We start from the raw sequence: 142,670 nt of genomic DNA on the forward strand, positions 1-142,670 counted from the left end.
ACATGTATGTGTGTGATGTAATGTGATGAGACGTGAACCCCTGCTGCTGCTGCTGGGTAACCCCACTGTGTGAGCTCTGACAGCTCCCACTGCTGTCTCTAGCATGGGATAAAAGAGTGTTGATGTGTGTGTCTGACGCAGATAGTGAAAAGGAAAAGAAAGTGGCCATGAGATTATCTGCGTCAGCATGAAAACCCTAATTCCTTTTAAAAAACCCATAACAACAACTGGACTGATGATATCTGCTGGAGCAGACCATTAAAAAGTGGGAGAAAATCTTAAGATTTGAACTCATCAAAAGGTTTGTGTGTAATTAAGCCCTCAGCGCCATCTTCAGACGAGGAATGGCACCTTGGGAAGAGCATAACTTGGAAGACGTGAGGGAAAACAAGTCTTTGGTTAACTTTCTTACGCACACTTTCAACATCTATCAGTACATAGAGAGAGACACAGAAGAGTATTTAAAGAGAACAGGATTCATGTATTTGATGGAACAAAGTTTGAAACGCAACAGAAAAATATAGACACTTATATGATAGAAAAATAACACCATCCATGTTTACATTGCTTCCCTATGTCGTTTTCTCTGTAATTCTCTTGGGGGTGGGGGGGTAAACTCTAGTTTTTAGTTTTTATTTTAAAATGTTAATGGCTATGTTGTTGTTTTTTTATTTTAGTATTCGTTATTTTGTTAGTTGTCAGTAACTATAATAACCTCGGTTCTCACAGGGTCTAAACCAAACTACGGCCACAGCTTTTAAAGGTTTGACTCCACAGTTCTCAGTCTTCCTTCATGTTACATTCTCTGCCTACAAACACCGTGACAACTGTAACTAAACCATTTCACCTGCTATACTCGCCCTACTCTGCCTATGAAACCTGTTATCCAGAAAATAGCAGGTAGAGTGTACATGAGCGACACTTATCTGCACTCAATGATATTCATTATGACATTGTAGTGACCTTAAGTGTGCTTAAAGTCTGAAGGATTTCCATTAGAGTCCCCATGTGTTACCGCAGTCTGGAGAAACACGGGAGCAGGTTTTGTGAATGAATATTTCACACGCTCATTGGGTCGATTAAGATAAGGTTTCATAACATTCTTCTGTTCTTATCTTTGTGGTAAATGAAGTGATGCATGTTATTTAACATGCATTTTAAAGAGATTGACAGTAGGTTATGGTCAATAAATGATTAGTGCAAATGACTGATCAATACAAACATTAATTCTGCGGTTAAATGGACGTTCTCAGTAGTTGTCACACACCAAATCTCACCTGCAATGCCCAATGTGGCAACAATGGAGTTTGGTAAATGTTAAAATGTGGTGTCATATCATAAATAAAACTATCACTAAAAAAATGTAATCATGTTTCCTAGCAGCAAAGCCCCTGAGGAGATTCCTCCTCGAAAGAAAGAACATCATGTAAATTGCACGTTGCCACTTTAAAAGTGTTTATAATATCTGGTTTGCTGTAACAGACAATTAGGAAATGTACATTATGTCTATGTTTTGGAACAGTGATGAGGGCTGTAGGTGAAGTCTTCTCGTGGCTGGCACACGCTGAGATTTAAGACACCGAATGTTGAAATAGCACCTACGAAAAGTCACATTCTCCTCAATCACCCATTTTATAGAAGCTCTCTGGCATCATATTCACAGTGAATTACAGAACTCGCACTCTGAGTGAGGGGGGCTTATTATTTTTGATGAACTGCCACAAATGGTTTCATTTGCAGCTGTAGAGCTGGCTTAGTAAAATACTTTATGTGGAGAATAATGTTGGACCAAAGAGTTTATGATAATGAAAAACTCTCATTGTGCTTTTACTTGAATTTGACAAAAGGTTTTTTTCCCTCCTTTTTGCAATAAATCATCAAAGAGCTTGGAATTAAAAATGACATATTTACACAATGCGGTGCCCGAGTCAGAGAGGTTTGCCTTTCCAAGTCTTTTGTTTTATGTGAATCAGGAGAGTTGACAAATGCTGTGTCACATCTGCTCGAGTAAAAATGGCTTGACTTCCACGCAGAGGAACTAATGTCTGAATAAATACCAGAATATGCAGCCGAGGGCGACGTTTTAAATAAAAAAAAATAGATAAAATCAGATGAATGTGTCCAAGATCTAAGATCTTTGATGGAATATTAATTAAGGTTTCACTTCAGGTGAGGATATAGTAAGTGAAATTATGCCGTTAAATTCCCCCCCATATATTCTGCACTTTCAATTTCATTTACATCAGCATGATTTAAATATGACACTTATAAGCTCCAAGTGAATCATTAAATCACTGTCCTGCTGCTAATGACTTCATAAAAAGAAGATACTACATCAACAAATTCAGTTCTACTTAAATCTAGTGAAGTTTGGAACGGGAAAATTGAAGGCTTTCACTGATTTGCATAGTGATAGATGGTTGTACTGCATGAAATGGCTGCACTGTGCAGTACTAGTAGTATTGGGAGTAGATTCCTGTTTATAAGATTAGTCTATAATAAGGTAAAACTGCTATAAAATGTCTAATTGTAAGGTCAATGTTTCAGTGTGATTGTGTTGATACCAATATTTCTATCAGTTACAATAAACACAATATTATTCACAAGCTCCAGCTCCTGATCACTCTAAACAATAAAGGACCCATTTATTGCATGAGACTGCATTAACTGTCAACATCTAATCATACAAACTGGCTAGTTATTATATTACGTCTGATAAATGAGCGACACATACAAAGAACAGAATTTCAGCCACCTTTACTTTGAACAAGATAAAATGTAAAAGTTGTGAATAACACAGAAGATGAGAACATTTAACCCTGATCACAAAAGACAGAATCAGAACAGTTGCTCTTTTTTTTTAACCTTGTAAAGGAAGGAAAATCTGGAAAATCAGCTCTGTCTACATTCTTATCCACTTTGTCAAACCTCTGCTAGTTTACAGCAAAGCTTAGTAATTTCTAAAAAAAAATATTCAAGGAGAAATATGTTCATCCTGATACCTCCAAAAAGAAAATGGAAACAATAAAATGTCCACTTTACAAACAGCTAGTAATGCCTCAACTAAGACTCAGGCTCACAAAAAAACTGCATTTAAAAGTGAAGCTCAGTAAAAACCTGCACATAACTCAAGTGCCTGTCTGCCAACTGCAGCTCTGCATGCGGAGATAAGTGGATTTGCATATGTGCAGCACACAAAGACATGCAACGGCTTGTGCAACAAGTCAACCGAGAGAAAAGGCCTTTTGAACCAAGTATTAAAATGTCCAGCAGCAGGAAACATGTCAGTGTCCCGCAGCAGCATCAGCATCATCATGATCATGCTGGCAGTGTGGTGCTCAGTAACAGCAGCTCCACCAGTATCCATGATTGTGATCCGCATCTAAACAAAACACCCAAACAAACTTAGTCCTTGTATTCTGTGTACTTCTTAGCCGAACCGTGCACCTTGCTGGCGGGGTATTTCATTCGGTTTAGGGCCATTTTGCGCAGCACCGCTTGGGGAAGGTCGACGTGACACTTCTCGGCGAGCTCCACCAGGTAGATCAACACGTCGCTGAGTTCGTGTGCCAGATGCTCCCGCTCCGACTCGGTCCAGTCCGGCAGACCCTCGGCGACCTCCCCCCGCCACTGGAAGAGCTCCGACACCTCACCCACCTCACCCACCATGGCCAGGAGAAGGTTGCGGGGCTGGTGGAACTGTTGCCAGTTTCGCTCGTCCGTGAACTCCGCCTGCATCCGCCGAATATTCTCTAAGGTGGGCTCGGGGGTGAAGGTGAAATTCTCCGGCCGGACGGTCGTTCCGTTCTGCAGCTTGAGGCCGGTCGATGCCTCCGTGGCTTCTCCGTTCACCGCCGGGGACGACACGTCTTCTTTTACTCCACAGTCTCCGTTTCTGTGTGTAGCCAACATGGTGAGTGAAGTTTATCCGGATTACCGCGAAATAAAACGCAAAAGTTGTCGGCGTCTGTCTGAAAACAGCCTCCGCTTACACGCCACAGAATTGAAGTGAACTCCCGCCAGTTGTCAGACCGGAAATGATGCAACCATTGTCGTAAACAGGAAGTTTGTCAGGGCTGGGCTTTGTAGTTCTTACATGACAACCAACAGCATAGATACTAGTACGAAATGTCACCTTGAAAAACTACAGTTTGTTTCTTATGTTAACTGGAGCCGTAAAGGCAACATGGCCGCCCCCTCTGTTGCTGCAAGTGAGCTGCTTTATAACATGAATTCGCGAATATCAACATTATATCCAAACGTTTTATGTATGATTAGAAGAATAAGTACAAGAAGCTCGCGATGCCACAGTCAAGCACAGCCGAGAGCAAAGAGGTAAGAGACGCTGCTGCTTGTGTTGTTATTGTCGGTGTCACTTACCTGTATTTGAGTAGCAGTTCAATGACGAACGAAGTTGAACATTGGAAACTCATCAACGGACGGGACACGGATTTACTGATAAAATCTTTACGTGATTTTTTTCAACTTACAGCCGCCTGACCCACACTAGAGCAAACCAGACGTGATTCTAAAAACGTGGGAGACCACAGACAAAACAAACTTTCTCACTGATTTTCAAGGATTTAAGCCTGAGAAAGCACAGACTAGGGACGATCCAGTCAAGAAGCAGGACCACACACGTGTTTAATCAAACCATTTCAGGGAGGAGATTCCAGGGATTTGTGATCTCGCAGAAACTCGTGTGATTTAACGTGATTTCAGAATATAAACAGACATAGAAGCGGACTGTCGTCAGTTGATAGCTGTTTGTTGTGCTGAGAAGTAGGTATGGGGCGATACCACTTTTTTATGTCCGATACTGCTATCACAAACTCGAATATCTACTAATACCGATATTTGTCCGATATAGTCATTTTAGACCATTTATGGCTATGAAGCTGTTTATGCTGAGTCCTTTCAAAGACAAAATCTCCAGTTCTGTAACAAATATTGTTCTCCCAAAAAGAAGAAATAAACAGCCACAATATGACACAGCTAAAATGCTTTTGTTGATTTATTTTTTTTACACTATTACAGTCTCTTGGATGGTATCGGATTTTACATTTTTATCTGTCCAATATCTGATCCAGTAGTTTTGACCAATATCAGTATTGGCCCGATATCCAAACCAATGGACAGTGCACAAGAGAGGTGAAGAAGAGCGAGTGCAGACAGGGTGGAGTGTGTGAAGACGAGTGTCTGGGTTGATGAAGGACAGAAGGATTGCAGCAAAAGTGAAAGGGAAGGTCTACAAGATGGTAGTGAGACCAGCTTTAATGTATGGCTTGGAGACAGTGTCAGAAATTGAGTAGAAATTAGAATATTTGAGGGACAGCTCAGGTTGAACAGTTTGGAAATAAAGTAAGAGAGTCAAGGCTGAGATGGTTTGGTCTCATGTAGAGAAGGGATATGAATTATATTGGGCAAAGGTTGTCGAAAATGAAGCTTCAAGAGGATACAAGGGAGAGGACAAGATGGAGGCAGTTGAGCCGCTATGGCGACCCCTAAATGGAGAAGCCAAAAGAAGAAGAAGACAAGTTCTTTTAATTTAGGACTATTTAGTCTTTTGACATGGAAGCTAAAATGTTTCTTGAACTTGAATATGCATATAAAATATAGGAATCCCAGAATTCCAATAGCAAAATGCGTGTCCTGTTTGTTGAAGTTGGTTATTTTGGAAGAAAAAGGTGTTATTTCAACATTAATCTGAAAAAAATATATAACCTCCTGCAGGAAGGTCCTGCTCTCAGTTTCAAATTTGGAGATTTGCAGACCAAGTTAAAATGACTTTAATTTCTCTGCCTTAGCGTTCCACAGCAGCTTGTTGGGGTGGTCGGCTTGGAAATCCACGCCCAGATTAACTCCAAAACCAAGCTCTTCTCTGGCTCAGGGGTTTGCTTCTCTGCCCCTCCGAACTCCCTGGTGTCGTTCTTTGACGGATCCTTACCTGGCACTTTACCCGTAAGCAAAGTTTAGCTTAATTCAGACAAAAATAACTCAGTTTTTTACCCATTAATTTTTACCCATTAATTGTTTGTGTGTGTGTCTCCAGGCCCTGAACAGACGATGTGTTGAGGCAGCAGTGATGACAGGACTGGCTCTCAACTGCACCATAAACAAGAAGTCATATTTTGACAGGAAACACTACTTCTACGCTGACCTCCCTGTGAGTCTCTCACTCCTCATCCTCCGTGGTTGCTCTCTGTGCTACAGTATCATCATTTAACAGCCACAAGTGCACACTGTAGCTGCTATTGTCCTGCACATTACGCCGCATACTGCATATATAAGCTGTCCTCATCTGCCTCTCACTTTTCCATCACAACTCTTTCCTTGAACTCTCTCTGGCCCTGAGCTCTAATTTAAAAGTCTTGCTGAAGCAGCGAAAATGCTGTTTGCCACATATACACTCAAATGATTCTGAAAGCTGTTAAAGAAAATGACCAATTTTTTTTCATTCCCGATTTCCTTCAGTGCACTTCTGGTTTTATATTATACACAAGTCATTTCCTTCTTTGTACCTTTGCTGATCATTGAGACATAGCTCTTTTTTATTTACTTAAAGTCATTATTGGAGTTCTAAAAAAACCCAGGTATAGTTGCGGATCTCTAACTCAACAGTTCTGGGTATGATTCATTAAACATAACTGTGTGTAGCTGGTAGTCTAATTATCGACTCCGGATTTTAGTAAACAGAAGTTACCCATAATGGTCTTTATAAACAGTGGTAAACACATCTCATAGAAAATTAAAATCCACACTTCAGACTTTGCATTAGACTTTGTCTGTAAATGAGTAGAGTAGAGCCAAATATGCAATTATCTCATTTCAAAACTAAAAATAAAACACACTAAAAAATGAAAGGAACTATCGATATTTTTAAACCAGCAGCAAGTTTTTAGTAGACAAAAAGTAGATGTCATTTTTCTCTAATGTACGCTGCCTTACAGCAGTGGTAATTAACCAGCTGCTTATTTACACATCCATGCAGACACAGAGCAACACTGGCATTAACTTGCAGTCGTAGTCGTGTCCACTTGATGAATGTAAATGTAATGTTTTCTCTCCTTCAGCTCTGGTTTGATCTTCACCAGCTCCTGGGGAAACATGTGACTCTTTAGATCCTAATGGTTGATTATGTCCCGGAGCTAGTTGCTGACTTTGGTGTTTGCTTTGAGGAAGTCAGCGTGCTGTGAGCTTATCTGAGCGGTGAAGGTGACCTTATATAAAGTTATGGGCTATTAAACCAAAACATTGATTTGAAAGACCCTAAAATGCTCCATAGAGCTTCAGGGAGCGGCAGAGTTGGATGATAATACAGTTTTTTGACCTTGATATTAAAATCAATCCATTCATCCAGACGCTTGTATCGATGAACCTGCAGAGAATTATCACCCGGGTCAGCAGATTCTTTGAGCTTTTGGAAGTTTAGAGGAAGTTTGAGCTCCTGGTTTATGTATTTGTCCCACACCTCCTCCGTTTTTGCTTTTACCTGCAGCTGACGGTTCTAAAAATCAGTTTTCCACGATTGGCTCAGCACTAACCAGCACAGAGGCAAAGTCTGCAGCTGTCTGGTGAAGACGGTGGTGCATTAGAGGCTAAAGAGACGGATATTTTCCCTGGTAGTTGCAGGACACAAACAGAGTCAAAAGCGAGTAAACAACACACTTACATCCAGCAGTTGACCACAAACACAACTGAATGGTTGTTTGTCTCTATATGCGCCAACTGTCCAGGGTGTGACCCCGCCTATCGTCCCCATGTCAGCTGAGATTGGCACAGCACCCCCCCATGACCCTCCTGTGGAGGATAAAGTGGTAGGAAATGGGTGGATCCTCGAGTCCTGCCCCTAGTGCAGTTCACGTTGCTCCATGCAACGTGGCAGTGAAATGACAGCGATTCACTGGCCCTGAGGTCATTTCACTGCCATTATGAGTGACCTTTGAAGGTTTAGATGGAAAAGCCGCAGGAATTACATCGACTTGCCCTACAGAGACGTCTGCTTATAAATCTAGACATGCTCAAAAGAAGAGTGTGAGAGAATTTACAGAGAAAGATATTATTCCAACATGACTTTGGGCAAAGTAATGACGAGTGTAATTAAGGGCTGAAGACATTTTCTTTTCCTTTGTTAATATTTCTTCGGAACTGCTCAAAGAAGTGCCATAAAATGTGAGTAATACAATGATCATGTATGGGCTTATCCTATTTTACTGCACTCATTCTGTTACTGTTTACACTGATATATCTTTCAATAATAATAATAATAATATCTCGTTTCTGATTTAAGTCTATTGTGAAGATGTGATTGATAAGTTTTTGGTGGTCAGAGTTCAGGGTCGCTGTGACCTTGTAACTGCGATACCATGAACACCTTCAGTGAGTCCCTTCACATTTTCTCCAGGTGTTTACTTGGAGTAAAGAAAATAACTTGTGTAAACTGTTATTTTACACAAACCTGCTTTGGTTCAACGGCTGGGCTTTAATTCTACTTTTCCAATGTTCACAGAAACACTAGTTATCACCAAATAGCAGCAGTACATGTTTCAGTCACCATGTCAGGGATGCTTTATCTCCCCAAAACGTTGTGTAGTATTTTGAAATTCCAACAGAAATCCCTTCCAGAAGCACTGGGATTACTGCTGTGTTCCTGTTGCGCTTCTGTGTGTTTACTGAAGATTGCATCAACTCTTTTGGATTCATTCTCAACAGCTGACACACACAGCATGGACGATAACACCAGATTACAGTTTCTATTTTCTGCCAGATTTCACTACAAACACTGAAACTTCTATCTGGGGTTTAAAGTTTGTACAATGTCAGTAGGTAGGAAGGTAAAACCGTTAAAGTCCAAAAACTTACTCAAAGCAGTACAATACACACTCAGAACAGAATGAGCAACAATCGAGCAACAATAAAATCAGTAAATCTGTTCCTTTATTAATGAATTGAATTGTATATTTGGGTCATCTGTTTCAAAACAGTGATCTGTGTCTGTGTTACGTAACAGAGTCAGAGTGGCATTAATTCTGCAGATGCTGTGAATGTTTTGTCACATTTTACCTCCCGTTGGACTCTAATCCACATGTATAAAACCAAAACAGTCACAGGAGTGAAGGACACGTTGCCCCCTTAAATTTAGCAAATTGCATTCTACATTATTGATATGTTCCACTAAAAATCCCTGATTGCATTTTGTTAAACGCCAGTTTCTCATTAAATGATTAATGCTGCTGTCCAACCAGCATTCCCTCTTTGAATTGGAATGGCGGGCAATGCACATGCATAAAGTTTTAAACAGCCCTATAATAACATGCCTCAGCAGCTTCAGCAAATAATAACAATTTCCCAGAGATATCGCAGCCTCACGATTACAACTTTGATATATCTTTAATTAATGTAATTAATGTATATCGGCATATGGAATAAAGGAATAAGTATGTGGTGTGATATTAGAAATGCCCCTGTAACTGATTATAAATAAGGTGTTTTCCTCATTAGTGTATAACAATCTGCTGTCGCCGTGTATCTGGGAAACTTGAATGTGTCCACAAGGACATTATTAATGACAAAGCTGCCTCATCCTTCATTATGGAGCCAGAAGAAGCTGATTTATTATGCAGGAAATTCAAATGATCTTCCCTTTCACCGATGCTGCCTGATGTACAGTACGGCATGCATGTGCTTCAGTCATCAGAGGCAACATTTTTCAACAAAAAGTGGCTTCTGATGAACTGCATGAGATCCAGCAGAGACATAGATTGAATTTTATACCAGGAAAAACAGAAAATTAAAAAGAAAACTTTACCTAAAACTTATTTTTTCCCCCTTCCTTTTGTTTTAAGGGGACGTGATTGATTGTGTCAATCAGGCACATTGTTCAGAGAAGCAGCGACCCCCCACCCACCTCCCTCCACCCCCACATACTCACTCTCTTTAGCATAAGTGTGATTAATGTTAAGCTCCTGCGATGTAGTTGCCATAGTGATTTGGGAAATTAGAGCTGCAGATTCTTTTAGGAGTAGAGAAGCAGACGAAATGATTGTTAGGCTTTTGTGAATCGAAACCTTGAGTGAAATGGCAAAACTGCTGCTGCTGCTGCTGCTGCTGCTGCTGCCGCATTATCAGCACTGCGTTTAATTGACGCTGGACTCGTCATCAGTTACTCCACTGCAATACTTGGACTGAACTCAGCGACTCCAGGAGATGTTTGCTTTCTTCTCTAGGTTGATTGTCTCCCAGTACAAATGATATTTTGGTTAAATGAAAGTCTATTCTCTAATTTAGAAATAATGATTTCTAACCAAGGACCACACGGTTGGTCAGAACAGGGGCCTTTCTGCATGGAGTTTGCATGTTCTCCCCGTGTGTGTGTGGGTTTTCTCCGGGTCCTCCGGCTTCCTCTCACAGTCCAAAAACATGCAATATGGGGATTAGGTCAATTGGACACTCTAAATTGACCATAGAATGGTTGTTTGACTCTATATGTGGTCCTCTGCTGGACTGGCGAACTGTCCAGCGTGTACCCCGCCTCCAACCAGCAGGAAACCTGGGTCAGAAAAATCCGGCCTTACTTGACTCCATGCACCATACAACCCGTCTTAAGTGAGAATGCAGTTCTCATTATGTCAGCAAGTGTCTTCTTTCAATCAAAAAGTAAGAGTGGCTGCTGGCAGCATTGGGACACAATATAATATTCTCAGTAAGAAAAAGTTACAATGGGTAAGGAAATATTTCAACCTTTGGGATTCTCTATTTGCCAGTTGTATAATGATGTCTCTCGTCCTGTCAGGCTGGATACCAGATCACACAGCAGCGGCGTCCTATCGCAGTCGATGGCACACTGACTTACAGCTTCCTCGGTGGAAAAAAGAGGAGCGACGTGATCAGAAAGGTTGCTACGATAAAACAGATCCAGCTGGAGCAGGACAGCGGCAAGAGTCTCCATGATGACGTCCACAGCCAGACGCTCATAGACCTCAACAGAGCAGGTGACGTCACTTAGTGGTTTTTTTTTACCTGTTATAACAAACCTGTCAGTAAATTTCAGGAAAAAGAGTAAAAGCAAGAATAAAATCATTTGACACACAGCATGTGTCAGTCTGATGGAGCTTATTCCACAGTGCCACTTCACTGGATGATATGTTGCTGTTTGTTCACTTTCTCCTTCTGGCTCAGGCTCCTGAGGCCCAGCATTGTTTTATTACCACAAACATGACATCTGTTTGTTGTTGGTTTTGTTTTTTATTTGTCACATGTCACCCAGCTGCCAAAGATACTCACCATAGAACCCACTGTGGATTAATCCACAGCTGAAAATAGCCCCAAAACAAGACTACAGCGCTGTGCTACTGTTCTGAGCAATAGTTTGAGTTTTGTGTTTACAAAAACACTTCACGACATGGTTTAGCTCAATTAAATGTTTCTGTGACTTTTTAATGGAATTACAGACATGATATATTAGGAAAGAGAGAGTTTGACCAATATATACTGTAAACTATAACCGATACTGATACCGATACCGATACATATGTCTTTCCTTTCCTTTTTCATACATATGTCGCAGCAGATGTGGATAAAAAAATGTCTTTATTGCGTAAAACACATAATAGCTGTAGGGGTGCTAGCATAGAAGTCAAGGAGCAAGCAGCTTTTTCAGCCTACTGTTTTAGTCATTATTCATATCGGCGGATCTTGGCGTGTGGCCCGATATCCATTTTAAGCCAATATCTGTAGATACCGATATCGTGACGACAATTTAAATAATCCTTACTGATCAACCATAACCATAGCAGTTATCAATAATGACATTGTGTGTACACACGTATCCCTTCATACTAATGAATCTGTTGCCTCAACGTCACTAAAGACAAATGTACAAATATACACACAAACACACACACACACAAGTATGGTTACATTAAAGGATAGTATCTCAACACTTAACATCCAAATGTGCTTCAATCTCTGCCAGCATACTGAGTTAAGGGATAATCTGAATAGCACCATTTCACCATATACAGTCAGTGATAACAGAAACAGAGTGTGAAACCCATCTAAATCTTTCACTTGTTGGATTTCTGTGGATTTACACTTAACAAAGCAGCAAACGCTGTCTTCAAATGCATCAGGTGTAGGTCTAATGGAGGTGGTGATGGAGCCAGACATGAGCTGTGGAGAGGAGGCTGCTGCTGCTGTCAGAGAGCTGCAGCTCATCCTGCAGGCCCTGGGCACCTGTCAAGGCAACATGTCTGGTAAAGGAATCACTTTCATCTCTGTCTCTCTGTGCTTCTGAGCGGCTTTACTGCGCGCCTGAGATATCAACTTATTTCCCTCTGTGTCTCTGTGTCTCTGTGTGTGTGTGTGTGTGTGTGTGTGCACCTCTTTCTCATCAGAGGGCCAGCTGAGAGTTGATGCCAACGTGTCCGTCCACAGACCGGGTGAAGCACTGGGCATCAGGACTGAGGTGAAGAACATCAACAGCAGTCGATACCTGGCCAGAGCTATAGGTTTGTACCATTAAAAAGTGAAAAAGGGGGGCGGATGTTGTTTTATGATTGTTCACATATTTGTTTCTAAAGATATTTTTGGGACTTTTGTCATTTGTTTTAAATCACACTGGTAGAAAATGAATATAAGAAACTCATAGTGGGGAATATGGATATGGACTTTTTTAGTACCTACTCTGGCGAGGTTCCAGTCGAGCCGTGTCGATACTATGTGCCAAAGCTTATAAAGTAACACGTCATTTTTAATCAACCAAAGTTTAAAACACCGCTTTATCATTTCACTGCAGGGACCAGTTTACTTAGGAGTGGCCATGGCTTTACAAACACTCATATAACCTGCCGGAAAATTTCAGTTTTTCCCCTTTCATGCTTCAACAGACATTCGCTGTACCCCAATTCAGGGAAATTCAGTTATTTCTCTTTTTTTTGCAGATGAAAATGTACAAAATATGTGAATAAGTGAATAAAATATGACGCATCACTACAGATTAAAAGTGTAACTTGCAATGATTAAATTTCACTAATAAATTAAAAGCCGTTAATGCTTTTAATTTACATACAGCACCTTTAAAATAAACAGTATATAAAAATATGATTGCATTTTCATTAGTGATAATAATACAATGATATAAAACATTATAATACAGAGTTCATGTGTTTGCATGATAATTGTATCGTGATATTTTTGATACTTTTGCATATTTTAGTAGTAGTTTTTCCACAAAGGATCTAAATTCTTCTTCCAATACTGGAAACTCATACGTCAGATAGACAAAGATTCTTTAAATCATATATTCATCACATGTGTGCTTGCAAATAGTATTTTTTTGTTGTTGTTGAAATTATGAATTGGAGTGAAGACAGGAAGATTATTTAATGTTGACAGTGACTCGAGACGCATGCATTTAGGACTGACAGCCATTCACAACTAATTAGCTGTGTGACTCCAGAACGTGTTGGCATCACACAGCTGTTCAATTTAAAAAAGCATGGATTTTGTGTCGACCCCACACTAATTGAGTGTTGATAGAGCTTCATTTAAAAAGCTGACAGAGTCTCATTCAGAAAACTTCTGCATTTATTCCCAGCCAGGTTTGTAAGCGCGCTTTAATGCATCACAGGCTTGTACCTAAGTGATTTATCAATAAAGTTTTATCACGTTTACCCTGCTGCTGAGCTGGTATTTAGAAAGTCATGGAGAAGAACCTCATTTATCACAGTTATAACGTGGCAGCAGTCTCAGACCTGACGATTGGCAGCGTTTAACAGCAGATGTTTGGCATTTACCACGCTGTGGTGGCGTCGTAAGTGTCCGTATTTATGTGAGCGCTGTCTCTTGTATCGCCAGACTTTGAGATCCAGAGACAGATTGATGTCTTGCAGAGAGGAGGGGTGGTGCAGAATGAGACCAGGGCGTACGATTCCAAATCAGGGTAAGAGGATGACACCGAGCTTCAGCTAATGATTGTGATTGACCGGGATCTTTGCCTTGTTCATTAGTCTCACTCTTTGTCTCCTGAGCAACTTTCGGCACAGTCTCTGTTCGTGATTCCCAATTTATTTTTTAATCACTGCATTAAAAGCCCAATGTGTTTCTGACCTGGTGTTTCAATTCTATTCCGGGTTTCACCCAAGTGGCAACCCATGGCTTTGTGAACTTTAAACCCTTTAGTTTAGTGTTTAGTTTTGTCAGTGTTTGTTTCAACCCAAATGAACCATCTTTGGAGGAGCAGAGGTCCACATGCACGCTGCTATCTGCTGTACTAGTTTACTCTACATGACACCATAATTCACCATTGATTCCACAGGAAAGGATGTTATAAATCAAAATAGAAGTTGACTTTTTCACATGTTCTCATAAGCTGATGTAAAACCAGACTTCTCTTTGCAACAGTGGAGTCATCCGTTGATGGCCGTTCAAGAAAATAAAAGTTTTAGACACTTGTGCATTGGTGTCACTCCCCAGAGCAGGAGATAATCCAGGGGAGCTTTGCCAATCTCAGCTGACATAGGGCGAAAGACTGGGGTACACCCTGGACAGGGTGTACCCCAGTCTTTCGCCCTATGTCAGCTGGGATTGGCATCAGCGTGACCCCCGTGTCTCTCATGGATTATGTATTTTTGCTTTTCCCTGGAACTTGTTTTTTAGTTTTGCCTCCAGTCCGTGTCACCGTCTTGTAGGCGTCCTCGGGTAAATAAATCAAAGACCTGCATTTGCCGCTTGGTCCTGTTCCTTGCGTTCCTGAATCCTGGCACAGTTGTGACAATTAGTCTCGAGCATTGCTAAGGAGGAGCCATCACGGTAATGATGATGAATAGAGCCATTTGGATGCCGCCGGCGTCGCCCTGCTTTATCTGTGAGCTCTGTGCAAACCACAGGCCGCGTACGAGCTCGCGCCACGACCCAGCTCCCACACAGCTGAGGCATTGATCATCTTTGATGCACCGCCTCTTTCCCATGAGGCCTCCTTGCATGTCAGATGTACATGGTGAAGCATGTTAAACAGCGTGTGCAGGCCTGTGTGCAAGTCATCACTACACATATTTTCCCCCTCTCTCTTTTATTGATTATTAATGATTATCTTAATATTAAATCATTTACAGGATTTTAGAAAATACTATGGCCGAACAATGAGTTGTTTTCAAATTAAAAAATGCCATTTGAAACAATGCAGTTGCAAAAAAGAATTCTATTTTTGACTGTTTTATCTTCCATACAAAATGTTGGATACAGTTCATATCTTCATAAGTTCTCATCCTTGCATTAGGATATAGAGTAGTTATTGTTTTGATCGCGATGTGTGGTGATGCTCATGTTGGACTGAACCATCACTCAACAGTTCTATTGCAAATCAAATCACATTTGCAACATCTGTCAGGAAACAATTTTCACCAAGTCATTCAGCTTTACAAAATAACCCATTCATTATCACCCACAGTGGAACACATCTGTGCAACAGTTGAAGAGATATGAACTGGCGAGTCATGGAAAAGCTGTGAATCTTCATTTTACAAGTTACAAGTTACGAGAAAACTGTAAACTGTAAACTAACATTTACATGCTTGTGTCCTCCAGTGAGACTATTCCCATGAGGGACAAAGAGGGTCTTCAGGACTACAGGTGAGTGTGTGAGGCGCTTGTGTTTATTGACATGCAGTTGTGTGCATAAGAAGATTCGTGGGAATGGATGTGAGTGGCAGCTGGACAGACGGTCATAAACTCATATCGCTCACTTCTCTGTGTGTGTATGTGTAGTTTGGGGAGTGATTGATGGACAGGTATGAGATTAATCAGAGTCCAATGATAAAGGGGGGGCGAGTTTGGTGTCAAAATGACTGCTGTTAACTCTACAAAGCCAAACTCATCTTCTCTAAGGTTATCTGCACTGTCCTCTCCACTTCCTCCCCTCAGGTTTATGCCTGAGCCCAACCTGCCCCCGCTGATGGTGTATGAAGATAACGCGTCTCTGCCCGCTGGCGTGGAAACGAGCCAGGCTGTGGTGGTGCAGAGTTTAAGGGAAGGCCTCCCAGTGCTGCCCAGTGTCAAAAGAGACATGTTGGTGCAAACCTACGACATCCTCCCCGAGCACAGCTTCACTCTGTTGGTGAGTGGATGAGTGGGTGAATGCAGTCTGTCTCCCCCTGTACTTTAACTACCATGTGATTGTCAAGTCCGCTTGGATGCAGTTCTGCTCGAACCCAGTCAGCAGCTGAACTCTTGTGCTTCCTGCTTTGATTTCATGTTCATGTGTTTGCGAACGCTCACTTTTCTTTGCAGAGTGAGGACGGGCTGGTCGACTACTTTGAGGCCGTGTTGAAGGCGACCAAGAAGGAGCCGAGGAAGGTGATTGGCTGGGTGACAAAAGAACTGTTGGGTCAACTCAACCAGAAAGACATGAGCGTGAGCCAGAGGTGAGGAAAGTCCCTTCATGCTGCTTTTACCATGTTCAGAGTCCTCTTAAGGTTCTTTTTGTTCTCTCCCATTTCATGGTCATTTCTTAACTGTCTGGAATAAGATTGACGTGAAAGGAAAAACTATTTAGTCTCCAGATGCACTGTGAGTGTGTGAGTGATGGCTGCTTTTTTACATTACTATATTTAAACATACAGTATATACAGAGGCTATAAGATAAGATGCAATATAGAGTGTCTTATATACTTTTTTCTCTCTATATATGTTGATCAACTATATAAACACACCTGATCAAAAAGTCTCAAAATATATCAAAAAAATCTGATTGAATTGTGAAGTTTGGAAATACGCCACAGTTCAAAGTTCACATGGCTCGTTTTCATAAACAAAAATGAAAGTAAAAACAATCTATTTTTATGACCTCTGCACAATTATTGCTACTTTATATCACTGCTAAAAAAGCGATATAAAATGAATCATAACACATAAGAACATGTGACCTATAAACACACGCCCCCAGGATGTCCATATAAGGAGTTGTGTATTATTCCCACAGCAATTTACCAAGAGTGCACCTGCAACACTAAGGGTTAAGGACCTTTTCTGGCATAAACACTGACCTTGTTAGGACCAGTAGTCCTCATGGAGACCAAAACCTGGTCCTAATGAGGCAGAACCTAATTTTTGAGGAACTGGTTAATTTTCGGGCCTGAGTATTGAATGTGGTGAGGTTATGGTTAGGGATAATGCTTAGTTTAGGTTGTCCAAAAGATGGAAAAGCCAACGCAGTGTCCTAAGAATAGCTGGGCAAACCTGTGTGTGTGTGTGTGTGTCTCGCCTCTCTTTATTCTCAGATGTCACAAACCGCTAATTCAAGGGTTAACCTCCATGAAAAACTCCTGATTCCATGTCAGAAGCATCGCCTAATCCATCTGCGTGACTAAACCTCAGTCTGAGACACTTCAGTGAATGGACTATTCATAGCAGATGGTTTTACAGTTGGGTGTGAGCAGCTCTGCTCTGCTCTGCTCTGCTCTAAGAAAAATGCCAGCAGCTAGAAGGAATACGTCGGTAAGTTAAATCAATAGTATCAAAAGCCGAGCACATGAGGAGGAGGAGGAGGAGGAGGAGGAAGAGGAGGAGGCTGGGTCGATGGTGGTGGTGGTGGAGGGAATTCTGGCATCAAACAGCACTGGCATGTGTTTTATCAGCAGAGTAAAGACGCTGTCAGAGCAGGAAGGGAAACAGCGTGGGTGAAGTTGTAAACACAGATAAGATAAGATAAGATATTATGATTATTTGTCCCGCAGTGGGAAAATTTACATTGTTACAGCAGCAAGACAGTAAAGATAAAGATAATAAATCATAAACATGCATTACCAAAAAAGAAACTTACAATATAAAAAGATGTTAACACTTAGACTATAAAAAATGAGTTCAAATAGAATGTATACCAACTACTATACAGCAGATAGGGTAACAACCACCATCCATCCATCCATCCCACGCCGACCTGAGAGAATGCTCCATAGAGAGGAAATAAGAAGCAGAGATGGATGAGAGATGAGATGAGAGTCACAGAGGGAGCTGAGGCCAAGCCTGGCTGACAGTGGACGAGACGCAGGTTACACCCTGGACAGTTCACCAGTCAGTCACATGACCGACATGCAGACAAATGGTTTCAGTAGCGTTTCCACTAGCATAGTACCTGCTCCGGCGAGGTTCCAGCGAGTAGATGCTATGTGATGATTGGTCAGACTGCTGTCACAGGTAGAGATGTCCGACACAGAAATCAAGCCAAACTGTACCGAACTGTAGATCAGTTAAAACTACTTAACAATCCTAAAAGTGTGGATTAATCTCCAACAACTACCAGGGAAATGTCTATATTTAACAGAGGAGTCTGGTGTATTTAGGGATCGTGAGCAGCATCACAGACCGCTGCTGCTGTAGTCTGTGGAGTAGGAGTCTTTACTCCAGAGACGTCAGACACAGAAATCAAGCCAAACTCTAGATCAGTTAAAACTACTTAACAATCCTAAAAACGTGGGTTAATCTCCAACAACTACCAGGAGATGAGTGTATTTAGGGACAGCACTGCTGATCACAGACCCTGCCGCTGTATTTCTGTCCAGTGACTGTGTCAGACGGAGTTGGGTTTTTTTTAGTGCAACCTAAACCGTGCCGGGGCGAGGCGAGTAGAGCCAGTGGAAATACGCCAAAACACATTTTAAATGAAAGAAAACGGGAGTTAAAGATAATCTGTCACAACCAAAAATAGGAACCATACTAAACAAAACATCTGCATCTGAGATCAAACTGAAATAAATAAAAAATATCTCCATCAGACCAACCAATATTTTAGAGCTTATTGACATGTTTGGTTTCCTCCTTTGTTGACTATTTCAAAATAAAGGTCATGCTGTGTTTCTCTTGATTATAATGTTAAGCTGCAGAACCGAAACGTTTGGTCCGCACTTACACTCACTCTATCTAACGCTCCCCAGACTCTCATCGCATGTCTCCACGTGTAACGACCGACTGCCTTTGAGCAAACACATATTTGGACGTACACTTTCTCCTCCTGTCATCGAGGCGCTCGTCCTAGTTTGAATTCTGTCATCGCACCTAAAAATAACACAACATTGACCTGTTACTTGAGCTGAGCGAGCGCGTGGATGGCCCGATCCGGCCCGGGGTTTGTGGTTTAGAATGTTCCATGAACTTTAACCTTCTTTGGATTGTGGGAGAACATGCATCAGAAACTATTTCTAACCTTTTCTACACTGTTTAAATGACACCAAAGGTTATTTGTTTTCACGTCACTGACAGCCAAATACAATCATTTTTTGGATGACGGTGTTTTGATGTCTCCTCACTGACTGTTGTTCGCTTTTCCAAACACTTGAAACGGAATAAAGTCTTTTTAATATGTTGAAACAGATATTTTCTTCAGAAGCTTCACTTCAGCTTGTTGAGTCCAACTGAGAATAGATCTGTGTTTTTTATCTTTCTTTCTTTCTTTGCTTAGAATAAAAAGGCTCCGAGTCATCGCAGAGCAAATGAAACTGAACCGAGTAATGAGTCGACACCAACGCAGATGCTGTGAACTTCACTTTATCTCCCCGACAAAATGTGTGAAATGTTCGCGTTTTTGAGTAAACCGTCGAGCGGCTGCATGAGCTCTAGTTTTTGAACGAGAGTTAAAGAAAACCAGAGCTCAGCCTGCGAAATCTCAGTATCATATTTTCTTTGTCCTGTCAAAATCAATTCCCTTTTATTTATTTTTTTTCTCCCTCTGGTTCCAAGACTGTCAGATTTGTAAGAGGAAATAGGACATTAGGAAGCACGTTGGTCAGACAGCCAGAAAGCTGAGATTCCACACGTCATTAAGAATTCACCCAAGCAGAGACGAGTCACTCCTCCAGGGTTTCCACCCTCAGAAAAGTGGCTGGCGGCTGCCTATGAGGGGAAGTCTCTGCAGGTCCAGTGGCAGATTAATGAAATGTCCCACCAGGCTTCCACTAATGCCAAATCTGATTTATTTTTAACTGACGTGTGTCCACTGCCAGGTCAAGTCCCCTTCATTAATCCCCTTATAATCACCCAAACATGTTCTTATGAAAGGAACATGTTGATATATAATAGTTGGTCATGTTCATGTTTGTCCTACTCATTTTTTAAAGAGTGTTTTAATTTTTTTGTAGCTATTTCCAAATTTTATTTATTCACTTTTTATTATTTCCTGCAAACCTGCAGAGGTAAATGTGTTTAAATGTAGGAGTTCACACATCTCATGTCGCCTGTCAACATTCCCACGCTGCACACAGGAAGTGATTTGTTTCTACATGAGGACAGACAGAGGACAGACACCTGAGTGAAAACAGAGAAAAATGAACCCTAACCCTCACCCAGCATCATCTGGATAAACACATCTTGACCCCCAAACGCCCCTGCACTGCTGCTGCATACCCTCAAACGCTCCCTCAGCCAGGTCTGATAGTTTTGCCTGACAGAGCCTGTGTTCTGACGAAGCTTCACCATTTCAGTTCATGAAGGTTGAGCAGAGGCGGAATAATAACAACAACAAAAGTCATAAGTTACACAGTGCAGCTTTAAGCTTCTCTTGCAATATGTAACGTCACCTCTAGATACCACTAAATCCTACACAAAAAACTACAGCTAACTAGTTTACTAGTTTATACGTTACAACTTTATTACCAGTTTTGGCTCTGTTAAGATAAATATTTTAGAAATCTTTCAAAGACTTGTTTCAAATGTTATTGTTATTTATTTGTCAAATAACAGACTGAGTTCACTTTTTTATACCCACATTTGAACTAACTTTTCTGTTCAGGAATGCAGGTAAATAACTATAATTTGACGTCTTAATCAAGAAATATTAATGCGCTTTACTATTTTTTTCCGGGCTTTTTTTGTTAAAAAAATCATGGAAAACAATAATAATTAAACTTTATTATTAAATGAATCATTTCGGTTAAAGAGCTTCTACAAACTGGTGTATTAACCATTACACAAACTAATGTTGATCATTACCAATGCTGTTAATATAGGGCAGCTGTGGCTTTAGGTGATGGTGATGGTGGTCTAATCACTTTTGTTAAGCACTGTCGTTATGTGAATATGCTTTTTTAATGACATTGAAAATGCATAGACACAAGGGGGAAGCTGTCGCTGTGTTTCCACAGTGACTGTGGGACGTTTGGAGGAGACAGACACAGTCTAGTCTGGCCTCCAGTTCACTGAATGAAACTCAGTCTCCACTTAATATTTCCAAACAGGCGTTTTGATTCTATTTGTCTGGTAGCCCGGGGAATCAACAAGCAGACGCAGGGAAGGCAAACACATTATAGTCAAACATTGATAGACTCTTGTGTCCTTTCAGTCTGACATTCCCTCTCTCTCCCTCCTCGTCTCCTCCACCATTTATATCACTTATTCAGTCCATTTAAATGTAATTACATTACCCATTCATTTGATTTCAGCCCCGTCTCTCCTCTTGCCTTGGCTGAGCTGCTGGAGCTCCAGGAAACAGGACACGTCTCCTCTTCAGTTGCCAAGCAGGTCAGTCAGCCGCACAGACGGCGCGTCCCTCCTCCTCTGCCCATCACGCTGCACACACACACACTCACTGGTTTCTCTCCACTGGCAGGTGTTCCAGGAGATGTGGAGGTCAGCAGGCAAGTCGGCCGCTCAGATCATCCAGGAGCAGGACCTGGGTCTTGTTAGTGACACCGCACAGCTGCACAGCATCTGCCAGAAGGTGGTGGACTCACATCCGGACAAGGTGACAGCTCACTCGCCAATCCCTGTTTTTAATTCCATTGTTTTGTTAGGGTGTTTTTTGTTTTTTTTTATCATGCCTGAGATGATGGGTGTCTGCCGTGTAGGTTCGTGCCATCAGAGCTGGAAACAAGAAAGTCCTCAACAACCTGATGGGCCTGGTTCAGAAAGAGACCAAAGGTAGAGCGGATCCGGTTCTGGTGAGAGCAATGTTACAGGAGAAGACCTCATGAAGGTCGGACACAGAAGATCACACACACCCACCAGGCTCTAGACACATGACCACATGACCACGGTGGCGTTTCACTGACAGTGAAGCATCTTGATGTTGACATTTTTGTAAATACTGTACAAAGTTTTGATTATGTGTATTAATGTGTGTTCTTAAAATAATAAAGCTTTTCAGAACATCACCTTCTGTGACCGTGTCGTCGAACAGCAGCATAGACGAGACCCAGGGTGTTTGTATTTGTACTCTTTATTTTCTGAGATTTCGAAGCCTGTGGGGGCTGTGTTATAATCTGGGGTTGCCTCAGTTGGTCAGAGTCAAAGCTCTGTGACGTTGTGTGCCCCAAAAATAAGCTCCGTTGACTATAAAAAACACCAGGATTAAAATGTGGAACAATGGTTCAAGGGAGAATATTATCACACATGGATTGGCCGCCTGAGTCCAGACTTAAACCCCATTGAGAATCTATGTGTAGTGCTGGAACTGTGGATTAAAATGACACGATGTGACATAATAACCAGGCTAAATTCAGTCCAACTAAATATTAAGAGTGAGTAAGTGTTTTGTGGGAGTGGCCAGTGTACGTTAAATGAATCTAACATTAAGTTAAATGGTCCTGAGAGGAAGAAAAGTGGAATTAGAATCTCTTTCTTTCTTTCTTTCTTTTAAACAGGTATATCATTACATTCACGGACATGGTAATGATGGAGTGAGTACAAAAGGCTGCCGTCTCTCATGAGGAGAAGCAACACTGACGTGAAAGAAGTCAGTGAGCGCCCTCTTGTGGTTGATTTGCGTTAGTTGTGCTGTAGCATGTTCTGCACTGTGGTGCATTAAATGAGGTACTTTCATACATATGACAGAGGTGCAGCTCTTATACTTTATAATGAATACACAGTAAATCTGTAAAATGTTGGTGGAATCATTTTCAGAGTGATATTAATCTGCAAACTTTTACACACTCTACCATCCGTCCATTTTCTACCGCTTTGTCCTCTACATGGGGGTCGCTGGTGCCAATCCCAGCTGACATAGGGCAAAAGGCGGGGTACACCCTGGACAGGTCACACAGGGACACATAGAGACAAACAACCATCCACTCACACACTCACTCCTACAGTCAATTTAGAGTGTCCAATTTACCTAATCCCCATATCTGCATGTTTTTACACTGTGGGAGGAAACCGGAGTGCACCCACACACACACACACACACAGGGAGAACACACTGTACCTTTACTTAATATCAATCACTAATAATGGCTTAGTTTATGTATAAAATGTCCCTTCAGTCAAAAGACGGTGTTAAGTTTCCGTGACCTGTGAGATTGTTGTTACGACACATTCTCTGAAGCTACTGGAGCTTTAATTATCCTGACACTGACGGAACACGTTCCCTGGAGACTTTGTTTCTAAGGACGTCAGCTGATGGGACCATAAATGAGAGGTGGTTGTGATTTCATGTTTTTCCCGTTTACACCACTGCTGCAGTTTTTAGCCCTGTGTAAGAATCTGTTTGTATACACAAGCATCAAACGTTACGCTTTACAAAGAGGTCAGTTTCTCTGCTTGCTTCCTCTCCGCTGTGCCATAGTCATCGCATGCAAAGGAAGAAAGAGACCTAGTTAAGAACAAAGTCTCTCTGGGGGGAGAAGGCCCCTCGTAGAGGAAATGTGTATTTAAATGGTGCAACAGGAACAAAAAGCTGTGAAACAGCTCTGGCACGAAAGCAAGGTGTCAGGTGAAACTTCAAAATGAGCTTTTCTCTTTAGAAAGCTTGACGTGAGGTGTGGGGGGGGAAAAGTCAACACATCAAGTGCATTCAGTTTCCTTTACCAGAAATTGTCTTTATTGAACGAGGCTTGCCTTCAGATATCAAAAACAAACAGCAACCTGATCGGTCTCCGAGTACCAAACTGTACGAGAGAGAGGAGGAATCTTTGGAAGCTGCCGAGACAGAAACTGCTCCACAACCCGTATGAACCTGTTCTCACGCCACGGTGCTGCGAGACTGCGTGATTGTCAGAGCAGCGACTGGTTTGTGACACGAGGCTGAAGCTGCGCTACATGAACGGCCGCGCCTGTGACATCGATGTACGACAGAGAGAGAGAGAGAAAAACCTTTGCAGCTTGCATTCGGACAAATCCAGATTTCTAAAGAAATTTTCTTTGGAACAAAAAGAGAAAAGAAAATGACAGAAGTTTCCTACTGTATAATTCAATGCCTGCGAAACAAAGCAGAAACTGGATGGATTCAAATGGGAACAAAAAAGAAATCCAGATTCAAAACATAAAAGATCTAAAATGAGATTTTTTTTTTAATATATATATATATATATATATATATATATATATATATATATATATAAATATATATATATATATATATATATATATTTACTCATAATGCTACAGCACATTTCTCCTATAGATTTACTCAAAGCAGTCCATTATCTCAGTGTTTGCTCTTGCTTTTTTTTACTTAAAATGTCCACATTTATCTTTTAGATTTCTTTTATCTTTGTCTTAAGTTGTTTGTGGAACAGGACGGTGATGGAGTGATGTTGACAGTAAACCTGTGACCTCACTTTTACACTGCGACAATGACAACTTCAAGTAAGACATGTTTTTTTTTTCTGAAAAATATACTTTGTAAAGCAAAGTAAAAATGTAGGAACAAATTTAAAACTATTTATTTCCTGGAAGAAAAAAAAAATGAACCGAGGTATACTTTGTAACAAAATATATCTCTTATATTAAATCTCATTTTCAAAACAGTGTGGATTAAAAATAAAGGCATGTTCTCCTCGGGTAAAGCGTGACAATCTGACCTTTCTGAAAGTGTCACCGCGACTAAAACACCCCACACGACGACGACATCTACGTCAAAAGGAAGTGACAGACCAGAGTAAGTCAAAAATATGGCAATACAAACGCAAGAAAGCTTAAATACCCAGCCCCGTTCTGAAAATATGCTAAACTTAATTAGACCCAAAATGTTGCATAACGATTTGCATAGTCTTCTTACAATATGTACATTATCAAGGCATCACTAACGTAAGGCATCTTAAATATAGTGTACACCGTGTTTTTGTGGAGCCCATTCATGTGAGAAACAAGTGCACTGTGGGAAAATGTGAGAGAAGAGAACTCCTGAGGTACCAACATGAACTGACCGGGAAACAACCAAACTGCAACTTTAAACTGACGTTAGAGACGCAGAGCAGTTAAACACGAGTTAGGCTGCGACGATGCCGACGCGGCTGCTTGTCTGCTGAATTTAATGCAGGAGGAGAGGAAACAACGCTCCAGAGAGGCAGCGGCGGCAGCAGCAGCAGCAGACATCACGCAGAGACACACATTCAGCTCAGATAAGGGCTGATGATTTACAGTCTTTGGTTGTGTTCGACCGTTACTGGACTATCGCGCACGCTTCAGCGAGCAGGAAACCTCACATTTAACAGAAGTAGAAAGATGACATCAAAGTGATTGTCTTTGCTCATAAAAATAAATATCTGTTAAAAAGCAGTCGTATAAACTGCCGCATCTGAGAGGTTTCTTCATCAAGTAGTGCCTGAAAAAAAAAAAAAAAAGTAGAAAACCCACCATAAAAGTGTCTTTTTTTAAAAACCTTATAAGTTGGACTCGCGGCAGAGGCCTTCAGGGACGTGTTACTCTTCCATAGTAATGTAAGATAAGATGGAGTGCTCTTGTGCAACTGCAGCCAGTTCTTTGAGGAATTCCGTGAAGAGGACGGTAGCGAAGACTTCTGTGCGATCGAGCGAGATGGCTTTGGGTTTCGGCGGCGGCGAACTCCTCAGCATCTTCCCCGCCTCGCTGTGGGCGGAGCCACTGCCGCTGTTTTTGTCTGAGAGAAACGTGTGAATGTTAGATATTTTCATTTCATGAAGTATAAACACAATATATTCCTGCTAATGAGTTCTCCTTTTTTTATGAATAATTTAACCAAAAATGATAAGATGTGCTTTTTCTGTAAGAAATTATTTTTTAAAATTCCTCCTCTTCAACTCTTTTTATCCTCTCACAAACATAGTTCCAACATTTTCCTTTGCAGCTTATACAACTGTGAAAACCACAGGGAATCCAGTTCAAAAACAGGCCTGGAACTCTGGGGCTTCGTTGAGATACTTCTTCAACTGCAAAGACACATGACTTAACAAAATCAAGTAGAATTTATTCTCATTCCCCAACAGGAGCAGGCACATGCATGCACGCACACACACACACACACACACACAGACACACACACGCTTTTTCAAATATTCTTAACAATTAAGTGAAACTGAGGAACTTGGCGTCAGTGTCGTCGGTGTTTCTAATCTTCAAATTGTGACAGAAATTTTGCCAAAGATTTACCCTAAAAAATATGATTTCATCTTCTGAGAATACAGTTTTAACTTGTTTTTGTAAAGTAAATTAGAATGTGACTAAAATCTCTTTTTAAAAACATGATTTTGTAAGTGCACTCAGTTCTAAACTCAAATTACTTTTATTGTGTTGAATTATTTACTTTATATGGATAACGTTTTCATGTTATTACAGGTGTGTGTGTGTGTGTGTGTGTGTAATGTGTGCCCATGTATTATTAATGTTGTGGGGACCTAAACCTGTTTACACAGTCACATTATGGGGACTTGTCTTCCTTGTGGGGACAAAAATCAAGTCCCCACAATGTAAATGACTACATTTTAAGGTGAAGATATGTTTTAAGGTTAGGTTGAGGTTAGGGTAAGGTTAGGATTAGGATTAGGCCAGTGGTTAAGGTTAGAGTAAATCTCCAGGAAATGAATGTAAGTCAATGCAATGTCCCCTCAAGTCATGAATGTTGTACGTGTGTGTGTGTGTGTATACTGTATGTCAGGCACCTCAGTTTGGACACACCTGATTCAAATGGTCAGCTCGTCATCAAGCTCTGCAGACGCCTGATAACGAGCTGTTCATTTGAATCAGGTGTGTCTGAGCGTGTAAAACATGCAGGCCAGTGTTCCCTGAGGACCAGGGTTGGGAAACACTGTACTAGACATTTGGAAGTTTACAAAAACTAAACTAATAAAACTCATAAACATGATTTTGTTGTTAAACATAATTTAACATAACATGTTTAACAACAAAATCATGTTTATGAATAAATGAATATGTAAATATTATGTACATATTCATTTATTTAGTCATCTACCAAAGTCTGTTTGACTTGAAAAATGTTGCTTCTTGTGTCAGATATTAATATGCGATTAAATTGTGATATTTATTTTTGGTTTACGTTGTGTCTTTGTTTGAAAAGTCAGACGTCCCTCTCACGTCTCCACCTTGTCCAAAATGCTGCTGCGTTTCTTTTAACTGGAGCACGTAAGACGGAACACATAACGCTTATTTTAGCCTCACTCCACTGTTTTACTGTTTGTTCTTAGGTCTATTAGGTGTTGTGTTTTTATACTGAATTTGTTTTATTTATCTCTGATGTACAGCACTTTGCTTCAGCTGTGGTTGTTTTTTTTGGATTGGATTGGATTGTATGTGCGGTTCCATAATCAAACATCATTGACATAAAGTGACATAAAGAGTAAAAACTACTCTTTGTTATGTCACGGTTGTTTGGTTACCTGCTGCTACGATCGTCTCCCTGGCCAGCAGCCAGTGCTGAGCAGCAGTGATCAGCTCTGGAAAGTCCTTTTTGGTGGAAGCCAACTCTTCTATCTGGTTCTTCACAGTGGCTAGTACCTGAGGAAAAGAAAGAAAGAGGATTACAGTAACATCTGCAGGATTTACACTAATCTAACCATCACTAAACTAATAAGAACAACCTTGAAATCTGAGTTCTGCAGCCTGTCAGTCTGACATTTGGCTAAACATGAAATAACTTTTAGTTGATCTTACATCTAAGTGCTTCAATTATCAAACAGTATATTTTACTCCCATTCTTAGCCTCCAACAAAACAAGCAGCAAGTTTCAACATCCTCAGTTGATTTGACAATGTGTCAGAATGAAAGCCCGTCTCCACATGCAGACACACGTGTTTGTGTTACCTGGTACAGCGAGCGAACAGTCGGCTGAAACACCAGGTTGGTGTTGAGCAGGAACGAGCGCAGCAGAGGCTGAGGGTAGGTCGCCAGCTGAGCCAGGATGCCCGTCAGCAGCAAGTTGACATAGAGAGTGTTGGAGAGCATGTTCTCCAGACGAGACAACAGCACGCTGATGAACGGACCTGCAGGAAGTGAAATGACGAGGTTTAGTTTTCCTGTCCAAATGTCATTTGTGGTGAATACTGAGGCTGCTGCAGACCAAATGTGTGTGATATCGCCGGTCGCTCTATGTCAGCTGAGACTGGCACATGACCCTCATGTGGAGGATAAAGCAGTAGAAGATGGATGGATGATAGTTCTTTTTTTTAAGTGAATTTGCATGAATTACTGCCGGAATTGTTGAGACCCAGACTAGGCGTAGTCACTTGGACTGAAAACATGGCTGCCAGCTATGGCAAAAAGGAAAAACATCCACTTTACAGTTTTCATCCACTTAACAAAAGCCTCACCTCACTAAACCTATTTCATCTCAAGTCTATGATGTAGTTAAACAGCCTTTTCCAGCACGATACTGAAGCGTATGAACTGCATCAAAGTCCATTGAGAAAATGAGGAGCTGCTTTTGAACTGCTGTCCCGTGTGGTCAGTTTGTGGCAAACAAACTGACCACATCCAAACAAAGAAGTATTGAAATAACACTGACAGTGCTGACAATGCATCAGTGGCCCATACAACCAAACTACCCTTTTCACTGACCTGTGAAAGGCACTGAATGGTTCCTGCTTGTACTTCCGCTACAAAACTTGGTCCCGAATGGCGACTGCAGTTTCTCAGGTTCTGGTGTTTCCGCAGAGAAGGAGGTGAAATCCATGTCCTCCTCCTCTTCTTCGCCATCCTCCACAGGTGTGACGGGCTTCTTCGAGTCTCCTTCTGCTTTGGCCAGTTTCCCACCTGCTTGTGTGTCCAGCGTACGAATGAGCTCCTCGTACTGAGCCAGAAGGTCGTCGCCCAACTCGGCCGCGGTTGTGTTTTGGAGGTTTGAATTACAATCGGTTTGAACTTTGGCCTTTGTGTCCGAGCTGTTCTTACTGTTATCAGCCATCACGGCGGGTGGAAGTGTTAGATTTAGTCCATTTTTAAGGGCAACATCCTCGGAGCTTGGATGGAGTGATTCTGATTGCGACCCGCTGCGTTGCTGCTTGCGACGCTCAACATCTTTAGAGTCCTTCTTGGCGATAAGATTGTAGACCATCACGTCATCCTGGAACTCATTCTCCTCAATATACGAGCCTTTCACTAACATGATGGTTGTTCTTCTCAACTCCTGGATGTGCTTTGGCGGCTCAGCGGCAGGCGGCTGTGGAGGTTTGCTCTCCGCTGGAGTCTCTGCAGTCTGAACCGCACACACGTCGTAACTATCATCCCACTCCAGCTCCAGCTGGTTGGTGGCGGGCAGCTCCGTGTTCGGCGGTGGGCAGGGTTTAGTTTGCGGTGCCAGCGGCTGTGGAACTCTCTTGAGCGCCACCTGTGCTTGCCTGCTCTTGAGCGAGGGCTCCTCGAGGACGCCGGGCTGGTATTTCTCAGGAGGCGGGTCCTCGCCGTCATACGGGGCCGACCACACCTGGCAGGCCCGTATGCAGCTGTTGATGCTCAGATGGGCATCGCAGAGGTAATGAAGGTAACTGACATCAAGGTAGACCTCTGACCCGATGGTGCAGGAGTTATGATCATCCTCTTCTGAGAAGCTCTCTTTCTCCTCTAAGAAAAACAGAGAGGAAGTGTTGATATAGATGGTTGGCAGCGTCTCACACAGAGAAGATCTAATGACTCTGACATGTAACTACAGGAGGCAAAGTGATGTAATACAGCGCAACAGCAGGAGACGTTTGATAGAATACTCATCATTAACCTTGTTGTATGTTTATATGCAGATCAACAGCTTCTCTGTTGCTGTTGAACACATTTCTATTATAATTCTTTTAGAATAGAACAGAATCGAATAGAATAGAATTGCCCACCAAGGTGGAAGTTAACATAAAATCATAAAGGGAGACATAAAGAAATACAAAAACACACAGTTAAAATCAGATAAGAGTTGTAAAAACAAGAGATTGAAATAAGAGACAATTGCAAAAAAGAGAGAAAGAAAGAAATGATTATATTATGTTATTTATTTAAAGACATTTAATTCCCCTTTTTATGACATATGCTCTGTATTGAAAGTGCATCCTTATAACTGAGCTTCCAAATAAAACAGTCACTTGAATGGGATTATAAATTCTAAAACCTGCCTGATGAATTCATCTTGCAGCTGATTTGAACGCAGCAAAAACATCCATGACTTACTGTGGCTCTATGTCACTACTTTACTGTTTTACCTGTATTTATTTTTTATGCTTTATACCTTTTATGTTGCTGTAAAGCACTTTGGTCAAAGCTTGGTTGTTTTTAAATGTCCACTAGAAAAAAATGTTGCCTTGACTCACTTTGACTAATCTGCAGCATGAACGTACTGAACGAAAGGTATTAAGGCTTCTCAGAGGTTATTACTGAAACTGCTGAACTCCAGTTGGGTAGACTTTCAATTAGGATAATAAGATTTATTCCAACTCAATATAACTCAAAATAATGACTTCGAATCAAAAAATCTCAACAAACAAGATCAAAGTTGAAATAGAGTAGAAACGTTTAGAAACCCTTATTGTCTTAACTCTTACCTGTAGTGTCAGCGTTACTGGAAGTCTCTCCACCCTTGGAAAAAAGGATGGAGTCCAGCTGCCGGAGTGGAGGAGGACTGTGATCAGGAGAACAGCAGGACGGCGTTAAAGCCAGGATCTTGGCTGCTGACACAGAGTAGCAGTCCCTCTCCCTCAGCACACGTCTCTGACTCAACATGATGTGATTACAGGGGATCAAGTACCTGGGGAGTTAGATTTGAACAGATCCTGTTAGGAAAACCTGTGGGTGGTTGTAGGAGTGAGACCTGGGGGGTAGCGGGGGGGATAAGTGAGCAGACAGATGTTAAACAAGTCTGCATGGTGGAAGGAAGAGAGTATAGCTCATCATATCATAAACCAATTAGATGAAGCAGGCTTCATAAGAATGCGAGCCACTCACCTCAGTATGAGCTGCAGCATCACATCTTCACAGTGTAAGCCAATCAGAGTGCGGAAGAGCGCCAGCGACACAGTTCCCAGCTGGAGAATTCAACGGAAAGAGAAAAGAAAATGTATTAGATGTATTATAGATGACAGGGGGAATGGTTTCTAGTGTTGTTTTTTTAACATATTACTGCATATTGTAAAACAAAATGAAATCAATAGTGAGGATTGGCTGCATGCAGCCACAAGGAAGGGGCGATAATCACTTTTTTGGCAGGTGCAACATGACTTTTATTGGTTGCATTTACCATTAACAGGTATTTCAAAAGAAGGGCCTGCTGAGGCTATTATGTGTCAAATATATAACTGTCAAGAAGGAAGTCAAGTCTATCTGGTGCACAAGCAACTGTTAAGCCACAAGGTAGGAGCTAGAATCAATGTGCACCGTGTACAAGTATTAAAATGCATGCATGCTGCAACACTGCGAGCACCGGAGGGAACTCCCTGAGCCAATTACACACTCACACTCTCTGAAAGACACACTATTTATTCAGTTCTGCTAATATACAGTAGTTAACCCAGACTGCCTGACATGCAGGACTGTTTTAAGCTGCCAATACTGGCTGTCTTAAGTAACAGAATAAGCCAACGCAACAAAGCATCACCACGGCAACAATCTCTGAGCTTTGTACCAACAATATCCCCGAGAGCCTCTAGGTTCATATTAAAATCAGAGAAGCCTGCACTGGAGGTGTGCTTTGTGTTTAGTGAACAATGTGTGAGTTTAAAGCAAGTATTGCAAGTATATAGAGGTGAGTGCTTAAGTAGCAATATGTCTACATACATCACTGAACTCTAAGGGAAGGCTCCCTGTGACCTTACCTGGAAGGGGGTGTTGATGCGGCTGACCAGGGTGTCCAAGATGTGGACGCCCTCGTGTTGGTGGAGGAGAATGAAGGACAGGAACGTCTGCAGGAGAGAAGGCTCAGAAACACTTCTCAGGAAGAGGTCGAGGTAAGCTGTGGTGGCCATGACCTCCTCTAGAGTCAGCTGCACGGAGAGAAGATAGAGCAGTGAGTGAGTGAGTGTTTGTGTAACTTTAGAACATATCTATAGTAGTAGTAGTAGTAGATCGTTTTTTCCCCATAATAAATAAAATCATCACTTAAAAACTGCATTTTGTGTTAACTTGGGTTGTCTTTGTCTAATATTTAAATTTGTTTGATAATCTGAAATATTTAAGTGTGCTGAAAAATAAGAAATCAGGAAGGGGGCAAACACTTTTGCACACAACTGTATATGTAGACTGTTACACAAACGTGAGTACATACTGTTTATTACACTGTATCAGACTGTATTGTTACGTACAGTCAGACCTAATTATTATACTGTAAAGCTGCAGTGCGTAACTTTTGGTGATTGTAGAGGTTATCGTTTGCCTTTGATTCAGATTCAGACAACTTTATTGATCCCCAACGGACAATACATTTGATGCTCGCCATATCTGCATTACATTCATCCAGCCTTCACAATTAACAACAAACACCATCAACAGATTAGGTAACTGACACCTTGGTCAAATAATACATTCTGTTAGTCACGCAATAAATAAATAAAGTACATGTCTAGGTTTAAAAAAACAAACAAACTAGATTAAAATGAGAGCTATCCGAGTTTAGCAGCCTGATCACTGAAGGAAAAAAGTAACTTAAGAAACGATTTGTTTTGGGGTAAATTGTACCTGCCACCAGAAGGCATCACCTCAAACTCATTAGCTAGAATGTGCTGGGGTTTGCTGACAATGGAGGTAGCCTGTTTGACTCGTCTCTCCCAGAGGGACGTCAACTCTTTCTGCCTTACTCCAGTGATCTTGGAGCAGATCTTGGAGCAGGTCTTTACAATGCAACACAGACTTGCGAACAGCTTCCTCAGCAGGTGGATCCTCTATGGGCTTTTTTTTTCTCTCTACCACAGACTCTGTATTTAAATGAAATACGGTACCAAGGTTTTTATGATGATTCAACAACTTGGACCTCTCTTCCATGGATCACACTTTGTTTGGTCTTTTAAGATGTTGTACTATTTGTATGCTGCCTCCTCCATCTGAAAATGGGTCCTGTCCAGCAAAACTATCAGACCTTAGTGAGGGAGCGTTTGTGTGTACACAGCAACATCACCGGGGCGGGCGGGGACAAGAATTGCTCTCTTAACGACTGGGTTTTCTGAGCAGTACAATTATATTATCTTGACATTAAATGAATCACTTCCTGTGTGCAGTACAGCAATGTTGCCATGCAACATAAGATCCAACCCTGAGAGAGACGTATAGAGCTGACGGGCTTAATCGCCACTGTGTAAAATGTTTTAATTACAGTCTCAAATATTTCACCTGTATTGACAGCCCCCTCTGGGCATTTAATGGATTTTAATTAAATGTGCCATCATTTTCTAGGAGACAGTTTACGAACCACTCACTGTAAGTTGGCCGTGGCTGAAGAGCCCCACACAACAACACTTTTTTACTGATTTCCACTTGGAATACACTACATTTTTAAGAGGAAGAGGAAAAAGAGCACTGACCTTGTGAAGAGCTGGTGCTAAGACAGGTAAGAGGAATCCGTTGTATATGTAACTAACCAGCTGGTCTCTGATAACAGGGTGGGCCACCTTTGAACAGTCAACGTTAAAATGCATGAAATCAAACAGAAGCTCACATCCATTAACATTTGTCATGTGGCAGAGACGTGTGTGTGTCACACATGTTCACCTGAATAACAGCGTTACAGAATTCCAGTGAGTTGAGAAACTGGACGAGTGGTGGCATCTGGAGCCAGTCCTCTCTGTGGAGGCAGTGCCACTCTTCATTGGGAACCTCCAGTTTGGTGGGGAGGGATGAGTACAGGCCGCTCAGCCCTGTGGCCAGCACCTGAAGTGAGAGTAGTGTCAATATCAAGCACAGTATTTCATTTCATTGGACCAGATAAGGGCACACAACTATTGGTCAATTTCAAAATGAATCATATGAAAAATAGTGGTGATTCCATTTTTTTTTTTTGGCTGTAAATTGTAAGATTTAAGGAATAGGTATTTGTCACATTCCCAGGGATACACAGTTAGTTATGCAGTGACATGTGAGGTGTGATTTAAATGAACGCATACAACAAACAACACTGTCACGTCTCACCCACACCCAGGTTTTGATTATCTCTTCTCCAGTAATTAGTGTTTTATTTTCATGATTTAAGGATATTTTAAGAATATTTGTTTATAAAAGTCCTGTAAGACATTTTCCCTGTACCGTAGAAAAAGCCAGCTGCGCTGTAAAAAGAAATATCACCTGATAAACGCCGCCTACCGAAACGTAAACTGCTTAGAGAGAAAATAATGGGTTTAATCACAGATTAATGAGGCAGGTTGCGCACCACGTCTCCGCTGTCACGTTTACCTTTGGCTTTTACAACAGACTTACACCCGTGTTTTACTTCTCACTGCACATTATCGTAAATCATTTCATCTTCTCAGCATTTTGATAATGTATTGCCGATGTAAGCAAAGCACTGCAGCAGCCTCCTCCGTGCACAATGAAATAGCACTCCTGAGAATTTATGCCTCCTAAAGGTCAGCTCAGGAAACGTGATGAATATTTAAGCGTCAAAGTGTTTTATGGTCGTTAACACTCCTGCAATAACAACCATGATATGGTAATAAGATCGCTAATTAATGCAATCATGTCAACTAACTCTCCACATAACAGGTATGATTTATGTCTTTTTTTTGTGTGAATTTGGTCTGAGGCAACAACAAAGCCTATATCAGCTCAGTCCGATTTAACTGTAAAATCAGTGCATCATTAGTCTGGCATTGATATATATACATCCTCTATAGGATTATCCTCGTAGACTGCCAGTGGAACCAATTAAACACAGACTCCTTTTTTTTCCCAGCTGGCATTGCATCAAAAGACATTTTTCTTTGCAGCCGTGGGTAAACTGTATTATTTACATAGAATTCCCTCACAACTGTGCCATTACCTTATGAATGCCAGGCATTTATAACATTCAGTGACAACGGTGTTTTAACCTCAGTGGGTCCATTAATTCATCTGCATATTTTTGGCCTAAAAAAAGCTAAAAAATTAAGATAATTCCTTTTACCAAAGGTTTGGGGTACTTAAAAAGAGGAGGTGTTAAACATCACAAAGTGCCTGAGTGCAAGAAATGGAGAGGTAATTCAATACTGGTGACTGACCGGGCAGAAGAATGTGTTCTCTGCGATGTGTTTGGCCACTCGCTCGTTCTCAGCGGACAGCGACATAATGAGCAGCAGAGCATCTCTGGCCTGCTGGCCCACTGTGCCCTCTCTGTGGATGAAGGGGATGAGGAGGGAGAAAATGAGGAAGTTGGTGGCCCCCTGATCCTCACTGGTGTGGAAAAACAGCTCCAGAATTGAAGGGTCTTTTGCCAGAACGCAGCACAGCTGGTTGAGCAGCAGCACCAGCTCAGCCTCGACCGCAGGCTCTGCCGTGCTGGAGCAGGACGACAGCAGCATCATGAGCGGCCGCAGGATGGGTTTGTGGTGCAGCAGCGGCTGGTGCGCCTGTCCCACCAGCATCTCGTACATCTTCAGCTGCTCCAGCTTCATGTCGTCCGTGAACTCCCGGCGAAGGCTCCACACAAAGAGACGCTCCATCACGTTTTCCATCACAACAAACTCCAGGATGGGGCCCATAGCGCCGCCTTGGCCGCACTCCTCCTCAATCAGGAGGAACAGCATGTGCTCAACATAGTTCTGCACGGCACTCGCTTCATCTCCGGGGACGGGACCAAAGCGAGAGCCACTGCTAGAGCCAGCACTGAGGCTGAGGACACTCAGGGGGTGAACGGTGGAACTGCTGCGTAGGGGATCGTGCTTTTCTAGGATCTTCACCACCTACAGAGAATACGAGAACACAGAATCACAGTTATAGGTGTCAAATCAATTATATTCTTTGTTCCTGACAGGCTGAGTATCAAAAACTATGAGGGGCAAATAATCTAGTAGCACAGTACAGATAAACTCAGTTTGATGGCACACACAGTGAAACAGTCCTTTGTGTTTTCTGTCCCTCCCTTGTGTGCCCACTGCATAGAAACCAGAGTCACAATAAAGGAGCCAGTGTCCCTCGCCTGCCACTGCTACCATGACAATAGCTGGCAGGTCACAAGAGAACTGTGCATGGCTGATGAAAAAAAAAAAAAAAAGCCTCTGCCTCGGCCCAGTGAGGTCTGACCCAGTGGCTTGAGCCTCAGGGATATGACCGGTTCAAAATGTCCAACTACTACTGAAGTGAAAGGTCTGAGGATGAGCCAAAGATTTTACTCAGTGGACATAAGGAGTGCAGTCGAGGCTTCCTCCCGTAGTGACGGGGAAGGGAATGACAAAAGCTACAAAGGACAGGAGGTTAGGCATATGTCATGTACGTGCCCTGCCAGTGTTTTGATAATTACTTAGAATTCCTCCGAGGGGGTGTGACAGAAGTTACTCACTGGAGCTTTAAATATGCATACCATTTCCAGAGCAGCTGCTGGATGTTTCTATATTTCAGTGTAGGTCTCACAGTGTAGACTGATCAATGTTAGTCGGCCTCAGCTTTAAAATGTAATTAAAACGAATTACCTGATTTTTTTTTTTCAGCTTCTTAAAATGGGAATGTGTTCTGGTTTATTTGCTCCATATAAGAAAGAAATCATTCAAACTGAATCATTTTGGTTTGCGGACAAAACAAGAAATATGAAAACATAACCAACAATAATAGACAGTATGAAAATAATGGTTATTTGCAGCCCTAGGTCAAATAGTAAAGACTGACGATGACTGAACTGAGGGAGGGCAGCATCACTTTGCCAACCCAACACTGTTTGTGCTGCACTACACTTCAGTTACATTTTATTTGATTCTGTTGTATTTAATTATTTACTGAGCCACTTCTAGCACACTAGGTCTGAGCGCCTTCTCTTTGGGACGGATTTTCTGAGAACTAAAGTCTGACTGTGAAGAGGATCTTCAACGTAAACTGGGTGAGAGAGTTTCGACATAAATGCTCACAGCGCTGAACAGAACCACACTGATGATACTCACAGTTTTATCGACAGTCACGTGACATGAATGGAATGAGTCAGAGACTCTGACGAGCCATATCGACAAGTAACAAGCTGCCCGTGCTACGCCGTCTATAGTGGTGTCTATTGATTTTTGGCGTCACTCTGCATGTTACAACAAACGCCATGAGCTCTGTGAGGCCTGGATACACGCAGGCATGAATATCAACCTGATCTCCCAACTCTGAAGGACGGTAGATACCGTATTACTCACTTGGATTTCAAGGTTTTCCGAACTGAAACCAAAGTCAGGAGGAGTCTAATCAGGCTACAAAACAACTTAGCATGAGAATTAGACTCTGAAGTCAATTTGCCTGAAGCAGTGAAGAAAAAGCTTTGATCTGGGAAAAGGGAGAACTCAGTTTCTCTCTTGAGTCACAAGCTTGGACTAGTCAGTCTCTTATATTTTTGGTTACAATTTCTATCCCAATTTTAAAGAAAAAAAATGTGTCCATAGTCATATATTATTTAGCATGGTTTTGATCACTATTGAGGGAATATGTGACAATACAATATATGTGACTCAAAAACTAGTGACATACAGTATATGCCCACAGTACTAGATGTTCAAAAACATGAAAATTAATGCAGAGAAGAAAGCCTAATCTAATCTAGTCAGATCATCTACTCCATATGAGAAACCTGTGGTGTAAACAGTCAAATCATGGTGAATCCAATTTAGTTAGTAAAATTCTACCATACTGAACATTTTGCATATCGCATAAGAGGTATCAATTTGAACTCATTAGCTCAGAGTGGAGGAATTACTGAAGTTTATCCACAAGAAACAGAAGGTGCATTGAAATCTAATTAGATCATCTTCTTTATATGCACCATCTGTGGCTGAATGAATAAAAGGTTCTGGTCCTGTTCACCATGTTGTGTACTGCATTATACCATGGTGGTGGAACACAAAAAAACACTTGCAATAATAATGTCTGATAACAATTCAGACAAATGAGTCTAACTATTAAAGACCCAGTGAGTAACATATAGGACAGCCAATTGGCAGAGGCCTAAGCATGTTTATATCAGTCGGAACAAGGGTCTCTCTGCAAAGAGTTTGTATGTTCTCCCCGTGTGTGCGTGGGGTTTTCTCCTGGTTCTCTGGATCAGTGTTTCCCAACCCTGGTTTAGATGTTGCCCTGCTCTAACGCACCTGATTCAAATGAACAGCTTGTTATCAGGAGTCTGCAGTGCTCCTCCTCAACGTGGGCGGAGTCAACTGCTGTGACGTTGTTTTATTCGCAACACACAAACTAGTGACTTGTGAAGCAGTTGTTTTGGGTGTACTGAATCATTAGACTCAGTTCTCCCAGAATCGCTCAGTACTTCCTGCATGACCGGAGCACAGACTCTGAAATACGGCGGATGTGATGCAGCTCGCCACTCACGATCGCCGGATTTCGGCAGTGCTGTCACTGCATGTTCTCAGGATTTTCGAGTCTTGTTAACTGATCTACAGTTTGGCATTGTTCGTTTTGATACGTGTAGTGGAAAAGTGCCATATGTAGCTCTGTGATGGACTGACAGCCTGTCCAGGGTGTATCTGGTCTTTCGTACTATGTCAGCTGGGACTGGCACCAGCATTTAATTTAATTTAACAGTGGAAGTGTGCTTGTTATAGCTGTGAAAAGAAAGCCTGCTCACTGACAAGACCCCATACTGACGGCCACTGTTGTTGACACACCAGCAGCCGACAGTCAGCGACACATGTTTCAATGCACCAAGTTACAGTAAGTCAGTGAATGTAAGGTCTGTTCATTTAAGTCAGGGAGGAGTTGTAGAATCAGACCGCCAGGTCCCACCGGGGTTAACAGGGACACATGCTGCTTCAAAGAGCCAAAAATCAGAGGCAGACGGTTTCACGCTGCCAAGATTCCACAGCGGCCATGACCACACTGCAGTTAGCTGGGAGTGAAGTCAGCCAGTCACTTTCTACTGTCAGGGTTTGTCGTAGAAGTTTGGCAGAATGTGAACAACCTCACTACCGATTTAGGTTAATCTTTAAAAGACTCTTGTTCCCAAACAGGTGTCCTGATCTCACTTGAAAGGCAAATGAAGACAAAACTAGATTAAAAAAAAATATACTTTGTAACACAAAATCTTATAGAATATATAGTTATTTGTTCCACATTTTAATTATAATAATACCTTATTGTAGTTATATCAAGAGCCCACTCTGATAAAATCTCAAAGGAATTTACAGTGTGTAAATCCTTGTGTTTTGTTTGTTATGTTTCATATTTTAACTGCATACACACGTCCAAGTTTTGGTGTCATCATACATTTGTTCTGCAACTCGTGGAAATTCGCACAAATCAAGAATTAAGAAGTGAAAGATACAGCATATCACCTCTCAACACCAACAATTCAGCAGTTGTGATCTTCTCATCTGACTCTCAACAAACAAGTCAGCATATATCCTAAAATAAATTCTCGACATGAGAGTAATAATTCAGTGCAGGTGTTTACCTGAGCCCAGTGGTTTTTGAACACAATCATGCAGGTCTCTGGATCCACCCCTTTCAAGACCAGGGCGTCTCGGTTTCCGTTAGCAACCATGGAGGCCATCATGGTGACCGGATTGTACGTGAGCTAAACCATGTCATAGACAGGAGAGGGCGGACATTCATGACTGCTTGTTGGGTGCAACCATAACCACAGGAGGAGGGATAATCACTAGGGACCTGAGGAGCCAGAGGAGAAGCACACAAGCAGAAGTCATCATATACACAGAACTATGAAGTGTTACATCACAAAATAGCAGCACAGATGCAACAATATGACTGGTGATTGCAGTGCATTGCTCTTCCTCTCTAACTCTGCATGGCTAGACAGCAGCTATGACAGGCATGCAGGAGAAAGAACAATAACAGGCAGTGTTAGATGACTCAGTCGAGGCACATCTTGCTCGACTTTGGCTCAGAGAGTTGCCTGCTGCTCTCTGGACTTCAGACTGAGCTGTCAAATTACTTTGGAATACCTCGGACACCCACAGAAGATTCCTGACTTCATTCTGTTTACTTCACAAGGTGAACAGCAAGCGGGTGTAAGCTTCTTGGCTTGTGCGAAAAAAAAAAAAAAAGCGTAATGATTTTGTGTATCGGAAATTATAATGAGCTTACATTTACAACATCTTCAGGCAAGCAATGTCTGCACTGCTCACATGGCTTGTTTTGATGAAAAAAAGTATGTATATTATTTTAGATGAAAATAGCCTGTGGGCAACTTCAGAACTCTGTTCCAACACTCACATCAGCACCACGGAAATTTGGAAGATGCCCACATTTCCTTCAAAGGAACTCATTTGCTGTTTTCCTTGGAGAGGGCAGATATTGGAGACGGAGATTTTTACCCAAAACGCTGGTTCAAAATATAAAGCCAAAACAATATCAAACTTTTTCAGATTCTCCTAAACTCCTTCTCATGAGTACGGCTCAGAGTAGAAGGACGTTTAGCCTAATATTCTCTCTACTTGCAAACTATGAATATAGTATATGTAAAAAATATCACAAGTTTAAATGAATACTGGGGTGTAAAGGTAGGCATATTTGTAGCACTCCAGTCACCACAGGACTTTCGGTACATCAGTTTCTGTTCCTGTAGTGATAGAAATACAAACGTCACCTCACAGCACAGTACAACATACACTATCTTTCCTTCTTTTTTCTACACAATACAATGCAAATGACTCTGCTGTTAAACATGCAACAGCTGCACGCCATGCTGACAAATTCAACTCTTCAAGGCCCCGCCCCAACACTGCTTCTCAACCAATCGCTGCTCCCCCTCTCCTTCTCAATTCACTTTACTCCAGTACCAAGAAACCCCCCCCACACACACACACACACACACACCACAGAAAATTAGGCATAACACGGCACAGAGTCCAACATTCACCATCTGCTTTCACTTAGAGGAGAGTAGTGGCTGGTTAGATTCTTGAGAAGGAATGTAGAAGAAGTGTGGAGAGTGTGTCAGACTCTGTGTGTGCGTGTGTGTGTGTGTGTGTGTTACATACCTTTACTGAGCCATCTTACATGGAGACAGGTCTCTAGGCAGGCAACGACCTCATTCTTGCTCTGTTGTAACAAAACACAAAAAGCAGATATGAAGATACTGCAAGACGACAGGCAGGAACTGAGTGTCCGTGTGAAAGGCAAGGCATGGTGGGAAGTGACTGGACATGAGTAAGCTGTTCCGAACTCCACTTGGATGGAGGTCCAGAAGAGGAGGGAGCAGGGGAAGGAGGTTAGAAGGAGGAGGGAGCAGGAGGGGGAGGGAGGAAACGGAAAAAAACACGGGTGAATCAAAGTCTGCAGGAAAGGAGGGATGAGAAAAGATGAAGAAAATAAACTGAATGTCAGCTGTTTTCAGTATCACATCCTCATAATGCTGGCTACCTGGGAAATTAACAGTAGTGTCCCTTCCAATTAGTGCTGTGAAACCACTGGTAACCTTCTCATCAACGAGAGGCCCACTCCACACCAACAACAGCCCACTCAAGCATTGAAACCTGGGATTAAATCGTGGGAAGAATGTCACACAACACAGCACAGAAAGTAGCTTTTAATCGCATGTACAATGTTAAACCCTGACCACAGAATGAACCATTCAACCTGTATTTCTAGTCTGCTGCTGCTGCTGTGTTCATGCACGACCATTCAAATAATGTGTTCCTCGGAAAACACTCAACCTTTGCTGAAAGCATGATGTCGTGTAAACATAGAGAGTGAAAGGGAGGCAGATGGAGAGTGACAATATGTGTGGGTGAGTCATCAAGCACTTGTTTAGTTTCTCTGCCTGGTTTTGAGCCTTTTCCTCCTATACCAGCACAGTATATAGATGCTGCCGCCCGTGGAGTCGTTCACAGCTAACAGTACAGACATCTGTCATGAAAGCCACTTATTTAGACACCAAGACCATTTTGAGTCCAGTGTCTGGTTCAGCAGGAGTCAAAAACCTAAAGAACCAGCCATACGATAAACAAACATCTCATGCTACTGACTGAGATGCTGCTGATTTAAAGGGTTGGTTTTCTATTTAAAGTCTGACAGCAGGTTTTAAAATGGCTGAAGTCTTCAGATCTCTTCACATACTTTATGACACAGTTCTCCCACATACAACGCATTTTGATTAAAAGCTAGTGACACTGCCTAACATGTACGTTTGGACCAATTTTATTACACAACTAATTAACAATAAACAAATGGTGGCACATGGTTATGACATAGTCTGACAGAAAGCATACAAAAAAAATGTTTGGGGGGGGTGGAAAATGGTCATTTTCAACAGAACATTTCCAAAGACTTGTAAGGAAAGATGTATTTTTGTGATTGTTTTTATTTTGTTTTTCAATGGTACAACAGACTGAACAATTAGCCTGAAGTAAACAACAATTAGTCCCTCGCAGGGAGCAAAATCCTGGAATTAACAAGTCTTAAATATGTTCCATTTGGTACGGTATATGATTTAAACAACCAGATATTAGGGTCAAGACTAACAACTCAATAGGTCACAACTAAAATCAACTACTATCGCCTGACTATCATCACCTCAGAGTCATGACCAGCATTGAACTTTCATTTAAAGTACACAACAGTGAGACAACACTTAACCCAGAACTTACACAGTTTTACTTAATAACCAGAAGTACAGAAGAGCAAGAATGAAGAGTTAAAATACAGGTTACTGAAATGACGGTACGTATTGAATAATCTGAGCTGGTTCTGAAATTGAAGTTGAAAGGGACATGTTTTTTTCAGTGCTTTTTCTCATTTTTTATTTGTTGCAATTGTTCAAATTTTAAATGAATCCACATCATATTAAATTAAATTTAATTCGATTTGTATAGCGCCAAAACACGACATACAATATCTGTATGGCAGTGTCTATATTAAGGGAGAAAACTTTACAATATTAAAGAGAGAAGGGAAACCCAACAGTTCACACAATGAGCAAACACTAGGCATCAGCGGGGAGAGAAAAAAAACCTCCCTTTTATCAGGAGGAAATCTCTGACAGAACCAGAGATAAAGTCCCCATCAACAACAAACCAAGGAAATAAATACTGCATAGTGTGTTGAGCCAATCACCTAAGAGTGTCTGGCAGTAAGCAGAGACACACCCACACCCACTCAAAGGAGGAGAGAGCTGCACAAATAAATAAATAAAACCCAAACACATGGCCTAGGGTCACAACAACTTGCAAAGCACTGATCACAGCCACTATGTGTTTCAATGTAGGATCGACAACCGCCATTGTTTTTCTTATTTATACTTATAAACCACCTGCCGTACTGACTGTGACAGCAGCACAACGTCTGCGCTAAGGGTCATGAAAATGTCTTCAGCTGTTTGCTAAGTTTGACCATGTGTTGCCATTCATCTGTCACCAGAATGTCAGGCTGCAGTCTCTGAAGTGGCTGTGGCCTCCTCTGCCTCTCTCCTGTCTTTACAAACATGGTGGTCCCTCTTTAAGTGTGGAAGTGGTGGCAGATACAGATGGTACCAACAATGACTTCAGGCAGGATGTGGTAATGATGTCAACAATAACTTCCTTCTCTATGGGCTGTAGCGTCCATCAAAGATTTGATGGACTCGGCAGAAAATAATGTCAGGCGCTTGAATTCAACTTGCCAAAATTTCCCCATGATTGGATCAAAAGTAACAACGTTAAGCTATAAATGCTTCACCTAAGAAAATTCTTAAATTACTTCATGTCAGTTTTTCTTTCAACAAACTCCTCAGGGAAATATCAACAAGATTAGATGATAAGAGCTCCTCTGAGATCACCTGCTCCTCACTCTTTCTTGCTGAGTGAGCACCGTGGAGGACCTCAAGTGTCATTTATCCAAACTAAAGCACATTTAATTGTGAATAAAACACACTACAGTAAGAAACCATTCATAATTAAAAAACAATGTTTTCAAATTATAAGTCATACTGCAATAAACTGTTTAAAACAGTTGAAACTGAAACTGTTCATTGCAGTGTGTTGCATCAGCAAAGGTAATGATGACAATTACAAATACATTTGGCTGAAAACTGTAATTTCCTGCAGTGGGAATGGTTTTAGTTGTGGGGTTGCTTAAATAGCAACTGGCTCTTGACTCCTCACTCCTGCGGTACACATGACGACACAAAGGCAACAAAGGCTTGGCCTTTGTTTCTGACAAAAATAAAGAGGAAATAAAGTCAGTTGCCATGTCTTTTCTAGAGCTGATTTGTAGCCTATTCAGCTTTCTGTAATCCAGAAGTTTTTCATACACACAGGTGTGGTCAGGACAAATAGCTCAGAGGGAGGACACACCCTTCACTTTGAATAAAGCTCATCTTTCTTGCCAAACTGGAGTTTTTTAAAGTTTGAGTTCACAGCACATTTCATCCAATTATTCTGTGACTGCATTTGTGTTTCTCTTTTTTAGTTTCATTTCTTATTCACTCCCTTTGTTCAAGGTGACACTCACAGAAATAAAATTTACAGTGACCAGGTGGCAGCCATGGTAACCCCCTGAACGACAGGTCCATTAAAGAGATAACAGCTGCTGAAATATTTAGGGCTACTACAGGTGAAGTCGTTGAGGACCAGATAGTTCCTGGTCTGAGTATTTATAGCCTTTACCATCCTCATCCAATCAGCCACACACCAGGAAGGAAAGGACATTGATTTTCTTATCTATGTTTATTATTTCTTTCATCCAGAAGGGCATTTGCCGCCATGTCAGACCAATCTTCTTTAGGAGAGGAGGAATCAGACTGAAAGGACAAACAACAGCCTCAAACTATTGTCCATTTTACTCATGGAAGCTTATGCAAAAACAATAAATAAACATAAACTAAAAGGTTTCCTTACTCACTCACCAAACTTATTTTACTTATTTTTTTTATTTTCAATTAGTCCTGGCAGCATAATTTGTCTGTGAGATTACATTTTGCTCATTTAGGACCTTCAGTCAATGAAAAAGTCAGGCATGAACAAGTAAGTGGAATATTTTGAGAAGCTGCATTGCAGTGACATTCTACTGCTGATACAAAAATATTGATTATGGGCTCTTTAAAGTCAGTGTAGCTTCAGGTCTGACATGAAATAAATCTTGTAAAGCTAGAACTTCAAAAAGCTGCAGGTAAACAAGATCCATACTGTTGGGGTTTCACTCGGAACACTCCACACAGACTAATTCATTAAAACCCTGACCATTAACACCAGCAGTAGAGTCTCTCAAAACACACAACTTCTCCAGCACTTTGCTGAGAACATACATGGAGGGAGTGATGTGGTAAAAAAAAAGCCATTTTTCCATTTTGATCTGGGAACCTGACCAAAATGTAGTGAATAATAGTAGAGAATAGTGTATATATAACTGTTAACGTGGACACACAAGCCTAACAGATGCTGAATAATGACCGTAACTGGCTTATAAGATAAGACTGTGATTATGTAAGCAGATAGTGCTGCTCCATGCTGCAGCTCTGTGGATTCACATGCACATGAATGGGTGTTGGCTGTTTTTAGGTGTAAACTGGTTTCACAAACAGGCTGATCCCAACATATTGCTCAGTGATCACGAGAAGGGATTTGTTAACATGTCCAAATACACTGCAGGGGTGACAAAGGAGGAGAGAAAGCAGGTCCACCAAGTCATCCTGCAACGTGACGACACAAGCTGCAACACCCACTGATTTCATCATGTTAAGAAAGACATTTTGATCTTAATTGCACACATACCGTGTAGTTTTGAGTTAATTGTAGGGCTATATGAAAAGAAAAACATGCATTTTTATATACTGAGCTCCAAATGGCAGATAAAGCTAACTTCAAATGTGGCAGCTCTGTGGGAGCAGATGCATCTAAACATGGACAGATGAAAGAGCATCTTCCTAGTGTGACATCATACTTAACTTTCATGAGTCATTGCGTTTGTGTACTACACATTATGTGTACACCCACGAGTCCTAAAGCTTTAGCGACTACAGGTTGTTTACCCCAACTAGACCCAGAGCAGCATCACCTGAAGTGGTGTCATCCCTGTGGCAGCAGGCATACCAGACCTTTATTGTCATGGTAACAATAAAACATCTAGATAAGCTCATGAAATAGTCATGGTTTGGTCAAATTGAGACACAAAAACAAAACTTGCTTGGATCTAGGGAAAATATTTAAGCTTTAATGTTCAGTGAAACAGTTAAACTACCCCTATATTGTTATACAGTGTCTGATAAATATCCAGATTTATTTTCTTTTGCATAAAAGGTTTGACTTGTTTAATTAGGCAGAGACATACGCAACAATAATGCATCTTTGAGTTAACACTGGCAAAACATCAGGTCAACCAAGAGACCTCATGTGGAGGATAAAGCAGTAGTAATGGATGGATGGAAAACAGGCTCAAAAGACCAGTGCTAACAAACTAATGATGGGTCGTCTAAGTGTTAGCGTAGCAACATTTTCTAATAAGTGCTGCAAACAACTTCACTACCTGAGGTTAATGTGGGTATTTAGTCAGAGATTAACATACCTTTAAAATTCAGCCAAAACCAAATATTCCTGAGGCGAGCACAAACGTTCCTACTGCAATTACAAATAATCTGATACGTGTCAGGACATTTCACTCAAAGCAGCAATCCTCTGGGGGACATCAAGTAAAAGAACACATTTTCATAGCAAAACATCCCATACTCACTGAACAAGAAACACAAGATTCTCAGCCTTCCTGGAAAGTTAGAAAGTAAGAAAAGTCAGACCTCGGGACACCTATTTTCCTCTGCGGACAATGACATTTTGTGGCTAAGTATATTTCCAAATCAGCTTCAAAAGAGTGTGTGACTTGTGTATAAACTGTGTGGATCATTACAACCTTCCGTGTGTCCTCCACTGAAGATCCTATCCTCTTCCTGAAACTCTATAGTTTCTCTATAGTGCTGTCTTCCGACCCTCACGGGCTAAATGACCTCATTGTATGTACACAGTGCGGGCTGGTGACATCAGTCCTACTTTCATGTTGGTATGAAGAGCCTTCAGCCTATCCCTGCATGACAATGGGCTTCTCTAAGTGATAAGAACGTGTTTAGTGTGGGTATATCTGATCTCTGCTCCTTCTACTTCCTCTGTAACTGGTTTGCATCACATCTAACTCGCTGATAAAAAAGCCATGCTTGCATGTGGAGCGGAGGATAGATGATATGGTATGTCTGTGAAGTTGAGAGATGTTTATCACAGAGATGTGTAATTAGCCAACTGGATGAAAAGAAGAGTTTCTGATTCAAAATCGAGTTCTTTAAAGAAGCTTTGAGCCAACAGGGACATGAACCAACTCACAACCTAGAGTTTTGTTTTGTTTTTAAAGGGAAAACAGAACAAATGCCTCTTGGGCTCATCTGCGTCAAATATTTGCTTGGGTGTGGATGTGCGAGTTTCTCTGCTCTGTTTTAAACAGACGTAACAAAAAACTTTCCATTCCAGTGGAAACTATATCACTTTACTTGTGCCTTCACGTGACTGCACTTATTGAATATGTTGAATATGTTGAATTTTCAGGTCAAAATAGATTGACATTGTATAATCATGTATACTCTCCAGCACAATAGATTTACCACTTCATGTCAACTATCCTGTGATAGTTGAGGACAAATAGCAGGCTCCATAAACACAACTTGAAACCTACATTCTAGTTCACTTCACAAGCGGTTTTACTAGATTTAGCTGCAATCTCTATGATTTTCACAACACTTTGGGGGCAGTTTTCTCGTCTACAAAAGACCAAAATATCCTGACAATTGTCAGCCATGTAGACACAGAATCCTTACTTGAGACTACTTTCAGGTTCCTGTCGGTCACTGTTGTTAAGACACGGCAGTAGAAAGGTGCCGATAAGGACGAAGGACCTTTTTTTAAAAATGATAGATACTGGGTTAATCTAATCACAGTTAATTTGAGCAATAAATACATTTGTCATTATTCCATGAAAAATGGATAAATACTTCAGGCAAGGAGGCCTTGCTTTATGGAGGCCATCATCTTGTGCTGTCATGTTTCTACAGCCACTCAAAAAGGACAAACAGACAAGAGAATAATTTCATATCCCCGATATTAGAAAACGAGAGGTGAGCAGAGGAGTTGTCTATTTGTTACAATCTGCAGTCTCACCATAGCATGTCACTAAATATTACACACTGGACTTTTAAGTAGTGTGGGAAATGTACTCACTTTTAGCTGAGTTAGAAGGCAGTGAAGATTAATACCATTCTCAAGGAATGCTAAAAATGCTGAGCTATTCTTTTAATCCAAAATAGTGTGTGAATTTAAGGCAGTACTTTGTGCTGAGCCTGTGAGAAATGCTGCCAGAGACGACCATTGCCACATAGCTGCCATGCTGCCCGTTAACTCTCAGAGTCAGCGTCGAGAGGCAATGGATGAGGGCAGGGCTAATCCGAAACATGGGACACAGCTGAGCTCACTCGCTCGTGGAGGAAGCCAAGAAACAGGTTAACACGCAGACACCCGCTGCTACTATAACAGCAACAACAACTGTTCTGCCCATTTCCCACTTAATTCTGCTGTGAAGGTACAAAGAAACGTCAGCCACACAACAGTGTGATCACCAGAGACAAGGTGAGGCTGATTAGTTTCAAAACACAGACTTGGGACCTGAACCTTTACATGTAATCACATTAGAATGACCAATATTCACAGCCTACTGAGACTCACTGAGATTCCGTGTGTGGACATCATCACCAGACAGACTCTCCCATAAAACGTTGTTATATGGAGCAAAGAAACCAGAAAACATTCACATTTAAGAAGCTAGAAAATCAGAAAGCCTGTTTTAATTATTTAAAAAAAGAAAAAATCAATCAATTATCAAAATAGTTAACATTTAATTAAGTAATTGCTTAATTACATAATCATTGCAGCACTAGTCATTATAAATAAAACTGATTGACCATATTCCTCACACGCAACACTTGGTTTTGAATATTCAAACACCATATCAGCATTTATGATCAACGCACGTGTGTTGGAGAGTTGGAGAGACAGGTGAGATGTACATTACTTTGTAAATGAATGGTGTGAAAAGAGTTAGGCAGAGCCCCCACAGCAGCAATCATGAATAAGTGGAGAATCAAAAGCATCTTTGTTCAAAACAATAAACAACCAAACCACAGGAAAAGAAACCCCTTACAATCATCAAACTCACACATTTACAGCCCTTTACTGTAAACAAAAATACTGCCTGAATAAATCTTAAAATACTGTCATACTGCAGAGGAGCTCTGACTTTACGTCTCATCTCCTCCGGCTGTGCAGGGAAGAGCCAGTGGTTCTTTGCTAATGGGCTTTAAACAAGATCCACATGAAGGGAAGTTTTTCAAACACAGCAGCCACATCTGGTGATGATGACTTGCTAAGGTTCTGTGGACATGTTTGTTTTCATAACAAAAGGGAAAATCAGTTTGACAAAGAAGGAAATGGACGGAGATTAGCTGTTATCAAGTGCCTCAAGTATCTGAATGAGTCACAAAACACATGACGGTGTTGAAAGGTCAATATGACCATGAACAGACAGACAGATAAAATTCAAGTTCAAGTTCTAATCACTCATTAAAGTCCACCCTTCTTGAAATTATTTTGCAATTCAAATCACAATTTTTTTTAAATTATTCAGCCCCAGTGTTGATTAAAACTTGTCTGTTTAATCAATATCTGTTTAAACCCATACTATAAGTGGATCTTGTGTTCATCAAAGTTGGTAAAAAAAAAAAAAGAGAAACGGGGGAGGTTACATAAGGTCACAGGGGGGTTATCTTTCAGGAGGAGACGGCATTCATACACAATACTCCATATACATGAAAAACCCAGTCAAATCAACCAAATTATGAAGTCAAAGTAATTATTTCATTAATTCATTATTTTAGATTGTTAAAAAAGTTGATTAATAATTTCAACCAAAAACGATTAGCTCTACCTTCTTAAATGTGAGTAATCAATGTGTCTTAGTCTCTCAGCAGGTTATAAACTATGAACTATGACATGAAAACTGGCCGCTAAAATGAGGGGAAAAAAAGACTAATCAAAGCAACCAAAATAACTGTAAATTCAAAGTCTTAACAAACTTCTGGCATCTGTTAACAAGCTTTGGAAATATCCAACTTAAAAAAACACATTCAGACACACAAACATAAACTGTCTCCAAAGCAGCAGAGTGATAAATCACACTAAGGCTGACATTATTCTTCTGGCATTTTCCTGCATGGAGAGAAACAAAAACACTGTTTTAGCCATTTGTGTTTGATATACTTTCTCTATCGACACCAGGTGGCTGTGGGAAGCCTTGATTTAGCTGGTGGAAGAGATCACCTGTGAAGGAATGACACAGCCATGAAATATTCATGGTGTTTGCTGGTAACTCTGCACCACTCTACATTATGTCTCCCTCACAATGGATATCTGAGTTCAGAGCTCATTAGGACAGTCGAGCTTTACGTCAGTGTGTGGCTGAAAAATAACTTAGCCGTGAGCAAACAACAACAGCAGCAGCAGCAATGTGTGTCGGCTGAGAGATAAACAATAACAATAACTGTCACCAAATTATTTTCTTCAATAGTAATGATTTGTTTCGATCATGCAACATCCACAACACAAAGCACAGTGAAACATCCCCCTTTTTTAACGTACGATTACTGCATGTTCATAAGGAGCAGGAGAGCTCAAGTTCAACAATGTTTATGCATTGTGCAAACACACTATACGATGTTACATACGAATCTAAATGTTTTGTGCCAGATGTTTCATGGACTACAATAACCCAACTGTTGACCTTATTCTTGATAGGACATGATAGATTATGAGATAAAAGTGATTTGCTGAGAGCATAGTCTGATAATAAAATCAGGTTAGGTCCGCTGTTGTCTATACTTTAATTGTTAATGCGTTATATGCAATTAAGTTGTGTGTGTAATGTGGCTGAGATAAGAAATCCATAAGTGAATAACAGAAAACAGAGTATTCACTTATGGATTTCTTATGTGCCACCTCATTTGGGTTAAGACAATCGGAAAATGCTGCTCCTCGTCTTAAATGTCCACTCACTTTCCTACTTACCCCTGATACTTACTCTATATTAGAGTGTAATTTTAATTTTTTTTGTAATTTTTTTACTATATTGTATTTTATTTTATTCTATTCTAATTTCTTTAACTGAATAAAGTCATTCAATCTTCAATCTTACAGTGCAACGTCTCATTCAGTGTACGGTTTTCATCTCAATATACAGGCTGCACATTGAGCCTTTGACATATTGCTATTAATACTATATGGGCAAAAAAAACATCCATCCACCCATCCATCTTCTAACGCTTTATCCTCCACATGAGGGTCACAGGGAGCGCTGGTCCAGAGTCAACTCAAAAAACACATTTGATTGGCTGTGACTGAAACACTGACAGATTTCCATGCAGACTCTGCACAACTGTGAATTGTGGGTAAAATCGGGCAAAATATCTTATAGTGTTTCCCCAGCTTTAGAGACCTTTCACACTTCTGGGGCATGTATGTGTTGTGTTACCGTGTATTTGCACACTGTATAAAAACATATCCATTCTGAACCTTTGTTATAATGATAGATACTGAGAAAAATCATATCACGCTATACATTGTTATTGAACTATAGATTATAGAGAAGCTCAGCTTCAACTGTTCTCTATGGGACGACACAGAACAGGTGTTTTTCATTGTGGTGAGCTTGCCGGTGATTGGACAAATGCGTCAAAAACATCACTTTCCCAGAAGCTCAGCTTCTCTGGGAGTCAATGGAGCAGTGGGCAGGGCGCAGACGGTGGGTTTATGCTTGATGAATAGAGGAACATATACGACAAGGAGCCTTTTCTGCCTCAGTCCTATGTGAATTTTTTAGCGAGGGAAGTCTGTAGACAAATAGCTGGTTGTTGTGGGTTATTTGCTCGGTGATATAGACCATTTTAGTTTGTACATATACACTGTAAATAAAAACACTTTTATAGCCTTTCAGTTTTACATAATTTACCTTGTTCTAGTTGTTTGGTTGCAGAATTTGTGTAACAATTTATGTATAAATAAATGGGCCTGAAATTAGCTTTCCCTGTTTCAAATACCAGCAACTGCCACTGATAGATAAATAAAAATAAAATAAAATAAATGCATAAAAAGAGTAGATAATGATTTATTGCACTGCCCTTGTACTCATAATACCCGTCAAAACAACAGCATATTATAATTTAGCTGTGGCTGCCAAGTGGTGAACTATGACACAATGATTAGAGCTGGGGTGGGTCTGCTTTGTTACTATGGTGAGGACTCACAACAGCAAAGACACGAGTGGAAACACGACAACAGGAGTCACGGCGCAAAAGTTTTAAATTTAACCCATGGATGATTTAACCTGACAATGACGTTAACTCGGTGGTCATTTTTACCCAGAATCCTGCAGTAAACCCAGCACTAAGGAGACACCAAACTCCTCCACCCACTCACTCACTCACGAGCGCTTGTCAATCACGGTGTCCACAACTGCCAGTGAAATAACAAAACACACGAACACACACGTGGTCCAACAACAACACAAAGCTCACTTTTAAGTGTAATTATTTAACACACAAGTAAACACGAGCACAACGGCAAACGCCATGTTAGCAGCTTTTCCTTCTTTCTTACCGTCGGACTGTGACTCGATCCTGCGGCTCAACACAGAGAGAGCAGCCGCTAAACAGCGTCTGTCAGCAGGAACAGCAGCTCTGTCTCACACTCACGCTAAATAAGTCCACTCAGGGATAAAACACCCGTGTGGGTTTGGTCGCGGCTTCTTCGTGTCTCTCTTTGGTAACACTACACTGAGGTGTTCCTACCTGTAACCAAGCCACTTCACCTGAACCTGGCCTTCAGCACGCACACACACACACTAATGTGAAACACACTAATCCTAACGTCAAGGCTCCTCCTACTGAGAGCTTCAGAGGCCACGCCCACTCAACAGTTTGTTTACTCTTCATCAAAAAATTGATTTCTGACAAACTGTGATAGATAGATAGATAGATAGATAGATAGATAGATAGATAGATAGATAGACAGACAGACAGACAGACAGACAGACAGACAGACAGATAGATAGATAGATAGATAGATAGATAGATAGATTTTTAAAGCAGTAAAATGTAATCAAAGTGAAAAGGATATTTTAGTAATTCAGTGAAAATAGGATCTGTGTTTTGTATGTATGTCACTCTATTCAGGTAATTCCCAAAGTGTGGGTCATGACCTTTTAGTGGGCTGTGACGGTGCTGCACATAGGCAATGAGAGGTAATTAAAAATGAATAATTTATGTAATAGTGTTTTTGTTTTTCACCTTTTTTAAGCATTTCAAAAATTATACACAAGTAATAACATAAAGCCACGCTGTGTAAAGGTAAAGTGTGTAAAATTAGTGACATCTTGTGGTGAAAGTGCAGATTGCAACAAACAAAGGACTCCTCTGCTGACCCCTCCCTTTCCCACTCAGGGAACTCTGATGGCCTTCACTTTAATAAGTGCAGGACTGGGCATGACTCAGCACTCTGCTGGGATTATGCTTATTGTGGTTTCCAATATAAATGTAAAAATCCTTGTGGGCAGCCTAACCAAAAACTTATCCATTGACTAACTATAACCAGGTAACTCCAAACCATAACCTTAACCTAACCACAATTCACACAGACATGTAATCCTAAACTTAACCACAGCTGCCGATGCATAGCTCAGAAATAAAGTTTTGCCTATTAAAATTGTGGTCACTATGTCATTCAAAGATGGACTGGTCTGTGGCGATATCTAGTGGCAAGAATGTTGAATTGCAATTTTCCTACTGAAGGTTTGAAATCTCACATCATAGTATGTGTGTTACTGTTTTCAGGGCTGGCCCAAGCATTCATGGGGCCCAAAGCAACATTTGATTTTGGGGGCCTTTTCAACACCAATAATTAATAATTCTGCACAGTATCCGTGTTTCTGGCAAAGTCCCAATGTCAGCCCTAATCTTAAATGGTAGCAAAATCAGAAGAATTGTCCTCAAAATGGCACAATACTAAGAGGTGAATATGGTGTTAGACTCCAAAAAAGTAACAAAACAAAAACAATGCATTTATTGTTACATGACAATGACTTAACTAATTGCAATGTGCAAAAGTTACAAAAAAAATGAACAATAATAATATTTTCACTAAATCACATTAAAGCAACACTAAAAATGAAGACGTTATTAAATAAAATAAACAAAAGATAACAGAATGGTTTAAGAACAAAACATGTTAAGAACTTTGTCAAAAAACTATGTAAAATTTGCAAATGACTCACTGTTATTGTCATGTGTTTGATGTTTGTATCTTAAGTTTTCTCCCTCTTCCCTTACCCCACTTATCCCTTAAGTGTTTTTTTTGGCACATGTCTGGTCCACATTGTAAATAAGAATTTGTTCTTAATGTTTTCCTGGTAAATAAAAATATTATAGATAAAAATACACATAAACAAATACAAATGTGGCGTTGTTGTCGATGTACCACCTATATTGCACTATGTGATTACATTATATCAAATTAAATTGATTATATCTAATTTGATTAAAATTAAATTGACTTGATTTTCCCTCCATACCGTTTGGTGGCGGTAATGAGCTGTCTGCATATGGAGGACGAAACGTAACACTCGTAACCCGGAAGTAAAACTTCACAACAAAAAAATTGCCGGGAAATTAGTTTGGTGAGATCGGCTGCTGAAACAGCGACTAAACATTTCGTTTAAACAGCTTTAAAAGAGCGTTTAAGAGTGTTTTATTCTTTACACTTTACAGTAGAGCTTCTCCGCTGGTGTCGTTCTGCTGACATGGACGAATATGATGAACTGTTCGAGAGACAGGACGACTTTGATGACCAGTTCGCTGACGAACTGGAGGTTTTGGCTGAGATGGAGAGTGAGTTCACTTGTTGGAGAACTAACAAACTAACATAAATTAGAAAATAATTATTTTCATAATCGATCAATCTGTCGATTATTTTTTCCCTCTATGTATCGAGTACTTTTGTGGTCCGTAAAATGTCAGAAAATGCTGGAAAATGTTCATCGGTGTTTACCAAACCTGGAAAAGATTGTTTACCATCTTTAATGTTGCATTTACTGCCGTCTTCTTGTCTTTTCTTTGCTTTCCTCTCTTCTTCTTCTTCTTCTTCTTCTTCTTTATGTTTTCTTCCTGTTTGCTGTTCCTGCTTAGATGCCAAGTCCTTTCTCTAATGGCAGTAATCAATCTTATCAACAGTAATTCACCAAACACAACATAACAATGTCTTGCCTTGGGCTAAGCTTTGCTACAATTTTTATTATTGATTCAACTTTGTTTGTTTTGAATACATTTATACTAAGTCACTCTATCATTATAAAATGTTTTCACAGATATGGAATCACAAAGTGCTTCACAAGGCAATACAAATAAAATTCTGAAACCTCAAATGTTTGACATACCTCTTATGCTAATAATCTGTTGTTATATATGTTAAACTGAGTGGTTAATATGTTTGTGTCTGTGTGTATGAATTGCTCAGTGGACTCTTCCAAGCCTCAGGGACGCCAGGGTCAGGGGCCAGGAGACGACATTTCAGACATTGAGCACTTGCTGGACAATCAACCCATCAGTGAGTTCACTCTAGTTTAGGTGTTTTTATTGTCGTGATTTTGTATCTTAAATAAGATTGTCCTTTTAGCTCCAAAGGCAAAGCGGCAGAAGCAGGAGGCAGGTGTGGTCAAGAGACTTTTCAGCACATCACAATCTCTAGAGAGCAAAGCTGACATCACACCTCCGTCCTCTCCAGAGCAGTTTGAACCTTCTCACACATTCAGGTAGGAGAGAGACGGTGAATGTTAGGAACAGTGGAAAAAAAAAAAAAAAAAAAAACAACAGAGGGGGAAAGGGTACTGTTCGGTGGGCATTAATCTGGTAGAGGTACCTTAAAGGTAGAGAAAACAGCTGAAAAATTAGACATTATTATGGATTTGTAGGTTGATTACAGTCAACTAAAACATGGTTGTATTGCAGATCTGCTCCTGCTGAATTGGACATCAGTGGCTTTGCTACCTTCCCAGCAACGCCGTTGCGACCTCACACAGCGGCGCCTGCATCACTGCGTGTTATGAAGCGCCCTCCATTAGAGGGAGAGTACATCAGCGTGACCGACTCATCGGGGACTCGCGTTTACCTCCGGCAGAAAGACACAGAGACAAAGGTCAAACACCTCATTGTAAAACCCAGATTTACTCTATATCTCTGATTCAGTGCTTACTCAAGTCATATTTTTATTTTATTTTTTTCCAGATAGTAGAATCCAGGATGGTACCAAACTCCCAGGGTTCACTGGGGCTGCTGGCAGTGCCAGTAAGTGTAATGAGAGAGCAAGAAGCAGAGAGGGTGAGTGAGATGTACTCGTATGTGCAGTGCACCACAATGTTGATCCTCACTGGTCACAGTTGTTTCCCCTGATCCTTGTATTATAATCAAATGTAAATAGTTAGTAGGCTGCTGAGATTTTAATTACATTAGTTTCTGTTTTCTCTTTCAAATTGCGCAGCGTCACCAGCAGGTCGTGGAGGAATCGCAACGTCTCTCAGAACTACTGGCCAGGTAAGACCAGCCGAGTCTCTCTCTCACACATACAGTGCAGTAATGTGGTAATTGGATTTTAATGATCTTTATGATGACTTACAGCAGTGTGAACGACGTGTGTGTTGAGCCTGAAAGCAGAGATGATGAGGTTGAGGATGACGATGAGGGCCGAACCTCTCGTCTCTGGGTCGACAGATTTTCTCCTCGACACTACACGGAGCTTCTCAGTGATGATGTAAGTTTTATTTCTGTATATACAGTATATACTTGACTGAATTAAAAAAAAAAAAAACTCTTATGGATTTGAATGTCTGAGTCCGACACCAGTTGTGTGTGTGTGTGTGTGTGTGTGTGTGTGTGTGTGTGTGTGTGTGTGTGTGTGACTGCCTCTCTGCAGTTTACCAACCGTTGTCTGCTCAAGTGGTTGAAACTCTGGGACACCGTTGTGTTTGGAAAAGAGAGGAAGACCCGCCCTGCCCGCTCTGACAGACAGGCTGCCAATCAACACACTTTTAAACCCAACCAAGGCAACCAGAATCCAAACCGCTTCAAGACCAAGATGGAGATGACGGAAGAGATACTGGAGGCTGAACTGGACCAGTACAAAAGACCCAAATTCAAGGTTGAGCTTCTTCTGACTCAGTTTAATAGCCTGGAGTTGATGTGAAAGTGCTAATGGCTTTGTTAAGATTAACCAAGTGACTCAACTGATTTTTTTTCTGTTGATATGACTTGGACCTAATTTATTCGAGACTGTGTGGGCACAGAAATGGAATCTTCAATTTCAAATCAGATTTGTGTCAGTTTCGTATTAGATCTGTGAATTAAAGTCTTTTTTTTGTGGGTGTGTGTCTTTCTCTAGGTGGCAATGTTGTCTGGTCCTCCAGGTTTGGGGAAGACCACGCTGGCTCACATTATCGCCAAGCATGCTGGATACAATGTGGTGGAAATCAATGCCAGGTTAAACAAACCAAATCAAGACTTTAGTGCATTTAAAAAAAAATTAAAAAAAGAATGGGGTTCATAGTGAAATTCTCCTGTCGGGGTACTGCTGCTGTTTTTGCAGTGATGACCGCAGCGCGGAGGTCTTCCAGAAACGCATCGACACAGCAACCCAGATGAAGTCGGTGTTAGGATCCAACGAGAGACCAAACTGCCTCATTATCGATGAGATCGATGGAGCACCTGTGGTACGTTCAGGGCAACAGTAGAATTAACAATTTTGGTACCAACCTTGCGTAATATTGATCTATACTGATATCATTCATTCGTGTCACTCGACAGGCTGCCATCAACATTCTGTTAGCAACTCTGAACAGGAAAGACGGGCATGGAGGTGAGGCCACTACAGAGACGGCAAAGAAGAAAAAGAAGAAGGAGACCATCCTGCTCCGACCAATCATCTGCATCTGTAACGACCTGTAAGAGAGAGACCGTGGTGTTCAACGGCAGTGACGAAGTCTTTCATATCATGTATTTACATATTTCTCTCTTTCCTTTCAGTTATGTTCCAGCTCTGCGGCCTCTCAGGCAGCAGGCCTTCCTCCTGACGTTTCCTCAGACTCAGCCTTCCCGCCTCACACAGAGACTGGCTGAGGTCAACACACACACACACACACACACGCACATATAGGTGAAAACAGACAAATGTGACACAGACATTTTTTCCCCCTCCAGATTTCACTTCAACAGGGGATGAAGGCAGACACGGGCACTCTGATGTCACTCTGCGAGAAGACAGACAATGACATCAGGTCTTGCATCAACACACTGCAGGTGAGTGAGAGATTGGTGTAGATATTAAAGAGTGTATCAGTCTTGTGTATTAAGGTGCGTTTACTTGTTCGGTCAGTTCCTTCACGGTCGTGGTCACAAGCAGCTGAACGCAAAGACAATCCAGTGCATCGCTGTGGGACAGAAGGACCAGAACAAAGGCTTGTTCCATCTGTGGCAGGAGATCTTTCAGTTACCACGTACAAAACGGTACCGATTCTTTCTCCTTTGATGAAATCACAAATGCTGGATGTTGTGACCTCTTTTTTTTCCCATTACCAATCACCTTCACTTTAAGCAAAGTTCAAACTTAGTCATAAATAAATTATGTAAATAAAGCAAAGTGTGTTCAGTGGGGTGTTGGCTGCGTCCTTGATCTAAATACTATCAGACCTGACTGAGGGAGCATTTGTGTGTATACAGCAGCATGGGGGTGGGCAGGGAAAGAAGCAATGGTCCAATGGTCCAACAAAGAATTAATGCTTATTAATTAGAATTAACACGTTGCCTCGACATTGTACTTTAACCTTGTAGGAAACGTATCGGTGAGGGCTTTGAGGAGGCACCAGGCTCAGGAGGTGGCGCTCAGAGGTTCCAGCACATTCTACACTTGTCTTATTCTAGTGGAGAATATGAAAAGGTTTCTCAGGTAATAAACACACAGCTTTGCTTTTTTTATACTGGATGCTGCTGATTGTTAACCAATGCCTTTGGACTGACATCAGATGAAATGCTTGTGTGTGTGTGTGTGTCGTCTTCCTCAGGGTCTGTATGATAATTACCTGTCCATGCGTGTGAGGGACCCCAACATGCACTGTGTGTGCGAGGCTCTGGAGTGGCTGTCGTTCTCAGACAGGCTGAACCAAATGATTATGCACAACCAGAATTTCACCCTGATGAAATACCTGCCCTTCCTGTCCGTCACCTTCCACTTCCTGTTTGCCCACACACACGTGCCCCGCATCAGTTATCCCCACAGCCACCACGAGGTACGGCTCCACTCAACTGGATTAGTTTTGTTGATAGTGACTGAGATGATCACCGAGTCCTTGTTGTCTTCTCTCCAGGCCACTTCTCGTCTCCTCAGCAGCAGGAACGCCTTGTCGTCCATGTTGGCCGATATCCCAGCAAGCATCAGAACTAGGATCAGCCAGCTCAGCCTGACTCTTGATATTCTGACTCTGCTGCTCAACATCATCTCTCCCAAACTAAGGCCTGTATGTAAAAGCATATACTGAGTGTAAATGTAGCAGCTTGATGCTGTTTTGTTTCCCTGAGTCCATTTATCACATGTCTACTGGAGCACAAAATAGAGATTATTATATATAATATTAATGTAAACATGCTGTTGAGACGTATTTATATAGACTCCAGTTACACTTAATGCATTCAGCCACATCCTGGTTTATTAAGTCAGACTTTTGTGTCCCTAGTTGTAATGGGCTATACACTCATCTGTTTTAATAGGTTCACCTGTCAAGTCTAATGAAGTAGGCCCATTCTGTTGACGTTAGGTTATAGGTGTGAATAATTGTTTGGACTGTAGCCTGGTAAACAGTTCAGAGTTCACTCGGCTACTTGTGAGCTTGTATTGGCTTCAGCTTTCCCCACCAACCTCACATGATAAACTGTAGAACCAAACAAGTCATACAGGGACCCACTTTTTAAAGGTGAGTGAGATACTGTTCCACAAAATGTAGTATACTGTGACTATTTATAGTGCCATTTCTGTAATGCCTATTATTTTTGAAAGGTTAAATCGTCCTTCGCAGATATACTGCATATATTTATCTGGAATCTGTAAAAGGCTCGAAGAAGTTCTGCAAATATAATTGAAGCCCTGAAAAATATCTCCTGCTGGTTACTGGTGCTTTTTAAATGGCGAACCTATATTCAGATCAAGCATAATTTCTGTGCTGAAACTCGTGTAACAGCAAACCTATCAAGAAGTCAGTTTGTTTGTTTAGTATTATTTATAATTGACAGTATATTCTTCTATGGCTTGCTGGTCTGTGTCTTGTAAGCCCATTTAGGAATATGGGTTGGTAGGAACAGTGTAATTATACAGACATGCAGCCCAGTTCACTGGAAATGTGATGATGTGACTGATAATATTAGTAAAAAGTGACCTTGGCTGATGGCACTTTGTGTTTTTCTTCCAGGTCAATCCACAACTGTTCAGCACCAGAGAGAAGGAACAGATGCGTGAGCTGATCAACACCATGCTGGCCTACAACCTCTCCTACAGGCAGGACCGCACGCCTGAAGGACAGTACACATACGTGCTGGAACCGTGAGTACACACACACACACACACACACACACACACGCGTGCACGCGTGCACAGCCTACTCTTTCTCTATGTGGACACATGTAGGGCAGATGTGTGTATGTGGGGTATTGAAGGTCATGTCTCTTGTCCACACAGTGGCTCTCTGCTTGAAGGCTTAGAGATTAATCTCCTTTACACCTGATGTTTGTGTGTGGAAGCAGGCAAAGCCTCCCCAGTAGGGCACAGGCGGATGGAAAAAACAGATGAAAGGATGGATACATGAGGCTGTTGTTGGAGTGAAGCTGGGATGGATTATCTGTTGAAAAAAAAGAGGAATTACTGAGAAAACTTTGGTTCAGATTTAATGTGGGACACCTTTTGGATCTTTATTTTTGGGACTGCAGAGGAGACACTTGTGTTAGTATAAAAAAAAAGCAGCCAGACGTGTCCGCCATGCCGGCACAGGTTGAAGGGCGGGCAAACAGACGTGGCGGCTCCTTTCTCCAGGCTCGCTGTGACCAGGTGCTGGTCACTAACGACTGGTGTCTGCCTCTGGTGTTAGCTTTACTGCTGCTTTTCCTGCTTTACACCTTCCTGTATCTGCCCTCTTTGGCTCACCACAATGCCACGCTCTGATGCCTCGTGGGTAAAAACAGGGAAGACTGTTGAGGATATAAACATTCCAGCGTCACAGATAGTGGATCGGCCCAGTCCCATCAGGATTATTTGATTTGACTGCCCTTTTTTTGACACCGCTTTCGATTGGTCAGACTGTAGCGGAATTATTGATGGTAGCCAGGTTTTAGCAGGGAGAGGCATGCAGTGTAAAAGAGCAGGGTGGATGAAGACTGAGCACAAATCAGTCTGTTGTGTAATATTATCAGTGTTCTCACGATGTATACACACGCGGTGTCCTGTCTTAATACCGGAGAACTAATGCACTGAAAGGAAAAGAATTCATTGCTACCAAATTTTACAATTGATTTATTTGTGTAGCACATTATCAAAGGTCAAAGGTCATCAGTGTGCCTTACAGAAATACAGGAGCACAAATTAAAAGTAGTATACAGTACAAATTATTGATTAATAATGGGAGCTGTTTCTTTTTTTTTTTGCAAATATTAACATTTTTGATTATTCACTTTTTATTAGTTTAATTAACAGAGTTACTTATTTTATGAGGGCCACACGGTGGTGTAGTGGTTAGCACTCTCGCCTTGCAGCGAGAAGACCCGGGTTCGAGCCCCGGTTGGAACAAGGGCCTTTCTGCATGGAGTTTGCATGTTCTCCCCGTGTGTGCGTGGGTTCTCTCCGGGTACTCCGGCTTCCTCCCACAGTCCAAAAACATGCAATGTGGGGATAGGTAAATTGGACACTCCAAATTGACCATAGGAGTGAGTGTGAGAGTGAATGGTTGTTTGTCTCTATCTGTGTGTGGCCCTGCGATGGACTGGCGAACTGTCCAGGGTGTACCCCGCCTATCGCCCGATGTAGCTGAGATTGGCATAGCACCCCCCGCGACCCTCTGGTGGAGGATAAAGCGGTAGATGATGACTGACTGACTTATTTTATGTGTGTATTAATTTATTACGGTTTATTAAGTTAAGTTTTTCTGTACAACTGTCACCCATGTGGCAAATCCAAGGGCTTTACCTATAACTTAAAATGCATTTAAGGAGAAAAACACAGGGCCAGTCAAAAAAAAAGGCTTCAAAAGAAAATACACATCACAAGGAAAGTGAAGAATTGATCAAACTATTGAAAGATTCATACATCGTAATAAAAAAAGTGTAACTTCGGCCAAAATGTTGTAATTGTTGTTGTAATCTATTTCTAAGATGGAGCTAAATTTAGAAATACACGTACTATCATGGTGACTGTATTATTATTTGAAAATAAATATCTTGTCAGTGGTTATAATGCTTACATTAGCTCCATAGTGTTTAATAAATGTATTTACAATTTGATATAAATTGACCATGTGGAAAGGCCTGTTTCTTATCAAATTTTGAATGACATACTCAATTTTGTTTCTCATATTTTTCTCATATTCTGTAGAACGTCTGTGTAACAAAGGAAATGCAGTTATTTTCTGTGTCACGTTCACACTCATGAAAGAGTTTGCGTGCAACTGTGTTTCTAATGGTGAAAATGTTGCTGTAAAGATGCAGCTGAATAATAAATGATGCAGCCTCATATGAAAGGACAGGTGTTTTTCTATGGTCATGTGATTGTCTGAACACCCACACATGTACAGTATGTGCTTTAGATAAGTGATTTTAATGGCCTCTTCAGGACCGTTTCTGGTATAAACACTGGCCTTGTCGGGACCGGTGGTCCTCGGGAAGCTCGAAACCTGGTCCAAATGAGGCAGCACCTCATTTCTGAGGAAGTGGTTAAGTTTAGGGCTAAAATTTGAATTGTGGTTAGGTGTTAACTGGTTATGCTTAAGGATAATCCTTTGTTTAGGCTAGAAGAATAGCTGTGCAAACCTGTGTGTGTTGGAAGGAGATCAGCGCTAAGAGGATTAAGGTTTTAGAATTTTATCATAGAAAATAACCCATGGCACCAAAAGTGGAATATTTCCACCCTAACAGGATTCACTTCTGTCAGTGGAGTATTTGTGTGTAAATCAGTGTGCGCTTATGTGTGTGTGTGGGGCTGTGTACCTACTGGGTGTGTTTGTGTGTGTGTGTTTGCAGACGTGTTGAGGAGGTGGTGAGGTTTCCAAGCCTGCCCCCGCATCGCCAGCTGACGTATCAGGCCAAACAAACCATCAGCAGAGAGATGGAGCAGGAGAGGATGAGGAGAGCTGAGCAACTGATGCTGCAGCGAAACCCTGCAGCGGTGAGACCGCACACATGCACAACGCGGTTTACCCAAGAGGGTGAACCGTCATGGGTTTGCTGTACGCAGCACATCACATCCTGTACATAATCACGTCACTGCATATATGTGTGTGTGTGTGTGTTTTAATCATCTAATGTTTTTTTTTTTTTATAATCTACTGTCTGATGCAGAAAGATAAAGACAAAAAAAGTGCTGTTCCCAAAACAACCAGTAACCATCAGCAGAGGCTGGAGAACATTGTCAAACAGACCACTTTGGAGACCAGGGTGAGTCAGGACACACAAGCACACACACTCACACACACACACAGGTGTGAAATGGGAAATAAAAATAGGTTATAACTAGAGCTGCAATTATTGCATTATTCTCATAATCGATTAATCTGGCGATTATTTTCTCAATTAATCGTCATAAAATATCAGAAAACCGTAAAAAAAATGTTGATCAGTGCAAATGATGATGTTCTCTCAAATGTCTTGTTTTGTCCACAAACCAAAATGATTCACTTTTAATGACTTCTTTGTTATCCAGAGCAAAGAAATGAGAAAATACTCACATTTAAGAAGCTTAAACATGAAAAATCATGAAAAAAGCTTCAAACTGATTCATCGATTAACAAAATAGTTTAATCGATTATCAAAATAGTTTAATCGATTAATAGTTTCAGCTCTAGTTATGATTGTAAATTTACAAAGGTATTTACTGTGGATATTATAAAAACTGCACCCTACTTATAAACAACATCCTCAATGCTTTAGTAGGACCAACATCAAACCCAGGGTTAATTTTTGCCCCATTTTAAAAGAACAGTAATGTGACTGCCTGTGGGTGGAGCTAGAGAGGAGCTGAGAAGCAGCAGTTAGCACTGAACATCATGGCCTGTTTGAATGAGCTGCAGTGTTCAGAGATGTAGGCTGAGAAGCTTATGAACTTTATTAATCACTGCAAAGATAGAAGACCATTCACATCCATGTATCACTGTGGACCACATGAGGTGTACGCATCACGGAAAGCCTCATATTTAGCATCTATGCCGTCGTCTGTCATACACATGTCACACATTGTGATCACGCATACATTGTGACATGTGTGTGCTTCAGGAAGTTACAGTATAAGGAGTGCTGGGTGTGACATGTTCACTTCACTCGGTCATTTCCACACCGTTAAACTGTCAGAAAAGAACTTATCAGAGGTCATGTGACTGGTAACAGAAAGCTCAGCAAGCTTAATCACATTTGGGTGAATGACTGTAAGTAAATGAATTGTATATGTGTTTTCATAACTGTCTTCTCATATGGTTTCCACCGCAGTTTGAATAGTTCTGTGATAGAGGGATGAGGAAGAGGAGCCTCTAGAGGGCGGAAATAAGGGTAATGAAGAGTCTCTGGGTTAAAGTCCCTGATGATATAACTAAGAATTAGGTTAATGAGGTGTGAGTGTGAGTGTGATTGCTCGATGATATTGACCTTATTACTGAGGACGGTGCTTTAGAAACTTCGTCCCTCATCACTGTGTTTGTGTGTCCGTGTCCTGCAGCCCGAGGTGGATTTCTTCGGTCGAGCGATCGCCCCCAAACCTCAGAGAGCGCAGAAGTCGTCAGACACAGGTACCGTAGAGACCGCGCTTTTTCCGTGTCGCACACGCCGCTGTTTAGGGAAAAGTGCCTCAAGGCGCCCGAGTTTCAAACACAGCAGCGGTGATGAGTGATGTGTGTGTGTGTGTGTGTGTGTGTGTGTGTGTGTGTGTGTGTGTGTGTGTGTGTGTGTGTGTGTGTGTGTGTGTGTGTGTGTGTGTGTGTGTGTGTGTGTGTGTGTGTGTGTGTGTGTGTGTGTGTGTGTGTGTGTGTGTGTGTGTGTGTGTGTGTGTGTGCGCGCGTGTGCGTGTGTTGTGGAACTGAGTGAGTAATTGAGTGCTCCTGTGGCAGACTGCAGGCTGGGGATCTGGACTGTCAGCAGCAACTGCCACCATAATGCTGCTGGTGGTGTCATATTTCTGTTATCAACAAGCTGCAGTCTCCTCCTTATATTCATAAAATAAAATGAAATAAATAGTGTTATTTTTATGTCATTTAATTCGATCACACCTGCTATGTTTCCAGTCTTATAGCGTTTGTAGCTACACAAACAGAGTTGAACTGTTCCTTTGTGAACCTTTTAGCAAGCGACAGACACTAAATTGTTTTATTTTGTTTACATACGGCATCTTTCATGTTCTCCTAAAACTTGGAGGAAAAACTATTTTATATTAAATTTTTCAAAATGTAAGTCAAGGTTAGGACTGAACAATTTTGACATAAAACATCTGATTTTTGACAGGGATTGCGTTTATGATTCGCGATATCAGAGTGGAATGGTCATTGTTACGTCGTTAAAAACATTTGAAAATGATTACTGTGTGATATTTGTGCAGATCTGTGAGAACCAAACCATCAGTCTGTAGAATATGATGTGTATAGAACAAGACAATAATTCATCTAAAATGATATTTTGACACATTTTGGGCTTTAACAAATACAGTTCTGTGAAAAGGTATTTGCCCACTTCCTGTTTCTTATTTTTTTGCGTGTTTGTCACACTTAAATGTTTCAGATTATCAAACAAATTTAAATATTAGACTAAGATAACCCAAGTAAACACAAAATGCAGTTTTTAAGTGATGATTTTATTTATTACATGGAAAAAAACTATCCAAACCTACATGTCCCCATGTGAAAAAGTAATTGCCCCCTTGGTAAATTCATCAGGTCACTGTGGTTAGTCACATTTTTTGAGAACTTTCTCTTGCCACACCCAGGCCTGATTACTGCCAGACCTAATGAATCAAGAGACGACTTAAATAGAACCTGTCAGACAAAGTGAAGTCGGCCAAAAATTTCCAAAAAAGGAAGACATCATGCAGCCATCTAAAGCAATTCAGGAACAAATGAGAAACAAAGTAATTGACATGTATCGGTCTGGAAAAGGTTCCAAAGACCTTTCTAAAGCTTTGGGACTCCAGAGAACCACAGTGAGGGCCATTATTCACAAATGGAGAAGACATGGAACAGTGGGCAACCTTCCCATGAGTGGCCAGCCGACAAGAATTACCCCAATAGCGCAGCGACGACTCATCTAAGAGGTCACAAAAGAACCCAGAACAACATCTTAAGAACTGCAGGCCTCACTCAGTGTTCATGACTCCACCATAAGAAAGAGACTGGGCAAAAATGGCCTTCATGGCACAGTTCCAAGACCAAAACCACTGTTGGGCAAAAACAACATTAAGGCTCGTCTCAATGTTGCCAAAGAACCTCTTGATGATCCCCAAGACTTTTGGAAAAATACTCTGTGGACTGACGAGACAAAAGTTGAACCTTTTGGAAGGTGTGTGTCTTGATTGCAGTTGTTGCTGCAAAGGGCGGTCCAACCAGTTATTAGGTTTAGGGGGCAAACACTTTTTCACACAGGGCCATGTAGGTTTAGATTATTTTTCCCTCCCTTAATAATAAAAACGTTGTTTTTACTTTTGCTGTTTTTGACTAATATTTAAATTTGTTTGATGATCTGAAACATTTAAGTGTGACAAACATTTTCACACCACTGTATTGCGCCTCCTGCGATATGGAACATTGCCGCCGGCTTTATTGCAGTTTCGATTGATTCTAACACAAGCCTTGATTCAGCAAATCAAAAGTGGACCCTTGAAAGTCACTCACTTTCCTGTAAACAGTGCATTCAGGAAATTGATAGATGAGGTAATCGGCGTGTGTGGAAATGCTGTGGCTGTATTTGGGTCTAAACGGAAACAGCTGTTGAATTGTGCCAACCCAAAAAAGAAAGAAGGCACAGCTCTAAATGCCTGTCCTCATGAATACCTGTGAACATTAAGAGACAAAGCTGAATTGGCAAACCAACTGTCTCGGTGGCATAAATACTAGTATCATTGGGTTTTAGTTGTGAGTGGAGCTTCATTATTGATAAATCGAGTACTTAATAAATGTTTTTTTGTCTATATGACTTTTTCTTGGTATGTGGTGAAGATTTACTTTGCTTAGAATTGAATTCAGTTAACAATAACATTACATTTCAATGGTTATAATGATAAGTTGCATCTGCACATATACAACAAATTCAGTCTGAGCAGGAGTTCTAAAAAAAAAACTAGCAACTAGAAAATGTTACATTGTCATTTCTGACATTTTATCGACCTAAACTGTTAAAACACTTTAGAGTTATTGGTGGAGAGATGCTTCAATGCTGATGTGGCTCTTTACTTAACTTAAAAGAATGTATCTTGATATTAAAATCAGATGCATTGAGACATTTGTTAAAGTTTATCAGACTATTTGAGCTGTGTTTTGATTCCAACAACACTGTTACACTGGTGTATTATGAGAGATGGGCCGTCCTTCATTTGGCTACTCCTCCATTTTAACATGTCCTGCTACAATCACAGGAGACGGAACTCTAATCTACTGTGAACGACTGATGGCACTGTCATAGCCCTGAATGAAGCCACAGCTCGAAGATGTCCCGGTGTCTTCAAATGATGTCCTCAAATGACTCGTTTTTGTCCACAAACCAAAAATAATTCAGTTTTAAGGGTTTCTTTGTTATATAAGCAAAGAAACCAGAAAATATGTACATTTAAGAAGCTAAAATAATCAGAAAGCCTGTTTTAATTAATCGATTATCAAAGTAGTTGACGATGAATTCAGTAATCGATTATTAATGGAATAATCGTTGCAGCCCGTCATGCATTAACTTGTGTGTTTTTTTTTTTTTTTTTAATCTATTTTGTTTTGTATTTACTCTTTTTCTCTTTCTCCAGGTGAGAAGTGTCCCGTTCTTGCGATGGGAACCGCAGTGGGCAACAGTGACGTCTGGTTCAGGTTCAACGAGGGCATGTCCAACGCCGTCCGGCGAAACGTCTACATCAGAGAGCTACTGTAACACACTCGCGCCTCCCCTTGCGTTCACACTACTGTCGCTCCTTTGCATGCGGTGTTTGCTAAAGGGTCTGAATCAACACGCGCCTCCATGTTAAATTCAAAACAGTCTTTATTTTTGATTGACAGTGTAAAGAGCCAATACAAACGTGGTGGTGTTGGAACATTTCTCAGCAGACCATCAAAACAAACCTCTAAAAAGGAGCTCATCAGTGTTTGTACACTCACACACACATAAAACAACAGCATTCAGAAGTCTCCAAATAAATAAACAACATAATATTATCAACTACAATGTGTGTGTATGTGTGTGAGTTAGTGCAGCGTGATTTGTGTGTGTGTGTGTGTCGGAGTGTGAGATTCTTTTGTCGTATGCATCTGTGATTGTGTGTGCGTGAAACTTTTAGAGGATCACACACTTGCCCTTTTCTACCCAGGGGTTTGCTCTCATCAGCTCAGGGTTCAGGAAGGGATCTTCACAAACACAACCCTCGATCCACTTCACCAGCCTGCGGAAACAAAAACACAACCGTCAGCACGCAGCACTTAGTAAGCTGTGTGTGTGTGTGTGTGTACACACTCACTCAGTGACAGTGATGGAGGATTTCTCTCTGTTTATCGCCAGCTGATACTGAAGACTTTCCACTTCTCTCCTCATCTGTGGGACATCTAACTCCTCCATGATGATACGGCTGTAAACACACACACACACACACACACACACACTGCGGTCAAGTCCACGTATTCCTACTCGCACCTGATGTTTACATTTATGGAGACAGGAACTGTAGGTCGGATAATCCTCAGTTCACGTGTTAATTGTACAATGTTGATGTCGCTCCTTTTATATCAAATACCAGAAGATGTCCAGTATTATTCCAACCAGTCTTATTTTGTCCAACTAACTCAAACATTCAGTTTAAAAAGGCGAGCAGTGATCATATTTTTTAAAAGTACATTATGAGATGATGATTTTATCTCTTCATTTTGTCTCAAATAACCATCCCTAGTTCATTGTCACGTAAACAACTGAAGAAAAACCTCTGCAAATCTTATATGATAAAACATTCTGGGAAAATGATGAATCTTCTCATGAACTGAATTATGGATTATTTGTTGCACCTGTAAATGACACTGTTATTTACAAGAAAAAGAACAAATGAGTTTGGAAAATCTCACTTTAGTTTCTGATCCACACTTTTCTGGTTTTTTTTTTTTTATTTCTTCTAAAAATCGTATACTGTAGCCCCTCAGATCTACACTGTGATTTAAACACATGTATCCAAGTACTGGAGTACAATGTGGTCTGCTATTATATACTTGTAAACATATTTCAAAAGCAATGCTTTTTTACTGCAGTACATCTATTACTATAGGAAAATATTCCCACTCGCAATTAAATTAAAGATTCATTGAGCCGATATTATTTCTTAATAATTAATGATAATAATTATTATTTATTATTTAGCTAAATTATTACAAATTACACATTTGCTCTCAGACAGTGGGAATATTTTTGCAAAAATGTAATTTTTTGCCCTATTTACTGTGTTTCATGTATTTAATATTTCAGTTTATACAGCGAGGAGTCGAACTGGCAACCCCTCACAAGCCAAGTTCCCTTTCCGCTTGGCTGTGGGCTGCCCTGATCTGTCAAAACCACCGTCGGTCGTAGAAAACCACATATCGGTCTCTAATGTGCATGTAAGTGCATCAGCAGCTCGTCCAGTTATACACATACTATTTGTTTTTGTTGAGTAAACTTTGCAGTGCAGGGTGTTTTTTTACACATAGCAGCGTCTCTTTCTTTAACTTCTTCACTGTGTGTAGTCCAGGACGAGCGTTTCATTGTTCCAAATGGAAACACAAGAAGAAGTACACATTAATAATTTACATCAGCTGTCAGAAAAATGTAGATGGATCAGATTTGAGGACATGGAAATACTAAAAAGGTACAATTTTCTGCATTTTCCTCAGGGAGATGCACTTTGTATTTAGAGTCTAAAATAGCACAGTAGTTGTTTCCATTCACTGTTTTTTTTCGTTTATTTCTACTTCACATAAACCCTGCCCCACCCTGTCACACTACAGCAGGAAGACGGAGGGATGAGAGTTCAGGCCAATCCTGGACCACTTCAGTCCTCTCTGTCTCTACTGGGAACTGTCTCCCCCCTCTTCCTCCTCCCTCCTCTTCATGTCTTTAATGGATCTAAGTAGGTCGGCCGGTTTCCTCCTCCTCCTCCACCACCAGCAGCAGCAGCCTCCATCATCATCATCATCATCATCCTCCTGCTGCTGCTGTTCCAGGGAAAGTCTTCGTCGTTTTAATGATCATTTGAATGTAACACCAGTCTTCATCACTGAGTCTCTGTTTTTTTTACACCGCATCACGAACAACAGCATCGAGTAAACACGGTCACTGTGCATCGTGATTGCATGTAGATGGAAACACGTACACCACCATTAACCACCACACACACAAACAGCTGCTCTTACCGTGGGGCCTACCGGCGAAGGACGGCTGATCGGGTTCGGCTGATGGGAGAGTAGAGACTGGGCTCAGACAGCGAGGAGAGTCGGTGGAGAAGGAGGAATTTACCAGCAGAGGAGTTCAGCTTTAGTGTAGGAGGAAGACGAAGGAGAGGAGGAGGAGTACTCTCTCTGTGTGTGTGTGTGAGCTGTGTGCTCGGTTCAGGACACTCCCCTGCGCTCCTCTCTCCTAGCGACTGGATGCGGGATGCGCAGGGCGGAGAGAGAGGGAGGGAGGACCCGCCGCTGCCACCGCCTGGTTTGACAGGCAAATGAAGATCTGGAGCTGAGGACGCACCTGTATGGAAATCCTGAGCAGAGGCAGGAAACACGCAAATGAGGACGCGCTTCAGAGGAAAAACAAGCAGCCGGTGCTTCAGTGTCAGTGTCAACAACACAAGTTCGAGGTTTCCTGTAAGAGTTGACATTTTTGTTTTATCCAGTTAACCAAGTAATGTCCAGACTCAGAGGTCAGAGAACTAGAAAGTGTTTAATGGTGATTGTAACACCGCTGCCACATGTTCCATTAATGTTATGGCAAATATTTGGGTTAGAAATTGAACCTTTAAGACATACGTTCAGTTAGAACGGTTTGTTTTGACATTGAACTGACTGCAGAGCATGTCACTTATTTATGGGGAATATTCTCATACGCTATGTGTATGTACATATATAAACATATAGCTCTTTTCTAGTCTTAATGACCACTCAAACCTCTTACATTCCATTTTGCCATTTCATTCCCACTCACTTTCCCAAGGACACATCCACATGTAGGAGTGGGACAGGGAGTCAAACCCACAACCTACCAGTAGAATGACTCACTCTTCCACTAAGCTACTGTGGCCTAAAACTCTAAAAGTAGTGCCTTTAGTCACTACTCAACTCAAACTTTATTTCTATTGTTATCATGTAATGCATAGTTTTCCCAGTAATACAGACCAATGACAAAGGTTTACCAAACCACTGTTTATTCAACAAATGCAAACTGCAACAAAATAACACCAAACATTTTATGTTCAATAAACTTGGTGAGGTCTTCACTTTGAAAACACATCAGTGGCAGCACTTTTCTGGATGTTAGGGAAACCTGAAAGAGAAAAGTATTGGATATTAGACGAGATCAATGTTTTTGAGACAGTAAAAAAGGTAAAATGGTGGTAGCCTCAGTAGAACAAAAAAGTTAGAATCAGGAGCTGGTAGCTCTCATATGAGGTGTCAGAAATATTAAGTTTAATCACTGGCTGTAGCTTGCATGTGCCGAAGCAACTTAAAGCAGTAAACTCACCTCAATTAAGTAATCCAGATTATAACCATCGACAGTGAGTGTCCCTCTCCTCTGGGATGAGTCGCCATGAGCCAACCTGTAACAGAGGAGCTCAGTTTAAAATCACAGACATTTCTGGATTCATGTCTACATATTTACAGTAGGAGCCTCAGAATAAAAGCTAGAATCAGGAGCTGGAGTTCAGCTCTCATAGTAGGTGTCAGAAAAGTTATTTGATATGTCATCACTGGCTATGAAAGTATTAAAATGCCAACTTTTTTTTATAATCTCACCAGCTCTGAGTCCCAGCAGTGTCCCATTTTATCAACTGGTCTCAGGTCAGGTTCCAAGTCTTGACCCTCCCCATCTGCCCAGCCTTAACTGTAAAAGAAAAGGTGATAATTCAATAGAAAATAACAAACACTGCACATGCTCTCAACAGTGATGTAGCCTCAGAATAAAAGATAGAATCAGGAGCTGGAGTTCAGCTCTCATAGTAGGTGTCAGAAAAGTTATTTGATTTGTCATCACCGGCTATGAAAGTATTAAAACGCCAACTTTTTTTATAATCTCACCAGCTCTGAATCCCAACAGTGTCCCATTCGATCAACCCTGGTCTCCAGTCAGGTTCCAAGTCTTGACTGTAAAAGAAAAGGTGATAATTCAATAGAAAATAACAGGCACTGCACATGCTCTCAGCAGTGATGTAGCCTCAGGTTTAATTTAGAATCAGGAGCTGGAGTTCAGCTCTCATAGTAGGTGTCAGAAAAGTTTATTTAAGTTTGTCATCACTGGCTACCTATTTTCTAATATCAATATTTTAAATGTGCTTACCAACTGGTCCTGAGGTCAATAACAGCTTGAGAGGTGGGGGCCCCCCCTCCAGTCTGGACACCACCACATTTCAGCCTGCACAGTGGATTCAACTTTAAAAGTTAGAGAAAGGTGGAGGTCTCTAGGTCTAGAATGTGCAAATATACTGAAACATTCAGCCTCAGAATTAAGTTAGAATCAGTAGCTGAAGATCAGCTCTCATAGTAGGTGTCAGAAAAGTTTTGTTTAGTTTGTCATCACCGGCTAAAGCTGTTTCACACAATCAAGATACAAACTCACCTGCACTCCCACCCGACGAGGTCTCCTTAACTTCAATCATTGCCTCGTCACAAAAGGATGGAGCTCGGCCCGCTCTCAAGTCTCCAGTCTGTGTCCCGGCTGTCATCTGTTAAGAGAGTGTGGGTCATTAAAAATGTATGTCGTTTTAAATCAATGACCAGTGTGGACTGTAGAGGATGTTTTTCTTGACAATAGAGAGCTGAAGGTACAAACTTTTCGATTATCTCATGATCGGGAATTCATTATCCTTAATACCCGTGTCATAAGGATCTATTTGACCACTTTAAGTGTAAAATAATTAAGTTTTCGTTTTTTTCCAGCTTCTTCGTGTGAATACTTTTTGGTTTATTTGCTCCATATAACAAATTAAAACAATAATTTTTTTTTTTCGATTTTATGGACCAAACCATTACTCAATTAGTCGAGAAAAATATTATGAACTAACCCTTAGTTGCAGCCCTATGTGTATAACACCGTTCATTTTATCTAGAGCTGCAACTAACGATTATTTTCATCATCGATTAATCTGTCGATTATTTTCTCGATTAATCGTTTAGTGTTCAGAATATCAGAAAACCTTAAAAAATGTTGATCGGTGTTCGACAAACGGTCTGGTTTTATCCACAAACCAAAATGATTGACTATTAATGATTTTTGTTATCCAGAGCAAAGAAATTAAGGAAATATTCACATTTAAGAAGCTTAAACAATCGGAAATCTGGTTTTAATCATGGAAAAAGCATTTCGATTATCAAAATAGTTGCAGATTAATTTAGTAATCGATTAATAATCGATCCATCGATTAATCGTTTCAGCTCTAATTTTAACAAATGTTGGCACAAAATGGCACATTGCTTCTCACTGCAGTAATGCAACAAGCCACACGTGAAAGAAACCGCGTGTGTTCTTGAAACACCTTCTGAACCAGATATAATGGATATAAACAGATTTAAGTTGTGATTAAGTATACAAAATATCTTTATCATTTGCTGTTTTACAAAATGAAGTATTTTAAAACGGGCTGTAACGTTTGACAAACATAATTTTCGTAATAATTCGTTTTTAACGTTCACGTTGAGACCAGAATGTGACATTAACGTCATGTTAATAATGCTGCTTTACTCATAGAAACTCCTTTTCTTTACATTTTCGACCAGTGTTTGCGCTGACTCACGCCGTCCACGTGGTACGGTTCGGACCATCATGGCAGCACGAGCTCCTCCACATTTAACATTAACAACATTATAATCACTAATACTCACGTTTCTGTCTTTTTTGAAGCAAACGTTGCGAGGAAGAGAAAAATAGGCTATTTCAGATGTTTTTTGCTGTGCCGGTGAAACTTGTGGCAAAGACTCGACAACTTCACGTCGACATAGTTCGGTTGTGAATGAAAAAGACTGAACTCTCGATGGAGACGAACATTTCCGGTCCTAGCGGAAGTCCCTCCCACTTCTTCTTCTTCTTCTTCTTTAGTATGGCAGGCTAGACGCAGCTATGGCGTATTGCTGCCCCTACTGTTTTTTATTGAGACCTACATCAAATCCTTTTGTACACTCCTGTTTTGTGAAGATAATCCATCAATGTTTTTGTTTTAATCCAAGAATACAGATTTAAAAGCGTGCTCATACTGAAAACAGTTTCCCCTTCTGCTCCAAGCATAGTTTGCACTGGAGAAGAACATGTTTTACTGTCTCACTGTCTCCACACTCACATCTTCCACAGATAATGAAAGGACACAAATAGGTCTACATAATTCAGTTTTCCTTCAACAGTTTTCCTTTTTGTAGTTCTTAAATTTCCTTAAATGGAACAAACTTTGGTTATTATATTTCTATATAAACCTTTATACATGGTGTTATCTTCATTTTATGGGTCTAATAGGTTTTGCAGCACCAGATTAATTATATTTGCGTGGAGAGGGGTCAAAGATGGATAGCTCTTCTGATACGAGTGTTGCATCCTAGTATATGAACCTGACACAGAATTAAAATAAAATAAATGTAAACAAAAAAAGGGAGCAAGGCTAGGATCATATGAGCAGAGAATGAGACATGTGTACAGTCTTTTGGCCTTATTCATGTTTTTATCCATCCATTTACTTTCCACTTTACATGAATGATGGTATTCATAAAATCACAAAGTTAGTAAGTGTCAGATACTTTGGAATCCACTGTGTTCATGTAATATATTATTGTAGATAAACTAAGGTATAATATCTATTTTCAATGGTTTCCACATGGGTCTACTGTGAGTTTGTATCTCTTGTGTAAAATGGGTTTTTATTTATTTTTTAACTTCAGGAGGAATTGCGCAAGAAATATAAACAGAAAAGGCCTGTTTTTGTAATGACGGTTGTAAAGATGTTCTGATAAGACTTGAACCAAAGTCACAAAAAGTTGTTTGTTTAAAACCAGACTTATTATTTTGTAAGTAGTAGATTAGTGTTATGTTTCTTTTCAATAAACACTAAACAATAAAGGAAATATTCAAAGAAACTAACAAAAAGAGCCTCTGAAAAACACTTCTAAAAGTTCTAAAGATGGTGGAAAGTGATGGAAAGACTCAAAAGTTACAATAAACAAAAGTTGGATCTGAAACCCAAATAAACACAAAAGCCTGAGAGACCTTTCCTCTCTAACCGGAGAAGGACTCCGGAACCTGCTTATATGACACAGGTTCATCAGCCTCAGCTGTAATTGTCTCTCTGGTTAACTCTGATAATTAGCTCCAGCTGTGGTCAGTTAATCACAGGCACAACCTAATTTCTTTTTAATTTCAGTTCTAAATCCACAACAATCTGCGTCCCCAATTTTCAAGGTAGGTTGCTTTGCAGATTATATTATTATATTCTCCTCTTGAGACTCTTTGCCGTGAAATCTTTAAATGAAAAAAACGGTCATTGAGTCTCATTTCTCCTCTTCTTTGAGTTTTACTGCACGATGACAAACTGCATTAAATGTATACTATACATTCATACTGTATACTACAAAAACCCTGAACTATGCCCTTTTACTTTGGGTTTCATATCAATTTTCGTCTTTCAGAATTATATTTAAGAGCAAAAATCATGTTCTATAGTTTCACCAAAAGTTCTTAATAAACAGCTTTCCGTGTTATCTTTTGATATTTTAAATAACACACTGTTTACTTCTATGTTGGTGAGATATTATTGCTTCCAGGTTTTTTTTTCTCTCGGTGTTTTCCATCACATTTCATTTAAATTCCATAAAAGAATCTTCGTGCTTTCCCAGTTTTTGCCACATTTCTCTCAACTTGTGCCCAATTACAGAGTTTATTTCTGTTTTATTGAGTGATAAAATGATCCCAGCGGGATTTGTTCTCGTAGCTTTATTTGTCGACTTTTTTTTATGTCCTTGCACTTCATTATGTGAGCTGATGCACAAACAAGTGCGGCGGAGATGTTGTGCTGTTTTATTTTCATTCCAATAATGTGCTGACAGCAGCCAATGATTACATCTCAAAAACCTCACAGGAGCCGTTGTTTTTTAAATGTAATTATCATTTTATTGTGAAATGATTTAAAATATCACTTAGTTTGTGTATAATATCTTATTCATGAGGTGAATTTGACCTATGCCGTAAAGTATTTGTAGCCAGAAGTTCCATATCGCAATACAGGCGATGCTTTAACACAGGTGACATTTACCCTGTTGTAAGTTAATGTATGTATGTATGTATTAAAATAATCTTGGACCATATTTAAAGGTTGAAATCCTACATTGTGTTGCTTTAGAAAAGACCCAGAATCTTATTAATAATCATAATAATAATAATAATAATAATAACAATAACACATCATAATTATATAGCATTTTTCTGGACACTCAAAGACGCTCTTAATCTTAAATATGATAAATTGGCAAAAAACAAATGCCTATTTACAGCTCCAATTACTATGAATAAATAAGTGATTAATGATCAATTTAATGGGGTCAGACAAGTCAAGTCAAGTCGTATGAATAGATGATTTCCCAGATATTCCACATTTTAATATTAAATATTAGTATCTGTAACAGAAACGCTGTATTACTCATACAATGTAAGGACTGCTTCATGGTCCCATACAACTGAATTGCTTATAACATTTTTTAGATATGATTAACATCAATAATAAAAGAAATAAAACTACAGAGCCTAAAAGTTCACTTTACGCTTCAAAAATGAGGGTAGTCATCAATTTTTGACGAAGTATAAAATCCTTATTTTTTTATTAGTAGTTTATGATTTCACTTCTTGTGCTTCATACACAATAAATATGAAGTACTTTTACTGTATACTTTTGGAGTAATCCAGGGTCATCAACGTTTTTGTGGAGGTATAAAATCCATAATTTGTATTGGTAGTTTACGCACATTTCAGCCACTTATCATAACTAGCATTTAGATTAAAATAGCAACCAACTGACTTCCTGTCTTACTTTCTTTTGTGGGATTTGAAGTGTCGAGGGAAATTTCACGTAGTGGTGTTGGTGTCGCACGGTTGCCAGGTTTGTACGCAAGGTCTCAAAAGCAGACAGCCAATGTTTTTCTGTGTTTCAAAAACAAATTGTAACAACTCAATATTTGTGAAAATGTAAATATTCGATAGATCAAAGTCACTTTACTCAAGTCTAAGTCACGTAGAGTCTTTTACCTACGTTAGTCAAGCAAGTCAGAGAACAGAGACATTTGTTTTTGTTCTTGAGGTGGAAAGAACAAGAACAAATAATTTCATACTTCATGAGACACTCAAGTGCAGAACCTGACAAGAATAAAGTAGTGCCCAGATGATGTGTCGAGAACAAGCTGCAAGAAAAGAACTTTCTCACAGCTGTGGGAGAGGGAACACATTTCTCTGTTCTTGGAGTATGTACAGACCTTCAGACCTCTGCTAACACTTGTCAGTATTTGCAGTTACACAAAGCAACGTTTCAAAATCAAAAAGCCTGATGGCAGTGGAACGAAGAGGGAAAGATTTGAAATGTGAAGGTCAAAAATGATCCTAGGGTGTCATTCGTGATAGATTATTGTTTTGTATTTTTGTTCCAGGGTTATTCACGTCAAGTGTGACTATGGAGGTGGGCGTGGCTAGCAGCTCGAAGAGTTTAATTGACACAGCTTGGGCTACTTTGTAATCAAGCTCCTCCTTTATATGTGACTGCGCCTTTGACCTGAGAAACAGAGGCATCAAAAAAAGAAAATCCCAGAAAGTAGGAGTTTTGTCGCAGAATTTCAAATTCAAACCCAGAAATGGTTAAGTGATGAAGTGTCAGTGAATACAGGAGAACTAATCACACAATGGGTTGATGAAATGCGTCTACTAAGAACAATCGTGTGCTCAGACTCAGACTCGTCACTCACAAGCTTACAGTTCAGTCACTCAGAACGCAGACGACACAGCATCATAGAAATACAGCAAACCCTACATAACATTCAGATGATGGGACTCACAGTTACCAGCACACACTGGGGTTACAGGAAGTGAAATGGCAGACAAGGTGGCAACAGGACACACTAACGTAGATTTAGCAATTCAAATGAAGCAAAATGGAAATGAAGAGCATCATTAAACTAAAGGAGAGGTGGCAACAACAATGGGAGGAGGAGAGGAGAAGGAAGATGGTTTTTCAAAATCCAAAGGAAAGTGGGAGTGGTTTGGTACAAGGAGAGGAAAGTGTCATATCAAGGATTAGATTTGGTCATACAGGATTAAACACAACTTTCCTTAATCCAACACACCAGATTCTGCAGTGTTTGCTGATGAGCGGAGCATTTAAACCAGGTGAAACATCTAAAACATGCAGGGTGGTGGATCTCCAGGACCTGGTTTGAGAAACCCTGGAGTAGGTTGTGCCGGCCAGAACAGCACTGGACTCTTCGTTGATTAGTTTATTTGAAGTTGTGAACTATAAGCCAAATCTGCACGCTTGTTTTTGTCAGGTCTCCTTCATCTTCCTGTTAAATATAATGTTTTTTTTTCCATTTGTGTTTAGTCGATGGGTCAGTTTTTAAATCCCCATCTCACCTCTCTGAGCTGCTTCATCCTTACACTCCTGCCCGGTCTCTGAGGTCAGCTGATCAGCTGCTCCTAGTTACCAAAACCTAAACGGAAGCTCAGAGAGGACAGAACTTGTGGATCCACTGCATGTCAGACATTTTATTAATCTCTGATGTACAGCACTTAGTTTCAGTTGTTGTCATAAATAATAATGGATAAAAGAGCCACACCATGAGCCACGTGAGCTTTAATTTACACATTTATTCTGATCACAGCTGTACAGGAAATGCATCATCACACAGCAGAAACACAATCTAAACCCAACCATGGCACAGCAGCCGTCACAACACATCCATTAATGTACAGGCTCAGTCAGCTCAACTCAATGTCTAGAATTATCATCATTATTATTATTATTATTATTATTATTAATATCATTATTTTTTTATTATTCACATAAAACCATCTGTCTCTCAAATATATCTTTGTTTTTCAAAGAGCATAAAAATACAAGTAGACTCTTCATTAGGGGTGAACACTGGTGGTTGATCCGCTGTCTGAACTAGTTTTGGGGGGGGAAACCACCGTGGAGAAGCTGATGATCTCACACAGGCTGGATCAAGGCTTCTCAATGGTTACAGCAGGATTTCAGACAGGGTGACTTATTTTATTGATCATATACTGAAGTACTCACAACTCAACCTATAAGCTACTCATGACACCACAAACAAACAATGAATAGCGGGGTTTTGTCCGGAAAACAGAGAAAAACACTGAACTTTTGAAATGATTTTTGACTATACAAAAGAAAAGTACCAAGGCACAGAGAGATGCTGAGTCAACCAAAATGCACACGAAGGGAGAGAAAAGGGGGAGAAAAAACAGGGTGGAAGACGAGACAGAGGGTGAGCAGCGTAGAGGCAGTTTCACTATCCAACACTAGAGGGAGCCCTAAAAGCTCAAACACCAGGTAAACTCTATGAATGCATGTATGCTGAATGTACTACAGAATATTATATTTGAATAAAAAACACTGTTCACTGCAGCAGGACACAGGGAAACATCGCATGAGTGTAGATGTAAATGTTGGGGATTCGTTTCCATGTGAATCTCCATGGGCGGAGCTAAACACCAAATAGCAGAACACCAGCTGTATTAAAACCAATGCGTGTGCGCGCGCACACACACACGTGCGTGTCGACGCCGTCGTTGGTCATGATCATAACTACTGTACGAGTGGGAGGACACTGACATGAGCATTAGCAGGGACTACACACACACACACACTCTTTTAACAACAACAACAACAACAATAATAATAACAACAACAGCAACAACAACGACATGAACAGAGATGACACACGGCTCAGGAAGTGACGCTCGCCACAATCCCCCACTCATACAGAAGAGAAACAGAGTCTACGATTCATCTGGAAAATTGCATCCTGTCGGCGTCGCAGGAGTGAGACGGACTCAGAAAGCGGCCCGTCTTTTTGCGTGTGCTTCTAAAAATCCTCTCCAGTGTCTCATCTGTATGCATCACTTCTGCCTAGCTATCTATCTGTCAGTTTGTGTGCTATATATATATATATATACTGTATATATATATTCTTTTTTGTTGTTGTTGCAAGCAATATGCTTATCCCTCTGTCCGACCCCAGAGTCAGTAGAGACGAAAGGATGTGGAGATGATTGTGCTTCTCGGTCCACACTGTCTCGCTGGGCTGCAGAGGTCAGAGGTTGTGTGGGAGCAGCCTCCTCACTTTGAGAGGCCGACTAGAGCTACTGCACAAGATGAGGAAGACTCCCTCCTCAGTGTGCAAGGCTACATGAGAAGCACTCACACTGGAAGGACACGCTCTCTCTCTATCTCTCTCTGTCACACACACACACACACACACAGGCTCAGAGCACCAGCGTGAATCCTCGGGAAAGCTGTCTTCATACACCTACACATGACGGGGGAGCGGGGGAGAGGAGTCGTCGCAAATGAGATGCTGGCAGGAGATCAGTCGAGCATCGCGTCCAGTTGGTCGGCCAAGTCGTCAAACATGCTGCCGATGTCGTCCAAGATGGAGACTGTTGTCTTTTTGCTGGAAAGAGAGCTGCCATTTGGTCCAAAGAAGAAGAAGAAGAAGAAGGAGAAGGAGAAGGAGAAGGAGAAGGAGAAGGAGAAGGAAGAGTTAAGCTGATAATGAGGCAAAGAAAACCAACATGACTGCTGTCACTCTCTCATGTCCAGTACCACACTGCAACAACAGCCCTACTAGAAATAATATTCTTACATTCTGCCAATGTGGTGAGCACGTTTTTGCATGGCTAGAATTTAATGTGCACAAAAATGACTAAAAAGGAGACAAACCTGCTCAGAATGTAAAGAAGTTGTACTAATCACAACCAAAAATAAATACCTTCTTTTACTTGATCAAGCTGACTCAAACTGACTTTGCAGTTGGGATTACTGTTAATTAAAGCTTACAGCAAGCTGGAATATCTACTTAAGACAAAAGGAACCTTTTTTTTACCTTTCTTGATTCAATTTTTCTTTGTAGGTAAAAAAGAAAGAAAGATACATTTCAATAAGGCTTATTTTTGCTTTCTTGAAAATCACTTTTTGCAGTGCCAATATCACAGCCTTAAATATGAATACTTGATACCAAAATCAGTCTGACACAGTTTTACCCCTTTAAAATAAACGGTATAGCTGTTAATAACTCAGTTTATCAGTAAGATATAACCAGGCCTTTAAAAAAAAAACATAATAACTCCAAATGTGTGGAAGACATGTGCAGCTTTTTCTCACATCCTGGTCACATAACGCCACACCTCCAGACATGGACATTTATAGAGCTTCATATTCTAAATTCACTGGGGTTTTAGTTTTGTAAAACCTTCCTCAGGGCCAGTAAATTCTCATTCATTCCTTCGAATTCCAGTGAAAATTTCCAAAAGTGCCAAATGAAAGTTCCCATGGAAGGCTTTCTGGAAATTTACCAGGTATTTTCCGCCCCTCTGCAAACCTAGGCCGGACATAAAACGAATCACTTCCTGTGTGCAGCGCTGGAATGTCACTGGTGGACATGAGAGCTAATGCTGATGGGGCTTAATCAGATATTTACAAGTATATAAGTCATGTGAAACTCTAATTATTATATAGTATTTTACGATGCAACACTTGCATTCATTAGGATTCATGTCTCTCACCACCTGCAGTTTATCTCCCTGAAATCCTTCCATAAATATTTGGCTCTTTAGCTGCTAAATGTTCACCAGCTGGCTGTTAGCTGTGTGTGGATGCAGATTTGTGCTGAGCAGCTGCTCAACAGAGGGTGCTTCACTCCCCCCCCCCCCCCCCTTTTTCTTTTAAATAACAGCTGTGTCGTGATATTGATTAAAAACTGTAAAGTTGAGCCAAACAGGTTCACTTTAAAATAATTCATTAGAACAGACTAGAGCTGCTAACTAACGTCCATAAAATATCAGAATGTTGATCGGTGTTCGTCAAACCTGGAAATGATGATGTTCTCAAACATCTTGTTTTGTCCACAAACCAAAATGATTCACTTTTAATGATTTCTTTGTTATCCAGAGCAAAGAAATGAAGAAAATATTCACATTTAAGAAGCTTAAACAATCGGAAATCTTGTTTTAATCATGAAAAAAGCTTCAAAACGATTATCAAAATAGTTGTCGATTCATTTAGTAATCGATTAATCGATTCAGCTCTAGAACAGACTCATCCTTTCCACATTCATATTATACATTCTTATTAAATTCCATTCAGTTTCATTTACATAGCCTGCATTCCATTATATTTTTATCTTGTATTAATTATTTTTATTGTGCAGTTTTTATTCCATCTGTTGTTCTTCTGCTGCTGTAACACAAATAATCCCCCTGTGGAGGTCTAAGAAAAGAGTAAGAGGGAAAGGGAGATAAATAACTGTTATGATCATTTATGGAGAAATAAATAAGTTGTACTCCTTCTCACCCCTTTTTCCTATTGTTATCCTTCAGATTATTATTATATCCGTGGCTTTGTGGTCATTTTTCAGGCGGTTAATGTACATAAAAATACGATATTGGCATAGATCCCGGACCTGTGTGTGGCTCAAGGGCTCTATAGCGCCCCCCTGAGGTGAAAACAGAGGCAAAATTGAGTTCCACCGAATTTCCCAAAACTTTTCTAACATCAGATCCAGTCATGTTGGCTGGTATCAGACCAACATAAGTATTATATTATCTACTTAAGGGTGGAATCGATGGACAGGGAGTTGGAAAACTCACATCTGGACACGACCATCACTGACACAGAGGCTTAAAAAGATTCCCTGTAGTTTTTGTTACCATATTGCCGGCACAACATCAAATTTATTGACATTCAGTCTGCAGTTTAAATGCAGCATATAAGTCACAGATTTTCAATCTAATTTAATCTCTTTACAACACGTCACACGTTAGTGTTTATGCAAAGTGAACATTTCCTTTCAGCTGCTGCGTCACATAAAAAAATATTACTAACCAAACACGGGGTGACTTTTATAGTGAAGCAGCCGCGTGAACTGCTCCGACTGTTCGGTGTCACCATGGCAACCACGGGAGTAGACAAATCAAGCTGAAACTTTAACGATCACAACTTTATGTTTATGCCATGCCATAACCGGTCTCCGTCTGCTGGTTTAAGCTTTCGGTTCAGAATATCAAGTACACATCAGCCTCGGCAACCGTTGCCATGGCAAAGGCACAAGTGAGAGCTGTGGTAAATTTAGATCAGTTTGTCGTGTCAAATGAGGACAAAACACTGCACCACTGACCCACACTTCAAAAGTAAGTGGATCAGGTTTGTCCAGCTGTGGAGAAAGTAAAGTGCAGTCACAGAAAACTGGATTAAAACCCACAAGAGGTAATTAAACACTTCTTCTGATTTTCTCTCACACTTAGAAAATGACTTGCTTATTATTTGAATCACCTCTGAATGTGGTTTTAATAATCAGATCAGAGGACACAGTCGGGACACAGTGGGACTTTGATGGACTCACTGAAGACATGGTGATAATACACAGTCCAAACAGGACAAGTGTAGTCAAATGCACTGGCAGTTTACCACAGTTTGTTAGGTGTTGTGTTTTGTTATATTTTAATTTTTCTACAAAGTTGCTATTCATTATTTTGGCCATAACCTCATAGGGCAGGGGTGGGCAATTATTATCCCCAAGGAGCCACATGAGAAACAAAAAATATCGTTTGAATTAATTTTTATTTTATCTCTTTTATCTAAAAAAGCAGTAAATTGTATTGTTTTTGTGTAAATTGGGCAGCATACAAACACACAATTACTAACCAACTCTATAGAAAATATCAAATGACTACACTATATAATGAATACTATTATACTATACTACTTTATTATACTATATTTATTAATTTATTTCGGTCATGACATTTAGATCACTCATCACACATCAGTGTAGTTCACACAACACACATAACCGAAAGGGAAAGCGGGAGAAGCAAAAGCTTATCTAGTTTTTTATATTATTATATTGTAGTGCAGCGAATACATTGTCTAACACAACCCCCCCACAGACCGCACCTGCACGCTTTACGCACACACACACACACACTAATGCTGCAATCACACCGTATGAGTTTACATACGAGTGACAGTGCTTCGCTGGTTAGATCATAAGATAATAAACAGAGAGGAAGATAATGATAACGGCTGAACTTAAACCGACACACAGAAGAAAGGTACCACAGACATTGTTCTTAACGTTGTCTTCGACATAGGCTGCCTCCGACTCCAGATAAGTTCTTGTATTTCTCTTCGTGTTTGGTCAATATTGTAATCCTTAAACACAGCGACTTGTGTACCACAAACTAAGCACACAGCTTTACCTTTGCTGCTGTAAAGAAATATTTTAGCAGTCCATGTCTTGGTGAAAACGCGCCATTCGGAATTAACTGCGGACATTTTTAGGGGGCCAGGGGTAACTGGCTAGCGTCACCTGTCGCTGAGCAGACAGACGCAGATACGTGCGTCCATATGTCAGGCTTTTCAAAATAAAAGCAACACAATACTTGTTCATCTGTGTTTATGACTGACATACCGCGGGCCGGACAGGGACGCCCAAAGGGCCGTATGTGGCCCGCGGGCCGTAAAATGCCCAGGTCTGTCACAGGGTGTTGTTGTTGTGTTTGAGTGATGTGATGTTGGCCTGAATCTAGAGCTGAAACGATTAATCGATGAATCGATTATTAATCGATTACTAAAATAATCGACAACTATTATGATAATCGATTAATCGGTTTGTAGTTTTTTTCATGATTAAAACAAGATTTACGAGTGTTTAAGCTTCTTAAATGTGAATATTGTCTTAATTTCTTTGCTCTGGATAACACAGAAATCATTAAAAGTGAATCATTTTGGTTTGTGGACAAAACAAGACATTTGAGAACATCATCATTTCCAGGTTTGACGAAATTTTTTAAGGTTTTCTGATATTTTATGGACCAAACGATTAATCGATTAATCGAGTAAGTAATCGACAGATTAATCAATTATGGAAATAATCGTTAGTTGCAGCTCTACCTGAATCTAATCCTCTGTTGTTATCCTGTAGCCACAGTGATGTTTCCTCACTGACCTGCTTTGTGGTAGACTGTCAGACTGTTTGCTCTGTAAGTGTGTGGAAAAGCTAATGTGTGCTATGATTCTCTCGTCATCATCATCATCATCATCATCTTGGAACCAGCCGCCCTGAGAGATTGCTGCGGGATGTAAACAAAAAATATAAACACTCACTCGTTTTTTGCGTCCTCCTCTTTGATTTTGTGCTCTACAGCCTGCAGAGCTGCAGCCAAGGAGGAACTGGTCTCCTCCAAATGATGCTGCACCACCTCCTCCTGCTCCGCTCCCTCGACGTGACACTCCACCTCCTCTCTCGCTCCTTCCATTGAGGGTTTCTTCTCCTGCTCCCTCGGACTCTCTTCTTCTGCTCTCTTCCTCTCCTCCTCCTCCTGTTCTTTGTGCCTCTTGTACTCCCTCTCTCTACTCCTCTCCTCCTCCTCCTTCTCTCGCCTCTTCTCCTCTTCCTCCTCCACCTCCCGTCCACCCAGAAGGTCAATGGAGAGCCCAGCGATGGAGGAGCGGGGAGGTTTGACAGGGTGGGATGAAGGTGTGGAGGGACTCTGGGCTGGGGACGGGGATGCTAGAGGGAGACCTGGAGAGAGGGAGGGAGCAGAGGGGTGGTCGGGAGCAGGAAGCGGGGCAGCAGAATGTGGAGAGGAGGATTTGGGTGTCAGGGTGGGACTGGTAGTAACAGGACTCGGGCTCATGGCGGCCGAAGCGACTGTTGTCTTGCCTGGTTTAGGAGCTGTGGGGGGTCCGCGGGGCTTTGGGGATACAGGAGGAGGGACACGCTTCGAATCTGGTCAGAGAGAATCAGAGAGAATTCTGTCAGTCTTCTTTTACATCATCATTCAACAAAATATTAGACCTATTGACCTTAAAACTTTCAGTGCTCTGACGTAATGTCCTGTAAAGTCAGGACATGGAAACATGTGTAAACTGAAATCTGCTTCTCCTACATCTGAGTGTGGCCGTGCTTTTACAGATGTTAGTATCACGGAGACGAGTTCTCCATAACATGTCCTTATTTATTCATTATTAATGAACACATTATTACAGAATAAATCAACAAAATATATGTGCTTATTTCATTCATGATAAATCACTTGTGGAGTGATGCTTTCTAAAGAATGTGTATCATCCCTAAATAAAGGACATTTGTGACTTATTTAACAGATTTGACAAAGAGAGACAAAAATCTACTCCCAGTTTTAATCAAAGTGAACTAATTTTATCATTTTCATTTTATTTTTTAAGCAGCAACCGGGAGTTAAAACATGTGTGGAAGCAAACAATAAGGTGGCAAATTATTTTGGCTTAAATCATGACTAATTCAAGAATTAAGCGAATGTTTTATGTGTATATAGTAAAGACATTTATAACACAGCTGTCATGTGATATCAAATTATTTATTATATATTTAATAATATCAAAAATCTACTCTTGGTGGCTTTAATGTGAAAGTCTTTAACTTTAACACGTTTGTTTTGTGTGTATGTGTGTGTGAGTGTATCTCACCAGGACTCTGTGCCTTCTCTGCATAATCAGGCCCGGGGATGGGGACCCTGCGCGTTGGTGTTGGGGGATCAGCTTGTGTCTTTCTCAGAGTGACTGGTTTGGGTGAGACCGCTGGCTTTAGTGACTTCCTGGCCTCCATCCACTCACAGCTCTCAGTGTTGGTCTCCGTCCTGTCGGAGACCTGAGACACTGGCCTCTGCCTCAGGACCACGCTGCCATTGTGCTGCAACTCACCTCCACTTTTCCAGCTGCCGTCCGTGTGACTGTTCACAGAGTCCGACTGGTTATTGCTTTTAATTCCATTTTCTGTTTGATCAGACATGCGGGGCCTCCTTCGTATGGTTTCAGAGCCAGTTGTCATGGTAACAACAGTGGTAGCTACCGATGCTGGTGTTTCAGAGTCTGTTGCTGGGGGACGAGGCTTCCTCCGGAGTGTCACTGTGCCATCTGTGATCTCTGATGCTGAGGAGACCACAGTGGAGCGGGGCCTGGGCTCTGGGCGCTGCTTGGCTGGTTGCCGGAGTAACGGGTCAGTCTGTTCACCGGGGATGCTCTCTAGTCCACTGATGGTCCTGCGACGACTTATGGAATCATAATCCTCCGATCCAAGACCTCCTGCGTGGGCCTGGCGACGAAGCATGGGTGGACTCACCTGAGGATCACAGGATTATTTACACATGCTTATCACCAACTGTTTTAAAAACAACTCACAGAGTCAAAACCAAACACAAGGACGCCCACCTGTAAGTAGGTGCTGCTTCCGAGATTCTTTGGCAGGGTTTTGGCGCCACCCATCGACGTTTCCAGCATGGCAGCGAGGCTGCGGACACTCCCAGAAGCCCCGTCTGATCTCTCCAAGCCGGCTGACTCTTGAACTTTTAAAGCCGACCCCAGGCTGCCACAGTCACTAGCTCGCCTCTCTCGATAGGTTGGCAGTCCAAGTAGTCCGTCAACCTGTCCCTCTCCCTCCCCGTCACCCCCGGTAATGGAAGAACAGGAGCGTTTTGGTGGTGTCGGTGGCCGACCTTTTCGGCGCGGACGGAGGGTGACGGATGATTGGCTGCGGTTAACGGTGACATCATTAGAGACAGCAGTACGTGCAGAGCTGCTGCGGCACACAGTGGCATATCTAGAGTCCGATTCTGGGCCAGTCAGGCTGTGAGTTCTCCGTCGGTCTTCCTCCTCGCTGGGAAGCTGCAGCAGAGGGACGGGCGAATCTACCGCTGTTAGCTGGGTGGAAGGGCGGGGTCGTGCCCTGGGGGACGCCTGCTTGGTGCGGGCATGTTGCGGGGTTTGTGGTGGAGTGTGCGTAGGTGTATGGGGAGGGGTCTGTGAATGTTCCAGACCTGGACGGGGTTTGGGCAGCGGACTGGGAACACCATCCCTCTGCTTCCGTGCTTCCTTCCGAGGCTCTGAGCTGGTGCTGCCACCTGGACTGGATGGAGGCGTCAAGGGGCTCTGAGGAGGCTCGGAACCACTTTCTCCTTTCTGCAACTCCTTCAGTCTCCTCACTCCCAACATCAGTTTCTTCTGATGGCCTGAAGAAAGAAAGATGTGCAGGTGAAGAAGGGACAAATCAAAGTCCTACTCACTCTGCTGTAACATGAAAAAGGAGGACAGATGTTAATACCAGGTCTGAACACAGTCTTAGACTTCTCGTAGGTGTGATCACTAACCCTAACCCAGAGAATACAAATCCCCAAGCAAGTGTTGGGTCATGGGACATTTGATGCTGTGACAACTGCAGAATTCAGCAAAAAAAGAACAAGAAATATACGGTATAACTACAAACACAATTGGGAAGGTATCTGCTATTTTTACCTCCACCAAGTAGGTATTTTTTTCAGTGCTGTTTGTTTGTATCAGCACATTGGTTTTAAATTAATTCAATCCAGAACTTCCTGAGCACAAGCAGCACAAAACATTTGGAAACCCGGCTCTGACAGTCCAGTCGTTACTGTTTTATTCCCACGTTTTCATAATCATACCTGTCATTTACATCAACCGAACACAATCTAAAGCTCTACATTTTGACTATGTCATCTAATTTACCACCTTTTTAAAGTAGCTGTGTCTTACCGAGCTTAGTGATGCCAATCTCTTGCAGATCCTCCAGGCTGATGTCGGAAACAAAGTCAATGTTTTCATACCCATTCTGCACCAGAACCTGGTAGTACTGACTGAGACCCAGGTGAGAAAGCCAGTCTGCCAGATTAGCCTAAACATACACAAAGTCATACACAAACACAAGCACACAATGTAAAAAAACAAAAAACAAAAACCCTGTACTAATAGTGACAGAACTCTTTGGTGAGTTAGAACACATGAGGGACTTACAGGTTTGTGATCCGGCAGCCAGTCCGTGGTGGGCAGCTTGCTGATCTCTGTCGTTAACTTTTTCCGATGTCCAGGCTTCATGACCCCAATTGCTGTCAGGTCCTTCAATGCAAAGCACAGTTAATCTCATCACACATCTGCATGTGGTTTTATTTTTCTTAATATGAACGTTATGCCTGTGACATTTGTATATAAAATGACTATCCTCTCTCCTCATGGGATCTAGCATCATACCTGGGTCTGCTTCAGTGGGGATGTATTGGTAGGATTTTGATATGGATACTGATTGGTATCCATACTGCTTATCAATACCAATACTCTTACTGATACTTTTCTGTCATAATGCTCAGGACTCTTGAACATAGAGTCAAAATGAAGTCAAATATATCCGTAACTCAGTTTTTACTAGTTAGAATGACGTCATTTTTGCCATTTGTGTAGATATCTACAATTCTATTGCGGATATTATCTCTAACTCCAGTTTCAGATATCTTCAACTTCATTCTGAAATATGAACCTTAATTCAAGACATCTACAGCGGATATCTGCAACTGAATTTTAGATATCTATAATGACAAACTCGATGCACCTGAATGGCAAAAGTGAAGTCAGTCAAAACTGAATTGCAGGTATTTGTAACTGTACTTTTGACAAGTACGAATGATGTTAGTTAGTTAGCGTTAGTGTAGTTAGGTAGTTAGTGTTGTTGTTAGTGAATATCCTGTCTATCATTATAGTGATGAAGCCGAGAAGCTGCACAGAGAGCGCTGCTTTGCTAAAATTAGCTTGAAGTTATTTTGCGCCAACATTCTTCAAATTGCTGCTAACACAGTATCAAGCAGCTTCATGTTTAAAGTTCAGCCTCCCAGTTCCAACACTGATGGAAGGCTGAACATAAACATAAACATGAAGAGTTTTAAGGACTTTAAATGTAGGAGATGTCACAGTTGTTAGCAGAAACGTTAGCTTTGCTAAATGTTAGCATTAATAAACTGCGCTAGCCTTTTCTGATTTCCAACCATTCTAAAGCAAAGATAGAATTGAAGTAACATAAATATCAGTAGTGGTGTCGTTATCAATACTTCAATATCGACCAATGATGGACATCAATTGAATATAGGGTTGCCAAGCATTCCGTAAAATAAGGATTTGTTCCGTATTTGAAAAATAAAAGACGTGTTCTATATTGAACAGATAAGGAACACACATTGTTCCTTATTTTTCAGGTCAGTGCATAACTGTGACAGAAAAAACACAGATTAATCCACTAATGAAGATAGTGCAATTTGTGTTAAGGAAAATAAAACCCTCGTCCTGCTGTCAGGCCCTCTCCATCTGTCTGTCACACTATCCAACAGAAATGTTTTAATTGGCACTCTTAATTAGCCGTCTGATTCACTGTGAGGTCTGTGTATCATAGCAACGGAGATGTGGTTGTGCTCAGGTGAAAAAAAAGATTGCAAAAATATAAAAAAGTGACTATATCAACTTTTAAACTCATATTTGGTTGATATTATTTTACAAACATAGTAATACTATTGTAAAAGTGTATAAAGTGTTGGGGTAATATTGTATAGCCTATGCAAAGTACAATATAGGTACATGGGGGGGAGACTGCAATGTTGCTGCAATGCTGCAATGTAAGTTCCCCCTGTTCCTTATTTTCTTATCAGGAATTTGGCAACCCTAATTGAATATGGAGTGTTGACACACACACACACACACAGAGGCTTTTGAAGCACATTCAAGGACAAACACAGAGTAGCATTCACAGCACAGGCTGGAACACATGGCCACGTGTGAACACAGGTATGCAGATGAAGCAGACAGCGTATGAGAAGTGACTGGTTGAGGCTCAGGACTCACACCGGGGGGGTCAGGTGACAGAGACACAAGGGTCATGATGACATCATCCAGGTCAGTGGGGGGGAGGCTGATTTGAGAGCTGAGCTGTGTGGAGCCTTGACAGACAAGGGGCAGGACGTGAGGGGGTCAGGGGTCATGACCTTACCTCAGGGGTCACACGGCTAATGGTGTCTAGATCATATCCCGCGGTGAGGAAGTGGGTGGTGTAGAACTGCAGCTGAAACTCACCCAGCCACGCCACTACTGCCTGCTTCTAGAACACAGAGCACAGAACACTACTGCCTGCTTCTAGAAGAGTCCACAGGGTTCTTCTAAAGCACGGAACACACACACACACACACACACACACACACAGACAGACATGCACACACACATGCACATACACCTGTTCTGAAACATAGCATCGTCAGCCTGTTCTAGAACACAGGAGATAATCCCTTCTAGAAAACAACAGAGAATCTTCTGCTATAACTCTACAGCAAACCCAGGTCCATGAACAGTCTATCAATCAGGGACCATTTCTGTGCTGTTCAACAAACTGTATAAGCTTGTTTCAAACCATTTTTGTTGATGCCGAACACTTGGTAAATTCACAATTTAAAAAAAAAATACTGCCACTATGCACTTTAATCCCAAACAATGCTGTTTGTAATTATCTGTTTAAATAGTAAGACACATACTGCTTTGACTTGAGCTGTTATTCAGATCTTTACTTAAAACTTTTTCTTTAAGGAGCATTTTCTATTGTCCGTATAAAACAAACAGTTTAAGTAGTGTGGATAATCCTGAGTATCCTGTTTGTTTTGTGGCTGATCTGAGCATCACAAAATAAATATCCATTCACCTGTATTGTATGAAGTGGAGAGACTGGACAACCATTCATAGGTCAGATGATGTAATTCATTATACATGCTGCATTTGTGAACTGGATGACGTCAACCAATGCGGAAGTTCTGAGACCTGCTTTTGCTTTTAGAAACGGAACACTGCTGTTGCCTGGCAACCAGTAAAAACTCTATTCAGGAATGGAACAGCGCTCATTTCAAACAAACACACACACAGGAAATGTGACACTTAGAAAGCTGCTGAGGATTGGTGTGAGAGCAGGAAAGTCTGTCAAGCTGCTCATCTCCATGGCAACACACTTGCATGCCCATAGTCAAGGTGTCATTTGTTCACGTGTAGTAGCACAAGCGTCCTAACAGACACTTGTTACCGGAACCACAGCTGTGCAGATGGTTGAGAGATGAGTCCACAGAGTAAACCAAGCTACCATCCAAAAACTCACTTTCCCATCATCCTCTTCTGCCTTCCGCTCAAACGACCGCTGTTCATGAACTGTGCAACTGGTAGAGCCTTGGGAGGAGCGGGGCAGATAGTGGGAAGGGAAGAAGGAAAACAGTTAAATGTATTATTACTTTTCAAAGTAAAGGGCAATTCTGCTTACACTTAATTTAAAAATATATAATTACGCATACATAATGTTTTTATCAGTATAATTCAACTTAAGTTTAAGAAGAAGTAAAGCAGCAATATTACATGACAGGATTTTATTTCCATACATTACATATATTGTTTTTTTCTCCATTTTGATGAAGTTGTTGATATAATGAAGATGAATGTGTTAATGTACCTTTAATGAGAGGCTAATACAAGCCAAAATGTCTGCAGGGAAATAGTGACTACTGATCCTTTGCAGGTTTTTATATTTTTGGATGTTGCACTGAAGCATTTAATCCTGTCCCACCATGTGCATCATGAATTAAATTAGCATTATATCATTTATTGATGCAGAATAAAAGCAACAATCCAAACAAACGGTGAGGCACTTTGGTACTAGTGAACTTGATGGCTAGAGGCTTGATCATTTTGAATGACTACAGACAGAATTCCTTTTTTTTTAATCCCCTGATCAAAGACAGATGTGGTATCTTTGTAGTGTCACTGCTTTTTGATTAATAAACATACAGTAGCAAAAAAAAAAACACTTTCAATGGAAAAATTACTAAAATGACTTCAAATGAATCCAAAACAACAGTTTTTTACACAGTGTTTGCATGAGATTTTGTTCTTACTCGCTGACTGTTCAACAGACTGTGACTGCTCCAAGAGATGTTCCTTTGCTTTTACTGACTGGGAAAGCACAGTGGCCAGGAGCTGGAACACACAACAAACACACAAAAAAACCTCATATAGACAAACACACATTGACTTAAGTTTAATCATTCAAAAACCTAGCACTGCCTTATGACTCAGCTGAGGGGAAATGTAACAGACAAGACTCTGGCTTGTGACCCACTTTTTCACACATGGTTTTCCCCCGGCAAGTATGTTTAAGCATCACTCAAAACCAGATGACTTATATATTGTGATATGTAGAGATCGGTGTCAAGGACTGGTAGTAAATTGGTACCAGTTCCACGTTAGTCAGTAAAGAATCAATACGTGTCTTGACATGTATTTACAAATGTTCAGACCGACGATGGATGCATGACGATGAAGCTGCCACCACAGGGAATGTACGTCTTCATTGCAGACACGATACTGCACTTGAACATTTGGGCTAAATTTAATAAAAAAACTGCAACTTGTGTCATACAAGGAGGTAGAGGGTGAGTAAAGGGGCTACGTTATCTCTTTGATGTTGATGAAACATAATACCTCTTAAATCCTTGTCTTTATTTTTCTGCACCAAATAGTAGCGGGTAGTATCAATATCACGATATTCACAAGTATCGATAAGCATCCGTATTGTTATCGATAAAAACCTGAGTGAGTGATATCACAAAATAAAAATACAAATTACAGAATAATTAAAACAAAAACAAAAAAAACCTATGACTTCACTTTTATGTCTGTAATTATCCAGCCTGTATTATTTGTTCAAATTCAGCCTCACTCGAGTTCCATCTCGATGCACCTGTTGAACTGTGTGGGGAAAAAAGTGTTTACGATCTCTACAACGGAAGAACACAACGAGCAGGAAACAGAGTTGTGGTTAACACTGTGGCTAGAATTGTGTTTGTTTCCTTTGTCAATTTCCCAGAAATTCTGCGAGTGTTTGTTGTTTTGTGCAGATCCAGTAGCAACAAGAGCTGCAAACACATGCATACAAGTACAGTTACTGTGAGCAGCCTCTTTACCTTCACTCCTTCGGCTTGTGCGTGCAGGCCTGGCGCGTTAAGGCCGTGTGTGTTGACTCCCGGTGTGGGTGCCGGGTGTGGACTTGGTGCTGGGGTGGTTAGAACGTGTGTGTTTCCAGAGCTCTGCAAGCTGCTCGATGACCGAGCGCTGCCGAGGCTGCCCACACTGCCACTGCGGTCGCCACCTGCGCACACAGACGTGTACATTGCGTGATGCAGTAATAGACAAAGACCGCTGACCACTTTACACCTGCTCAGCTACTGCTGATGTTCAAACTGAGCATCAGAAAAGTCATCTAAGTGGCTTTGAACGAAGGGAATAGATGAAAAAAAGGCCTTAGACTGGTTCAAAATGATAGAAAAGCAACTCAAATAACTGCTCGCTATCACCCCAAGGCCACACCAGGGGTCACTTCATTCTGTGTACCTAATAAAGTGGTCGGTGAGTGCACGTACTATCGTTTGATTTTATTACGCAAAAGATGGAGTGTACCTGCCAGCGGTTTGCGTAGCACCCAGATATCCTCACTGGTGCTACTCTGATGTCCTAAGGTCGGAGAGCCTTGAGGACTCTGCTCTGCTGTCCGTGAACCTGTCCCAGACACACACACACGCAGACACACACACACACAGATACACACACTTTGTTATAATAGCACGACCATTTCAAGCTGTTGAAGGACGTTCTTAAAGATAAATGCACTCACTAATTAACGACTATACAGACTCGGTGTAATAATGTGTGCACTCTAGTTTCGAGTAGGTTTAAGCGTTAAATGAAAACCGTCAGACTCACAAAGAAACAACACACTCACTTAAGAATTCATTAATACATTTACTAATCCACCTCTTAATGCTAAACATGTTCAGGCAGGTTCATCAACAACACTAAAATAAAAAAAACCATCATGCATACATGCACTGCTCAGAACCCTATGACATTATTGCAAATAAAATGTGAACATACAAGCAGATATTTGGGAAAATGTATATAAAAAAAGTAAAAAAAAAAAAGCATTAACTGAGTGTTAAAAAAGAGTCAGTTCTCACATGTTATAAGAAAGCTACACTATCACAGCAGGAACTCATGGAACATCTTACATGGTAACAGCTGCACTGACAAATGTGTTTAAAACACTGAAAACTACTGAAATCATTGTTAATTACACTCATCTATGAACAAGTTTCACTGTTTGTTTTCTTATAAATCAAATTATTCAAATCAAAACCACTGCTGCAAAGTGGGGGAATCCATTGTTTTGGGGGAAATTATTCTTGATTACAGTGGAAGAGAGACTGTTAAAGGGATAACGCAGGTTTTTTGAGGTGTGGTAATGATACAGAATGTGTGCACACACACTCACACGGCACACTGGGTACTGGGCAGGATGACAAAACAGCTTGAGCCAGAGACATCACAGTTTTTTGTGATTTGTATGAGGTAATGACACATCGTAAGAACGGACTTCAGTGTTTGAGATCCTTTGTTGGGATTGGGAAATCTAGCAAGCGAGGCAGCAGTAGACCAGCAGCTCTCACATCTACGTGAGCTAAAAACACACATTTTCTGAATGGACTTTGGTGTGAGTGAGTGAGTGAGTGAGTGAGTGAGCTGATTAACCTTTTAACAGCGAGCGCATTGCTAAAGACGCGTTTGCACAAGCGCACTTTGCTTTACTGTAGTCATACCACGTTTTGTGCTATCGGAAAAATTCCAAGCGGTTTTCTGAAAGCTGAGAAGTTGCATGTCGAAGCCAACATGTGGTTATTATGGTAATTTCACTCCAATCAGCGTCTCTGTCGCCTGAGAGGAGAGTGGGAAGAACACAGTTTGCATTTTTGGCCTGTTTTTGCACATTGAGAGACTCAAAAAACGTTATTGTAAATATGTTTTCTACTGTTCAAAAGTCAAATTTAAATCTGTTGTTCGTGTACAACTGCAGTGTTTTGTTAAATAAACCTTTTGGTTTTCCTTCATTTTAAATTGTTAGAACAGTATTTTAACATGCAGTAAATTGTAAATAACTGCAAGGACATTTTCTGGTCCTCTTATGGTTAAAATAAATAATAAATAATAATAAAATAATTTTGAGGGTTAGGTGTTAAAGGGTTAAAACGTGCGTTTCCAGCCAGAAAAGCAAGTATACTGTATATTTATTTATTTTTTAGTTAAGCGGCTGTTTTGTTGCGTCACCACTGGCAGCCATGTTTTCAGTTTCCAGAGCCGGTGACAAACTGAGGGCTCACGCAACAACGTCAGTGTCGACTGTGTGTCACTACCTCGAAAAATCATACGTCGAAAAACCTAAACCATCCCTTTAAGAACCTCCTTCCTTTTCTAGTCTATTTCATTTGGAATGGATAACACATTTCAGCCAACCAAAGGTTTTTTATTTGATATACCGGAGAAAGCAGACAGTAAATATATTCTGTATGTGGTCTTGTCAAACAGTGATGCTACAGTATGTACCTGTCTGACTCTGCTGCTCCTGAGAAGTGGAGAGAGGAGGAGGAGGAGGAGGAGGAGGAGGAGGAGGGGGAGGAGGAGGAATGGACAGTTGAGAAGTAGACAGAGAAGGAGGAGAGATGGGAATAGGAACGTACCCAAAGGAGGAGAACCGAGGGAGGGACTGTGTGTTGGGGTGAGGGGGAGGAGGGGACGGCAGATGCAGGGGGAGGACTTTGGTGGGGGGGTATGAGTGTCCGTTGACCGAGGCAATGGGACAAGGGTTGGGCCTGCGGAGCAGGAGGGTGTGGCACTGCTGGGAGGGGGAGTGACCTGGACACGAGCCAGGAGGAGCAGGGAGGTGTAAAACAACAACAACTGATCAGTCAACTTGGAAAAAAGAAACAAAACAACTCTAATCAGATCTGAGAATGGATTCAAATCAAAACATGACAAAAAGAATACATCCATATATCCACAGGGAATATATCTGCATAAATCAAAACATCACTACGGTAATAAAGCAAACAAACAGTATGAAGAAAAGCGTCTAGTGGAGCAGGTGGGAAACACGGGCTTATTCAGGAAGGAGGGAGACAGAGGGAGGAGAGATATCGAGGACGGGAGGAGGGAGAAGGGTCAAAGGTCAGCGGAGGGAAGTATTTGATCAATAGAGATGATGGAGATGACAGGTTGGGAAAACAGATGGGCTGCGGAGAGGCCGATGATGCTGCAGCTAGATACAACTAATGATCAGCTATGGCTGCTGAACAGCTGCTGAGCTCACACACACACACACACACATGCCAAAGCACACACACACACGCCATCCCACCCGTACACAGAATACACACAGCTGTGATGTGGGTGGTCACCTGCCCTCTTGATCACTTCCACCATGTTGGAGGGAAAGTATCCCACACGGTCATTTCCTGTGCGGTTGTCGTGAATACAGCCCTTCCATCGGCCATCAGAGTGCTGCTCCAACACCTGCACGCACACACACACACACACCGAAAGTGGGTCGGGTCTTTTATTTTGAAGGACGCACAGCTTTCCCATGTGACAGTAGCCACTCAAAGCCATCACTTTCATGACAACAGTGTCAGGAGAATTAGGACACCAACATAATTAATAATAAATAGGAATTTTCTTACAGTGAGTGCCGGGACATGAAAGCATGAAACTATCGGAAACTAAACAAACCAAGCTTCTTATAAATATGCGCTTATTTTGCAATCTTTTGTTCATATTGTTCATAACTGCACGCAGATGTGAAATGTGTATTAACGGCTCAGAACGGTGCGTGTGCGGCCGTCTTAAACCATCAAATACTCTGCAGCTGTTTTTGGGAAACCTTGTTATCTTGTTGTTTAACTACATTCCATATTTTCATGACTCCCTTTCCGTTACCAGATAAAGCTGTAGACAGATACACTGCACTTTGAGAACAGGTCAACCTCTTCATTCCCTCTGCAATTACAAGCTCTGTGTGGATTATCTTGGTATCATATTAAAGATAACACTTATATCTTGATGTGATAAAACGACGTGATAAAAAAAAGTGATAAAAATCTGTTGGTACTTCTGTTTTTCTTTGTTTACATGATCAGGCTGATTCTCCAGTGACATTTATCAATGTTTACACTGTTGGTTTGTTTGACTGGTGAGCGTTTAGTCCAGTTTTGGACATTTCTGGTTGACGAAGACTTGGCTAAATGACGTGTTTGGTGCTACATGCTTGGACAGCCCCGGTCCCGGAAGCGTCAGGTAAGGACAGGTTGAGAAACTGTGAGAAAAGGCAACGTTTATGTACCGTGATAATGTCTCCAGCTTTGATGTTGAGGCTGGTCAGGTCGTAGTTGTTGCAGTAATCCTTCAGAGCTCGCACTTGCATCGCAGCCGAAGCGTCTGCGAGACAAGAGCGTAGTGTGAGTGAGCAGCGGGCATGAATGGAGCAGTGAACACAGCACAGATGTGAGGTAGGGCAGAGCAGAAATAAGGTAGAGAAAGAAGGCAGAGGAGAGTGGAGGCAGGATGATGAATGCTCCGTTTTTATAACGCGTGTAGTTGTGCTGAAAAGTCTTGGTGGAGGTCATGAGAATACTGCGCGATGTCACTGCTCTGCATATTATGCATTTGTAAATAATGATTTTCTGTTTTCTACTCCCATTGAAAACCACGTGCCATGTGTGTTTGTGCTTAAGCGCACATGTTCTCACCTCTCAGGAGTTGTTTGATCTCCCGACTGGCCTGTGTGGTGGTGAACTGGTTAACAATGTCCAGAGCCGTTTGACTCAGCGTGTTTCTGACTCCCGCACTGATGCCACTCTGAAAATGAAAGTAAATAGATCACTTATTATCAATTTAGTCAGCTTTAGCTTGTAAAGCAACACGGTTTAATTGCATCATATGAGTTAATGTGTGTCGTTTTCTGGCCCTTGATCATCATCTTGTATCTCATTGTACTCATGTTGCATATAATTGAAAGATTCTATCCATTTCTACCACTTTATCCTCCACATGAGGGTCGTGGGGGGCGCTGGTGCCAATCCCAGCTGACATGGGTCAATCACAGGGCCACAGAAAGACAGACAATCATACACTCTTGAAAGATACTAATTCATCTTCTCTTTTTGGTCGTTTTCTGACTCTGAGATTGTGCATCCTTTCATGGAATTTGAGCATCTCTACATTTCCTTCATTTCTTGAGTGCTGTCATTTTCAAAAACCCAAACATTAACAGTCACTTCACTCCCTGGCCCAAAGCCCCCAGACTGTGACAGGTAAGACCTTTTTGATAATCCAGGATTCAGTGTCGGGCCGGCTGTGAGTATCTGCCTGCTGCTTACATCTGTTGTGTGTGTGTGCTGTCTCAGCAGGAACATCAGACATGAGATACAGCAGGATGAGACACACCGAGGTTAAACATCAGCATCTGAAGTTAACAAAAGAAACTCTAAATCTCTAAAAAAAATAAAAACAAAAAACAGAGTTTTCCTGAATATTGCAGCACCACAGCTTTATCTGTCCAGTGAGAGTGACGACGGTGTCAATTTTCTCGACTGAGGGGGGAGAGACAGCTTTGACAGTACATAATAAACTCACTGGATGGACAGACAGACAGATGGACTTACATCCAGCAGCAGGCGCACTACCTCTGTCTTCCCACAGAGGGCAGCCTGATGTAGTGCTGTGCCAGACTCGGACTGCCTGTTTATATCTATACCAGCTTGAATCAGCAGCCTGCAACACAAAATAGTGCACATGTAGTTCCTTATTTGCACATTTTTACTGCGGCCTTGTGCACAGCTTTGTAATTTGAATTTGGAAAATTGTATGCAAGTATGTTTTTATGATAGATAACGACATAAAATAAACAAAGTCTATAAATAAAAGTCAAGTGTTCACATGTTCAATTCATAACCCTGACCCCTGGAGTTAAGGTTATGATGGAAGACACGCTCGAGTGGACACACAAATGGACGGGCAGGGGCAGAGAGAGTTAACATGAGGGAAGCAGACTGTGAGGACATGTCTCAGACCGTATGACTTCGATGTGTCCGTTCTTGGCGGCGAGATGCAGCGGCGACACTCCGTTGGGGTCGGAGGGCTTGGGTTCTATCATGGCTGCGCACATGTTACTGCTGAGCAGGAGCTGGACCACCTTTACAACAGAAAGACAAGCGTTCATGTTATTTAGAGATTTCTATGCGGCCATTATCGATTCATCTGGTACTAAATGTCAGAAAATGTTGAGAAATGGACATGATGATGTTCTCAAATGTCTGGTTTTGTCCACAAACCAAAAGCAAAGAAACCCGACAATATTCACGTTTAAGAAGCTTCTTTTTTTGTGCATAAGGGCGTGTCTCCTGTCTTAGCGCTTCCGTTTCTGCTGTGGTAAGCCAGAGAAGGCGTACGTGACTTCTCCGTCCCCCATGGTTTTGTGTTGTGACTTCCTTGCTTACATATTTGATCACCTTTTCTTGTCTACCTTTGGTGCAGCAATAGGAAAAAAAAAAAAGTGACACTAAAATCCTCAGGTCCACAGGTCCTCCCTTCATGCGAGGCACGTCCACCACATTTGATGCATAGTAACATTTTTATGTGTCGCAGGGATGCGTCTGAAAACAGCATCGTAAAGGCTTTCACCAGAGCTGCTTGCGTTTCTCATCCAGGCTCAGAAAACACGGGTGAGAAAGCCTGCAGCACGAGCAGCGTTATTTCATTAATCACGTCGTGAGCTATATTCGTTTTCATCTGCTGTGGACCGTCTTGTAAGTCTTCGTTTATTTTTAAATTTAATTGAATGTACTGCTACATCTACTTCACACTTCTTTCAAACTGTGAGTGTGAACATTGAGACTCTTTAATCAGATTCGTGTCAGTGTAGAATCTGAATTTGTTTGCCACAATGAGTCATTGTGTTGAATTGGTGCTAGATATGGTTCAAACTATAGACATGGTAATAATAATAATAATAATAATAATAATAATAATCTTTTTACTTCCTTCACTCACCTAACAGGATCAGCGCTGTATTGAGTCACTGATAAAGCAAATCAGAACAGAATAACCGCACGTGCAGCTGTGTTTTCCCGGGGTCTCGTGTACACGGCAACAGTTAATCAAAGATGGCGAGGCAATATTTCAGTAACAATGATGTATTGTTTTCACTCACACATTACTCTGAGAGCGGAGATACTGCGGGAGGTAATGAAAAAGCAGTCACAGCAGAGAGGTTTTAGATAAAGAGTTTAACGTCAGAGGCAGCACAACAACACCAACAACTCCTCGGCAAGATAAATTACTTTACTGTGTCCTGCAGCTTCTCAGAAAATACAGCCATGTAAAAATATGTCCGGCAAAGTATCGGCTCAACAACCACAGGTATGATATCATAGGAAAACAATCAGTTCAGCTTGAATATATAGTGAATTCTATGCAATTCTATTTATTTCCTATGTTGATTGTCTTAAAGGTTAATTGACAATACTTATATATATAATAATGGGCAAGCTGTATATCATATCATATCATTGGGTTTTTAATGATTCACTAAACACAATTTAACAATTTCATTCTAATGAAAATCACTCACTCCGACACGTCCAAATTCACAGGCCAGGTCCAGAGGTGTTTTACCAGCTGAGTCTGAGATGCACGGGTTGGACTGGTGCTGCAGCAACATCTCCGACTGTAACACACACACACACACACACAGATGTTTATACTTCTTTACTACTTTATACTACTTAAACTTAAAGTGTTATCCCTGACCTTAAACTAACCACAATTCAAATCTTAGCCCTAAATGGAACCACTTCCTCCTGGGAGCAGGTTTTGGTCTCCATGAGGACGACTGGTCCTGACAAGGCCAGTGTTTAATGCAAGGACAGGTCCTAAACAGATAACAAATACACACACACACACACACACACACACACAGAGTGAGTTACCCCGTCATAGTGTCCATGCTGAGCTGACAGGTGGAGAGGAATCTGTCCTTCGTCTGACTGTCCGTTGACTGACGACCCAGACTTCAGCAGCATTTTCATTGGCTCAGTTTTCCCCTGCCATGCAGCATAATGCAGAGGACGCATCCCTACACACACACACACACACACGCAGACACACAATTTTAATTGGCATCATCACTTATTTACACTCTTGTGTACCAATTACACTATAACAACTCAGCAAACAGCAAACGTGTTGCCACTAATATTGAAAATACACAGATTTTAAGACTTCTAACATACGTAACACAAATTATCAGTTGTTTTTGGGCAAATTGTTCCAGTTTCTCTAATGTAAAATTATTCAGGCTGAAAGCTAAAGACCTTATTTTTTTATTGCCGAGGTAACTAGCAGTCTGACTTCTTATCTTTGTGTGCCATTTTGCGGTATTTGCTTCCTTGAACGGAAAAAGTCTAAATTTCTGCAGGTCATTTAATAATCCTGGGTTTGTCTAGGATTACATGCTTCTGTTATGCTTCTCCTTAACTCAGAAAGGCGCACTTTATTCTTCTTCTCATCACTTGAACAGTGGGATGTCACCTCATCGCCGCTTTTCCATATCACTCAATCACAACACTGCAAAACAATGCCACCCAAAAATGGTCCCATAGAACCACATTTAAAATAATACATCCATTTAATGGGCCACTCCAAAAATAAATCTCATCGGGCACTTTGTTGTGGGAATACAGTCATACTGATGCTCTTTAGATGCTCCCTGGATTAGCCTAGCAAAGCAGGAAATAACACACGTCACTGAATAACAGACGGAGCTTTGTCAGCAGCAGCGATGGAAGGAAGTACAGGTGTAGCAAGAAATGACTGGTAGGCGACTGTTATCTTAATATCCTTGATGTGAGAGTGGCAGTGATGGATTGGAGGGCTGGATCCTTTAGCGTAAGACTCAGGCATATGACTACCGTGTCCTGCAGGAACTACAACATCTTATACTGTATGTTGGACAACAGTCCATGCCTACTTGTAGCGCAGTTGGCTGTGAAAATAGAACCAGCAAGTTCTTCAGAATCCCTATAGGACCTCATCAATTTCAAAAAGTAGACATTGTCTGTGGCTCCAAGTAGGGCTGGGCGATATACCGGTAGTAAGAGTTATACCGGTATATTTTTGAAAGAGATATGTAGTTGAGACAATATCACCATACCGGTATATTATATATTATTTTTATGTTGCCTACAAGCCTAGTTCAGCTGAGCAGTTGGTGGCTACGAAAAAGAATAATAATTTTCCTAAATAAAATGTGTACTTTTACTCCAATACATTTTTCTTGACCATCTTTGTTACTCTATAATGCCTGTCGTAATGCCTGTTTGTTGTCGCTGGTTTTTAGCAGCACCATCTGTTAGCTGCTTAGCTGTTAGCGGCAGATTTCGGCTCCAAATGAGGCTCTGGTCTCCGGGTATCTGGTCTCCTGTCTCCAGGTTTGTGTTGTACACTCCGGACGCCGGGTTTCAGCAGTCAGCTGAGCGGCCAACCGGTGAGCTAGCGAGCTAACCCGTTTTGTTCAAAATATCTTATAATATCACATATCGCCATTTGAACAAAAAATATTGCGATATCAGTTTTGGTCCATATCGCCCAGCCCTAGCTCAAGCATTAAAAAGAGAAGACTGGGCTGATGCTACTGCAGTCAAAGAGGCTCGCATTTGTAGTGCTCACCTGATTTCATGTAAGTTATCATTTATCAGCTCTTTCTGTTAGATTACGGTGAAAAGTCTGAACTTCACAGAAATGTGTGTGTCAATGCACATATGTACAGTATATGAAACTTATGCTGCTTAAAGTTATGTTATGGTCTTGAACGTAGCTAGCTTGTAGTTAGCCACCGGCCGGCGAGCACGTTGACAAGTAAACATGGTGTGCTAAAAACGTTCCTTGTAAGACTTGTATGCGCATAGACTTTCTCACGTGTACGGGCTCGGTTTATCTATAAGCTAAGAGTGAATAGCTGGCCACTGGATATCTGGCTACTTGCTAATATCATCTAGCCAATCTTTTATGGAAGCTGGGTCAGGCAGGCTAGTGCCGTCAGTTAGTACTAATTTATTTAGGTATTGTTTGTGGTCCTGAATTGACAACGAAAGAACATGACACGCTTGTGACCCTTTGTGACCCTAAAATCAGGCTCATGGGACGTCACGTCCGAAAACAAACTGCTTTCAAACAAAGGGCCAGGACAGGAAAATCTGGCTTAACTGCACACCTAAGAGACCAAGTAAACAGCGAATAGGCGCACATGCAGGACGTGCAGAACACGGTGATGCCGAGTTCAGCTGAGCGCAGCACAAAACACGCTGCTGCATCATCATCAGTGCCTCAAACCAGCAGACATTAAACACAGCGTGTTCTCATGGCAGCAGCAACCCGGGGCTTCCTGTCTTCACACGAGCGACGAGCCACATCATCGGTATGACTGAAGAGGCCCTCTGGGCTCCGTCATGTTGAGGGAGTCCTGACTTACACTTAAAAGTCACAGCAGCTGCAAGAGTTCCAGATACTAGAGCGTTAAGTGTATGATGAGCTGTGAGAGGAAAAGGAGGAAGCCTCTGCAGAATGTTTTGATTATTTGAGAGGACGTTGCCAACAATGCCCTTCCTGATTGTCTGAAGACGTCTTGTTAGTCATATATCAATATGTAAATACGAGTAATAGTCTTTGTTTTGGCAGACAGCGCTGGCCATGAAAATACAATGTGAAGAAAACTTAAACCTCCTGTTTTTTTGGGAAATTCCCTCTGCCATGTTGCCAGCTTTCACAATCAGCCCCTTGCTCCATTTTTCCTGTTTATGAAAGTCTGGACAGGACATAAAGTCCATCAGCCCAAGCCTGCACGATGTCCAAGTCTGTAATCTTACATAAACCCTTCTTGTAAAATGGCAAGAGTTCTGGTCTGAGAGAACAAAATAAATAGCATGTCACCTTTGATGTGCTTCTCTTGTTAGAAAACACACTATTGTAGGTCCTACTAGGATGGCATTTCAAGGAAAAATGCTAATCTGGATATTTGATGGGATTATTCGTCAAATTGGTTAATCCCCTCTGGAGTTTTCACCCAAAAAAAAGTGTATGTTGACAGTTATTCCATTTTATGTTGAGATAAAAATATTCAATATAGCAGCTTTATGAGCTTCACACTGAATTATAGTAAAAACCAGACAGGAAGCACATAGGCGAGGTTTTCCAGCTCGCGACATGAGTTTTCTCGTTACATATTGAAATAATGATCTGAGGTTTCCACACTTCCTCCACAGACACTCGGAGAGAGACCAACTTGGACCAACTGGTAAGGACGCCTGCCAGGTGTAGGCCTATATTTAGACTGGGCACCAAAGTGAAGATATGAGTAGTACATCATGGGGAGATTACATCTCCCATCTGCCTCGAGATTTCTTCTTCTGGAGTCTGTCATTGTGGAAATGGTTCGGAGAAATGTTCCTGTGGAAATCACAGCTGCGCTTCTTCCACCCGGCTCTTGTCTCTTGCAGCTATGAAACGTGGCTCTTCCATTGCCTATTGTTTGCTGTGCACACAAATGTGTCAATTCTCATCCCCACTGTAAACCACTGAGAATCTTTTGTTATATAAGCGGGTACTGTTTGTTGGAAGAGTCAACGGGAAGTTCTGTGTTTTGAGTGTGTTTCAGAGGATCGCTGTGAGCGGAATCTGGTGTTTCTTTACCTTTATTGTCTTTTATATCCACTGCAGCCTGAGCCTCCAACAGGAGAGCGATCAGCTCCTTGTTCCCACTCAGAGCAGCATGGTGCAGCGGCGACAACCTTCACACACACACACACACACACACACAGTTTACATTTCAAGATACATATGCTATATTCATATATGTAGTGTAAAACCACAGGACAACTTTGCTGAAATAATCCTCAGCATGGAGCGGCTCCGCCCCTCAGCTCTGTGAGTGATGGGAAGGGCCAAATGACCTACTTCCATTAATAAGCAATCTCTCTTCCCCTGAGCTGTGTGTGTGTGTGTAGCTAATGGATCCCTGGTGAATATAAGGGACAGACCCATGAGTCAAATCAATGAATCAACAGTCATTACACGTGGACTTGTGACCAATTTTCTGAATATAATCAACACAATACAACAATCTTTGTAATTTGATAGAGCCAAATGGAACATGATCACAAACTAGTCATGTGCTTTGCACACAAAAAGCTCAGCCAAGCATGAGTGAGTCTAAATATAAATAAATATAACCAAAATCTGTAGAACAAACTTAAGGCTGAGTAATGCTACTGGTACTTCCTTAAGGATTCTTCCCTGTCCCTGCCAGTTGGACGACCCAAATATGGATAGATCTGAGATTCTCTGGTGGATTATTTCAGTATTTTTCTTCTCTCTTGTTGAAAGACAGGAATTATACAACTCTGGTTCCCAACCTCCAATGTTTTTTTTTGACCTACTGCCTGTTTCCTTACAACATCATGTGATGTTTACTGTTTGTACTGGTAAAAATATGGAACCAATCCTGACATAACTGAATACGCTTGGGTATTGCCACTGATTTGATTGATTTGAAGTAGAACTGACGATTATTTTCATAATCGATTATTAATGTTCTCTATTCATCTTTGTTTGGTCCATAAAATGCCATAGAATGTTGATTGGTGTTTCCCAAATCTCAAAAACTCACTAATTCATGATCAAAATAGCTGATGATTAATTAAGTAATCGATTAATAATTGATTCATTGAATAATTGTTGCCGTCCTAAATCCAAGTGATTAGATTCTCAATGAATTCAATTCAGTTTCCAATTCAGTATCAATGTTACCCACACGTAGTAAAAGATCGACGATGTGGTTCATGAATCTATAACAGATCATTAAAATGAAGACCAATTTTGACAGGAATTTTACTTTTTAATCAGCCCTAATTATATAAGGAACAAAAAAATTACTTTGGCAAGAGAAGATGAAATAAATATGTTGTTGTTCCTCACCCATCTGCATCCTGGATGTTGACATTCACCCTCTTTGCTGCTCCAAGGAGCTCTGAAACACACAGAGGGGGGAAAAAGAGACGTGAGGAAACAGAAGAGAACACAAATATAAACCGGATCAGAACTCAGTGATTAATGAATTCTGTCCTTTGGACATATTCTATTATTTCACTCCATGAAGGAAACGTTGAGAGCTACACCTTTGCACCTGCAAGTGCTCAACATTAACATTGGTAATTAAATGTGCTTTCTTTCTTTCTTTTCTAGCAAATAATTGATCTTTCTTTTTATTTTGTTAGAGTCAGTGTAGAGTACAATACAGTACAATGTTATACAAATCCATAATTACTGAAAAGACAACACTTTTCATGATTGGAAAGGAGCAGTGATAAGAATATAATCTGTGTGAAGTGTGGTGCTGTAAGGCCTGGATCAGATTTTCCACTTCTCTGATCAGGATTCTCAACAACAAGGCCACCAAAAGGCATTTTGGTCTCAGAGAGCCTGTCCTTGTCCTCTACTACAGATGGGTCGAAGAAACGTGGATGAAATCATACGAGGTCAAGGTGGGGAACACAGAGAGTATGGAAATGCCACGTGGACGAGGTGTTGGCACTTCCAGAGAAAAAGGTTTGGACGGAAAGATCATGGCACTCACTACAAGATCAACACCGGTGTGTAATAGTGTGCACAAACATCTGCGTCGAGGTCAGACTGGAACAAGACACCTGAGAATGACTCAGTAAGGCTAAGATCCTGTGGGACTTCCAGATCCAGACTGATAAAGTGTTGAAGGCCAATCTGCTGGAGATCGTACTGGAGAGAGATGAAGCAATCCCAAGCACCATCAAGAAGACGGAACAGGAGAAGCTCAAAGGAGACCCAGGGCTGAGAGAGGAGTTGGAGAAGACATGGGTGTTACAGAGATTTCAGATGAGAAGACCAATGATGGAAACTCTGCAGTCAGTGATGAGTTCAGTTGATAGATTATATTGTAGACATCTGAGGCAGAACCCTCCAAATCCCAGGCCTCTGCTGGAAGAGGAGGTGAGATTGAGGAACACACACATGATCAGATCAGGAATAACACATTCACACACAGTTTGAAAAGGGCACAGAAAAAGCAACTCGTCTGTCGCTCTGCCTACGTTTTTTTTTTTTGTGGTCAAACCCTCATAATCCACAGGCTGTAATCTGTGGCTGTTCTGTAATCTGGGTGAAAGCTTCTCTCTCTCTCTCTCTGTCTCTCTGTAGCCTTATCTACACTTCATCCTCTCATCCTGCTCTCACACTCTAATTTTCCCTTGTAATTTGCTAAAGAGCGAGCGCTGGTTGGTCGTGGTGCTCGTCTCTGTTTACTCTGCGCCTCTGACATCATTCTGCTGCATGTGTGCGTGTTTCTGTGTAGGTTCCCCTTCTATCTGTTCTGTCTTGGATTAGAAATAAGAATCATCCCTGTTTACCTCCCCCTGCCCCTCCCCCAGCAGATGAATCAGTGAGTACAGATATCTGTGTCAGCATCAGAATATCACTGAGCTGCATGACCGACCACCGCTGAACACAGGAGAAGGCAAAAGCATCACCCACAATTATTCCACTGTATGTTTAAGATTATCCTTCTTTTACTCGTCTGGATTGTGGCAGACAATAATAATTCTCCTCTGTTGACCAACAAACTACAATACTTTACTTATCTAAAAGGTCCCATGTAGGGCTGCACGATTCTGGAAAAAATCTGAGTCACTTTTGCTTAGAATTGAGATTGTGACGATTCTCTGGCACGATTTCTTCAAAAATCGAAATGTTTATTGCACTTGTGAACAAAACACTAGAAGCAATCCATTAGGCATTCAAGTAAAGTGCCAAACAACGCACTCCCCACATCACAAGTAATGATGTATGCAGTGTTACCAACAAAGCTGGCAGAACCCCGAACCGTAGTAAGGAGACCTCCGAAGACCACTAGCTCCTTTAGCTCGGATTAGCTCATTACGGCAACAACACATTAAACGACGGTGTTGAAGAACGGCACTTTATTCACCGCACTGCAGGGTGATACATAGCCTCTCTTATTATTGTGCGGCTCTCACAATAAGAGGAATAACTCAAAATATGCAGGGTGACGGAGACATTGTCTCAATAAGAAAAACCTTTGCACAAAGCAAGCCGATCCACTTTTCTATGTTGATAAGAGCATTAAAATGAGAAAAAATAATGGGACAAAAAGAAATCAAGGGACATTTGGAATAGATAGACGTGTGTGCATTTGGGGTGAGAAACTCAGAGAGGAAAATAGAATAATTTATTTGCGATGCAGCTCAAGAATCGTTGTCATTTAGAAATTAGATCCTCTGTACGATTTATCGTGCAGCCCTAGTCCCATGTGTAAAATGTTGCTGAAATGATTTGTCACTTGGCAGAAATGAAGACAAAAATAATGATTCTAAATGTTCTTTTTCATTATCCCAAGACGTTCAAATTACACTTGGAGGGGGAGGGCTATTCAGCTGCAATTTCACCAGTAAATGTTGTAAAATACAAACTGTACCTAAATCTTACTACTGAAAAGACAACACTTTTCATGATTGGAAAGGAGCAGTGATAAGAATATAATCTGTGTGAAGTGTGGTGCTGTAAGGCCTGGATCAGATTTTCCACTTCTCTGATCAGGATTCTCAACAACAAGGCCACCAAAAGGCATTTTGGTCTCAGAGAGCCTGTCCTTGTCCTCTACTACAGATGGGTCGAAGAAACGTGGATGAAATCATACGAGGTCAAGGTGGGGAACACAGAGAGTATGGAAATGCCACGTGGACGAGGTGTTGGCACTTCCAGAGAAAAAGGTTTGGACGGAAAGATCATGGCACTCACTACAAGATCAACACCGGTGTGTAATAGTGTGCACAAACATCTGCGTCGAGGTCAGACTGGAACAAGACACCTGAGAATGACTCAGTAAGGCTAAGATCCTGTGGGACTTCCAGATCCAGACTGATAAAGTGTTGAAGGCCAATCTGCTGGAGATCGTACTGGAGAGAGATGAAGCAATCCCAAGCACCATCAAGAAGACGGAACAGGAGAAGCTCAAAGGAGACCCAGGGCTGAGAGAGGAGTTGGAGAAGACATGGGTGTTACAGAGATTTCAGATGAGAAGACCAATGATGGAAACTCTGCAGTCAGTGATGAGTTCAGTTGATAGATTATATTGTAGACATCTGAGGCAGAACCCTCCAAATCCCAGGCCTCTGCTGGAAGAGGAGGTGAGATTGAGGAACACACACATGATCAGATCAGGAATAACACATTCACACACAGTTTGAAAAGGGCACAGAAAAAGCAACTCGTCTGTCGCTCTGCCTACGTTTTTTTTTTTTGTGGTCAAACCCTCATAATCCACAGGCTGTAATCTGTGGCTGTTCTGTAATCTGGGTGAAAGCTTCTCTCTCTCTCTCTCTGTCTCTCTGTAGCCTTATCTACACTTCATCCTCTCATCCTGCTCTCACACTCTAATTTTCCCTTGTAATTTGCTAAAGAGCGAGCGCTGGTTGGTCGTGGTGCTCGTCTCTGTTTACTCTGCGCCTCTGACATCATTCTGCTGCATGTGTGCGTGTTTCTGTGTAGGTTCCCCTTCTATCTGTTCTGTCTTGGATTAGAAATAAGAATCATCCCTGTTTACCTCCCCCTGCCCCTCCCCCAGCAGATGAATCAGTGAGTACAGATATCTGTGTCAGCATCAGAATATCACTGAGCTGCATGACCGACCACCGCTGAACACAGGAGAAGGCAAAAGCATCACCCACAATTATTCCACTGTATGTTTAAGATTATCCTTCTTTTACTCGTCTGGATTGTGGCAGACAATAATAATTCTCCTCTGTTGACCAACAAACTACAATACTTTACTTATCTAAAAGGTCCCATGTAGGGCTGCACGATTCTGGAAAAAATCTGAGTCACTTTTGCTTAGAATTGAGATTGTGACGATTCTCTGGCACGATTTCTTCAAAAATCGAAATGTTTATTGCACTTGTGAACAAAACACTAGAAGCAATCCATTAGGCATTCAAGTAAAGTGCCAAACAACGCACTCCCCACATCACAAGTAATGATGTATGCAGTGTTACCAACAAAGCTGGCAGAACCCCGAACCGTAGTAAGGAGACCTCCGAAGACCACTAGCTCCTTTAGCTCGGATTAGCTCATTACGGCAACAACACATTAAACGACGGTGTTGAAGAACGGCACTTTATTCACCGCACTGCAGGGTGATACATAGCCTCTCTTATTATTGTGCGGCTCTCACAATAAGAGGAATAACTCAAAATATGCAGGGTGACGGAGACATTGTCTCAATAAGAAAAACCTTTGCACAAAGCAAGCCGATCCACTTTTCTATGTTGATAAGAGCATTAAAATGAGAAAAAATAATGGGACAAAAAGAAATCAAGGGACATTTGGAATAGATAGACGTGTGTGCATTTGGGGTGAGAAACTCAGAGAGGAAAATAGAATAATTTATTTGCGATGCAGCTCAAGAATCGTTGTCATTTAGAAATTAGATCCTCTGTACGATTTATCGTGCAGCCCTAGTCCCATGTGTAAAATGTTGCTGAAATGATTTGTCACTTGGCAGAAATGAAGACAAAAATAATGATTCTAAATGTTCTTTTTCATTATCCCAAGACGTTCAAATTACACTTGGAGGGGGAGGGCTATTCAGCTGCAATTTCACCAGTAAATGTTGTAAAATACAAACTGTACCTAAATCTTACTAAATACTGACTGTATCACTAAATCAATTTTATGAGAATGAAATATTTTCCTCCTCGGACATGAACTGTTTGTTAGAGACTTGAGAGCATTACCATAATGTTTCTGTATTGGTGTCCTTGGACTGGCATTCGTGTTATTTTGTATGGTAATTGTAGGCATAACACTGCAACCGAGCCAGGGTTACTATGGCAACCCCCCAATGTGCTATCCTCACAGACTGTCAATCACTTGGCAGTGAAAAACTACGATATTACTTTGCAAATAGCTCCCTCAAGAAGTTTTATCTCTTCAGTTTATCCAGTCGAGTGTCTTTAAAACTTAATAAAGAGACTTTTAGACCTTCAGAGACCATGCATTCAGACTTTCAGGGTAAAGTGTGGCCTAAAACAAATGGTCTCTCCCGGTTCAGACAATTTGGGTTAGGGTTAGGGTTTCTATTATCAGGACTTTGTTAGATGTTGGTTTTTCAAAAAGATTTAAAAGAATGTGATTTGCTTCATTAGGGCTTAAAAATGTAATCTAAGTAGTCTGAGGCTGTAACAATTATCCTACTACTAACTAATGGACTTTTTGTGATAATCAATGTAGTGATTTAATGATCTTAAAATCTTCTCCCTTTAGTGGTCACCACAGAGGATCATCTGCCTCCATCTTCTTCTTGTTCTTCTTCTCTCTTGTATAGGGTTAGGGTTCTGTGACACCAACTGTCCTCATGTCCAGGAACCTTCTCTGTGGTCTTCCTCTTTGACCAAACCATCTCCACCCGGGCCTCTCCTACTTTCTCGAATATGCTCGTTTTTAATCCTGTCCACCCGGGTCACTCCCAACGAGAATCTCAGCATCTTCAGCGCCACCTCCTGTCTTTTAGACAGTGCCACTGTCTCCAAGTCACACACCATAGCTGGCCTCCTTTTCACTTTTGCTGCTGTTCTTCCGTCTTAAAAACATGTTCTATAAATTCTTGTTTCTTGCTTCTTTCATCTTCGATGTCGTCATATTTCAGGTTAAGGAAAGACAAGTCCACTAAATAATGAGAGTAAATGTTAATACCTGCAGCCATGATCTATACTTTAATTGGCTCCTTATAAAACTGCAATAACGGATTATTTTTCTTAACCAACTGCGACGACTATGTTGACTACATGAAAGACTTGTTTATTTACACGTGCAGCATTTTTTTTACTGAGCAATTTCATTAGGAAGTACTTTTTTTTGCTAGTCTCCCACTCCTGAAGTGAATATTCAGGCTCTTGAGCTGCTGAATGAGCCCCTTGTTTACAATATAAAGCTGTACTCTTTTGTACCAGTGGGCTTTATAGTGATATGATTAGTCTGCTGCAAGTAAGATTTATGGGTTTTAAATGTTTTAGGTCAGAGGACAGTTTTCATACAAGGCAATGGGGCTGCAACGATTATTAAAATGTACTTCAATGTAAATGTGTTTCGGTTTCTTTGCTCCATTTGACAAAGAAATCATTCAAATTGAAACCTTTTGGTTTGCGGACGTCACAAAACATCTGAGAACATCATCAATTCCAAATACAACAGATTATGAAAATAATCGTTAGTTGCAGCTCTACGAGACAACAACATCTGTTTGTTCATGCTGCGTCACACAGATTAATCACCTCTGTGTCTCTGAACTGATTCTAAAGAATCAATCTTTGTGATTCTTTATATTTCTCTAATAGCTGCGGCACTATTGCATGAAGCACCAAATGGTGGTGAAAGTGAATAAATGACAGTGATGGAGAGTTTTTTTTTCACACGTATTAAGAGTTATAGTCCTGAATCCATTGATCTCACTGTGAGGTTAGAAATGTGTTTATTTGTTTTTTTAAAAAAGCAAAAATAGATATAAATATAAAATAGCAGTTAATGGTCATATCACATAATAATAGGGCAGACAGTAGAAAAATAATTAATGATAATAATATGAGTAGAAACAGATTCATAAACATAGGTACAACAGAGTCTCACAACAGGGTCCATATCTTGTCACATAAATCTGCTCTGTCTTCGTTATAAAACCTTAATCTCTCAAGACGCCATGTGACATTTCTCCCAACCATAAATCACATGTAGGCACAGAATCCAATTTCCAAAACACGCATTTGTTTACCATTCCAAAAAGAAAATACATTCTTATTTCTAACATGTGCGACACCTGCAGTCCTCGGAGAAACATTGATAAAAAGACTGGAGTTTACTGTAAAATGACCTATCATGGATTTACATCCATTACAAACAGGTGAGACGTCGTTTAGGGTTGTGCAGCTTCTCTTCTCACCGAGGTTTTCTCTGAGCGGCCAAAACTCAAAACAGCCTGGAATTCCACTGAAAGCCTGAAGATCTTCCTTCTTTTTCATGCACTCTAGACTATTTTGTCTAAATTCTGAGTCCACACACCACGTCTGTTGCCGCAAATACAGCAACAAATCTCTAATCTGCTAATAATCTAATCTGCTAATAATTCCCAACAGACCAGTGTTGTAATATAATGAAGTACATATACTTTGTTACTGTACTGGTATATATACTTCACTTTGTTATTTATATTTCTTGCAACTTGTACTTTTACTCCACTACATGTCCTCTGACTCTCTTTGTTACTCGTTATTACTAAATAAAATCAGAAGAAGAGTTGGTATTATGGTCTGTATTTATATAGAGTCTTGATGAGCTGCTTTACGCTACAGTTTTCACCCATTCACACGCTTCAACATGGGGTTAAGTGTCTTGCTCAAGGGCACACATAGACTAGCTGAGCCAGGAATCGAACTCACAACCTTCCAGTTGAAAGACAACTCACCCTACCACCAATACTTTGATACTTTTCTTACTTAAGTGCAGTAAATGTCATATACTTTAAGACTTTTACTTAAGTAAGATTATAAAAAGTGACTTCGACTTCTACCAAAGTCATTCTCTGGTAACATAAGTTTCCCTTTAAGGTACTTTATACAAGACTGCAACAAACACACTAATGTCTCTCCTCTATGTATGTTTGTTAACAAACTAAGAGCCACAAACTATGAAGCTGGAAAATACTGCTTTTTGTCCTTTTTGGTTTACCTTTAGATGGAAACAGGCTGTAGCTGTTAAAACCAAGTCTTTATGTTAATCTACATGACAACATCACAATCTCATCTGACTCAAGTCACAGACTTTTTCAGCTCTGAAGTTCAGAATCAGATGATTCAGAACACTTTATTGGTCCCAGAAGGGACATTCATCTGTAGCTTCCCATACACAATCATCATCAGTTAACACATACACAATGCAAACATACAGACATGGCTCAGACATTGGGTGTCAGACAAACAAGGGCATGGGAGAGAAGAGAGAAAAACTGAAAATTAATAAAGAAGGCTACTAAAATTTGTCAAGTTTACCACAAAGATTACCAAGATTAGTAAAATGTACCCCAAATATAACTAAAATAAGTAAAATTGACCACACAGACGACTAAAATTAGTAACATTGACCCCAAACATTACTACAATTTGTGAAATGTACCCCAAAGATTACTACAATTTGTGAAATGTACCCCAAAGATTACTAAAATAAGTCAAATTGATGCCAAAGATTACCAAGATTAGTCAAATTGACCCCAAAGATTACCAAGATTAATAAAACTGACCCCAAAGATTACTACAATTAATAAAATTTACCCCAAACATTACCAAGATTAGTAAAATTTACCCTAAAGATTACCAAGATTAGTAAAATTGACCCCAAAGATTACTACAATTAGTATAATTTACCCCAAATATTACCAAGATTAGTAAAATTGACCCCAAAGTTTACCAAGATTAGTAAAATTTACCCCAATGATTACTACAATTAGTAAAATTTACCCCAAATATTACCAAGATTAGTAAAATTTACCCCAAATATTACAACAATTAGTAAAACCTGACCCTGACCCAAGTTTAGTTGTCTGACAGTTGAGGCTATGAAAGATTTGGAGAACCTAGTTGTTGTGCTCTGGGGCAAAAGAAACCGGTGACCCGATGATCACTCTCCAGCATGTGATCATGATCACTGCTAATGTTTTTGGCCTTTTTAGCCACCTGATCTCCCCAGATTGAACGCAGGTCTCCGTGCCTGACCCCAGCAGATATTTATAATTCTGCTGAGAGCATTTCTGTCTTTGGAAGATAAAACACTGAACCAACAAATAAAAGAGCGTGTTAAAAAACGTTCTATTAAAAATTGCAAGGCACGTCTTTGCTCACATTAAAAGAGTTCAGCCTCGTCAGCAAGTGTTCAGTCAAACAGTCCAGTTCAGTCGAAGGTTCAAATGCTTCCCATGGGAAAATCTGGTCTGGTCCAAAATCTATTTATTACCAGCCTGTTAACAGACTTGATGGATTGTTGGAGAACAAGTTATTAATTATTTATCAACGCTTGTAAGTAACTGTCTAACGTTTGCTGACAGCTTGAGTTATAGTTTATTAAAGCCTAAATCGGCAACAGTATGAAGGTTTTTTCTTCTGCTGTTACACTGTGCACGCACTTTTAAACTTACAATGACAAGTTTGAGTCAAAAACTTGTCTTTCTCAGTTTAAATAACTCCTTATGAGATGTGACACTGTGTGTGTGACTTTCTCACAGTCACTGTGTGCTGCTGTCTGCTGGTGACACATCACTTAGACGAGCTTTCCGATAGAGGTACGTGATGAAAGGTGATCTCAAAATCTGTCAAGTAATAGACACACGGTTGGCGTGGTGGTTACCACACAAGGGTCTTACCCCGCCTTTCACCCTATGTCAGCTGGGATTGGCACCAGCGACCCTCATTTGGAGGACAAAGCAGGAGAAAGCGGTAGAAGATGAATGAGTGAATAATAGACGCCTGTTGTATGAAGCCAGAAAAAAAGTACACTTCACACTTTAATAAAGTACTATGTAATATACTGACTAACTTACAGAGCCTGTCGAGAATGTCAATGCAATGTCAGTGCAGTGTACACTCACACACAAACTGACCAAATGACAAATGACCAAGAAAGCTGATTGTGTTTAGTTGTCTTGTGTTTTCCTGTTTTATTTTGAAATGTCACTCTCCCCTTCCCCTTGTGTGTTCCCTGCCAGTCTGAATGTCTTCCCTGATTGTTCCCACCATTAATGTGTGTGTGTATATGGTCTGCGTCTCCCCTTTACTGTTGCCGGTTCGTCTTGTGTTGTGTACCTGAGAACGAGCTGAGCCCCCGTGCCATCGTCTTGTCAGGTTTTGTACTTTTGTTTGATACTTTGCCAAACCCTTGTTTTCACGAGTAGTTTTTCCCTCATGTGAGTGGTTTTTCCGCGGCACTTTGATAATAAAAGATTGTTTATTTTTCACTTTGTCTCCCGAGTCGTGCAATTGGGTCCAAACCCTTGTTCAGTTCTCAAACATTAACGCTTAACTGCGTGAAACACAATGACAATTACATTCAAACTGCAGAGAGAGGCCGTCACAGCCTATTTCTGTGCTAAAGGAGGATTTTTTTACAACCTGGCAACGCAGAAGTTATTTGTTTTATTGTTTTTTTTCCTCCAGTAAAGCATCAGTAAACACTCTACTGACAATCAATAATGACATTAATTACAGCCTTTAGTTACAGCTTTCAGTTTCTTTCATAGCCTCCACTGAACAGATGACAATCTGAAGGAAACAACTCACTCTGAGCCATTCACACAATTAACATGCTATTAATAATACACACACGAGCATCAGGCACATGACTAACACATAACATGTCAACTCTGTGTGTGTGTGTGTGTGCACGTAAGCCGCAGTTCATCCAGTTCATCAATTATTCATTCTTTAAGCTGACTCTATCTCAACCACACACTTACACACTAAGTTACGGTTAACTTATTTTAACCATACTTACTAGTACCCTAACCCTAACCCTTACCTTAACCTAAGCCCTTCTCAGCAATGACTTAATATGTAGTAGTTTACGTTAAGGGGACTTGATTTTTGTCCCCATAACGTGACAGTGTAAACAGATTGAGGTCCCCACTACATGAGGAATACCACATACACACACACACACACCTTCCCTTTCTCACCCTCTCACCTCTCCCCATCACTTCCTGTCTCTTTATCTCCTGGCATCCATATCTCAGTGTTTCCCTACTCCTGTCCTCTTGCACTCCTCCCTCTCATTCTCTCTCAAACTCTCCTCCTCACCCCTCATCTCCCTCACCCTCGACCCCCCCCCCCTTCTCTCTCTCTTTGTCAGTGTGCAGTGGACTGAGCCCTCGGAGCTGATCTGTTCTGGCATTTGAGTAGAAGCATTTTTTTTTCTTTTTCCATGGCACTGATGGAATGTTCACAGACAAACATGTAAGAGGAGAGAGGAGAGAGGAGAGGAAATGAAAAGTGAAGCGAGGATGTGAGGAAAAGGCTACAGAAAGGAGTCATGAGAGAGGACAGGTGATAAAAGGATATACTGTAGGAGGCCGGTGGACGGGACGTGAGCAGAGTAAGCAGGGTGGAAAAGGGAAGGACAAGAAAAGAGTAGTTGAGAGTTAAAGGAGGAGGAGGGGGGGGGAAGAGTAGGGAAGGGAAGTGTCAAGAGAAGGCATCAGGAGAGGAGAGGAATGGAGTGTGACCCGGTGGTGGAATGGAAGAGGAGGAGAGCAGTTTCAAAGCTGTAATTGAAATCTAATTATCACCTCAAGTCCCAGCTGATTCCACGTCACACACACACACACATACATGAACATAGATCTGCACGTGTCGTGTACACTCACTCACTCACTCAGTCATCACATTATTACCACCAACATCTGGCATCTTCACACACCAATAATCCCCCTGGTCCTGAGAGCAGTGGACCTTCCACCTCTCTCTCTCTCTCTCTCTCTCCATTTCACACATGCACACACACAACATAGTGAATTGTGGGAAATGGGGTGACAAGCCTTTTTAATTTCTAATTACATTTTGATGACTGCACTCACATGTGTGCCGCGTCATCACTGTCAAACACACACACACACACACACACAGTCATTGCCAGGTCAGGACATCTGATGTGATGCTATGTAACCTAAATGGTGCACTGTACGTCTGTGCGCGCGCGTGTGTGTGTGCTTGTATTTGTTGCCTCGCGAGGACCTCTCCTGGCATAAACACTGACCTTGTCAGGACCAGTATTCCTGTAGAGACCCGTAACCTGGTCCTAATGAGGTGAAATCTGATTTGTGATGAACTAGTTTAGTTTTAGGTCTTAGATTTTAAGTGTGGTTAGGTTAAGGTTATGGTTAGGTATTAACTGGTTATGGTTAAGGTCAGGGGTGATGCTTTATGTAGGGTGTCCAAATGAATGGAAGTCAACGCAGTGTCCCGAGAAGAACAGATGTGTGTGTGTGTGTGTGTGTGTGTGAGAGAGAGAGACTGCGTGTGTGTGTGTGTGCGTCAGCAGGAGTATGGACATATACTGACTAGCTTTCCCCGGCCGTGGTCTCTGAAGAAGCCGCTGTGCAGTCAGCAGGTCCTCGGTCTTCACGGCCTGGAGCAGCTCCTGGTCCTTCCCCATGTCCCCTCCGTCCCACCGCAGTCCGCTCGCTCCCGCTCTCGTCCTCTGAGCGCCCCTCTCTCCTCTGTTAATCCGCTGCTACATCCTGCCGCCGCTCCCGGCCTCCTGCTGGAGCTGAGGCGCGGAGGGAGGAACGGATGGATGGATGATGGATTGATGGATGCCGGGACCGTGGGATGCTCGGATCCGTCCAGGAGTCCAGCGCCGACTCCTCTCTGCCTGCCTCTCCTCCGCAGACCGGGCCACAGATCAGCGACCTGTCCACGCTGGGTTAGGGAGCCAGATGCAAGAACACGCGCGACAGATTACACAGATGGTCTCCGCGTGACGGTCTCACCGGGTCTACGTGGGTCTACGTGGGTCCTGCGCGTGGGAAAACGATGGAGCTCGAGCGCCCTCCTGGATGATGGGTCAAATCCGCACCGCTGAAATCTCACGAGTTCTTCATCCGAGTGCCGCCGCGGACCAGCGTGCGTGCGCGCGCACACACACGCGCACACACATACAGAGTCACAGAGTCACATGCGATGGTTGGCATTACATAAACACGAGCAGTTTGCGCGCTCGCTTACTCCAGTTGTTGTAATCCCGGCGCGCGTGCGTGTGCGCGCTCGTGCGGGCGCATAAGTCAAGAGAGGTCGTTTGTCAGAACAGTGACAACGTGGCCACTGTGTCGCGTGCAAGAGGTGAACACAGCACGAGACAGTGCGAGCACCAGGACACTGTGGATAAATCTAACTTAATCTGAGTTAATCTACACTTTATTGTGATTTGTTTATTGTTTCATTGGAAATATCATTTTACTTTGATTCATATTGTTTTGTTTTTTATGTAAAATGATTACATTGTCACCTCTGTGTCTCTCAACGTCAGCATCTGGTTAATGAGACAGATAATTTAAAGACAGGAGGGTGTGAGTGAGTGTCCCTGATGCAGGGCTAATTAAAACTAAAGGGGCCACTACCAGTAAGATTTAGGACAGGAAGTAGAACAAATGACAAGAGACTATTTTTTTAATAAAGAAAGTGTGTGAGAGTGTGTACATGTCTTAAATAGGCTGTGTGTGGACCAATTGTCAAACAAACCTATCGTTGTGAGGACATTTTCTCTGGCCCACACAAGTTTAACAGGCATTTAGAGGACTAAGACCTGGTTTTAGGGTTAGGGTTAGAATTAAGTGTAGGTTAAGGGTTAAGCACCTTCGATTGGAGACGCGGCTCAGTTGGGGGTTGCAACTTTCAGCCGGTCCGAGTTTGTTGTTTTCACACTTTTGCACTTTGGTGAAACGAACCGAACCTTTTGAATAACGTGCTCCCCTCCTGGCCTAAGGGGAGCGCTGCATCAAGAATTACTGAACGAGAAAACTCGCTCATCTGTTAGTTAATGCAGAGCAACTTCTGTTTCCGCCACATAGAGCAAAACATGGAGCTGCATCAAATCCTATTCTATCGTTCTACACGCATGTATTATAGTTGTGTTTACCCACAATGCATTTGGTTCACTTGAAGCAAACTGAGACCTATGTTTTAGGCGGACCAGAGTTTGCTTCTTTGATGCGCATCACAGTTCAGTTGTGCATTCACACCTACCCAACAAAGCAGACTTTCTGAGCAAACAAACTAGGGTTGGATTAAGAAGGGCTGGTGTGAACGCTCCCTTAGTTGTGAATCTTAAGGTAAGGGGCTAGGGAACACATTATGTCTACGAGTGTCCACACAAAGTATGCAAAGCCAGCGTGTGTGTGTGTGAGAAATTCTGGTCACCACAACTTTAAAAGGCTTTTTCAGGGCCAAGACCTGGTTTTAGGGTAAGCGTTAAAGTTAGGGGCTAGGGAATGTCTATGATCTGTCCTCACTAAGAGATAAAAACAAGTTTGTGTGTGTGACAAATTCACTCAAATGAACCCCCACTTTGGTTTTAGTTCCAAAAAAAGAATGAATGAAATGTGTTGAGCTTTAAAAGAAGCCTCTTATATGCACATGCATAGGTGAGGGCCTTGCTTTAGTCTGGCGTTGACATGTTTCTACAACATTTCACAGTTTTTACCTTCACAGAGTCAGAAAGTGTCTTCACATTTCTGTCACTGAGTGGAACAGACATTAAACGCCCTGGTGCACTGTCGATTGTATGTGTAACATCCCGAGTAGTCTTGTGTTCTGTTTCCTGTTTTATTTTGAAATAATTACCATTGCCTCTCGTTTCAGTGTCTGCTTCCTGTAAAGTTTCCCTCTGTGATCACCTGCGCTGCCCTTATGGGTTTCACCTGTGTATTTAGCCTGCATGTTTCCTGTGTCTGTTGCCAGTTTGTCTTCTCTGCTGACCGGTAAATGTCCTTGCCCGATTTAAGATCAGTTACCTTAGCTTTTTGACCTCTTTTGTTTTTTGTTGCCTTGTGCTTTTTGGAAACCTGTAAAAATGACATGTAAAGGTGCTTTTCTCCTCAAACTGAGACTGTTGTTTAAGTCCACATCCAGACAGAGCGCGCCGCCACAATGGACCAACCTGACCGAAACGTAACTAACATTCTAACATGTTTTGCTGTAACATGCTCTATTTTACACATGTCAAATGCCAATTAATTAATTAATATTAACTAATAACAATACATATATATGCATTCATTAAAAGAAATTGTATTTTACTGGCATCATCCATGATTTATTCACAATGTGCTATTGCTTATTTTGGCCAGGACGTCCTTGAAAAAGAGGTTATTAATCTCAACGGATATTTCCTGGATAAATAAAGGTTTAATAAAATGATTATTACTATTATTACTGTTATTAAGTGCTTCCCTAATATAAAAATAAAAGCTCCCTCTTTAAAAAAAAAGATGGTGTTCCAGAAGTCACTCGAATGAACTTAATTTTCCTTCTTTAAAAGTATTTTACTTGTTCATTTATCAACACTCTGTAGGTGGCGGTGGCGCCACCTGCCATTGAAACAGTAGAACAGTGAAGTACTGTTCCAATTTCAATGATCATATCTAATCTGGAACAGACGAGGAAGATCGACTTCTCCCTGGATGAGGCACAAATTGCAGGTTTTTCCACAGTCCTTTAAAATAAAACTCCTCAAACGAGAGCTGAGGGGCAAAAAAGTATTTTTCAAGCTGTGCCAAATGGGGGTACAGATGAGGGTGTTCAGAAACAATGACATCATTTAGCTTTAATTGTTGAAGAGCCGCGTCATCTGTTATTCATGTTGCTTTTTCAGCCTCCTGTATATTTCACAAAGTAACGCAGGCTTTGCCGAAACTGTATCCTGTGTAAACAGACAAAAGGAAAATCACACGTGCCACGTACTTACTGTAAACTATACCACTCTGTCCATTTATTATGTGCAAATAAACATTTTTTTAACAATATTTTAAACTTTACATAGTACCACATACAGCTCTGTCCACTCGTGCCTTTATATACAATGCGGGTACGCGCAAACATAGTTTTTGACTTGAAGGCTCAGTCCAGGGGAGTTGCTTATGTCCTCTGCGCCATGTGTGCGAACAAACGCCCTCCTGCACGCCTGCTTTAGGCTCTCCGGGCGCTGCCGGCGGTAGGGCACAGTCAGCTTACAGGATGAGGATGTGTAATAGGTGAGAAGGGTGAAGAATGAGGGGAAATTCTTTTGGCTGCCATGCAAGCTGAAGAGCAGGTTGTTGAGCTGGACGCGGACACTGGTCGGGCCGTCCTCGCTTTGGTAGCTCAGGGTGAAGAAAACATTGGGCTGGCAGCTGTCTCTGCAAGAGAGAAGAAAGAATCGTGCCCAATTTTTAACAGTGTAAAAAAAAAAGAGAAGTAAGAGGTTTTTTTAAGGCTGTCTAGAGCAGACATGTCAAGGCCTGAGATACAATAATATCCAGCCCGCAAAATAATTGTTAATGTCTATTTTAATGGGCCGGTGGTAAATAGCGCACACACACCATTCATAATTACAAATCCCATAATATGCTGGTCTAGCTCTGTGCATTATGGTCTACCAACTCCTAATGACACACTCAATGGTCAGCACTTACATATTTGTTTGTGGGTTTTTTTCAGTTTGTTCATATTTGAAATATTCTCATTTGGTTTTAAGGTAAAGTTAATAAAAAAATATTTAAAATCTGTATTTATTTTACTGAGAAACAATGCTGTAACGAGAACCAGTATCTGTTTTGACGAATTTTACAAAATCTATGTATTAAAAAAATTGGATTTTTCAAGACTTTTTAAACATTTTCTGTGATTCCATTCCATTTGTTTTTATGTGAAAACCAAAAAATATGCTGATTAAAAAACACACGTTAATTCTGGAGAGTTCCGGACATTCTCTGAAGTTGGTAACTTTGAGATCCATCAATCTCCATTCTTATAAACAGTTGTGATTGTATGCAGTGATGTATTCAAACATTTCACATCAAATCATCAAAGCGTGAAATTCTTCCTTAGTGTTTCACTGATGAAAAAGATCAACTCGTGACAACGAAACTCTCTGGAGGCACAGACAGTGCAGCATGTAGAGTCTGCGTTTGTGCTTATTCTTTAAAACGAAAGTAAAACAAAACAAACAAATCCAACTCATGTAAGTGAACTCAGTAAACAACACTGTTCACAACGTTACTGAAATAGTTCAACTTTAAAAGACTTGGTTTATTCAATTGACTTGTTTTATAACCAGATTAATGTGGAAATCCCCCTCTTTAGAACATCTGGCACAAAGAGTTGACTTTACAACATAACAGTAGTCGCAGTGATTAGGGCTCGGCCATATGGCTGAAAGGGGAAGTCGATATTGCAGTATCACAAATAAATGTCACATCATTAAAAAATAGATTCTGAGTAAAATATTGTATATTGTTTCCTTGTTTGTTATTTTCCAGTTACCCTATTTGTGTCTGTGATTAATACTTATTATATTTAATGTCAAAGAAATATGAAACATCATTGATTGATCCAGGAAATATCCGCTGAGAAGTATCGTTATTGTCTGGCTCTAGTGCAGGTGAGACAACGGCACACGTGTGAAATGAACACGGCGAGTTACCTGATGAGGAAGGTGCCCAGTAATGTCTGTGAGAGTATTTTGTGCGCCTCCTCCATGCTCATCGGTCCCCAGTAGTAACCGCTGTGCTGGAGCTGCTGGTAAGTGCTCTTCACCAGTTCATACTCGGCGGGACTGCTGAACGGACGGAGGTGTGTGGGTAACTGGTCGGCGTCACCTGCGGTCACCAGCTACAGAAGAACAGGTGAAAGAGGAGGAGGAGAGTCAACATGTGCACAGTTCATGAGTCCGATCTCTGTTTTTGGGAAAAATCTGAAAGCATCATAGCTCAGGCATGCAGCGGCTTTTTACTGCAGTGACTGAGTAAACAACACAGTCCTGACAATAGAGCTCTTTATTCTTGTCACACCTTTGGCTCAACACCTTTAAACAATCGCAACCTGAGGCAAACATGACAATGTAGTGCTTGTTCTCTGCATTCCACTGAATGAGTTCAAAGCAAGCAACCGTTTCTGTGTCCGATACCGATTCCAATATCATAAACTCCAGTATCCACCGATACCGATATTAGACCGATACAGTCATTGTAGACCGTTTGTGAACGTATGAAGCTGTGAACAACACATTTGTCATTTCAAAGACCTCATTCTCCAACTGTGTAACAAATGTTGGTCTCTCCAAAAAGAAGAAATAGCTCAAATGTTGTTTTTTTTTTTTACATTTTTACAGTCTGTGCATAGTGAAGCATGTGATACATAGGATTATTGGACTGTATCAGATTTTACATTTTTATCCAGTGATTTTGACCTGTATCAGACTGATACTGACCGATACCGATACCGATCCCTACTTATAGTTAACAAATTAACAAAAACTAAAACTGGAAAAACATTTTCGTTAACTGAAATAAAAATAAGAACTAGAGTTTAAAAAACAACGACAACTAACTGAAACTGAATTTCAGACTTGGCCATGGGCTGTGCCCCATTTAAGTACTGTATAAGCAATTTCTTTAATTTCACCTTTTCTGTCTTTAAATTAAGAACAATTTTTACAATACTCTATAAAATACTGTCCAATAAACTTTGAACTTTGTTCATTAATGTGATAAAAAAAAAATGCCATGATGTTCTGTTTGTGAAGTGTTTGTGACACGTTTTGTGCCATTTAACACATTAATTTTATAAAGTGTGTGGTTCATCTGTAGGTGTACTAATGGTAATTACTGCTAAAAATAATATTACCGTTATTGATGATATATGAATAATAATAATGACTAATGATGAATATTAGAAGTTCAAATTCTTCCGTCAGTACTTTTAGAACAATTGTGTTATTCGACCTTAACAATAGAAATGAAATACGATGGCTCCAACTTGACTAAATGAAATCCTGCTGTGTTCACTTGATACTGACCTGGTGCCAGGTGTCAGGTTCTTGCTCTAATCTGAGTTTCTTCCAGAGCAGAAAATCTAGCTGCCTCTCTGTCGGCTCTTTGCTGTCGGCATTGACGTTGTCTGTGCTGCGTTCGGGGCCCGCGCGTTCCTCAGCGTGCTGACCTCTCCCCTGCGTCTCACCCGCCTGGCTCTGATTTTGGCTCTGCTGTGCTGTTTGATCAAGATTGTCTCTGACCATCCTACAAAGGACAATCCTCTTCCACGCCTCTTGCACCATTCCCTTCACTTTTTAGTGGCAGATGCTCCATCGCCAACTCGTCTCCCTGCCTCTTCATCTGCTGCTCGGTCTCCTCTGCGACTCCATGTCAGGTTTTTTTTTTTTTTTTTTTTTTAACAGCAGTTTGAGGTTTTAATCTCGGGTGACAAACATGACCACACAGCGCTGAGGGGAAGCAGGAGCTGAATCTGTTCAGAGAAAACACAGTCAAACATCCTGCCCTCCACATAATCTTTTATTTATTTAACCTTTATTTAACCAGGTAGGTTCTCATTCACAATGACGACCTGGGCCAGAGGCAGCAAAGACGACATAGACGAACAGTTTTTGAAGGAGGAAATGGATATGAACGAGCTGAGTTTTAGTTTCTATTGTAACTGGTTTCCAGTCACTGAAATGAGAGATGGTCAAAGGAGGCGTGGCCTTTTGGGATGAGTAAGTTACTGGAGCGTAAATTACAGTCACTGTTGTGGATGTTGAGCAGAGAGCGGATAAACAGGGACTTTGTCTATTATGGTTCTCTAAATAAAACTGATACCAATGAGGAAACAGAGTGACGTCATGGCCAGTTGATAAGAGAGTTACAGGGAACAGCCAGTTTATTCCAGAGAAGCTGTTCTGTGGATTACATCGCCATAATTAGTTTATTTAAGGGATGTCCCAAAATCACTTTTTTTGTGTCCAATACTGATATGAAAAACTTCTATCTCCCGATACGGATATTATTCCAATGCAGTAATTTCAAAGACATCATTCTACAACTGAGTAACAAATATTGTTCTCCCCAAAATAAAGAAATAAACATTTTTATTTACATTTTCACAGTCCGTGCACAGTGGAGCGTGCCCGATTTCCGATCCAGTGATTAAGACCTGATCGATACTGATTCCCATCCCTAATTTAGTTTATTTATCCCATTCATTCATTCATGGACAAAATAGAAAGAGCAATTTGAAATAACACAAAATGTCCACATTCTGCTTGAAAGGGAGCAGAAGAAGAAGCAATCCTAAGTATTACATGTTTTTAACCTGTCGTCACACGGTTCATTATATTTCCTTATCATACTTCTTTTAATATTTTTACTGGATTTAGATTCTTTGGTTACTTTGTTTAGATTGTTCCTCTCACAGAAATGCACCTACATCAGTATTAAGGGTAACTAAACCCCCAGAGGGTGGAGTGAGGGAGAGTCGGAGGCAGAACACGGGGTGTGGACAAAGTCATAGCTACATACAAAGGGGAGGAGTCCGGGACAGCAAGCCTTGCACTGGTTGGTCAAGGGTCGAAGGCGATGAAAGCGAGAACCAGTGGCGACGGCAACGTTTGAATGCAGCAGCTCATGTTTGACCAGAGCGGCAGAATTTAGGGCTGAAAGATTTTGAATAAATATCAAATTGCGGTTATTTTGATCGGGCATTGCAACTGCGATATGATTTGCGATATCAGAGGGGGGGGGGGGGCATTCATTGTAAAAACATGTTTAAAATGATGACTGTGTGGTATTTGTGCAGATCTGTGACTCTGCAGAATAACATGTGTATAAATCAAGACAATAATTCATCTAAAATGATATTTTGGCTGCGGTTTGAAAATTGCAGCAGGCTGTGGTGCGATTTATATAAAATGTCGATTAACTGTTCAGTCCTAGAAGTAGTGGATACGTCGATGTATAATTTTAATACTTAACACTAAACTGTGTAGATTAATATTTGTAGATTAAAAATTAATAACATTAACTAGACACACACACGTTTAGAACTGCAACTATCGATTCTTTTCATAATCGATAATCTGCCGATTATTTTCATGACTAATCAAGTAATCGTGATGTCTTGTTTTGGCCACCAACCAAAATAAATTAGTTTGAATGATTTCTTTGTTATATGGAGCAAAGAAATGAAGAATTTATTCACATTTAAGAAGCTGAAACAATCAGAACTCTTGTTTTAATCATGAAAAAAGCTTCAAATCCATGAATCGATGATCAAAATAGTTTAGTAATCGATTAATCGAGTAATTGTTTCAGCTCTACACTGGTTTTGCGCCTGGAAAAAGTGGTGTCAGCGTTTAGTTACACTTGACCGCTTGACTTATTCACAGGTCTAAGTCACATAATGAGTCACTGACTCTAAATGCAACACATTATTCACCAGTTCAGTCTCCAGATGTGTCCATCTGATGCTTCACAAGCGTCCACGGCCACAATTTAAACTCAACAAAGTAACAAAAACAAAACCCGCCGTCCAATTAAGACTGAAGTTTATCATTAATATCAATTAGTCTTTCAATGATGTCCTTCTTCATCTTGACTAAATGATATCAAATATTGAATCACTGCAGCTGCACAGTAACTTCAGCAAGAATCGCAACAACACGCAGAGAATAGAAATAAAGTTGAACATGATCAACAAACAGAAAAAGCAAAAAAGGAGAAAATGGATGAAATAAAAGCATGACATTGAAACATGACAAGAAATATGTCCCTTATCCTACAATAGGGTGTGCGTGTTTGTCTATGGTCATATGACCATAAATCATATCATTGGGAAGGGTGAGTGTAAGATTACAGTTATGACAAATGAACACTTTCACTTTCTAACAAAAAGATAATAAAAGAAGTTGTATTTAGTGTTCGACAAAGACTTTCTCTTCGCTGTTTCTCTTGTAAAGCACTTTCTACATTTTTAACATAATAAAGTGTTTTAGTTCAAAGTGATTTCAGACAAACTGCCTTCTTTCATTGTCTCACACTTGAGGAAAAAGACTTTTTGGTTTCCATCCCTTCTGTTGTCGCTCATAACAGTGAGGAGTGACTGTAAAAATGTTGCCTTCGCTTGTAACGTTGACCCTTAGGCTTTAATACTTTAGTGAAGATAAAGGTCTGTGATAAACTGAGAGCAGTTTTCCGTGTGTTGTGTAAATACTCTTTCGCACTGCTTTTGCAATTACTATAGGGTGGGGGTGGCTCAGTGGTTAAGATGTTCAACGCCACCCCTGGCATGTTGTACACAATGTCCTTGTAAGTCGCTTTGGATGCTAAATGACATGTAATGTAATTATAACAAATGCAGCCGGTCGCCTCTGATATATGCTGATTTGTCGTCATCACTTGTATCAATAAAGTGTCACTGTATTTGAAAGAAAACGATGCCAAAAAATTTTTTATATTGAATATTCAAACACTGAGGGCCAAAAAAGTGACAAATAATAATATAAACTTCTTGATCATAGAACATTTAAAGAAAGTGTTAAGTTAAACAAAAACAACAGACAAAGCAAAAGAATACACTACATGTGTAATACGTGATAATGTGAAATAAACACATCTTTATCTTTCACTAAACAAATAAACTACATAAAGAATGTAAACTGGAAACAATTGTAATGATAATAATAATAATAACAATGATGATCTCTCGTTTCCCCCTCATTGTATAATCTATTGTTTATAATACAATATCGTGGATGTAGCCATGTATGTCTCTGTATTTATTGTACACATTATTGTTTGTTTTTTGTATTTATTATATGGTGTAAAACTGTTCTTTTCTTTTATGTGGTTATTACAAATGAGCAGTGGTTCTCAGTTGAGTCACGGCTATAATAAACGAATCACTTACTGTATTAACATGTTCATAACAAATAATCGGAATGTGAATAAACCTGACATTGAAATAAAACAACGAGGTTTTTATCACACACACACTATTTCAACATAACTGTAACATGTGCAGTAACGCAGGTGAAATAAAGCGGACTTACTTGCAACTGTGTCAGAGTCTGTGGTTGATCTGAATTTGCAGTCAAGCGACAGCTCGTCCAGAGCAGAAGCTTCTCTTTACTTTCACTTTGTCTCCACCGCAGGGGGCGGAGTCAGCGGGTCCGTTCATTTGTTGAGAAGAAGGGCAACAAAAAAGGAAAAGATCGTGGGTAGTGATAGTGTAGAGATAAGTGCGCGTGTCTGAGGTTTGAGTGTGTGTGCGCGCGCGCGTGTGAGCTGCTCTCAGCTGGGCTTTAGTTTTACTTTCTTTTTACTCCAGCACCGATTCTGTGAAATCACGTGATCTGCCAGCAGTGTGTGTGCTGTGTTTCTATCTTTGTGAGGACCAGTGTTTTACAGTTGTACAATGCAGGCTTCAAACAACAGTTTTTTACAGACTAACAATTGAAAGCTAATGTAATTGTTAAAGCCTCTCAATGAAAATGTTGCATTGAAAAATATTCAGGATGACCCCTGCACACGCTTTCAAAGTAAAAGTCTTTGTTTTTCATACACAGAGAACATGATGATGAACAAAAACACGCAGAAATCAACTAATATAATAAATGTTAGAATTTAAAACTATTTAATAAAATCATAAATGTAACCTAATGTATTATTATTATTATTATTATTATGACTATTGTTCACAGGCCAACTTTAAAGTAAGTATAGGGCCAAAGGATATGTACTAGGGGGCTGCCTGTGACCCGCAGGCCACAAGTTTGGCACCCCTGTGTTTTAAGAGTTACACGTCACGTCACACAAATGTTGTAAACTCGACTATACAATGGAACCAGATGACTATAGTAATGTAAGCACTTTCTCCTCCATTCTGCTTCCATCAGTGGTTTGACAAAGTGTCTTATAGAGGGAAAATGAGCCTGATTCTCACGAGATTAATATTCCTGAGGATTTAATGGTCAAATACATGGAAACATTTTTATTTTTTTATTTAACCTTCCTTTATTTATCCAGGTAGAATTATTGAAATAAATGTCAAGAGGTCAACAGCACATGTCATAGGAAATATTAGTGTTAACATGGCGCTGGCCAAACCATGAATTAGGGATGGGAACCGGTATCGGTCAGTAAAGATCTGATTCTGGTCTAAATCACCGGATCAGATATCAGACAGATAACAATCCAGAAATCCTATATATGACATGTTTCACTATGCACAGTCTGTAAAAATATAAATAACAATGAGCAGAAGCATTTTAGCTGAGTCATGTTTGGCTGGTTTGTTTCTTCTTTTTAGGGAGAACAATATTTGACTCAGCACAAATGTGTTGTTCACAGCTTCATACGTTCATAAATGGTCCAAAACGACAGCATCGGAGTTCAGATTCTTCTGAAGCTTTTCCAGACGTTTACTACACCCATTAACTTTACTTGTTCATGGTTTTACGGACGTATAAATACTTTTATGTCTTGAGTGATTCTTTCTTTCCTTGGTTTAAATTAAGATGTTGGTGTGGTTGTTAGAAATGGTGCCTCGCAGCAAGAAGGTTCTAGGTTTGAATCCCAAAGTTGTCATACTCTTTCCATGTGTGTAGGGGTTTTTAGTCCAAAGACTAAAGTAAAGTTAAATCTAAGAACTCAGAGCATTTCGGCTGCTTTTTTCCATCATATATATAGAGAGGCTATAAGAATGTGCAATACAGAGTGTCTTAAATCCTTTTTAAAGCACAATCTGTTGAAATCATTATTTTTTTCCCAACTTTGTAAACACACATGAGCAGACTGAATTTGTAAAATTTGGAAATCTGTCACAGTTCAAAGTTCACTGTTGTATATTATTCCCACGGCAATTTCCCGACAGATCCGTGCCGCGTGAGCAGGTTAAACTGGAAAATGACTGCAGTTTTTATTTCATTTGAATCAGTTTAATGTGCCTCGTTAGTGTCTTTCAGATGAAAATGGTTCTCGCCCATATCACCTGACACTATCACCAGCTCCTTCCTCATTCTTTCAGAGAGTGAAGGACATAGACAATGGATGGCCTTGTGGAACAAACATTTATTTATCTATCAGACACAGTGTCCACTTTGTGTCACATTCAGAGTTCCCTTCTGCGAATAAATAAAAGCAGCGGCGTGTCAAGCTGCGGAGCTGGGCGCTTCTTTTTTGGTGTGTCTGTGCATCATGTAGGCAGCCGCCGCTACGACCAAGACTCCATAAGTAGCCAGGACACACTGCAAGAGAGCAGAGACGTCATATGTGGGGAGAGTTCGCATTTAACAAAGTGTATTATGTGCATTTTCTTTACGTACATTCCGACGCCCCTGCAGAGTGAAGCTATTAAAGTATTTCCTCCGACCAGTCAGCTCTACATTAGCCGGGGCCTCAATGCCAAACAGCTGCCTCTGCAACACAATGACAGGAAGCGCAGTCAACTTAATCTATAAGTCACATTTACATTGACCGCATGCACGATCAATGTAAAACAAGTCAATGAAATGAAAGGAAAACAATTTACAACAACACCACACCCTGAACCCTAACCCTGTCCATGTCCATGTCAAATGTGACAGTCATACACAACAGGCTATCACGTAAAAATGAATGTGAAACCATGCAATTTACGGGAACACGCAGTATAATTAGAGTTTGCACACGGGTCTGCTGCGCTCCGTCTTTGTGACTTCTTAAAATTTGTGACAGGAAACAATGTCAGTGACAGCTGAGGCCAAAGAAACAAAACAGAAGTCAGATACTTCTGCATGTTGAAACAGGCCGTTTGCTGACTGGCTTTGACGAGACATTTTCAACATCTGAATCAGACTCAAACGAACTATTCATCGGGCTGAACTCAGGCTAATCATCCTGACTTTCTGGATTTCATTCTCCTCAAACTCTTCAAAGTGTGATCAAAAGCTGTTTTTACTTGAATGCATACAGTAATATGCTGTATCTGCATCCTCCCACTGCTACATGCACAGAAATCTATGCAAAGCTGGGAAGTGCTGATAAACAATTTGACTTCCTTATGACTGTGGCTGAAAGTCTGTAAGATCATTTATGAACAAAGCTTGTGCCATTTTAATGTCACGCATATAACCCAGGCTTAAAAACAGTGAAGGTGCTGTAGTCCTGAGACATTAACATAAGATAAAGCCAGTGGGTGGCAGCAGAGGGCGACTGACGTGATGCTATTATAGCTTATTTAAGCAGTAGTGTGTGATAAAGTCATCATTTAATATAACTCTGTATGTATCATGAAGTTGTAAGTCAGATATAGATTTTGTGGAAATACCCTTTTTCATTTTCTTTTTTAAACGTTTCATACTTAATGAATTAAAGTTAAGCTCAGCCTGGGTTTGCTCGGCTCAAACTAGTTTGACCAATCAGATTGTCAGATTGTCAGATTGTCGTAGTCTTTGTGCTACACTAATTGTAACAATGTAATAATGATCTTAATCTGTTAGTCTGGAAAACAATTTCAAGTGTTGATCCTGATTCATTCTGACCAAGCATGAGACATCACCCACTGGTGAAACTCAACACCAAACTGCAAAGTCAAAACGAAAACTGATGAAAACTGATATCGTATCGTATCGAATCATATGTATCGTAAAGCCTTATGGTCCAAACATATGGAATTAGATTTGTACCAAAAGAAACAAACAAAAATAGGAATTTGAGAGAACATAAAACTAATTTCGAAATATGTTCTCTCAAATTCCTGTTTCTGTTAGTGTCTTTTGGCACAAATCTAATTCCATACAAACGGATGCAGTATTCTTATTGTGAAAAAAGGAACTTGCATTGTAAAGCCTCGAGATTCACGATTCCATAGGTTTATTACTTTATTGTGATTTTTACTGTACATGTGAAGTTATAAAGTAGCTAAAGTCGCTATATACTCTATTATGGGCACTTCATGTCCACTATGTCTCACTGCGTTGTCCCTGATAAACAAAGATGAATAATAAATTCAAATAACAAATAAATAAAATATAAAACAATAATTAGAGTCACCTGATCTAATTTCACTACACCAGTGTGTGAATGTGAGGAAGAGGAGGATGACGAGAGAGTGAAGGATCTTATATTGAATAAAACTTTGATTGGTCTCTTTACACCACTGTATTTCAACGCTGGTGTTAATCATGTTGCTTTGAGAGCTCAGTATTTTCCCAGGTGGTAGAAAATGGGTCTAAAAAGTTTGAGAACCACTCTCTCTGTGACACCTTGTGCTGTTGAGGAGACATTAAACCCTCAGTCAATCAAGTGAGGAAGTATAGGCTCATTTTCCCATAGACTGCCATTCAAATGGAGTCCTTTTTGTAACCAGCAGAGTCGCCCCCTGGTGGCTAACGGCTACTTCTTCCTGAGCTTCACTTTAAAAAGAATAAATAAAATTTGATAACTGATGTTATAAATTCAGAGCTGCCCCCGTGGCCGTACAAGAGAGTACAAGTTTCAAGCACTTGCATTTTGTCCATGTTTAATAAAGCGTAGCAGCTGCAGCTCTTTTAAGGAGAATTCATCTTCATCAGCTGCCGGAGATGCTGGAAAACACCCAGCCCTCCTTATGTTTTCTTTCATTTTGACTGAATCAGGGTGGATGTGCGGTTTGAAGTGCTGTGTGCTCTTCAGCAAAGTGGTGTGGTTTAAAATTTCACGTCATGGGTGAGCTCTCGGTTTTCTCAGGCTCTTTATTATTCCTTTTTGAACTTTTTTTTCTGAAAAGAGGTCAGGTGGTTAACCAGATGTACGAGTGTCAAAACAACTTTCCCCCTTAACACCTTTTTCTTTTGTAAAACCAAAAATAACACTCCTGTGAAGCATGAATTCCCCTCAGAAGTTTACAGGGCGTGAAAAAATATAAAGGGAAAGTGATTATCGGGTTTACCAACTTTGACGACAGTGAAAAAAATAAATACACTTCATAGGAACTCACAATGATTAGTATGAAATACATTTACAAAGAGGAAAACGAAGCACATTTTCATTATTTTAGTTTTATAAGCACACAGTTATTGTTTTCATCAACTATCATGACCTCGGCCCCGGACCTTATTTATAGATTATAGACAGAATATAATACTAAATATCAATGTAAGCTACTGTCATAAACAGTGACATTAGGTCATATATCAAGCTTTTACATTTATTGAATTTAATGTTAAATTATATGGAGCTTGTTTTATGAACGAAATTGAATAAATATGTGATTGTGATTATTTTGACAGGAATTGTGATTGCAATATCAGAGGGAATGGTTATTTTTAAACCTTTAAGCTCATTTTCATTGGAAAAACATATTTAAAATGATAACTGAGTGATATCTGTGCAGATCTGTGAGCCTGTAGAATAAGATTTGTATAGAATGAGACCATAATTCATCTAAAAGGATTCCCTCCGGCTATATTGCAATGCATTCACGTTATTATTTACTTAATTTTTTTATGTAATTTTGTAACATGAATGTATTTTTTTTATTGTCGGCTGTATCATTCCATATCATGACAAACACCTTTACTTTGAAATTCTATGAAATGTCATCATGAATATTGATTTGAAAGCTAGTTTAATTGTTTTCACGTGAGCAGCCGTCTCATGAACACACTGGATTAGATCTCAGGTGATTTGAGATTGAGACTAACCCAGTCATGGAATATGATTGACATCATGGTCAAACTCACTGTATGTGCATCCATCCAGGGTCTTCAGTCAGTCTCTCAAGATTGTATTTCATTGGGGTTTCCAGCTTGCTACTGCTGCCCCCAAGTGGACAGAATAATAACTGCATATGTTTGGGCATAATTAATGTCCCTTGAAAACTTACCCACCTATGTGAGAAATTCACACATCATAAGCCTGAAATATAGGCTTTATATGATGTACAATGCATGGCCATAATTACTTAGTTTATTGTATATATGACTTGAAATATGAATAATAGTTTCCTGACTGTATTCAATATGTTTATGTACTTCTGTAATGTGAGTTAAATTAATAGGTGAAAATTATTTAATTGGCTTCTAACAATATGGGTTTCTCTAAGGCTGATCTTAGACATCTACAATGTATAGATTTATAATATATATATGTGTCTGGTTTTATTTTTATTTCATATAATTTCATATTTCATATAATACAACAGTTCAATTGGTTGAATTCCAAAATAAATGTAATATGATTTATTTGTTAAAATGGATGGAAGTGTCTATAAATGGAGATGAACGCTTCTCACCTTCACCTCTGTTATGAGATGACCGAAGCTCGTGAGGGGGATCCGCGTCTTCACGGGAGACGTGGGCATTTCTGCAGCAAACTGTTGGAATCCAAACGTCACAACACGTTACATTGTTTGTAACCTGTCATTAAAAAAACATTAAAGTGGACATTTTCACCGCAGCGGCATCATATTTACTTACTGTTCCACACAACGAGGAGGACGAGGGACACCGACTTACACAATGTCGTGTCTGACCAATCACGTGTAGCCGTTCGTGGTGCTGACCAATGAGCTGCGGCGTGGTGGGCGGGGCCTGTGTGTGGTTATCTAAACGTCAGTTCAGTCACTACTCTTTATGGCCACAAGAGAGCGCAAGATTAAAGTTTATCAGTCAGTGTTATCGGAGCATGTTTGTTTATTTAAACCACCACCACCATTAATTTATACATCATATCAATTTATTGTTTATTTATTTGTGCTGGTCCTGAGTTATATATATATATGTTTTTACATGAATGAAAATAAGGTGAACCTGGAAGTATTGTTATCATTTTAAATATTTTTACTATTGTTATTGATGTGACTGATATTTTGCTTTTTTTTGTCCAAAAACACATGTGGTATGTTGTACATGTTTTTAGTGCCAGTTAATATAGTATAGGGTGTCCTGGATGTTCTGTTTATTTTATTCTATGTGCTTCAATAATGTATAGTTATAGTATAGTTGTTTTAGTTTATTTTGGTCCCCTTCTGTCATTATTATCATTATCGTTATTATTATTATTATTATTATTCTTTGGCTTTGCGGTCATTTTTGAAGAGGTTAACATACATAAAAACTCTTATCATTATCATCATTATAATGGTTATTATTATTATTAGGACAGGGAAGAAGTGCATAGTGTTGGAATGACCTACATGTCTGTCTTTGATTCCTTTGTCTGGTTTCAGAAGAAAATTGTCCACTAATTGCACAATATTTGAATGTTTTATATTTTTAAAGACGTAATGCTAACATTGTTTTAATGCTTCACTGGCATCATCCTTCATCCATGTTTTAATTGCTTGTTTTGTATTTATTACAAATTTTCTCAAAATGTATTCCTTAGAAAAGGGGTTATTAATCTCAATATTTTCAAACATTTTCCTTCTTTAGCCTTCAGTAAACCAGTTATTCCTGTAATTGGCTGAAGGTTTGTGCGAGTGCTATAGAACTAGAACATGATTGTGAAATCAATCAATCAATCAATCAATCAATCAATCAATCAATCAATCAATCAATCAATCAATACTTTATATGGTGTTTTAATACAGTTCTCCGTCCATTTTAATGGCCGCTTTACTCACAATAAGGCCTATGAGTAAACTTAGCTCAGGCCAGCTGCACCTCTCTGAACGTGTCTCTATGACAGTGAGTGCAGAAAAATGCAGTTAGTGTGATGAGTCCTGTAATCTGCAGCTTACTGAGCCAGAGAGCAGACGGTGAGTGTGACCTGTGGCTCAGGTCAGTTTAACACTTGCTCTAAAAGCTCATAAAAGTGACAATGCAGTTTGAAGTACATTAAATAATTTCTGTTGTTTACCTTTGCAACGTAGTATCCAATCCAGTCCAACTTCATTTCTAAATCACTTTAAAACAACCACAGTGGACCAAAGTGCTGTACACAATAAATAAAAGACATAGAAGCTCATGTGAGGCAATAAGATACAAAACAGTCAAACAATAAACCACAATAAAAACAGAGCAAATAACATTAAATAGAAATAACATCAACAACTTAAACAGTGTCAAAGGCAGGGTTGTCATGTAACAAAGTATAAATACTTTTTAAGTACTTTACTTTGTTATTTATACTTATAGCAACTTCTGTTACTCCACTACATGTCCTCTAACTCTCTTTGTTACTCATTACTACCAAATAAAATCAGAAGAAGAAGAGTTGGTATTATGGTCTGTATTTATATAGAGCCCATTCACTCATCTCTCATACCATGGAGTTAAGTGTCTTGCTCAAGGACACATGTAGACTAACAGAACCAAGAATTGAACCCACAACCTTCCAGTTGAACTCGCCCTACCATTGAGCTACCATGGCTTCTTCAGTCATTTTCTGGTAAGATACTTGTACTTTTACTCAAGTATCCCCTTTCAAGATCACCACCAACAATAATAATTTGTGTGTAATAATACAGTCAACCAATCCTGCAGGAGCAGTGCTTTGCAAAGCATTTCCACAGCGGAGAAGGGCAGAAACTTGAGGAAGGTTTCATACACAACAAACAAGATGTTTGAGTACAAAAGACACACACACACACACACATATATATAAAACATCCAGTTGACGAGTGAGGTCAGAGGTGAACGGACAGACAGACGGACTGCATCGGCAGACAGCCTCATCTTGTTCCACTCTTCTCAGGACGGAGGAAATACACAGCAGATGAATCCATGAACCAAACCGAACCTGCATGTCAACAGTTCAGAGCGATGGCGGTGCAATGGTGCGAGGAAGGTTAATTGGCGCACCTTGGGCCCTAAACAATGCATCATCATAGGAATGTCTCTGCGCATTCATCCTGACTGTGCGTCACTTTTATGCCACAAGGCAAAAATAACGACTTCTCCGTGTTTTGCTGGCCTCCCCAGTCGTCGCATCTAAATGGCTTGGACGTGGTAGAGCAGCAGCTTTGGCAGCGTGATTGTGCGGCTGACAAATCTGCAGATCGTGTGGGATGCACGGTATCAACACGGACCAGAATCTCAAAGGAAAGTTTCCAACACATGCACGAAGCGCTGAGGCTATTTTGAGAAAACTGGGAGTCCCTATCTGGTAATTAGTATGCTCTACCTTATAAATTGCTCAGCGAGTCTTTGAACCAAAGGAAATTGCTGCTCAGCAGGTCTGCAGCAGTTAAAAGCTCTTTATCTTATTTAACTCGTGGAGGTACTTCTCCCAATTGAAAGGCGAGGGAGAGCGTCCACTCTGCATAAAACCTATTCATCTGTGCACAAGATGGAAAAGTCAAAACACACACACTCTAATTCATTCCTGCAGTCAAGATATTTTCGTCCTGTCCATGAGACCAGCTCCACTCCACAAACAAATACTTCAAATTTCCCCTGTGGTTGACTGACATTTTACAAATGTTTGTCCAATTATAACTTGCATGTACCTGCATGCATGTCTCTTGTGCTTCTGTTCTGGATTTTAGTGTTTTAAATACAAGTAGCTCAGTTAACCTGTGATTCTCTGTGCATGTTTTTAGTAGCGGGCTAATACAGTATACTGTGTGCTGAATATGTTGTCTTAAGTAAGATTTCCATTCTGTTATTAGAGCGAGTTGTCCTTCAACTTGAAGGTTGTGGGGTCAATTCCCCGGTTCTGCTAGTCTACATGAAGATGTGTCCTTGGGCAAGACACTAAAGATTATCCAGTTGACCAGGAAACTAGGTACTTAGGTAAAAGGTACTTTTATTTAGAATCGTAACTTGTACAAGCCGAGTTGTTCCGAAACATCGCGCACACAACAGCTAGTAAGTTTCATCATTGTGGGTTCATCATCTGCTGTATATTTCCTCCCGTTTCAGTGAGATCCCAAATCCCTGGAATCTCCTTCCTGAAATGGTTTGATGAAACGCCAAGTGTGTTCTAGTCCGTAGGAAGTCCGTGGCGTCTGTGGCAACAGTCGACCATGACAGAAACTGCTCTGCTAAGCTACGATAGCAACCCAACGTCACACCATCAAGCTTTAAAATGCCAAATATGCGCGAGTCATTAAGGTAGCTTGCTTCATCTATAATTCCCTTATCAGTCAGTTTCTGCCTTCTTCCCACATCCATACACCTTGCACACGCCTGATAACTAACTGCATTTTTAATTTATGAGCTTTCCTCATGAGTCATGTGTGCTCTCTGCATTTGGTCCTCCTTCCTTTGAGCCAGGTCATGGACCATCAGAAAAACAACAAACATTTCTGTTGCAGCTCCTTGAAAGTCACCAAACCAGAACGACACACAAACATGGCTAAAACATGCTCTATGTGGCTTTGCTGTCTCTCACGTCATGTATGACTTGATTTGAATTATTATTGATACCTGATCCAGCTACAGCAATATCCAACATCAGGTGCATGTCACTTGTTTGTGTTGGAGAGGAAAAGAGTGAATCAATACACTCCTCGAGCTGCTGTAACATGAAATAAGATAAGAGATAAGATAAGATAAGATAAGATAAGAAGACAAAATGTAAATCAGTCTTAAAATTGTGGCAGTGGCAACAAATAAAACAACTAATGTGTCACAGAGAAACTGCAGTGGGCCAGAGGACAACAGGACAGTGCCAGACCAGGTCTGTGGCTGTGAGGACAAAGTTTGGTTCCAATGAATTGATGTGAGGACATTTTTTGTTCCTCAAAAATGTCAAAGGGTTGTTTGATTTGTCAAAACTTAGTTCTGCGTCAGAAGTAAGTTTTAAGGTAAAGGAACAGGGAATGCATGAGTGTCCAGACAACCAGGGGTGTTGCAACAGGAAATTGCCTGGGGCCTTAAACTGTTAAGGGCTCCTTTGGAGTGGCTAATTACAGTCACTCCTCTGTAACAACAATGTTTTGCCTTTTCTGTCCGAAAACTGACAAAGACAAACAGAAAGAAAGAAAGAAAGAAAGAAAGAAAGAAAGAAAGAAAGAAAGAAAGAAAGAAAGAAAACAAACCAACCTGTCCTCCAACTGAAACGTACATATAGGTCGTTTTTCCAACTCCAATATGCACAGATGTTACTGAGGGTACGGTTAGGGCAAAAAAGACAGGGTTAGGTAGTAAAAATGAAAAAGGTGGTATAGTTAGGGATTGAACCATTGTCGACCGTGCTCCGGCGCAGTGCTCTCGCCACTGAGCCGACTGCCGGTGCCAACATCAGTGAAGCTACTAGATACCGCGTCTAAGGCGGAAGTGGTTGCTGTTATGTATACAACCGCTAGGCGGCGCTGGTTTTGAAAACGTAAACATAGGTCGTAATTCCTGCATATGACCTATTTCATTGGAGGACAGTCTGAAACAAACAACCTTTCACAAAGTGATCTTAAAGCAAATGACTAAACAGAAGTTTTGCCATCTTAGTGACAAAAGACAAATCTACCGACTTTCTGCCATAATCTTAACTACTTTCTGAGAAGGAAATTGCGAGTTCTATCTATATAAGTGAGTTTCACCTCTCTGTAGACACACACAGAAAGAGAGAGAAACACTGTGCACGTGGAAACATGCCTAGAGATGGATCAATGCAGGGGGCCACTTGGTTTCTTTTGCCCGGAGCCCCTATAGTCCTTTGACGTGCCCCTGCTGACAACTAAAGAAATACAAAAATACATGTGTTACTACACAAGTGCTTGTGGTTTGACGTTTTTATTTGGAAAGCATTGCATCATCCACTGTGTCTTTAAACATGGTGGCTTGGTACTGGCAGCTGGATGTGAAGTGTATGAAGTCCAGAGTGGGTATAACATGGCAGGAAAAAACCCCCACAGTGAAACCACAGATGTCATGCAGCTAAGTGACAGGTATACGCTGAATATCAGAAATAATGCTGTGATCCATCTCATCCACAGCTGCTTCCCTCAGGAAGATGTTTTGTACCTGTTTTCTACCCCCCCCCCCCCCCCAAACATTGAATGATTCAACTGT

At 40.8% G+C, this 142,670-nt stretch overlaps 8 protein-coding genes, 1 long non-coding RNA gene and 5 other non-coding genes across 19 annotated transcripts; 2 read left to right on the plus strand and 12 right to left on the minus strand.

Moving 5' to 3' along the window:
• Nucleotides 1-2,741: 2,741 nt before the first annotated feature.
• dctpp1 (dCTP pyrophosphatase 1) lies at nt 2,742-4,053 on the minus strand. The gene has a single exon (XM_058641165.1). It carries the CDS (start codon nt 3,910-3,912, stop codon nt 3,406-3,408), a length of 507 nt encoding a protein of 168 aa, XP_058497148.1. The 5' UTR covers nt 3,913-4,053; the 3' UTR covers nt 2,742-3,405.
• A 102-nt stretch (nt 4,054-4,155) lies between these two features.
• Nucleotides 4,156-22,139, plus strand: gatb (glutamyl-tRNA(Gln) amidotransferase, subunit B). Its single transcript, XM_058641164.1, has 13 exons — nt 4,156-4,335; nt 5,808-5,961; nt 6,053-6,166; nt 10,793-10,991; nt 12,132-12,254; nt 12,396-12,509; nt 13,858-13,942; nt 15,586-15,630; nt 15,922-16,114; nt 16,288-16,421; nt 21,429-21,507; nt 21,596-21,730; nt 21,834-22,139. The coding sequence occupies exons 1-13, from the start codon at nt 4,187-4,189 to the stop codon at nt 21,957-21,959; spliced, it is 1,650 nt and encodes a 549-aa protein (XP_058497147.1). The 5' UTR covers nt 4,156-4,186; the 3' UTR covers nt 21,960-22,139.
• Nucleotides 22,140-24,333: 2,194 nt separating this feature from the next.
• Nucleotides 24,334-53,173, minus strand: fhip1aa (FHF complex subunit HOOK interacting protein 1Aa). Of its 2 annotated transcripts, none has more exons than XM_058640992.1 (13): nt 52,926-53,173; nt 41,259-41,319; nt 39,710-39,924; nt 35,346-36,026; nt 33,865-34,023; nt 33,678-33,764; nt 31,980-32,147; nt 31,114-31,193; nt 30,714-30,916; nt 28,753-29,754; nt 28,000-28,178; nt 27,576-27,693; nt 24,334-25,822 (listed from the first exon to the last, which is right to left on the minus strand). In XM_058640992.1, the coding sequence occupies exons 3-13, from the start codon at nt 39,809-39,811 to the stop codon at nt 25,626-25,628; spliced, it is 2,976 nt and encodes a 991-aa protein (XP_058496975.1). In that variant the 5' UTR covers nt 39,812-39,924; nt 41,259-41,319; nt 52,926-53,173; the 3' UTR covers nt 24,334-25,625. The 2 variants fall into 2 exon arrangements, with proteins under 2 accessions (XP_058496975.1, XP_058496976.1); XM_058640993.1 differs by lacking the exon at nt 52,926-53,173 and adding an exon at nt 47,095-47,123.
• A 1,805-nt stretch (nt 53,174-54,978) lies between these two features.
• Nucleotides 54,979-68,997, plus strand: chtf18 (CTF18, chromosome transmission fidelity factor 18 homolog (S. cerevisiae)). The gene is made up of 23 exons (XM_058641548.1): nt 54,979-54,999; nt 55,091-55,210; nt 55,836-55,925; nt 55,995-56,130; nt 56,327-56,513; nt 56,603-56,695; nt 56,856-56,908; nt 56,993-57,125; nt 57,288-57,512; nt 57,753-57,850; nt 57,957-58,080; nt 58,175-58,311; nt 58,394-58,487; nt 58,568-58,666; nt 58,743-58,873; nt 59,198-59,312; nt 59,428-59,652; nt 59,731-59,880; nt 60,826-60,956; nt 63,638-63,782; nt 63,956-64,051; nt 65,322-65,391; nt 68,595-68,997. Exons 2-23 carry the CDS (start codon nt 55,123-55,125, stop codon nt 68,714-68,716), a joined length of 2,742 nt encoding a protein of 913 aa, XP_058497531.1. The 5' UTR covers nt 54,979-54,999; nt 55,091-55,122; the 3' UTR covers nt 68,717-68,997.
• Nucleotides 68,807-71,430, minus strand: gng13a (guanine nucleotide binding protein (G protein), gamma 13a). The gene is made up of 3 exons (XM_058641549.1): nt 71,209-71,430; nt 69,297-69,404; nt 68,807-69,221 (listed from the first exon to the last, which is right to left on the minus strand). Exons 2-3 carry the CDS (start codon nt 69,392-69,394, stop codon nt 69,116-69,118), a joined length of 204 nt encoding a protein of 67 aa, XP_058497532.1. The 5' UTR covers nt 69,395-69,404; nt 71,209-71,430; the 3' UTR covers nt 68,807-69,115.
• A 765-nt stretch (nt 71,431-72,195) lies between these two features.
• LOC131467197 (uncharacterized) lies at nt 72,196-75,041 on the minus strand. The gene is made up of 7 exons (XR_009241480.1): nt 74,884-75,041; nt 73,622-73,727; nt 73,343-73,417; nt 73,084-73,149; nt 72,802-72,889; nt 72,530-72,605; nt 72,196-72,331 (listed from the first exon to the last, which is right to left on the minus strand). It is a non-coding gene; the product is annotated as an uncharacterized LOC131467197 (long non-coding RNA).
• Nucleotides 72,403-72,487, minus strand: LOC131467799 (small nucleolar RNA SNORD60). The gene has a single exon (XR_009241615.1). It is a non-coding gene; the product is annotated as a small nucleolar RNA SNORD60 (small nucleolar RNA).
• LOC131467797 (small nucleolar RNA SNORD60) lies at nt 72,673-72,761 on the minus strand. Its single transcript, XR_009241613.1, has one exon. It is a non-coding gene; the product is annotated as a small nucleolar RNA SNORD60 (small nucleolar RNA).
• LOC131467798 (small nucleolar RNA SNORD60) lies at nt 72,956-73,044 on the minus strand. The gene has a single exon (XR_009241614.1). It is a non-coding gene; the product is annotated as a small nucleolar RNA SNORD60 (small nucleolar RNA).
• Nucleotides 73,216-73,305, minus strand: LOC131467794 (small nucleolar RNA SNORD60). Its single transcript, XR_009241610.1, has one exon. It is a non-coding gene; the product is annotated as a small nucleolar RNA SNORD60 (small nucleolar RNA).
• LOC131467796 (small nucleolar RNA SNORD60) lies at nt 73,498-73,587 on the minus strand. The gene has a single exon (XR_009241612.1). It is a non-coding gene; the product is annotated as a small nucleolar RNA SNORD60 (small nucleolar RNA).
• Nucleotides 75,042-80,917: 5,876 nt separating the features above from the next.
• si:dkeyp-9d4.3 (caskin-1) lies at nt 80,918-120,483 on the minus strand. 5 transcript variants are annotated; one of them, XM_058641026.1, is made up of 22 exons: nt 120,287-120,483; nt 108,066-108,117; nt 106,782-106,879; nt 103,025-103,170; nt 102,667-102,762; nt 101,108-101,229; nt 100,700-100,808; nt 99,785-99,893; nt 99,379-99,473; nt 98,438-98,552; nt 97,587-97,895; nt 95,610-95,708; nt 95,117-95,301; nt 94,049-94,130; nt 93,262-93,329; nt 92,119-92,223; nt 90,108-90,209; nt 89,850-89,988; nt 88,512-89,308; nt 87,771-88,422; nt 86,427-87,051; nt 80,918-81,726 (listed from the first exon to the last, which is right to left on the minus strand). In XM_058641026.1, the coding sequence occupies exons 1-22, from the start codon at nt 120,378-120,380 to the stop codon at nt 81,630-81,632; spliced, it is 4,296 nt and encodes a 1,431-aa protein (XP_058497009.1). In that variant the 5' UTR covers nt 120,381-120,483; the 3' UTR covers nt 80,918-81,629. The 5 variants fall into 5 exon arrangements, with proteins under 5 accessions (XP_058497009.1, XP_058497008.1, XP_058497012.1 ...); XM_058641025.1 differs by having other exon boundaries at nt 92,119-92,226; XM_058641029.1 differs by lacking the exon at nt 97,587-97,895 and having other exon boundaries at nt 92,119-92,226.
• Nucleotides 120,484-123,390: 2,907 nt separating this feature from the next.
• LOC131467210 (suppressor of cytokine signaling 1-like) lies at nt 123,391-131,253 on the minus strand. The gene is made up of 4 exons (XM_058640989.1): nt 130,803-131,253; nt 126,780-127,225; nt 125,406-125,593; nt 123,391-124,119 (listed from the first exon to the last, which is right to left on the minus strand). Exons 2-4 carry the CDS (start codon nt 127,035-127,037, stop codon nt 123,795-123,797), a joined length of 771 nt encoding a protein of 256 aa, XP_058496972.1. The 5' UTR covers nt 127,038-127,225; nt 130,803-131,253; the 3' UTR covers nt 123,391-123,794.
• Nucleotides 131,254-132,802: 1,549 nt separating this feature from the next.
• LOC131467196 (ATP synthase membrane subunit K, mitochondrial-like) lies at nt 132,803-137,273 on the minus strand. The gene is made up of 4 exons (XM_058640968.1): nt 137,190-137,273; nt 137,006-137,086; nt 133,077-133,169; nt 132,803-132,998 (listed from the first exon to the last, which is right to left on the minus strand). Exons 2-4 carry the CDS (start codon nt 137,072-137,074, stop codon nt 132,903-132,905), a joined length of 258 nt encoding a protein of 85 aa, XP_058496951.1. The 5' UTR covers nt 137,075-137,086; nt 137,190-137,273; the 3' UTR covers nt 132,803-132,902.
• Between the last annotated feature and the right edge of the window lie 5,397 nt (nt 137,274-142,670).

Source organism: Solea solea, chromosome 10 (genome assembly GCF_958295425.1).
Source record: "Solea solea chromosome 10, fSolSol10.1, whole genome shotgun sequence".
NCBI classification, from domain to species: Eukaryota; Metazoa; Chordata; class Actinopteri; order Pleuronectiformes; family Soleidae; genus Solea; species Solea solea.

Excerpts from the sequence above, each read along its gene's own strand:
- dctpp1 (XM_058641165.1), bottom strand. The coding sequence starts at position 3,912 with ATGTTGGCTACACACAGAAACGGAGACTGTGGAGTAAAAGAAGACGTG.
- gatb (XM_058641164.1), top strand. The coding sequence starts at position 4,187 with ATGGCCGCCCCCTCTGTTGCTGCAAGTGAGCTGCTTTATAACATGAAT. Across the intron at positions 10,992-12,131 it reads CATAGACCTCAACAGAGCAG|GTGTAGGTCTAATGGAGGTG; the intron begins GTGACGTCACTT and ends CAAATGCATCAG. Across the intron at positions 13,943-15,585 it reads GCGTACGATTCCAAATCAGG|TGAGACTATTCCCATGAGGG; the intron begins GTAAGAGGATGA and ends TGTGTCCTCCAG.
- fhip1aa (XM_058640992.1), bottom strand. The coding sequence starts at position 39,811 with ATGATGGCCTCCATGGTTGCTAACGGAAACCGAGACGCCCTGGTCTTG. Across the intron at positions 32,148-33,677 it reads TAGCACCAGCTCTTCACAAG|CTGACTCTAGAGGAGGTCAT; the intron begins GTCAGTGCTCTT and ends CTCTCCGTGCAG. Across the intron at positions 31,194-31,979 it reads GCATCAACACCCCCTTCCAG|CTGGGAACTGTGTCGCTGGC; the intron begins GTAAGGTCACAG and ends TGAATTCTCCAG.
- chtf18 (XM_058641548.1), top strand. The coding sequence starts at position 55,123 with ATGGACGAATATGATGAACTGTTCGAGAGACAGGACGACTTTGATGAC. Across the intron at positions 56,514-56,602 it reads AGAAAGACACAGAGACAAAG|ATAGTAGAATCCAGGATGGT; the intron begins GTCAAACACCTC and ends ATTTTTTTCCAG. Across the intron at positions 57,126-57,287 it reads CGGAGCTTCTCAGTGATGAT|TTTACCAACCGTTGTCTGCT; the intron begins GTAAGTTTTATT and ends GCCTCTCTGCAG.
- gng13a (XM_058641549.1), bottom strand. The coding sequence starts at position 69,394 with ATGGAGGAGTTAGATGTCCCACAGATGAGGAGAGAAGTGGAAAGTCTT. Across the intron at positions 69,222-69,296 it reads TCCTCCATCACTGTCACTGA|GCTGGTGAAGTGGATCGAGG; the intron begins GTGAGTGTGTAC and ends TTGTTTCCGCAG.
- si:dkeyp-9d4.3 (XM_058641025.1), bottom strand. The coding sequence starts at position 120,380 with ATGGGGAAGGACCAGGAGCTGCTCCAGGCCGTGAAGACCGAGGACCTG. Across the intron at positions 98,553-99,378 it reads AAGCTGGAGACATTATCACG|GTGTTGGAGCAGCACTCTGA; the intron begins GTACATAAACGT and ends GTGTGCGTGCAG. Across the intron at positions 94,131-95,116 it reads CACAAGCCGAAGGAGTGAAG|CTCCTGGCCACTGTGCTTTC; the intron begins GTAAAGAGGCTG and ends TGTGTGTTCCAG.
- LOC131467210 (XM_058640989.1), bottom strand. The coding sequence starts at position 127,037 with ATGGTGCAAGAGGCGTGGAAGAGGATTGTCCTTTGTAGGATGGTCAGA. Across the intron at positions 125,594-126,779 it reads AACCTGACACCTGGCACCAG|CTGGTGACCGCAGGTGACGC; the intron begins GTCAGTATCAAG and ends GTTCTTCTGTAG. Across the intron at positions 124,120-125,405 it reads CTGGGCACCTTCCTCATCAG|AGACAGCTGCCAGCCCAATG; the intron begins GTAACTCGCCGT and ends TCTCTCTTGCAG.
- LOC131467196 (XM_058640968.1), bottom strand. The coding sequence starts at position 137,074 with ATGCCCACGTCTCCCGTGAAGACGCGGATCCCCCTCACGAGCTTCGGT. Across the intron at positions 133,170-137,005 it reads ATCTCATAACAGAGGTGAAG|AGGCAGCTGTTTGGCATTGA; the intron begins GTGAGAAGCGTT and ends ATTGTGTTGCAG. Across the intron at positions 132,999-133,076 it reads CTCTGCAGGGGCGTCGGAAT|TGTGTCCTGGCTACTTATGG; the intron begins GTACGTAAAGAA and ends GCTCTCTTGCAG.